Here is a 139,312-nt window from a genome sequence, read left to right on the forward strand (position 1 = left end):
CGTCTTAGTATTTAAATTTTTTATTCTCCCCCAATTTCCCTTTTTGCCCTGGGCCGTTTTCCAATTCGGGGTTAAATGGACCTAATTGATATCATAGCAATATTAGTATTATTCTTCATGTGATTTCAATATGTAGCCCTCGATTATGCTTAGACTACTTTTGGTTCGAGAGCTTCGAGGAAAGGCAAGGCAAAAGAGTGACTTGTTGGTGTTGCGGTTAGGCGGTCAAGTAGGTTATGGTTTACCTGCTAGTGAGACTATGCATAGCGCATCACATATTTAGAATATTTTCGGAGACCTCGCTACGAACCTTGTATTGGTCATTGGATATTGCCTTAGGTTGGGCCCTATTGTGTGTTGGTACTAGCCACCCCGTTATGTGTATTTATTGCTTTATTTTGATGATCTGATGCTACGGGTAGCGGTAGATATCTGAATCTGTGTTACTGTCATGATTGAGATATGATTGGTATACCGTGTTGGTATTTGTATTATGACTCATTGTTGACGTACCCGTTGCTGGGACTAGTGATATCGATAGTTTGTTGGCATACCATTGTTGGTATTGTGATATGATACATTATTGACGTACCCCTCGTGGTACTTGTGATAATTGAATTGGTTGTTGATACCTAATGTACACATTGCACGCATTCTCACACATTTATCATGCATGGCCAATACCCGGTGGTGATCAGGTATCATTGATTGGGTAAACTAATATTGATAAACTTCTTACTTGAGTGATTGAAAAAGGCCGATGTCCAAAGATCCATTCCGAAATCGTTGATTGTATGAAATTGATGTTTGATAAATCCTTTTACTTGAGTGATTGTGAGAAGGTCGATGTCCGAGGTTCAATTCTGAAATCATTGATATGTGCGCACCAGCATACGTTCCCTCGATTACGATGCATGGCCGATAGCCGTAGCTATCCGATATCACGATCGAGCGACTGCTTACTTGAGTGATTGTGAGAGGCCAACGACCGATGATCTATGTCGCATCGTTATTGCATGGCGATTCTCGATATTATCCGGAATAGTTTTTAGTGCATCGATTCTCGCGGTCCCCGGCGGCGCTTATGGAGACCCTCTGCGAGCAACCAGCTGCGGTCCCCGTACGTCTGCTGGGCAAAGATCCGGGATAGGTGGCACTTAAACTTCGCGAGTCACGCTGGGTTTTGCTACCGAGACGTCGATATTTCCGTCCGGAGTACATGTGTACACCTCATTCGCATGACACGACATTGTATTTACACCTCATTCGCATGACACGACATTGTATTCATACATCTTGCATCGCATTGCATTGATACATCTTGCATCGCATTGCATTATGTCTTGTTGAGATGAGGTGTTTATTTGTGATGATTGGATTCGGATTGACTTATTCAAACTTGGCACATTGGGATGAGATGCTTTACGTAGGCGATGATGAACACTTGTTTGTGATCTTATTATCTTATACTTGTTGGATTCCTTGCTATCTCCGATTTTTACGAATTGTGTTGTCTATGCTTGGTCGATGATGCTACCGCACTATTGTTTGTCTTGACTGTGATTGCTTGCGAGTCGAATCTACCTCTCCGACTCGTGGTCGATCGACTTTAGCTTCCACTTGAGTTTCCCAGGGTGAGCATGGCGTCCGCTGACCTCGAAGACTCTTCTATTAATTATGTCTTCCTTTCATCCAGAAACATGATTGAGACTATTTATGTACTATTATTCAGACCATAGTATTCAAATTAGATGCTCTTGTATGACTAGACCAGATGCTGGGTTGGATTTCATCTACTTCCGCACTTGTTAGCATTATATCATATTGTGAGACTTACGTTATATTACTTTCTTCCGCTATCTTATATTATCGGGAATGTTGACCATAAGGGTTCGCCTACCGAGGTGGGAAGGTAGGTGACCGCATGACCCAGACTAAAATGGGTCGTGACACATCCTTATACCACCTAAATGAGATAAGGGTTTTGCATCTTAAATTCTGAAGCATAGTCCTAATGGTTTCATTATTATTCGACCATCTTCCTGAAAAATGCTCTATAATAGTAATAACCAATGAATAAACAACATTTAGAACTATAACTGATCCTTGAGTTCCTGGATCTCCTTGCTCCCTTTTTACAGCATTTAATCCTTATCCTAATTTGCAGGTATCTTTGCAAGATGATAATTCTTTAGATGCTTTGATACACTTAATATTATTTCCTTCATCATATTATTAATTATATTATTAATGGTAGTTAGGGAAAGAGAATTTGTAGGGACAAAAAAAGGAAAAAATTTAACCTGTATGAAGTGGTTACCATATTTATACTAAATTGACCATATCTAAATATTTATGTATATTATTTATGTCAATTATACTTAATTTTATTTCCTTTGTCCTATTATTAATTCTATTATTAATGATAGGTAGGAAAGGAGATTTTGTAGGGACAAATAAAGGAAAAAATATAACCTGTATAAATTGGTTACCATATCTATACTAAATTGATCATATCTAAAAATTTATGTATATTATTTATGTCACTTATACTTAGTACTAGTTTTAGTGTATGTGCGTTGCACGTGTCGATAAATTAAAATTCTTTTAAAAATACAAAATTATGTAAAATAGTAATGGATGTCAAAATATATTCAAACTCGTCTAATAATATATAATATCGAGCTATTCAAATACATCATTTTATTAATTGTGATTAATGAACTATTATCGCCATTCAAGAAATCTAACTTTTATCTATATTTGATTTAGTCACTCTTCTCTCAACCGATAATATGTTCTTTTTTTCTTTCAAAAAACACAGATTCTCTTTAGTGTTTTTGGTTATTAAGTAATTACAACGAAATTTAAAATATTAGCGCTAATGATAGTAACATTTAAAAACAAATTTAAACAATGTAGATATTTTCAAAGAAAAAGGCATAAGATATGAGAATCTAAATAACTTCGAATATATAATAAGCTTATCAACGTGTAGAGGATTTCATCTATAATATGGTACACATTTCATGTAGCAATCAAATGTAATGACTGATCGATGCCTTCTATGCCCCAGTTAGTAGAAGCTCATACTAATAGTTCATACAATTTTTTGATTTCCCCTTGCTGAAAGTTTTCTAGTTATCCTACGTCCCTAAGTTGATACAAAAACAAAAACAATAGATAGTTGGAGAAAGTACGTTCCAATTTTGAACTACTTCTTTACCGCCGAAAGATAATTATTTGAATTGATAAAAAAAAAAATTAACCATCCATAACTACCTTTTTCATATTTACAATTCGTAGCTACATTAGGCATTTTTGTTGTATTTCAGTGTATTTGAATACACTATTCAGTTGTATTCAACCTTATGTGATGTCACATGTATTTGAATGTATTCGAGTTGCCGTGAAGTTGAATGTATTCACTGTATTTGAATGCATCTCATATGTATTTGACTCATAATGTGGTTGGCTGGGTTCGAAGCTGAGCGAGTAGGGGCAGAGCGCACACCCAATAACCACTCCAGCTACGGCCGCTTGATGTATTTTGGTATAGCTATGAATGATAATTTACAAAATCACTGTATCTACTAAATATAAATAAATTAAAAGATAATTATTATCAATAATTACCTCTTAAAGGTAGCTATGACAAGTAATAATTCCAAAGAAATATGGCTAACTTTTTAGTACATGCCAAGAAAGTAGTTATACCATGTAAAATTGTGTGATCTACAAGAATGACTATGGAGATGAGTAATCTTGGACTTTTGACACAAGTTTTGACTTTTGATCGGAGGTTTTCCCATAGAGTAAACGGGGGGTCAAAAATTCAAGACTACCAATCCTCTGGGCGGGTGTAATTTCAAGCAACACTAGCAGAAGCCCAAAGAGGCAGCCTGTAAGACATACTGTAGCCCAAGACAATGCAATAATGATCATAAGTAGAGGCCCAATATTATACTATTTACATTGACTGCCGTTAAAGTGACCCCATTATGTGAACAAAAAGGAGTGTACAAATGTAGCAGTTTCTGTTGAGATTATTGATTATTGTGATTAAGATAAAAGAAAATTGATGTGAACTCAGAACAAATTTCTCTAAGATTATGGAAGATAATAAACTCTTTTTTATTATAGAAGAGAAAATATTTCAACAACAATTATGTTGTAAGAAAGAGTTTTTTTTTTTTTTTAGGTTTTTCATCTGGCGTCCGGTATCCGTATTGAGACCTCGATTAATCTGAATTCGCGCGTCGCATAAGACCCATTTAAGGGGGAAGTGCTCTCTAACAAGATTTTTTTCATATTCAGGGCTCGAACTCGAGACCTCTGGGTAAGGGTGGAGGGATCTTACCCCACCAGAACCCTTGTTATTTATGTAGATTTCTTTAAGAAGACAAATTTTACTTTTTGTTTTGTTGCGTACCGCATTTGGTAAGCTCCCTCAAAAGATCGAAAAATGTTTTTGTAATAAAATAAATCGCGAAATCAAAAACTGAATCATCATAATTCAATAAAATCTAGTAGATGATAAAAAAAATAGGCATATAATTAATTGCTTAGTTCACAAAGCTTCTTATATATACGACCTTGAAGTTACAAGGCCTGTCACATATGAGTTCTCTCCTTCGGTACATCAAACTTCCTCTCACTCTCTTTCGTCGGTAAGTACATCTGTTATAGTACTATAATCATGCTATTTCAATAATATTTTTGAATTTATAGTTTTGAGCATGAAATTTTTACTAATATTTTGATCCGTGGTTGATTTACCTAGAGGCCAGAGAAATCTTTTCACCCTACCGTTTGAATTATGTAAGGATAATTAATTATATATGTTTTGAACAAGGCTCAATTGATCCTAATATATAAACCTTTACTTTACGATGATTTATTATTTTTCCAATAAGCTCTCTAGCTTTGTCATGTTCTTCTATTAGATGTCAAATGAGAATCCCAACATCAGTCTAATCAGCGGCACATCCAAAAATTGAAGTGCCTAAGGAGAACTGAACCATCGTTGGGCCGGAGTCTCACTGCCTCCATTTTTCCATGGAACCAATAGATCCTTTATTTCTAGGTTCCCAACTAAAAATTTATTATGTTATTAATGGATTCTCAATATAAATATAGGATTTTAGTAACATCTATTGGGTTTCCGGAACCCAATCCCAACACCCTAGATCCACCTATGATTCTAAAAAAAAAACAAAAAAAAAAAACAAACAAACAAACAGTTTGACAAAGAATTTTTCAATTACAAAATGAGTTTCAATATTATATGCACACTTGTTGGGGTTGCAATGCACGATCCGAATTTAGTCGGACTTAATGAGTTATCAAACACCGGGTGGGAAATCAAAAAAAGAAAAGAGCGCACTTGATTTACCATACTCAAAAAGTCACGAGATGTTAATATCTTCCTTCGAAAAATATTAAGTACAGTATATTCTTTAGTTTATTTATTCTCTCAAAATATAATCTAGATACACAACTCATCCCACAATTGTTTCATAAATATTCACACTTAATTTTAATAACTAAACCAAAATCGAATATAAAATAGATAAATAAGTTTAAATTAATTAAAATTGGACGGGGAGGTTGCGTACGTGAAATAATTTATTTCTAATATTGAGTATACAATAAAAATAACTGCCCGACCAGTATTTTTATATTAATTTTATTACTTAATTATGATTAGAGTTAATAATACCCTTGGGCCTTCAATTATTAATAAAATTTAAATTTAATCCCGGTAAATTCTGACTAAAGCATATTCAACCTTCAATTAGTCGAATTGTGCACTTTTAATCCCTTTTCTCTGAGATGTGAATATAGATAAATTTATCGTAATTATTAATCGTTCTACACACTATTTAAGTTTCTATATGTTATGCTAAGTGTTGTCTTTTCTGCTTTGATTTTCCTTCTATCTTACTATTGTTATTGCTTATGTTTTCATATATGTTGTTATTACTGCTTATGTTTCCTTATCTGTTGTATTATGCTTTTCTTGAACCGTAGGTTTATTGGAAACAATCTCTCTACCTGAACAAGATAAGAATAAGGTACCGTATACACTACTCTCTCGAACCCCTTGTGAAAGTAAGCTGAGTATGTTGTTGCTATATGTTACGCTAAGTTTGTATTATCAATACATGTTTGACAATAATACAGTTCTTAAAATAAACCAAATATATTGTATGTCTTACATAAAAAGACTATAATACACTATTTAATTAATTAAAAGTTATATATACAAAACCAGAATTCACCAATAACCCAATGATCAAATTACTGTTGCCCCCTTGTGATAAATTAACACCATACATTATGTTATCACTTCAATTTAGCATCTAACAATGGAAAATTAACTCTTTCCATTGAATGCACTCATGTAAATTTTTCTTTACTAAGAAAAATGGCCATCTTTTACTTTTCGAAATTTAGTAATTTTATCCTTCATTACTTTTTTAGTTACTTTGCCATTAAAAATAGTCTCCTTATATCATTCTCTCTAATTGAGCTTCAACCTGTGCACACATAATTTTTTTAATCATAATAAAAAATTAAGAGATAAAATATGATAAAATACATAAGTCCACCAAACAGTATAGAACTAGGCTCTCGATCTGTTCCCTCAAGTAAAAGACAGAAAGTAAATAACACAAGATATTTACGTGGAAAACTCCTTACTCAAGGGATTATAAAACACGACCTACCCTAGTGGGATTTCCAATTTCGCTAAACTGAGCAACTTCAGATTACAATCTATTACAACCTAGGAATTAAACTCTTAATCCCCCCCCCCCACCAGACAATAACTCTATTGCAAGACCTTTACAATAACTCTATTATAAAGAACACACCTTGATTAATGCTAGCCAAGTGAATAAACTTGAAATGGCTGTAGATTTGTCCTACTATTACACTTCTTGAAAGCTGTGTAGGAATACAAGTAAAGAACAAAATGACAAAGACTCAACAAACCTAAGAACTTAAGAAATCTTCAGTGGTAGTGAACTGGTCCTTTTGTTTGTTGGAGCTTCGTTCTTGTGAGAACTTTGAGAACAACAACGGCTACTTCTTGTGAGAGAATAACTTTTACTAAATTTCAAAGTATTAGGGTTACCCTCGTAAAATGTTGTATATATATGAGAGAGCATGCGAGATGTGAGAGGGACATTTCATTGTTTGCTTAGTCTCCTACCAAAATACAGGCGTTGTCTTCTTTGCAGATCGCTAGTCGATAAGGTCAGCTTTTACGACTTTAGAGTTGGTCAGTAAGACGGCTAAGGGATTAGTTCCCCATCTGGTTCTTCATCTGGTCCCTACCTAGTTTCTCGACTTGGTTTGTGAGTCCTTCCTGCACCTGTGTGATATTGCTGTGAAGGACCAGACGAACCCGAGCGCTTTTGGTTTCTCGAAAGAGTATGTCAATTCAACAGTGCATGAGATATCATGGGGTTGACCAAGTTCATCAAGTGAACCTAAGCGCATCTGGTTCCTTGAGTGAGGCTTGTCAAATTATCATAGCACTAAATATCATAACTTATCAATTTCCCTTAAGAACCAGATCCTCACATGTTCCCCTCAAGGAGTAGACCCATCTTTAAGTATAACATACACTTCCCTCTATGATCATTTCTGGTTTCTCAATAAGGTTTGTCAAATCATCAAAATACGAAATAACATAGCTTATCAAAAATATAAATTTTGTTTTAGTGTTTCGAAGACATGAGGTTAATCCTTAGCAGTAAGAATAAATATAATATAGTTGATATGAATAAATTAAAAGTGCAACGAATAGTAATACTTCTCACCTTTGATGGTAAAACAACATCAATTTAGATTGTATTTTTTTCCGGAAAATAACACGCTATGTATATATTTGGAAAAAGTATGAATCCGAAATGACCCCTATTTCTAATATTATCGGAAATGATCCTTTTATACATTATTATACATTTTTATATAAGGTTGATACATTATCTACGATAAGAATATATTGTGGTATAATGATGTATATAGTGTGTATAAACACTGTTGCCAAAAAAAAAAAAAAAACATTGGCTATGTGGATGTAAATTAAAAATATGACTATGTGGATGTAATATTTTATGTTGGATTGCATATTATTAAATTATCCTTCTTTTTTGTTTGGGCAATTTGCACGATTCCCTTCGTTGGGGTGGTCTTTAATTTTTCTCTGTCAAGTTACCAATCTTTAATTTTTTTCCCTTCGCCTAAAATACCCTGAGGTTCTGGATTCAAACCCTAGCTTAATCATAAAAATAAAAATAAAATTCGCAAGGTAAGACTTTGCAAAAAGTCTATCTTATGCGGTAGATTTTGCCTTAAGGCTTAACTAAAAGTCTGTCGAATATGACAGACTTTGCCTTATAAGGCAGACTTTTTGCAAAACCTTGCCTTGCAATTTTTTTTTTTTGACTGAATGGGGATTCAAACTTAGAACCTCAGGATATTTTCGGCCACCTTTTTAAGCGAAGGCCAAAAATTAAAAACCAGCAATTTGAGGGCCAAATTTAAAGACCACCCCAAAAGAAGGACAATCCGCGCAAAAAAATGTTTTTTTTTTCAATCCTATGTCCGACATGACTTTTCTAGATTCGTGTCGTGTAGGGCCCACTCGAGGATAGCTTTGCAAGCATTTTTCCATAACTAGGACTCGAAACTTGGATAGTTCCTAGTGGTAGAGACCTTATTGTTATAGAATTTGTTTCCTCTTAGAATTTCATTATTCTTATAATTAAAACACTCAACACCCCTCCCCCACTCCACCCCCACGCCCCTGCTTCCTTCCCTACTCTGTTTTCATCATTATCTATCATCATCATACTTTATTTTTCATGTTTTATTATATCTAAACACACACACACACTGAACTCTGTGTGTATTGTGTAAATATATTCAACGCATAATTTGCCAAGAAGGAAGAAGAAGAAATAATTTAAATAAAGAAAGCAGATAAAGGACTTTGTCAGTCAAGATCAGATTAAACTCCACCGCCTTTAGGTACCCAAGAATTGATTTTTCTTATTTTTTTTTTCTATTTTTTTGAGTAAAAAACTGATTTGGGTCTTCATATTTCACTTTTTAATCATCTGGGTAAAGGCTAAATATCTTAAATAAATTGTAAACTTTGTGCTTTTTCCAATTGTTTCAAGCTGATCGCCCCTTCTTGAAATTGCATAAAATATGTATGTGTATACTCTTAAATCACTTAAAGAGTTTTTATGGGGTTCTTTTGGTTTTCATTCTTTATATTGCTATAAGCATGTATTAGCTGTTTGTTTTGCTAAGTGATCAAACATGTAACACTATGATAATTTTGAGGTTCTCCTTGTTACTGGTTAATTTATTGTGCAGAAACTATGTATGTATATATGCTTAAATCACTTGGAATTTTTCTGGGGTTCTTGTTTTTGGTTGAAACAATGCATTTGTTTGCTAATTATAGTGTTTTTATATTGCTATAAGCATATATTATCTGTTTGTTTTACTAAAAGATCAATATATAACACTATGATGACTTTTCTTTGGAGGTTCATAAGCATGTATTATACTGTTTGTTTTATTAAATGATCAATATATAGCACTATGATGACTTTGCTTTGTGCTTTTGTCAATTGCTTCAAGCTGATCGCTTCATCTGAATTGCAGAAAATATGTATGTACTGTATATATGCTTAAATCACTTGGAGTTTTTGTGGGGTTCTTTTGTTTTTCAGTTAAAACAATGCATTTGTTTGCTAATTTTAGTGTTTTTATATTGCTATAACCATGAATTATACTGTTTGTTTTACTAAATGATCAATATATACCACTATGATGACTTTGCTTTGGAGGTTCATAAACATGTATTATCTGTTTGTTTTTACTAAATGATCAAACATAGAACACTATGATGAAACTTTGCTTTGGAGGTTTTCCTTGTTACTGGTTAATTGACTGGATCCATTTCGCTTGTTTGATCGAGAACTTATAGCCTGTTTGTCCAAGCTTCTCCAAGGCCCAACGTTTTTTTTTTTTTTTTTAGTGCTTTGTTTTTAAAGTTGAGGTGTTTGGCCAATCTTTTAGGAGAAGCAAAAGTGCTTTTGAGTAGAAGCATAAGCTAAAAAAAGTACTTTTAAAAAAAGTAGCTTCTTCACAAAAGTACTTTTTTGAAAAGTATTCTTGAGAAAATACACTTAGAAACACTTTTTAAAAGCTTGGCCAAACACTAATTGCTGCTCAAAAGTGCTTTTCAACCTAATTAGCCAAACACAAATAACTTCTCACTGAAAGTGCTAAAATAAGTATATTTTAGAAGCTTGGCTAGACGGGCTATTAATCTTATTGATGTTTGGTGTATTTGAGATTGATAATGGGTTGTTAAGAGATAAGTGCTTCTAATATTGACAGGACTGCATATAGAACTGGCTTGGTGTTGTTTAATGGGTAACCGGGGGCAGAAAAGAACTGAAGCTGCCGATGAACTGCCTGCGGATAAACGAGCCTGTAGCAGCTCAACTGAATTCAGGCCGAGCACTTCCAACTCGGTAGTTCATACTACAATGAGTTCAATACAAGAAAGCCACCACGATGCTGATGTCGACACGTCTTCATCATCAACGTCAGGGTCGAGTGAAGGTGAAAAGGACTCCGCTTACGGCTCTTGTGAGTCTGATAATAGTTATAGAGACTATTACAGGAGGCAATCGCTGGGAAATCAAGGCAAATTCAAAGGAGTTTTGTCAAGTTTGAGCAAGGAATCGGACGAATCAATACTGTTGATTGCTCTTACGGAGCTATGTGAATTGTTATCCTTTTCTCCTGATAGTTCGATGTCAAACTCAATGGCGGATTCGTACTCTCCCATTCTTGTAAGATTGGCTAGACATGAGAGCAATCCTGATATAATGCTATTTGCTATCAGGGCGATGACTTATTTATGTGAAGTTCATCCTCGTTCTTCGGCCTACCTTGTCAATCATGACGCAGTTCCTGCCCTTTGTCAAAGACTAATGGCAATTGAGTACTTGGATGTGGCTGAACAGGTATCCTGAAATTGTTTTATCAATAATTCATCCTTTTTGTGCTAAATTAGAGAGTGCTCCCTCTGTCTCAAATTATTTGTCGTGATTTCTAAAAATAGATGTCTCAAATTATTTGTCATTTTAGAAGTTCAAGACAAAATTAATTATTTTTCCCCATTTACTCTTGGTAGTAATTGTTCTTGAAGACTACAAATACCTCAATTATGGGGTGATGTCACATAAATAGAGTAAATATTCAATTAAGAGAGACTATATCTTAAGACATAAATACGGATAAAATAGTCAAAAGACCCCTCCTAATTAATGTTTTCTTAAGGCCATCTCAAAAAAAACCATCTCAAAAAATTTAATGTTTCTTAAGGGGTGTGTAAAAGTGAAACACGGCAAATAATTTGAGATGGAGGGAGTAGAAAGCTTTTTAGGTGGATTCCTGTGATTGATTTTTTTTTTTTTTTTAACTCTTGTGATTAATGTTTTTGCCTCTTCAACTCAGTGTTTGCAAGCACTAGAGAAAATCTCGCGTGAGCAACCAATTGTTTGTTTGCAAGCTGGGGCTATCATGGCCGTTTTAAGTTATATTGATTTCTTTTCGACAAGTGTGCAGGTAAAGCAATAACTATTAATAATCTGCTTTCGATAAACCGATGAAATTGAAGGTTGGAAAGTTGATCTTCTTCTCTTTGTTTCTTTTTTATCTGTCGCAGAGGAAGGCGCTCTCAACTGTCCTAAATATTTGTAAAAAGCTTCCGTCTGGATGTCCTTCACCTTTAATGGAGGCGGTTCCGGTTTTGTGCAATCTTCTTGTATATGAGGATAGACAGGTATAATTTGTCGAAAGTTAGTGATGTATTGATTCCTCTTAATTACTAAGTGTTCCAATTTCATAACATTGAAAATGGTTTCTTCATCTTTCAGCTTGTTGAGAGTGTGGCCACTTGCTTGATTAAAATAGTCGAGCGGGTATGCCACTCTTCTGATATGCTGGATCAACTTTGTAGACACGGGCTGGTTCAGCGAGCCACACATCTCATAGAGTTGAATGGTCGAACAACAGTTAGCCAATCAGTTTATGTTGTAAGCTCTTGAAGTCTGTTATATGAATATCCCTTGTCTACATTCTTCTTTGTCTTGGTTTATAAGTAATTTTTTATTTTATTTTTTCATGTTAGGGTTTTATTGGATTACTTGTCAAACTGGCTGCTGGATCTATTGTGGCTGTCAGGGCTCTCTTTGAACTTAACATCAGCCACATATTAAAGGACATTTTATCCACTTATGACTTCTCACACGGGGTGCCTTCTACTCTGATGGTTGACGGGCATTATAATCAGGTGCTTAGCTTTAAAAAATTTCCTTATTCTTTTAATTCTTGATTGTAATGTCACTTTAGATGAAATTCTAATTTCACAGCTATATATGAAAAGGGAATTGTGGCATAGAATTGATCCCCCGAAAGGGAATTGTGATGTTACTTTAGATAAAATGGTGCTGAACTTTGTTTGTAAATTAAGTCATTTCCTTTAGTTTAGCTCTGTTTAATTTATTCCATTTATTTTTTCTGTTATGGGGTTGCAACGATTCCATCTATTGGAAAAAATGCCTTCAATTACATATGCATTTGAAGCCTTTCTTGTTTTGTCTTTTTTCTTCAGGTAGACGAAGTTCTCAAGTTGTTAAATGAACTTCTTCCCCCCATATCCAGAGAGCAGAATATCCAACTAGCTGCAGACAAAGAACACTTCTTCAATAATCACCCTGTTCTTCTGCATAAATTTGGCTTTGATTTATTACCTGTGCTAATCCAGGTGGTTATTCTTATTTGTGATGTCAAAATTAGCTTGCTCTAGTTTCTATTATTCTTGCTTCCCCTGAATTTTTTTTAATTAATCATCAAACAGGTGGTCAATTCTGGTGTAAATTTATATGCTTGTTATGGCTGTCTATCTGTCATCAATAAGTTAGTTTATTTTAGCAAATCCGACATGCTTGGATTTCTTCAAAATACCAACATTTCAAGGTGAGATGCTTTCGTTTACTCCATGTTTTAAGCAAAAGCTTAATATCTTCTTTCTGTTAATCTAAACTGACTTCTCTGTTTCTTACAGCTTCTTAGCAGGAGTTTTTACTCGCAAAGATCCTCATGTTCTGATACTAGCCCTTCAGATTGTTGATAAGCTTCTAGAGAAGCTGCCTCATGTTTTCTTGAACTCATTTGTTAAGGAAGGTGTTCTATTTGCTGTCAATGCACTTCTTTCCCCGGAAAAATGTTTGCAGTCTCTGTTTTCAGTTTCATCAGATGAAACCTGCCAAGGATCAGTACCGCGTGCTGCAGTAAGATGTCTTTGTTTTGCTTCTGATGCTGTTCAGTCCCCAACAGGACCGGAAGCAAGGACTTGCAAGATAGAGAAAGAGACTGTTCAAAGTCTTGCTAGACATATCAGAACCAGTTACTTTGCAACAGACTCAACAAACCCCAACTTTGGAATAACCGATGTCCTTCAGAAGCTGAAGACTCTTTCTTCTACGTTAACTGACCTGGTTCACAGATTTAGTAGCTGCATGGCTCCTCTTCAAGAGAAAGAAGACTTTTACCCTGTATTGCATCAAATTGTGTCAGAGTTAAGTGGAAATCATCCCATTTCCACGTTCGAGTTCATTGAGAGTGGAGTTGTAAAGTCTCTAGTGAATTACCTCTCCAATGGCCAATACTTGGGACAAAAAAAGGTCGATGGTAATGGTTCAGTAAATCAGCTGTATATTGTAGAAAAGAGATTTGAGCTGTTTGGTAGATTACTTTTGTATAACTTCGACCCGCCTCTGGAGGACTCCACTTTTCTAGCTTTGATAAGGAGATTGCATAGTGCACTTTGCTCTGCCGAAAACTTCCCTGTTATCTTGAGTCATGCATCTAAGCTACGAAACTCATATGCCACTATCCCATATGGGCGTTGTACTTCATATCCTTGTCTGAAGGTCCAGTTTGTGAAGGGAGAAGGGGAGTTGTCACTTGGTGATTATACAGAGAGTGTTGTGAATGTAGATCCTTTTTTGCCTTTGGAAACAATTGAGGGATACTTGTGGCCAAAAGTGAGTAGAAAGAAAAGTGAAAAGTTGAAAGAAGAGTCACCATCTCATGCATCACAAGATGTAAGCACGTCTCAAGGTAAAAATCCAGGACCCATGGAATCGGACACAACTTCCACCAATGCCCATGAAACACAGGTTTGTTTTATCAAAATTTGATTTGTACAAGTTGGTTCTCAATCTGTTATGTTTAAACCTTCTATTTAATGGCAATGAGCTTCCTCATTCAAAGCTCATATGGTTCTCTCTCAGGAGGTGAAGAATAACTTACAATTATCTGTTGAAGTGGAAACTGTGGATGTAGAACAAACAAAAAGTGATTCAATGGATATTTCAGATGTTAATGCAGTAAGACGTTTCCTTCGTCCCAACATTTTTAAAAAGTTATTTCTTATGGATTTTTGAGTATGTCCATGATTCTTGCTTTGCAACGGCTGACATTGTTATATCGTTTCCTATATTATGCTTTGAATAGCCACATAATCTTATTGACTATGCCCTAATGTTATGTTTGCGCTGTTGCCTTGTAGGAGTCTTTGGAGAAAGGAAGACTAAATTCGTCCGAAGATGATAGTGGCACAAGTTTAGAGTGTACTGGATGTTGTGATGATGAAGATGTTGCACCTAAATTGATATTCTACCTGGAGGGACAGCAGTTGAACCACAAGTTGTCCCTATATCAAACTGTACTTCAGCAGCAGATTGAAGCAGAGAATGACATCATTACTAATTCTAACATGTGGAGTCAAGTACACAGGGTGACCTACAGAAGAATTGTGAGACATAAACCAGGGTGTCCCAAGAGTTGCAAACATGCTGTGCATTCTACTCCATCTGAGAAACCTACAACATGGTGGCAGCATACCCCATCTTTCTCTAGCATGTTTGGTTCTGAAATGGTTGATCTTGAGAAACCAAGTCCAACTTATGACATCTTATTTCTTCTTCGAAGTTTGGAAGGCTTGAACAGGTTCAGTTTTCATCTTGGGTCTCGTACAAAAATATATGCTTTTGCAGAAGGAAAGACCGTCGATTTTGGTGATATAAAGGTCAACACACATTCGGATCTCCCTCAGAATGAATTTGCCAACACTAAATTAACAGAGAAACTAGAACTGCAAATGAGGAATCCTTTTTCTGTTTCCGTAGGTGGCATGCCATCTTGGTGTGGACAGTTGGTTAATTCATGCTCCTTTTTGTTTAGTTTCGAAGCAAGATGCAAGTATTTCCGCGTTGCAGCATTTGGTCGACCGCCAATTCAGCCTGAATCACCGTCTCATAATACGACAGCTGGCATGAGTGGTCGCCGGAAAAAAATCCTAGTTCATCGAAGTAGAATTTTGGATTCTGCAAGGCAGATGATGGACCTCCATGCGGATCAGAAGGCTGTTATTGAGGTGGAATATAGTGATGAGGTCGGTACTGGTCTTGGTCCGACATTGGAATTTTTTACCTTGGTGAGTCATGAGTTCCAGAAGATTGGGCTAGGGATGTGGAGAGGTGATCGCATGGCTAATGGAAGCGTGAGTGTAGAGGACGAATCTGGAATTATTTTCTCTTCTCTTGGTCTGTTCCCTCGCCCATGGTCACCTTCATCCCATTCATTAAGTGGCCTAGAGTTCTCTGAAGTGCTGAAAAAGTTTGTGCTTCTGGGTCAGATAGTTGCGAAGGCTCTCCAAGATGGCAGGGTTCTGGATCTTCGGTTATCCAAAGCATTTTACAAGCTTGTTCTTGGGAAGGTATGCTCCATGTTTTAGTAGGCATCCTTGTTAGTAGGGGTGTCAAAAGGGTCGGTTGGGCTTGCTTTGGGTGGGTAAAGTTACTAGGCCTGAAATGGGTTGAGCCAAAATGGGCTAAAAAGCGGGTCCTAACCCAACCCACCGAATTCTTACTAAGTTTTAATTTCTTTGTTAGGTCATTTATAAATTTCTTAGTGATCAAATAAAACTACTTTTTTAATTTATTATTGCTATATATGAGGTCTGGCTAAAACTTATTAACAACAACAAAAACCCAGTGAAATCCCACAACGTGAGGTACGGGGGGAGGGTAGAGTGTACGGTCTGGCTAAAACTTATTATCAACGAAAAAGCAAGAGAACACATTTAACTTACGAAAGCAGAAAAAATAAGAGACCGTTGTTTTCTCAATCTTAGAATGGTTCCTTATTTTCAAGTTTCGCTCAACTCCTTTGAGCTGTGTCAAAACAACCCGATGCAGAGCGATGCCTCCAGTCAGTTCACCCAGCCCAAACTAAACTGATTAGTTGAGCTGAGTTAACACGGACTGTACGAATTCTCTAGGTAGAACAGCTGACAGTTCTTCCCCGCTGATGTACTATATGCTTGGATGAGTATTTCAACAGGGAATAACTTGCAAAAATTGATTGTAGCCATTTAAACCATGTTGATTGCATCAAAGAGTGGATCAAGCTCGAGAACACTTGCCCTGTGTGCAAGAGGAGAGTGTGGGCTATGCTACCTTGAGAATTCATGCATTCCATGTTCACTTGGCTTCAAATAATTTAGTTTGGGCTGGGTGAACAGACTGGTGGCATCGTTCTGCATCTGGTTGTTTTGACACAGCTCAAGAGAGTTGAGCAAAACTTGAAAATAAGGAACCGTTCTAAGATTGAGAAAAACAATGGTCTTTTATTTTTTCTGCTTTCGTAAGTTTGATGTTTTCTTGCTTTTTCACTGATAACAAGTTTTAGCCGAACCTCGAAGTTAAACATAACTTAGAGATCATGTTGCATGTTTTGAGTGGCTGATGTCCGACAGATTTGGTTATTATGGATATGCTCTGCAGATTTTGGATACTCTTTCCTGGTGGATCTTCATTTGGATATAATTACGGATCTATATTGTCCAGTTTCTAGGTTATGTACACTGGATTGTTTGCCCAGCATATTAATATTGATATGCATAGATTTGTATGTACTAACTACATAATATATAGGTCCAAATTTGAACGGGTTGGGGGGGGTCATGTTTTCATGGGCTAATTTTGGCACGCCTACTTGTAAGTTCTAGTTCTTGAGTTTTCCTTATGTTCTCTTCTTTTTGTAGGAACTCACTGTGTATGACATCCAGTCATTTGACCCTGAACTTGGTGGGGCCCTCCTAGAATTTCAGGCTCTTGTTGAAAGAAAAAGACATCTGGAATCACTTCGTGAGGGAAAATCATCGTTAGACCTTGAACTTGATTTCCGGAATACGAAAATTAGTGATCTTTGTCTTGACTATACTCTTCCTGGCTATCCAGATTATGTCCTTAATTCTGCATCTCATGCAAAAACGGTTAGCATTCTACAAGTTGATGCCTGATATTTTGTGAGATGCTAACAGGCTAAACATTGAAGTTGATGACTTTTTTCTAGGTTGACTTGTCCAACTTAGAGGAATATGTTTTACTCATTGTGGATGCTACTTTAAATTCTGGAATTTCAAGGCAAATTGAAGCATTCAAGTCGGGCTTTGATCAGGTCCGTCTCCATCAAACTACCTTTTAGTATAAACTATTGAAGTTATAGTTCATGATAAACTTCTCTTTCTGTCTGATTGACTTTCTATTCAAATGACAATTTCGGGCATGGAACTAAATTATTCCCTGGAAGTAGTAACTACAGAAATTTTTAAGAAAGTTAATGTAGGTTTTCATCATGTTTTAAGATTTGCTGGTTTTTTGAGATATTTTCATCCGGTACATGAACTCTAACAAGTAACAACCCAGTTAAATTCTTGGAAGTTTTATGCATTTTCATCACCAGAAACTATCCAGTAAAGTATGTTTCTTAAAGAATATGTAACTTCATCTGTATTTGAAATACTATGCCACTGTTATTTCTTCTTATAAAAATGGCAGCATTTTGGAGCTACTTCATCAAGTTAAGTTATCAGTTATTCCACCTATCTCATATTGCTATAACATTTTATTGGTATTCTAAAAGCAGTTTGCAGGTTACTCCTTTTTCCTTTGTCATCTTAAATGTTGTTGGTTCCTCAGGTTTTCCCCATCAGACATCTTCAGGTTTTCACTGAAGATGAATTAGAGCGACTATTGTGCGGAGAGTGTGGATTTTGGAATGTAAGTTTTGTTATCTGAGAAGCTGATGGATATAACTAAGATCCATCTCCTCCTTTTTTTTTTTTTTGAAAAAGACCGATTATCATTATTTTGGGCAGGCCAATGAGCTTCTGGATCACATCAAGTTTGACCATGGGTACACTGCCAACAGTCCTCCAGTTATAAATGTTCGTACATCCCTATCTTCTTATAGCCCATTTGGTTAAGCCTTTCAAATTGCTTATTTGTAGAAGTGCTTTACGAAAAAAATACTTTTGAAAAGCAGCAGTTTGTGTTTGACTAATCAATTTGGAAAGTACTTTTGCCGATATCATAGCAGTAATTTGTGCTTGGCAAAAGTTTCAAAAAAATGCTTTTGGGAAAAGCTACTTTTTTTAGCTTATGGGAAACTACTCCTGCTACTACTCAAAAGCACTTATTTTTTCCCTAAAAGCTTGATCAAACACCTCAACTTTTAAAATAAGCACTTTTGGCTTCCCAAAAAGCTTGGCTGAACAGACTATTAGATTTGATTGTTTAATGGAACCAATTGCTACTAATGACAATTAACTTCCTGCAAATTTGTAGTTACTCGAAATTATGCGGGAGTTTGACAGCAAGCAACAGAGAGCGTTTCTGCAGTTTGTAACTGGTGCACCTAGCCTACCTCCTGGGGGTCTGGCATCTCTTAGCCCGAAGTTAACAATTGTTCGGAAGGTACTTACAGTAGATTGCCTGAGTGCATAATAAGCCAAACAATGTCCGTATTAATTATGGGATAATTACATTTTTGGATCGCTCTAAAACACAATAGCCGGTAAATGTATATGTTTTGTATATTAAGTATATACATGTAATATACATAATCAGTGTATAGGTTTTGTATATTTTGGCTAGCGTCCGTAATTAATTTTGGATGACGGGACAAAAATGAAAAAACCCAATTATTATGTTACATCCTGCTCTAATTCGAGCTCTTTTGGTTTGTCGCAGACTTGCAGTGGTTGGGTTGATGCTGACTTGCCTAGTGTGATGACATGTGCCAATTATCTCAAGCTACCACCTTACTCTTCAAAAGTCAACTCCTTTCGCTTTCACTCCCTTGTGTGAAGTCTCTTTTCTTTATTATTTGACAAAAGAAATAACATTTCTTTGCCGTTAAATTTTGCAGGATAAAATGAAGGAAAAGTTGCTATATGCCATAACGGAAGGACAAGGCTCATTCCATCTTTCATAAGGTTCCCAGGGTTGGTCAATCAGGTACATAGCTTGTGAATAATATAGTTCAGAGTAGGTGGTGGTGATGTACATTCCTGACTTAGAAGATCGTGGCAGCGGGTGGTTTGTGGAATTGAAGGCGAGCGGATGATTACTGCTGCTGCACTGACTAAACTTGGTGGTTGTGTAAACATCAATGGTTTAGTAGTATAATAATATAATAATTAGATAGTCCAGTTCTTAAAGGTGAAATGTATAGTGAAAAGTTCTTTTGGGGTTCTAAAGCTTGGTTTAGTTAGTTTTTGGTACATATAAACTATGTACAGAAACAGTTGCAGACATATAATATATTTAAGGTCAGCTTGATGGAAAGATGAAAGTGAAATAAGGTTAATTTACTTGTTATGTTTGGTCGTCTTTTGTTTCGTTTCGCGTCTCTTCTTGAGCTTATAAATTCCTAAACTCAAAATTGGTTGGGAATGCCCATTTGAGCTTTGCTGAGGTGGGTGTTTTTGCTGATCTTGACGTTACAAATTGTCAGCTTCTGGCTTTCCATATGGAGTCTGGTACTTTCCTTGTTTGCTTTGTCCTTTTGTGGCCGGTCTTTTTTCCCTTTTTGGATCGAAAGATCTAGGTATTCAAGAGGAAGGTTATCACATAAAAAACTACATAAGTGATTTAAGTGATGCCCCCTTCCTTTGGAAAGAGTTAAAGACTTCTTCCTTTGCAATGGATTTGTGGATCATACCTGAAATTGCAAGATAGTTGTTGCAATTGGTTGGACTACAAGAAAATGAACTTTGGTCTAAGGCCAAATCTAGAATCATTAAATGTTTTCCTTAACACTCGTTTATGAATAAAACTGTTGCTTTTTTCCAGGTCTTATAGTTGCAGTCTACTGTTGAGATGCAAGGTCCTTATTCTCTCAAAAGTGTTCTTCTACTTCTCCACTAGCCTTGAAACGGAACCAATAACACGTTTGATTTTAAGGAAGCAAATCACAAAAAATAAAGTATTTAATTATTACTTATCTCTTACTTTTTTTGTCACACTTTTTTTTTTCCGGTATGTTCCAAAATGACTTAGAGCCCGTTTGGATTGGGCTTTTTAAAAAGTTGTTTGCGAACATAAAATATGTGAAAAAAAAATAAGTTGGGGTAGTCTTATTTTTTTTGGCTTATAAATGATAAACTTTAAATGGGTCATTTTTTTGAGCTTATTTTCTGACTTTAAGTAGCCTAAAACACTGTTTAAAAGCCAACTTATAAGTCAACTTATAAGCCAATCCAAACGGGCTCTTACATATTTTCTTCGAAACTGTTTGTTCTTCCTATTCCCATTTTATCTACATAACTTGTTGGGACACTCATCACTCATTTAAAATGAAAAAACATATAGAGTTTCATCAAAGAATACTTTTGATACTTTGCATATATTTTGATTTATATGTCAAAAGCTTTTAATCTTTTAAACTTACTCATTCAAATATCTTCACATAAAATAGAATGAAGGTCGTGTACTTTATATCACATCTCTACTCAATCCTTTGGAAGTGTAATTTATTAGCTCTCAAAATGTGTAAAACAGGAAAGAGGCATTAAAATCTAATATCTTCACATAAAATAGAATGAAGGTCGTGTACTTTATATCACATCTCTACTCAATCCTTTGGAAGTGTAATTTATTAGCTCTCAAAATGTGTAAAACAGGAAAGAGGCATTAAAATCTAATTTCACTGTAATTTCATTTTAGAAGAATGTGCAATGTTCTTTCTTTTATCATGTCAAACACACCCTCATTTGCTCAATAATCCGAAAAGTGTGGCATACTCCAACTTGATAGCACCATCCATCCACACTCCCAAAAGTACAAAAAAGGAAGAGAAAATATCCCCTTTTTCTAGTTTTTTTTTCCTTTTTAAAAAGAGGACAATACAAGGGTGACCAAATAAATGTTTACAGAACAAGAGAAGGGAATATCCCTTACGTACTTCATGTCTTCTCCACCCAAAAACCCCAAAAAATAACAATATCTTCCATCACCTTAGCACCATTCCCTATTTTAACTATTTCAGTACTTAAAATATATCAGCTATATATAATCAATTAATCGAACAAGTTCTGATGTCAAACACACTCTCAATTAGTCCATTTCGATAATCGGAAATATGTCTCAATCTAGATATACTCCAAGTATATAGCACCTTCCATCCACACTCCAGGGGTGGGCATGCTACGGTATTTGAAATTTCGGTATGGTAATTTCAGTTTCTAAAAATACTATACCATTACATATCAAATTAATTTGGTATGGTTCGATATTTTAAAGTTCGGTTTCGATAGTTTACGGTAGGGTAAATTGGTACCATAGTTTGTCCAACTTCAACTTACATATATTCATATCATGGAGAATTATGATTTCCGCTACTTAAGAAACGTCTCAATTATCATGTACTAAACACCTTACACGTGTAAAAATATTCAAAAGAAAAACAAGAATCCCTTCATAAATCAATTACATAAAAAAGACATTTAAAACAACATGCAGTAGTCAAAGTTTCAACTTTTAAACAATTAGTTTTCTAATAATACTAGTTTATATATTGTTAGTATTATAATACTAAGATATATGAATTATACATGTAACTATATACTTCAGTATTTTCTTTATGAATATCGAATACCGTACCGAATACCTAACTTTTTAAAAATGCATATCAAACAACATAATACCGAAATCTTTTTAAATAATCGGTATCAATACCATGTCCGCCCCTACCCAAAAGTACAAAAAAAGAAAGAGAAAATATCACCTTCTTCTAAAAATTCTACAAAAAATATATATATATATATATATATATATATATATCAAGAAAAAAAGGAAAAGTACAAGAACCACTCAATAAATATTTGCCAAACAAGGGGAAGCTGGGAGTATCCATTGAAGTGGTTCATTCCTTCTCCACCCAAAAATCCCCCACAACTTAAAACTAACAATATCTCATTCTACACTACCTTTCAACGGCACTAGTAACAAGGCTGATATAGGCAAGCAAGCAAACCATAAAAGAGACTTGATCTAAACATGTCTCGTGGGTTATATGTAATGTGACTGTGAGGATTTATAGTGAAATTGCCTAGTTTTACCTTGTATGCAACCTATTACAATCCTTCTCTTTTATCCTTAATTTGAGATCGACACTGTGAACAAACTCACACCGATAAATTGAAAAATAGAGATGAGTTCAAATAAAATAACATGATTAGAGGGCATTCATACAACTGGCGCCAATTTTTTAAAAAAATACTAACGTATAGCTATATATCACATCATTATTCAATCCTATACATAGAAGCTTATTTTGCTATTATTATTTTCAAGCGGTGTAGAACCTACTTTTAAAAAACGAACCGCAAAAGTGTGGCTGCCTCATGTTCTATCACAACCACACTCTCATTTAGTCGATCTTAATTGTCCAGAAATGTCATAATCTAGAGATGCTCCAAGAGTCCAAGTTGAAAGTGAAAAATATCTTCTTTTATACTTTTTAAATTTTATAAAAATTTCTATAAAACAGAAATCAAGAAAAGAAGGAAAAGTGCAAGAGCCACCCAATAAAATGATTGCCAAAGAAGAGGAAGAGAATATCCCATACGTAGTTCATCCCTTCTCCACCCAAAAAAACCTTTTAACACCCCAAAAATAACACTATCTCATTCTCCACCACCTTATCACCATAGCCCAAATTTGAAACATTTCTTCTCCAAATGTACCAGAGTTATTCATGACAACTTTACTACCCCCCACCCCTACTCCACCCTCCCACTCCACTTCACCATTTCCCTTCTCCCAAAATCTCCTTTTCAACCCCTTCTCCTCTTCCACCATCACATGTAAAGCCACTAATAACTCATTTCAACCACAACCCACTTCAAATTCTTCCTTAATAAACTCAAAGAACACATTTTTAGCCTCACCTGACAATACCCTTTTAACCCTTTTGCAACAAAGAAAAACTGATGAAGCTTGGTTGTATTACACCAAGAATCTTGAAAATCAAGAACTACCTAACCCCACTTGCCTTAGCCGTTTAGTTTCACAATTATCTTACCAAAATTCAACAGTTGGACTGCGCCGTGCTCAGTCTATTATACAGCGACTCCGCCATGAAAAGCAGCTCCACCGCCTCGATGCTAACTCCCTTGGCCTTCTTGCTAGTGCTGCAGCTAAAGGTAAGAATGTTTTTTAACTCTCGGTTTCAATTTGTTTGTCTGGTGACTTGACACGTAGTTTAAGAAAGTAAAGAAAGATTTTTGAATCTTAAAGTCTTAAATTAAAGATATATTGAATGTACTAAAATGCCCTTTAATCTTGTGGTTATGCAAAGTTAGAATTAAAAAGTTATCAAATAAGAAAAGAGGCATTTAAATAGATTAAAAAGGAAAGTAAGACAAATAAATTGAAATTGAGGGAGTAGTATACTCTGCTTTGGGTCCTTGTGATATACTATTCAACATATTTAACCTTTAATGAATTGAAATGTGTGTTTTTGGTTCCTTTATGTTGGAACTATGTTATCATTGAACTATTTTTAGAACTATATTACTGTCAAATATAGAGTAACAATACAAATTTAATATAACACACGGGTAATTAATGGTGGAACAATTGACAATCATGGCAAATTAGAATATTCACAAGCAAAAGAATCAAACGTGCACGTTTCAATTAATTGAAGGTCAAATGTACTTAGTCATATATCATAAGGACTAGAATCAGTATATATTGATAAAGGGACCAAAAGTTCTATCAACCCTTTTGATTTTGGTGCTTGTAATATTTGACTAAACGCATTTAACTTTCACTTAACTTAAATGTGTGTTTTTGGTCCCTTTATTTAAGAAACATGTGATTTTTTTAATATTACTCGAACCATATTACTCTCAAATATGGTGTAACATTACAAATTTAACATAATACTTTGACAATTGAATGGTTTAACACTTAATAATTCATTAAAATTTTGAAGATTTGCAGTCAAAGGGATCAAAACTGCACATATTACTTTATTGAAGGTTAAATGTGCTTACCTAGAAATCACAAGGACCAAAATCAGAATTTGTCATTATTTGAGGACTAAAAGTGCTTATTTATTTATTTATTTATTTATTTATTTTATCTTAGTTTTTAATCTTTTTTTACTTCTTTATTGTTTTAGGTGGGCATGTTCTCTATGCATCTTCTATTATTAAGTCCATGTTGAAATCTGGCTATCTTCCTCATGTTAAAGCTTGGAGCTCTGTTATTAGCCGTCTTGCTTCATCCGGTGATGATGGTCCAATGGAGGCTTTGAGTCTTTTTAGTGCTGTTACTAAAAGGGTTCGTAGGTTTTCTGATCTTGATTTGGTCAAACATTCGCGGCCGGATACTGCCGCTTATAATGCTGTATTGAATGCTTGTGCTAATATTGGTGATAAAAATAGGTTCTTGGAGTTGTTTGATGAAATGAGTGAGTTTGATTGTGAGCCAGATGTTCTGACTTATAATGTTATGATTAAGCTCTGTGCAAGAGGTGATAGGAAGGATTTGCTTGTTTTTGTATTGGAAAGGATACTTGAAAAAGGAATTCCATTGTGTATGTCTACATTTCAGTCTCTTGTTGCTGCTTATGTTGGTTTTGGTGATTTGGTAACTGCTGAAAAAGTGGTTCAAGCAATGAGGGAAGGAAGGAAGGATCTTTGCAAGATTCTAAGAGAGGCGAATGTTGAAGAATTGTGTTTGAATGATAGTGATGTGTTTGAAAAGTTGCTTCCGAATTCAGTTAATTTTAGAGATAATGAGCCACCGGAGTTATCTAGAGTGTTTGAACCGAATTCTAGGATGTATACGACTTTAATGAAAGGTTATATGAATGCAGGCCGTGTTACGGATATGGTGAGAATGTTAGAGGCAATGAGACATTTAGCGGATAGTGAGAGCCACCCAGACCATGTCACTTACACGACGGTTATTTCAGCGTTTGTGAAGCAAGGTTTAATGGATAGGGCACGAGAGGTGTTGGCCGAGATGGTCAGGATTGGTGTGCCTGCTAATAGAGTTACGTATAATGTTTTAATCAAAGGGTATTGCCAGCAGCTGCATATTGACAGGGCGGAAGAGCTGATTAAGGAGATGATTGATACTGGAATAGAGCCCGATGTGGTTTCGTATAACACGATTATTGACGGGTGTATATTGGTAGATGACAGTGCAGGAGCTCTTTCTTACTTCAATGAGATGCGAGCGAGAGGTATTGCTCCGACCAAAGTAAGTTACACTACTTTGATGAAAGCTTTTGCCTCATCTGGTCAGGCTAAGCTAGCTAACAAGGTGTTTGACGAGATGCTTAAAGACCCTCGAGTGAAGGTTGATTTGGTCGCTTGGAACATGTTGGTAGATACATACTCTAAGCTAGGAAAGGTTGAGGAAGCAAAGAGTGTGATAGAGAGGATGAAAGAAAACGGATTTTACCCGAATGTGGCTACTTATGGCAGTCTTGCAAATGCAATTGCTTTGGCTAGGAAGCCGGGAGAAGCGCTTTTGCTATGGAATGAGATAAAACAGAGGTGCGGGATGGGAACCGGAACGGGAGATGAGTCTATTCCTTCTTCGGTGGTCCCACCATTGGAACCGGATGAAGGACTGTTGGATACTTTGGCAGATATATGTGTCCGGGCAGCTTTCTTCAGGAAAGCTTTGGAGATTGTTGCTTGTATGGAGCAACATGGGATACCACCAAATAAGACCAAGTTTACTAGGATCTACGTCGAGATGCATTCGAGGATGTTTACCAGCAAGCATGCATCACAAGCTAGACAGGACAGGAGAAAGGAGCGGAAACGAGCAGCTGAGGCATTCAAGTTCTGGTTGGGATTGCCCAACTCCTATTATGGAAGTGAGTGGCGCCTTGATTCAGTAATTGAAGATGACTACAGAACTGAGTAACTGAAGATGAAATGGATCAGGTTATAAAACATAGATATTATACTTGAATATAGATTTGAAAGTTCATGTTACCTTCTCAAAAAAAAAAAATTTAGATTTGAAAGTTCGTTATGTTATATACATTTGAATAATCCGATATAGCTTTCTACTCGATTCTAGTATAGTTGGACGGCAGGGCTTTAATGTAATGAAGCCCTGATTTAACCATACTGTGTATTCCATCTATGATTAACAGCAATTATACTTTTATGTGCTACTAAACTTCATGAGGTGTATACAATTACAAGAGTTCAAGTTACAGTACCTATTAATGTTCAGCACTTCCATTTCAAACTTGCATGATATGATTCATGTTTAACTTAGCATCATATGATTCTTGTTCTAGCTTCTGGCGCAAGTAGAAACTCACGTCAATAAGAGGCTAGATTTCCTTTTGGTTATTCGATTTCAAGCTCTTTCGTTGAAGAACGGTTAAAGAACCACCCTGGTGTTCTTTCCATCTTATTCATGCATATCTAGGAGTTGACAAAATCTTCGTCAATTTTGTTTGCTAAACTCATGCTGAAATATAAAGAACTGGAACTGTAACATAGAAATGATGTCAACATAGATTGATATCAAATCCACCTGCTACTATATCTGTGTTAATATCTTCAGAATCACCTATCACATAGTTAGAACTATTTACACGAAAAGAACATATTAATACATTAAGAAGCCGAAATGGCAAGACTCTCTTTCCACAAAATAGTGTGTAATCACACACAAGTTCTGGAAAACAAACAAAATCATACATGATTTAATTGTGGCCTGGTGTTAGTGCTATTCGACTATCCTCTATTCGACTATCCTCTTGACCTTGATGTTTGTGAATAAGATGATGACAGCACCTGCATGAAGATGATTCAAGATGTCACTTGAAGAGTATTTTTGCACGATGGTGGGAACCCAAAATTTGATACAAATAGTTATAATTTATAAAGAGCAAATTGTGCTTTGGCACCTAGTTAATAGGTGCAGTTTTCTTACATTTTAAACTGTGTCCATGATGACTTTAAAATAACATGCAAAATGACACCTCCTAACTTGTTATTTTTTTCAATGGAAAAATCGTGTACTATCTTGTACGTGAGTCGTTTATCATTTGTAGATCATTTACATCAATTGACTGAAATGAAGCCTGACCTCTATCGTGCATACAAATTTAAGTCCTCTCCCTATAGTGAAAAAGCCTAATTGACTTTTTATTTTAACAGTTTTTAAGATAAATTTTCTTTCTTATAATTTCGTATATAAAACCAAATAAAATAGCTATGCTTATTATTATAACAAAACAAAGTCAAACTGGCTCTTTAGCAACCTCCAGTGAACTAATATATGGTCCTTATTTCATTTTATACAAAATAAATAAGTATTGCTATGACAATTTTTTGATAAGCAGTTTTGCTATGACAATTTTCAAAAGAAAGCACAACAAACATTAATACATATTTAGAGGACTTAAATTTATAAGCGTATTAGAGGTAAGATAGATTTTGGATAGAGAAAATTGTTTTATTCCTTTCAAATATGATTTATAAATCAGAAACTCATCATGCCCGAGTCATATAATCTTTTCCAATAAAAATTATACTACCTTTAATAGGATATTCCACTTGCAAACGTAATTTTAAAGTTAAATTATTATGTGCACATTTCAGAAAAGTATCAGCCCTATGAACTAGGTTCTCAATGCACAGTTTGGTTATCTGGTAAAATATAAAGCATCAGAATACCTGATATGTCTTGGGACCCTTCTTTAGTAAATAACCAACACTATTAAGATTATCCACGAATGTGTCAATATCTGGAACCCTTAACCCAATCCGATCTGCCAGACTATATATTTCCTGAAAAATAAATACTCTTATCAGGTTTTTTCCCATTCTTGGCTTTGTATTTTTGCCATAAAATATACAATGACGAGAAAGATAGCTTACAGAAATTGAAAAACAATCCTTTTGCTGCAATTCTGACTGATTATGCAAGGCACTCAAAAACCGCTTTGCTTCTTTCTGCTGACTCATTCCCCCACTCCGTCCAAAATCCACAAATCCATGCTCATCAACGTACTTATCATATAATGATTCTTTCATTATTTCCACAACATCCTGAAAATTGAGAATACATGATTTGAGCACATCCCAATACAGCAATTCGATGATCAAGATTATAGTAAGTCTCGAATGATTTTGGGAGAATGAAAAGCGTTTTTCTTGAGCCGAGGGTCTATCAGAAACAGCCTCGCTACCCCACAAAGGTGGGGTAAGGTCTGCGTACACCCCACCCTCCCTAGACCCCACTTGTGGGAACACACTGGGTATGTTGTTGTTGAATGTAAATAGCAAAAGACTGTCTACAAACCGTATTAGAAATAAGCAACTACAGAGACAATCAATTTACCAGAGCATCTTGCTCAGTTATCTCTTCTCTTAGATCCACTCTAGCTCGAGCTTCTGCCAACCTTACCAAGCTCTCTAATTGCCTTGCTGTTATCGGTGTACCATCACCGGACGTATTATGATCCCTCAACTTCAAGTAAAATTTCTGCAAGATTTCTGCCGCTGGTTTTGTCATCCTTGCACCAAATGACAAGAAGATAAATAAACATTTGGAAGCAGTAGCTAAAACTTTTAAACATTAAGAAAGCACATTTAACAACCTGGGAGATATATAAGTTCTTGCATAAGCAATGTATTTGCGCAGAAGAGGGCCAGGCAATGGAACAAAACCACTGTCTTTCTTAGGGTCAAGTCTCAGCCTTGCAATTAAAGAACCCTGCTTTGTATTCATGTCAATTTCTCTAACATCCAGCGAGGCTGCAAAGAAAAATTAAGAGCAATTTGTATAAAAATATTTCCTGCTGAGATAGTGGTTAGTAAAGGGCAAACCTGTACATAACCGTTTCGCGACTGGTGGCTGCTCTACACTTTTTGCATGAAGCTGACAAGGAAAAGCTTTAATCACGCAAGTTTTTTTTTTTAATAATATGAAATCAGGCAATCTTTTACATGAATAAATTATAAATGATAACCACATAACTGCATCAACTGATAAATTTCAATCAAGTTGTATTGCATGTCAACATGCATGAAAGGAAAAGGACCTTTTAGAAAATGATCCTAAAAGCAGCAGGTCAAGTGACAGGATCGTTTTTCGTGGTCAATGATCACCTAAAATCTTCTCCTTCTGTTTTTCCGATGACCACCTAATCTATATAAATATATAATTGCAGGACAAAGGCCCGGTGATGTGGCGCCCTCTAAGGCCTTAAATCCTATTTATCTTTTTTGTTGTTTTTTTTAGCCTTTTTCCTAAATTTTTACCGTGCTACTACTTAATACGCAAAAGGCTGAAAAGTCACAACTAATCAAACCTAACCATCGTCCCTCTTAAAAAAACAGTCGTTCTTTAATCCCTCACTTGGAAGAACCAAAAACCTCATTCACTTGTCCCCGGTTTAACTTCAGAAGTTTGGTCATTAAGCAACAAATTTCTGTTGCCTTATATTTAAAGGTTTCAGAGTATATATCTTTTTGGTTGAAGGCCGCTATGAATTTGTTAATTTTGTTCGTTGCACTTGGTTGAATATGGCAAATCTATATAAATATATAATTGCAGGATAAATGTCCGGTGACGTGGTTTGTTAATTTTGTTCGTTGCACTTGGTTGAACATGGCAAATGTATGTCAGGGTTTGGTTCTTGCGTTGTCGTCCTAATGCTTTTGGTCTGTGAAGACATATTGGGATTATAAAGATTTACCTAATAGTAGCAGGGAGGTTAAAATTGCTCATGTCAGGAAGGGACTGACAGTTAAATGGATCTTAGCTTTGTTATGGAAACAGCCCTGGGACTGTAAGTATGGGTTTGGAACCAACCAACAACAGATTGCTTGCCGACAAAAACCATTTTGTCTCGAACTTTTCATGGCAAAATATTAGAACGAAATGGGTCTTGTGACGAAATAAGAGTCTGAGAATGTCGTTAAGAGCATGAAAGGCTTGTGACGATTGTTCTTCTTCAAAACAATAACTTCCTTTTTTAAATATAGGGAAAAAGGACTATGGTTAGAAGTTGTTAGCCATTGCAGGGGCCTGTGCCCAACTACTGGTCGGATGGTTGTCTTTTTGCATTGTAAATATTACTTTGGTAAATAAAATTCTTTATTTTTCAAAACAAGGGGACTTTAAAAGTTGAATTCTCAAAATAAAAAAAAATAAAAACAATAAAGAAAGAAAGAAAATTGATTTAGTCCAAGAGCATTTGTGAATACATCTCCAAATATTATGGTTCTTTTCTCCCTTCCCTGTTTAATAAAGTCTTTACACATTTTAAATCTTCTTTACACATTTTAAATCAAGTTTGAACATCAAAATTTAGTTAGTTCTGATATCTTATAACTTGGTGCTTCTGTTGTCGTGCATATGATATTTACTGATTTGCTTTCTTCTCCATAAAGGGGCTCTATGTGAAGTTTTTGTAGCCTAGACGTTTTCTACTTTTTTTATGTTTTGTATACATTTTGCTCGATGTCAACTTGTGATTTGAAAATATTGATAGTTAGTTAACTGTATTAGTTGGCTTCTTGGATGCAGAAGAAACTACAAATTGAAGTAATCTAAAGTAATATGTACTGATTGGCAGAGTTTTGAGGCAAGTCGTGACGGCATAAAAACATGTTGATATCCAAACTGTGAGTTCTCATGGAATTTTGATTTGGCCATAAAAAATAAAAAAAAAAAAAAAAAAAAAAAAAAACTACTTTTTGTTCTTTCTCTTTCATTTATTTCATTCCTTCATTATGTTAAAAGCCAACCAAATTTCTGTATTAACTAACTGTTAAAGTTGCCCGTTCGCTTTCTCTGAGCAAGCCTAAATAGCAACAGTTTCGCCAAATATATTGTAACTTATTTTACCGCATTTAAAATCTATAATTTGTCAAATAACCGTTGAATATAGAAGATAAAAGGGTTATGACTATAATGCTTAATTGAGGGGATGCATGTTTTTTCTTATAGCTATATAGGGAAGCCAAGAAAGTCTTACCCCTGTGGCTGTGATTCAGAGCATTAGATGAAGCATTTAGAAAAATGGAAAGGGAGGTAATTTGCTGTTAGAAGAAAAGGGAGACAGAATCAAAGAATGAATAGACTGATATATAGTGATAAGAGAATTTTCTAATGCTATAATTGTTGTTCCTTCTCCACTCAGAAGAGAATCTCAAGATTGTAGGCTAATTTTTTGTGAGCTTTTGTTTTAGTTCAGCTTATGTGTTTGCGAAGTGATATTTTCAAGTTCAAATTGTAAGAAACATTTTTTTTGTTTTTTTGTTTATGGATTGTGTAAAAGAAAGGTCTGATTTTTTACTTTCTTTCTATTTTTCCACAATTCTGTGTGTGAAAGTACTTGCTTGAAATAATATTTTACTGCCAAGGTCTATCATTTTGTTATTTTTTATAATATTCAAATATTGGAAAAGGATCTTTTATAAGTTTGATGAAATCGGTCATTCATGACCGCGCGCGGGCAAATTTCCTAGTCTTACCATAAAGCAAGGATAGCATCAACGAGCTATCTCCATTGAATCAAACATACCAAGCCCCTCCTATTCTTTAGCTTGCTTACCCTCAATTGAACTATTAACATGCTAAATAGCTCATATGGAACTCCACTGTTGTTATCTCAGTGATTCCAGAAAGAATTTGAACTAGTTAGACTACACATATTAACACCCCACCTCGTTGCCCTTGATGACTAACAAAATGGAGAGTGCTCCTCTCCCTCTTAATCTCAGGATCACTTTTAACGAGTGAATCTCAAATATTAATAGGTCGTATGTATTCAAAATTCCACTATCAAGTTTAAGATAAAGCAAAGATAATTTTTCATGACATCAGAAGCCCCAACCCATAATGCAGTATGAGTGAATTTAGATAGTGTTCCATGTTGGTCAAGCAGAAAAAGTAAAAGAAATTGATCAGCAGTCTCTGATGGTGTCAAAAAAGAATTATTTACTGCAACTGCAACAAGAATCGTCTCCATATAGGAAACAAGGACTCGAGGAGTGATGTTGACAGTTGGATATTTCTTACTAAGTGTATCTTTCCAATTTGAACGAACTTTTGCAGAAAGGAGTGAGGACACTTACTGACATAATGTGCTCAGAGAGTCGCTTGTCCAGCACTTCATCAGGTTTATCAAGTAATATGAAAACCAAATCAAATCGTGAAAGCAAAGCACCACTCATCTTCAAGTTCTCGTTCACAGTTTTTGCACGGCTGCAAGAAATATTTTCACACATTACCAACACAAATTAATAGCTTTTAATAGACCAATATGATAATGCAAGTATTCCCATGATCTAAGTTTACATAATTATATGAGATCGATTCTTCTCCTTTCTTCTTTCTCCTCTTTTTCGTATCTTTCTTCTTTCTTCTCTTTCTTCTGTGTGTTACAATTCTAAATTTCTAACCACCAGTCCATCCCACAGCTCTTTGTTTCCCTTTATTTTCTTCTTCTACTCTCTTAGTCACCTAACGCCCACCTCAAGTTCTATACTATCAGTCTAGTTCAACTTATCCTCAATAATTGCTCTCCCACCTAGTTGAATCTTCCCAACCTTCTTTCTTCTCTTCTTTTCCTTATTCCCCCTCCTATTACCATGCCATCTGGCAGCCACCTTCCCCATTTTCTCCCCCTTTTCTCCTTGCCTAGATTCCATTCTTCTTCATTACCCCATATTTTTTCTCTTCATCTCCCCCATCCATTCCATAAGCCTAGTCTTGCTCATGCTCAATTCTATTGTTTTGTTTTCTATTCTCAGTTGTCGTACATCAAGCTGCCAATCATGCCACTACTCTCTTTTGGTTTGTGTTCTATCTCCCATGGTGTGCATCAAGCTATCAATTATGTCACTTCAGTTTTATGCCTTTGTATTCTTTTCTCCGGTATTGTACATTAAACTGCTATCTACACCCTTACCGATAAGCACATCTTGATCACAGGGGACTTGAAAAGGAAATAGATATAACAGGTTGAACAGGCCAAAAATAAGAGTTAAACTAGTAATTAACCAAATATGGAAAATTGTAAAGAGCTTGGTGCACACTTCAGCCCAATAATGACTTTGCAATCTAAAGACAACAGTTGTTGAGTGCACATAGCAGGGGAAACTTTTTTGAAGTTGCGTTACAGGAAACTAATCACTGGCTCTAGAAAAGATATGGAGATCAAAGTCCCCTAAAACATAGCTTGTTTTATTGGGTGCTAGACTCGGATATATTTGCAGAAAAGAGTAGATGCTTTGTTTAGTGAGAAAGTGGAGGACCATAGTTATCTGTTTTTTTTTTTTTTTGAGTAAAAGGTAACTTTGTATTCAAACAAAAAACTCATCATATGGTGATGAGGTATAATCTTACATCCCTTGGTAGGCTGAAACTACCCTGAAACAACAACAAAAAAAACTACAGCTTACAGATGTCCTATAAAATCAACTAAAGATTCTACTTCCCCCACCATATCCTGTTTACACCAAAAATAAAGTAAACTAAGGCACTTCATCTTGATCTTTTGAGTGCTGCTACCATTATCATGAAAACATCTTGCATTCCTTTCTTTCCATAGGGTCCACCAGATGCATGCTGGTATATTCTCCCACCAGTTCTCCTTAGATCTTCTTTTTCCAATTCCTTTCCAGCTGTTCAAAAGTTCAAAAGTGGTCTTTGGCATGACCCAACTCACTCCAAGTAAACATAAGAACATGCTTTTACAGAATGTAGGAACAGGTGACCATTGATCTCTGATCTCTGTTTCTTGTCCACACATAAAACACCTTGAGCAAATCTGAGTACCTCTTCTCTGTAACACTTCATGAGTTAGGCATGCTCTTCTGATCACCAACCATGTACAACAGGCAACCTTATGAGGAACTTTGACCTTCCAGATTAGTTCCCAAGGCCAGTCTACTAGCATTAACTGATTGCTATTCATGTTCCAATAACAAGATTTTACTGTGAAATCTCCCTTGTTATGCAGCTCCCAGACCGGTCTATCAGGGCCAATTGAGGTGCCCTGGAAGGTACCTAAAATCTGGAGCAAGTTTATTTTATTTCCCAATCATTCAAGGCTCTTCTAAAATCAAGTTCCACCCTTGATTGCTCCACAATTGAAAGACAGTGGCATTTTTCTGAAGGCTCATGATGTATAAGTCTGGGAACATCTCTTTTAGACTAGGTTTTAGTCCATTCCTCACTTTTATGTGCATTTTACTATTTTGGGCCACAACCTTCTAATTGTCTTCCATACACTACACCCAAAGGTTCCATCAACTTCTAAAGTGGTCCACTGATTTAGAAGACCATATTTCTGTGCAATGAATCTTTTCCAGAGGGCCCTATCTTCAAAGCAGAATCTCCATAGCCACTTAAGTAGTAGACAGTTATTCTGTATACTTAAGTTCTTTATCCCCAAACCTCCTTGAGTTTTACTAAGAGTCACATCATCCCAATTCACCAGATTATGACCTTTCTTTTCTTTGTTACCATGCCAGAGGAAATTTCTTCTCATTGGTTAAACTTCTTTTCAATGCTTTTGGGACTGGGAATTATCATGTAAGAAGGAAGACCATCCATCACAGATTTTATCAGTGTCACTCTGCCCCCAAAGATAGATACTGGCTCTTCCATCTAGCCAGCTTCCTTTCACATTTTTCCAGCACCTCACACCAAATTTCCAATTCTTTGTTTTTAGCACCCAAGGGCAAGGTATTTTGTGGGCAGAGATCCCACTTGGCAGCCTAAGTTCTTCTCCTGCAGGTTCCCAACTTGATTCACTGGAAAAAGATGGCTTTTGTGCCAGTTTAGAAATACCTTCAAAAATGGTAAGAATAACCCTCAGATTGACTTGTAATACAGCTTCACAAAAGACCAGAGCATCATCTGCATACAGCAGATGAGTTACTGGCATGACCCTATTTGTTAGAGCCCTGAAACCCTTCATCCAACCATTTCTTAGCTTTCTTGACATTGATTGAGCCCCTCCATGGCCAAAATGAAGAGGAAGGGGAGAGAGGATCTCCCTGTCTCAGTCCTCTTTGAGAATTAAAAAAAATCCTTCAGTATTTCCATTGATGATAAGTGAAAATTTAACATTGGATATGCAGAATTTAATCCAATTCAACCACTTGTTGCCAAATCCCATATCCTTGAGAATCTTCAAGAGATATCTCCAGTTTACATGGTCATAAGCCTTCTATATCCAGTTTACATAGAATTCCTAGAGTATTCTGCCTCACCCTAGAGTCCATCAGCTCATTTGCTAGCAAAGCTAAAATTTGTCTTCCTTTCAAGAAAGCCATTTGGTGGACATCCACCAATTTATCCATCACTGTTTTCAGCCTCTCTTTATTTGCACACCCCTCCAATCAGACTTATAGGTCTAAAATCTTTTAGTTCCTCTGCTCCATGCTTCTTGGGGATAAGAGCTATGAATGTAGCATTAAGGGATTTCTCAAAAAACTCATTCTGATGGAAGTTTTGGATAGTCAACATCAGTTCATATTTTATTGTTGCCCAGCATGCTTTGAAGAAAGTCATAGTGAAACCATCAGGCCCAGGTGCTTTGTCACCATCACAGTGGTCTACAATTTGCTTCTGCTTCTGTAAATGGCCTTTGGAGCCAATTTTCTCTTCAGTTGAAATCTTTGGGCAGTCTACAAGTTCAAAAGATGACCAGTTTCTGAATAAAGTTTCTTGTAGAACTCTATCATTTCCATTTTGATTTCTGCTGGTTCTGTTATTTCCTCCCCCCTTACCACCAATACAACAACAACAACAACAACAACAACCCGTTTAGTTTCCGAAAGACCCTCGGCTCAAGAAAAGCTAAAAGCATAAACAAGTCTAATGCTAAGAAATTCAAAGCGACATGTAAAAGCAATAATATAAAATAAAATAATGCAATCGGCACCTACAGGGTAATGAAAGCACGAAATAGTAGATAATAGCATAAATTGGAGCATAAGAAATTATATTGCGATACTATCTACTAGCCTTCTACCCTAATTGGGTCCTCCAAACCCTCCTATCTAAGGTCGTATCCCTGGTAGTACCTTGGTCAGTCGTGTCTAATTACCTCCCCCAATACTTCTTCGGCCTACCCCTACCTCGTCCGAAACCATCCACTGGCCAACCTCTCCCCTCCGCACCGGGGCATCTCTCTCTTCACATGCCCAAACCATCTCAATCTCGCTTCTCGCAACTCTCCTTCCACCGAGGCCACCCCCACCTTATCCCGAATATCCTCATTCCTAATCCTCTGCCGCTCCCGGCGTGGCCACACATCCATCTCAACATTCTCATCTCGGCTACTTTCATCTTTGAACGTGAGAGATCTTAACTGGCCGACTCCGCCCCATACAACATAGCTTCTGCCTTAACCACCGCTTTCCCCCTTAAGTTTTATGGGCACCTTCTTGTCACATAGCACTCCTATCCATTTCATCCAAGGACGTGTGACATCCTAATCTCCCCCGCACGCTTGCACAATGTACCCAAGGTACTTAAAACTATTTTTCTTCTGGACGACTCGGGGTACCAAGCCTCACTTCCACGCCATCCATTACACATTCTTGGTCCTACTCGCCTTAAACCCTTTTCTCCAAAGATGTCTCCAATCCTCCATGCGTTAACTCCGCTACGAGTCTCGTCAATCAAGACTATATCGTCCGCGAAAAGCATACACCATGGCACCTCACCTTGAATTTGCCGTGTCAATCCATCCATCACTAAGGCAAAGGCAACAGAAACTCGCCGATCCTTGACGCAACCCCATCACAACCGGAAAGGGTCCGAGTCTCCTCCTACCGTCTCTTCATCTTTCCTCCCATACATGTCCTCGATCACCCTAACGTACGCTTCGAGCCTCCAAGCATTTCCAATCTCTCTCTGGAACTTTATCATAAAGCCTTTTCTAGGTCGATGAATACCATGCGTAAGTCTCTCTTCCTCTCCCTATTCCACCAATCTTCTCACAAGACTTGGCTTCGTAGGAGCGTCCCCAAGATAAATCCGAACCGGTTCTCTCGAAATAGACACACCTCTCCTCACCCTCATCTCCACCACCCTTTTCCCATAGTTCTTAGTATGGCTTAGCAACTGATACCTCTATAGTTGTTACAACTCGATATCTCCCTAGGATCATTTCACTCGCCCTCCATTCTTCGGCATCAATGCAAAGATGACATTAAACAACCTAGTCGCCCACTCCAAACCTCGCCGCCCCGCGCGCTCTTCCAAAATTCCTCAGGATCCCGTCCGGTCCGATCGCTCTTCCCCGCGCATCCTACGTCTCCCGCAATACCCAAAATTACGCCGCCTTCCCCGTATGTTCTAAATCTCCCAACACAACGTCGTCCCCTTCTTCATTCAAGAGTATTGTAGAAGCATTCTCCGTCTAACGAGAGTCTCCTCTACAATACTTTGCTACGCTCGTCCCCGATGCACTTTGCTTGATCCACATCACGTGCTTTTCTCTCCCTCGTGAAAGATACACGCGTAAAAGCCGCCGCTTTTGCCGTCGAAACCGCCAACTTCGCCTCCTTCCTCGCCATCTTATAAAGCTCCGTGTTTGTCCACTTCTCCACCTCATCCTCGCTTTCTATCAACTTCGCATACGCCACCTTCTTTGCTTCCACTTTCCTCGAACTTCTCCATTCCACCACCAAATCTTTATGCCGGCCACGTCTACCTGTCGAGACCCCCAACACTTCTCTTCGACCCTAATGCAACTAGCCGTCTTATCCCACATAATCGGTCGCATCCCCACTACTATCCCAGGCCCCCATATCCTTCAATTTCTCTCCCATCTCCAGTGCACTAGTCATGGTCAAACTACCCCATCTGATCCTAGGTCGGTCATCCACGACCCTCTTCTTCCTCGTCCTCTTGATCCCTAAATCCATCACCAAGCTTATAAGATATCGCTCGAATGACCATAATCTTTGGGTACGTACCTTTATCATCCTTCCGAAGGAGTAAAAAGTCTATCCGAGTTTTGCCACCGAACTACGGAAGGTTACCAAGTGTTCCTCCTTCTTTGGGAAATTCGAATGGCTATCACCAACCCAAAGGCTCTTGCAAAATCCAAAAGCGAGACTCCTCCTCCATTTCTCGTCCCCGAAGCCAAAGCCTCCACGCACATCATCATAACCTTCCGAAATAGGCCCGACGTGTCCATTGAAATCACCTCCCACGAATAGCTTCTCGCAGAGCGGTATGCCTCCCACTAACTCGTCCAAATCCTCCCAAAACGCCTCTTCTCCTCCTCGACGCATACGCACTAATAATGTTCAAAGTGAATCCTTCAACGACCACCTTAATCGACATCATCCTATCGGTGTCTCTCCTAACCTCTACCACCGATCCCTTAATTCGCTATCCACTAAAATGCCCACCCCATTTCTATACTTCGACCTACTGAGAACCACGCTTATACCCGTCTACCTCCTTAGCTTTAGTACCTACCCATTTGGTCTCTTGGATACAAGCTATATTAATCCTCCTCTTCTTAAGAATCTTAACTAGCTCTATGGACTTCCCCGTTAACGTCCCAATATTCCAAGAACCTACTCTCAACCTAGACGCTCCTTCAACCCACTTACCCCTCCTAACCCTCGCCCCCGTCCCCAAACGAGAACATGACCCTAGTCTACCATCACTAAGCCAAGCCACAAGTAAGAGTATTAACTAATAAATTCAAAAGTCTAAAGTTAGCAAAATTTTACTACAAATGTGTGGACAAATAATGGATATAGCAACCGGAGGTACCAACTCCAGTTGAACTAAACCTGGTCGCCGCCGGAAAATACTGTTCACGTCGGAGTTACTGTTCACTGTTGAAATTCTGTTCCCAAATACCTGAAACAGAAGAAGAGAAGAGGGGGGGAAAGAGAAGAGGAAAAAAAGGAGATGGAAAAGAGAAAGGAAAAAAAGAAAACAGTAGGGAAAAAGAGGGGGCTGCCGGAAAATTCTCCGGCGATGGCGCGACTGCGTTCTTACAGCGCCAACAGCAGCTAGGGAAAAAAAGGAGAGAAAAGGGGAAAAAAAGGAGAAGAGAAGAAGAATAGGAGATGAAGAAAAGGGGAGGAGAAAAAGTAAATCTGGCCGGAAAAGTGACCGGCGTTACCTGATCGCCGGAGTTACCTGGTCGACGGAAGCGGGCTGGTCGCCGGACGTGGTGGCAGGTGGGGTGGGGGGGGGAGAGGAGATGTTACCGTTGAGGGTAGAGGAGAGAGAAGAGAGAGTATGTTTATGCAAAATTGAAATCCCCCTTACCACCAATCTGTCTATGTTATTATATCTCCTGTGAGCAGTTGCCATTCTCTGAAAAAAAAATTTGTATTGTTATCCCCCTGCTTTAGCCATTGTATTCTAGACTTCTGCCTCCAACTGCTTTAGCTAGATAACTTTGGAAATTCTTTTCTTAACATTTTTGGGATAAAATGGGTGATATCACTGTCTGTTAAGGAGCTCTCTAGCAGCTGAATGGGCTGCAAATGATAAAGAACTGAGGAAGATGTGGACAACAATTCCAGCACGTGTCTATGGAAAGAAAGGAACAAGATATGCAAATTGCTTTACATATGTTAAAAATGTAGTGTTTGTGTTTAGTAGCTCTCTAGTGTAAGCTTAGAAATGTATATAAGGAGGATAGCATGACTTGTATGTGGGGATACCCCCTCTTCTGTAATGTCCAGCATTGTCTAGTGCTTGGCTGCTTTGTCAATAACTCATTGCTTACATAACCAAAAAAGTGATATAAAGGCATTAATTATCGTTCAACTAATCATCCATAACATTCGAATAATTAACATGCAAGTTTTTCACAATACTTGTAGTGGCCACCAACAGGGTTTGCTGCTGCTAAAACAGTTGTTCGCGCTGACAAACTTGCAAGAAGTCCTGCCTTTGCAACAGAGACGCACTGTTGTTCCATAGCCTCCAATAGGGCCTAAAGTCATGACAAAATAATTATGTCCTGAACCTATGTGTGAAGTACCAGTTGACAGTAATAGTTCAATTAACTAAAAAGACCTGACGTTCGGCAGACATTTTGTCAAACTCATCAATGCAACATAATCCACGATCTGCAAGAACCATAGCACCTAACCATGCCAAAAAGCAACAAATACAGTATAATTAAGCATCTTTGAACTCAGATGATTACTATAAGCAATGACTAAAGGTGCAATATCTCTTCCATCATAAGGCAAAAAATCAGTGTGCTCTTCAAAGAATCTTACACAAGTGCTAACTGTCAAAACACATTAATGGAAGTAAACATTATAGGGATATTTGCTTAGTGGTCCTTAACTATACAGTAATACATATCATTAATTTCTAAAAAGCATAGCTAGACAAATTTACAGGTACTTCCTGATTTTTCCTCTATCTGGAAGGTGAGAAAGGACACCATCAACTATACAAACTACGAACCAGTACAATAGCACCCGTTTGATTACACGGAACTACAATAAGTTCAAGTTCTGTTTACTAGACACACCCTCCCGCTGTAAATAATAAATAAATAAGAATTTTCATAAAACTGTGATACACCAAATGTTCATTTTAATTTAGTTTCTCTATGTGTTCTCTTTAAAACGACATTACTTTAAATATAACCTTCTACAAAAAGATACAATTGATTGGTGAGATTTCCCAATTGTAGTATTCTCGTACTAAAAGAAAAAGAGACCATTTACCTGCTTCAAACGCATAGTCACCGGTCAAAGGATCCTTGACAACAGCAACAGTAAGGCCAGCATTGGTTGTTGCATTACCACAAATATATATGCCACGAGGAGAAATGGAAGCTGCCGCTTGAAGTAGCTGACTTTTACCCAATCCCGGATCACCTAATAACGTAGAAACCCGCTCTAATCAAGTTAGCTTGTACAGGACATGTTCACATAAACGGATAAACCTGACTTCTGAATAGATATTTTAGCCTGACAAAAATGCTAATTTATAGACTAACCCGCTTTTCCGAGTTAATTACCAGTAGAACCAAAAGAAGGCAAGACAGTTAGTCACATACCGACAATTATTACGTGGATATCTCCTCTCACAGGAACCTTATTCTGATCCATGGAATGCTTCCGCACACCACCAAATAAAGCTAATGTAATTCCCGCTACACAAAAGAAAGGAACAAGAAAAAGAGGAAAAAGGATCAAGCTATCTATATACCCGTCGCATGACCACTTCAAACAGTTCATGGAAACAAAAGAAATCCCACCAAGCACAATGTAAGTAAAACAAAGGAAGAAATGTGATAGTGTTTCATTGTATGTGCCCAGTGATTATGTATACCTTTAACAAGCTCGTGACCATAGATCGAGGGGCAAATAGATTGAAGTATTTGTCGGTAGACATCAGAACCGTGCTCTTCAGAAAACTTAATGATAAACTCCAAATCCTTTGGAGAGAATGAGTATAAATCAAATAGCTCTGTAGCTCTAGCATTAGAGTTATCTTGTGAACCCTCAGATGTTGACTGAGACTTCGAGTTTGTAATAGAAACTACTTCTAGATATAAATAGTAAAGTCCTTGATTCTTGCCTTTTGACTTTCCTGCATTTACCAAGGTTCACAAACAGTTAACATCTGACATATAGAACTAAAACTGAAGTACATAGCAGCAAATCAATAGCATAATTTTTGACCCAGTCATCAACAGCATCTGCAACATTGTTCAACGTCACTGGCCCATAATTTTCCCCAGTGCAGCAGAAAGATTGGTATAATGATTTTCTCTCTCCCAGATATCAGTTCAAGCAAAGGCAAAATAGTTGTGATTTCTGACTCAAAGTAGGGTCTAACATAACTAATTCAAATATCAATTTATTACAAGGCACTTTATCAATATATCATTTTGAATGAACGAAAGTTCCATTTTGTTATGGAGAACCATAAGTTACTTGATCTAATTAATATGCATTTTGAATGGACAAGTATTTTATGACATTAAACTTTCTTTTCCTAAATAATAGCTCATTTCACAAGAAGGATATCTGGAGACTTTGTATGGTCACTGGATCAACATTTGTTTTAAAGGTTTAGATGTCATCCATCCCAGACTTGGAGCAAACACAGACAAGAAGCATTCATACTTAATGCATTATTACAAATTTTAGAGAAGCATTGTCATTTGTTGCCAACCACTCTGTGCAGAAAGCAGTGGTACTTAATAACATATATCCAAAATAAAAGATAAGAACATATAAGAAGGTACTGCCTTTAGACTTAACTCAAGACTGTCCAAATTTCTAAAAGAGATTCAAAGCAATAGCAAGAACAAGATTCACAAGTGTTGATGATATTACTAGTTTACATCAACTTTAAGGGCTATAATAGAATATGACGCTTATTTCATATCAGTCAGGAGCATGAGTTTAAAGCACACTTCATCAACTTTCTCCTAAATTTCTCCTTTATATACCTAATTCAAGCAGGGAATGTTACAGCCCAGTAAAAGAAGGCTATCGTTGATATTCACATATATAATCTAACTTAATGGAGAAAATCAGACGTATCACACTTTTTGCTGCGCTAAAATAGAAACAAACTTACATTTAAGGCTCTTAAACGAAGTCTGCTTTCATTTCTCAAGAGCTAGATTATGGATGCACTCACTTCTAAATATATATATGCACACACAGACGACATATACAAGTAAGTGTGTGCCATACCTACTCCCTCAGTAAAGAAGAAGACATCTACAATTTTCTATTTCGATTTTTCTAAGGACATGCAAATTGATTTGTCCCCGATATCTCTTAGGGCATGCTTCCTCATTCTTCTGTGCCAAGAATGATCCAATTGAATCTTCTGAAGCTTATATGTAAAATCTCAAGGGCTCAGAAGAGGCTCATTTATGCTAATCAAATTAGTACTCGTGCGGGAAGAAGGAAGTAGTGGCTTCTACTCCCATACGAGCGCACATTAATCTAATTGAAATCCGGAAATAAGGAGGAAGGACTTCAATATATATATATATATATATATATATATATATATATATATATATATATATATATATATATATATATATATATATATGTATCCTCATCTTTCCCAAGAGATGGGATGGAAGGAAAACTTTTAGGTGGATCGAAAAAATTTGCTTGTTAGGTGAAGCAATCTACACTCATAAGTGTGAAACTTTTGTTTGGGGAAAACATTCAGATTTTTCTTCGAAAGGGGAAAAAGGCTCACAAGAAGCAGGATAAGTATATTAATTTGTTTTATAGGTGGAGGAAAGACATTCATTCTATCCAAACACATCTATATCGCGTCCTCTATGAAATCATTTACCTCCTCCAATATCCATGTAATTGTTAATCACCCTAATAATACCAGTGACAGTCACAATATCTCCAGGGATGCATGCATCTACAAGATCTTCAGTTAGTTCACATTCAACAGTTCGAGGTACCCGCCCTTCTTCATGATGTTCAGATTTCAGCAACTCCTGAATTCTAGGAGAACATAGATAATTTATTAGGTAAGAAATGAACCATAAAACAGAGAGGTGAGAACAAGAATGATATGGAGTAGAGAAATAGAAACTAAACATTCGGTTATATTTTCAACTCAAATAGTATGATCTATAAAAATGTTGAAGTACAGACATCAAAAGACAGCAAAGAAGAGGAATTTACCTTATTTTCTGAAAGTCTATAATTCGAGCTGTAGACCTTATGGGATTAAAAGTCCTGCATTTGCAACCATGCAATTCACATACTGGTGGAGGTGAAAATTTTCCATCTGGGAAGTCACGAGTAATACTGGTTCCGCACTTAGTACAGGCAAAACTCATTTGCATTACCAGAGGCTTAACTGTGCTGACTTTTACCACTGTACCACGTACAGAGACAAGCCTATCTATCATGTGAAAATATCATATTAAGAATCTAAGCAGCATTAAACTAATTGATCGATAAAGAGTAAATGTAAAGTTGAACATCATTTTTACCAATGTAAGCAGCTTTTAGGTTCTTCAATGCAATCATTGATTGAGGATAGTTGTGGAGACGGATATTTATCTTCAAAAAATCATCAAAACTCTCATCCCCCAATTTCATAAAGAAAACCTGCTAGCATCAGGAACAAAATCATATAATTAAGATAAAACAATATAAATATCTGGAAAAAATTGAATTTCATAAATATAAATGTACTACCTTGTGTAATGCAGCACTCATACACAATAGAGCATCTTTAGATTTACTCTCCAAAATTGCATAAAACTCTTGGAGCTCACAAATTTTCCGGAATTGCTGAAAGTCCAGTGGCAATATGAACGTGCCATCAACTTCCTTCACCTAGACTTAATAATTTAGTGTCATACTTCAACCTTTAGCTTTATTCTAATAATCATAATTATTCAATATTACAATAATATAAGCAAATCAGCCATTTCCTTTACTACCAGTACTGTACTATGCCATCTCTGACAGATATATACTCCAGTGGATAAAGTTTTTCCTTCAAATACTTCAAACAGAAAACATCAAACAGTGTAAGCAAAACCTCCATGAAAAGAAATAATACATTAGATGTGGACCAAACTTTCTGAAATAGCAAAAGAATCCAGGCGATGACAAACTTTTTGGACTTTAAAAGTATGTGGTATCATCCTCATTCACCTACATTGGCGGATATAATCTTTGACCTAATTTCAATGTAATTACGGAGTCACCAAATCCAATAGCTTTTAAGAAACCAATAATGCCTTATATACTCCTTATTAATCAATTTGTTTGAACCAATTTGAGTAGTCCTTTTGGCGTTTAAGAAAACAGAGATCAAGACTTTTGAAACTTGTGGTTCAAAATAAGCCACTTTTTAATTTGTGTGGCTTTAAATCATTCATAAAGTGAATTTATTTCCAAATTAGGAAAGAGGTCATTCATTTTGGCACGGACTAAAAAGGAAATAGGTTCAAACAAATTGAAACAGAGGGAGTATGTATTAAGAAATCAACTAAATATCTATAAATACTTGATTGTGAACCCAGTTATTATTATAATTTCCTTTTTAACTTGAGATCATTGTTCACACAAAACCATAAACTTCAAACCGTGGATCCGTCTCTCTTCACCTAGACTTAATACTTCAATATCAGTCTTTGACCTTCATTTTCAGTTACTACTAGATATGTTTATCCAGCTATCAAAAATAGCTTAGAAGAAGAAATAATAAATGAAAAAACATTAAATCTACAATTTTCCTTTTACTACAAGTATCAATTTCACCATACAAAAATATCAAATGCAGTAACAGTTTAGCAGAGCCAAAATAAGCAAATACTCGCAGTATGATGTATTAAAGTCAACCTCAACTGATTGATTTTCCGAGCTCAGCTGTTCCAAATAAAACATCAATTTGTACTACACTACAATTTTATTTCAAACTAAAAATATTTGAAATTTTGAACAAAATTGTTCGACTCTCCAAATTCATTATAGAGCATCATCCAGAGCTAACCTAATTTGTAGAGTCAAAAACTCGTAACTGTTTGAAATAAAACTACAATTTGTACAACACATTACAATTTCTAAGTATTTGAAAGGAACAAAAATTGTTCGATTCTCCAATGTCATTGTAGAGTGCTTTTGATAGAGATAACCTGAGAAACGAAATATTGACCGGAAGGAGAAGAGAAGAAGCGAACAAGTTCAGAAGAGAGACGAAATTGGGGATCACCAACATGGAAATCGATACCAGGGTAATATATAGACAATGTTTTAGCGAGACATATAGGGTTTGCTAATCGCTGTTGAATCTTCCCATTGTTCATCACCATTTCTCCACTCATGGCAATGGCGATTGTGAGAGGGGGAAAAAAAAAGTGAACGGCTGTTTTGGCGGGAGAAGAACAATGGGTAGAGTAAGGGCTCGTTTGGTTACAAAGTATTAGGAGTCCGCAACTTAAATGATCTCAAAAGTGAAATTTTGATCCAAAATAACTCATAAAAAAAAAAAAGTTACAAAAGTACCTTTTGCGCACAAAATTAGTGCGCAATAGGAGTTAACTGTGACGGCCACCGTTACACTTTATATGATTTTAAAGTTTTGAAATTCACGTTTTTTCCATACGTTGACCAAAGATTAGTTATGTTTCAAAAATTCGGAATATCAATTATATAGAACTTGATTCTTTTTTTTTACGAACAATAATGTAGGCTCAATACATCAAGTATACCTAAACGTTTGGATCATCATTTTTGGGGTTGTAAAGTGCCCCGAAGTAAGTTTTGTTTGGAAACTTGTTATCGTTAGATTTAAGTGTTTTATTTTATAAGGTTTCGATTTAAGCGTTTTATTATTTAGTCAAGACATTACTTTATTTCGAATATGTCGAGATTTTTTTCATAATTAAATTAGGACGTTGCACGAGTTATTAATAAACGATAATAAAGAGTAAAATAACTAATTATCATTAAAAAAATAATACCAAAAAATAGATAATATTAACATCAGATAATGTATTAATTAACATAAAATACACATAAGATAATGTACTAATTAACATAAAATGCACATAAGATAATGTACTAATTAATGCATTTTATGAGGGTCGACTTATTTGGGAGTCCAACAACTCTTTCTTTGACTACACTTTCAAACATAAATTCACTACCTATTAAGCAATTTTGGCTCAAAAATTGCAAAAGTTTTAAGGCGTGTTCCCAAGCGTCCATTACGTATATAGATTAACAAGCTAAAAAATGTTACACTTCAAACTCCAAGCCAGTTTCAATTAAGGCTGATGTGAAATTAATACATAAAAATCATATTTGTTCATTTTAGTTTATGTGACATTGATAATACAATAATAGTCAAAAGTATAACCAACACCATATCAAGTTAAAGTGTGAATGATTTAATGAATTTAACAATTTAAAAAGTTATAAAAAAGTAAAATAATGTCGAGTATTTTAAAACGGTACAAAGTAAAACAAAAATGTCACATAACTAATTAGAATGTATAGAATATAACCGATTTGATATATAATATATTAACAAACTGCGTGTATTAATTCGACTACATGAAGGTCGGTAAGAGAAATGTAAAACGAATTAATTGTATATGTTGAAAAATACTTACTACTTATGTATTTCAATTTATATGAACATATTATTATTTGAGAAATTTATGATACGTTTTTCTTCTATTTTTATTAAAATATTTAAATTATAAATTATCATGACTTATAATACTTTTATATAATTTTTAAATATATAAATTTTATTTTTATAAATTAAAAAATTTATGTCAAAATTATAATATTTAACTCTCGTATGATAAAACGACGCCGTTGACACATTTCAAATTCCAAAACGGCACATATGTTTTTGCGCCTCTCTTTATTCATTTCGACGATAAAAGGAAAAAAAATTCAAAGCTTTTTGCATGTTCGATACAGAACGACGCCGTAATGACACGTGTCATTTCAAATATTTTTCAACTCGATACATGTAGTCCTTTATACATTCACGTGTTTTGCAAAAAAAAAAAAAAAAATCTGGAAATGTTGAATAAACGACTCATCAATGAAATACAAACACAACATTTTCACCTTCATATTTTTCTGGAAGTCTCTCTCTTTATTCATTTCTCTACATCTCAACAAAGAGAAATCAATATTGTAAGGTAAATACTACTATTATTCTATCTCTCTGCATGTGTTTAATTTCAATTGAAATAGCTCTGATTCATCTGCTTACAACATATTTTTCATATTTTTTTTTTTGATGTATGTATGTGATTATGTGTAAAATTATGTGTTTTGTAAAATATGAAAATCCGATCATATTGACTTGAAATCTGGAGTTGTTTAATGTTGAGGCGATAAACGAAACAAATGTTGTTAGTATTGATCAATCAGGAAATCAAAATGAAACCCTAATTAATTGAAGTTATTAGGGTTTAGTTGTTGAATCTGTTATTGATGTGGTTAGGGTTTTTGGAGAAGATAATGAGGTTAGTGAGGGTTTAACAGTGCAATTAGAAGGGTTAGATTTGCAATTAGAGAAATGTTCAGATTTATATATCTGCATGTGTTCAATTTGAATTGAAATAGCTCTGATTTATCTGCTTACAGCATTTTCTTTTTTCATTTTTATTAAAAAAAAAAAAAAAAAAAAAAATCTGATGTATGTATGTATATGTATAATTATGTGTTCTGTATAGGTTAAGATTTCTTCGTGTCAGTAAAATCAGATCATATTGACTTAAAATCAGGAGTTGTTAATGATGTTGAGGCGATAAACGAAGCAAATGTTGTTCAATAATACCAGTTTAAAAAAAAAAATTAAAAAAAAAATGAAGCAAATGTTGTTAGTATTGGTCAATTAGGAAATGAAACCCTAATGGAGAACCAAAGTGATCAGGGTTTTAATAGGGTTAGGGTTTTGGAGAAGGTGATGAGGTTAGTGAGGGTTTAACAGCGCAATTAGAAGGTTTAGATGTGCAATTAGAGAAATATTCAGAGGTAAATACTACTTGTCTATCTATCTGCATGTGATCAATTTTAATTTGAATAGCTCTGATTCATCTGCTTACAGCATTTTAAAAAAAAATTATTTTCAGAGGTAAATACTAGTATTTTCTATCTGTATGTGTTCAATTTGAATTGAAATAGCTCTGATTTATGTTGTTGCAGCGTTTTGCTTTTTCTTTTTTAATTTTTTTTTCTTCTGATGTATGTATAATTATGTGTTCTGTATTGGTTAGGGTTTCTTCATGTCGATAAAATCCGATCATATTGACCTAAAATCCAGAAACGAAGCAAATGTTGTTAGTACTGGTCAATTAGGAAATGAAACCCTAATGGAGAATCGAAGTGATCAGGGTTTTGATGGGGTTAGGGTTTTTGGGGGTTAGTGAGGGTTTAAGAGTGCAATTAGAGAAATGTTCAGATATAAATACTATTGTTGGATTTCAGAGAAATGTTCAGATATAAATACTATTGTTGGACTTCACTTTGTTGTTGTTGTTGTATGTATGTGTCTGTATAATTAATTATGTGTTTTGTATTGGTTAGGGTTTCTTCATGTTGGCAAAATCCAATCATAGTGACTTAAAACCCGGAGTTGTTAATGTTGAGGTGAGAGACAAGGCAAATGTTGTTAGTGTTGGTCAATCAGGAAATGAAAATGAGACCCTAATGGAAAATCGAAATAAGCAGGGTTTAGTTGGTGAATCTGTCGTTGATGGGGTCAGGGTTTCTGGAGAAGATAATGAGGTTAGTGAGGGTTTAAGAGCGCAAATGGAAGGTTTAGATGAGGAAATTGATTTGGATTCACGGGATCTCGAAGATGGACTGGGGTTTAAAGGATATGGTGGGCTTGACGGTGAACTCGTGGTTGATCTTAGGGGATACAATGGGAAAAATGTATCTGTTCTTGATGGTGTAACAGTCAACAATGATTTCAATGTGGTGGATGTCAGCAATGAAGAACGGATGATAGAAGTTGAGTTGAAAAATGCAGATGGTACAGGTGATTGGAATGATGCTGCCTTTCCAGAAAGACGAGGGGTTAAGCACAGAATGGAAGAGGAAGGTAAATTTTACGTGTCCGATTTAGTATGGGGTAAGGTGAGGAGTCATCCTTGGTGGCCTGGGCAGATATTTGAGCCATCTGCTGCATCAAACAGAGCGATGAAGTACTTTAAAAAGGACAGCTATTTGATAGCTTATTTTGGTGACCAGACATTTGCATGGAACGAAGCATCTAGTATTAAGCCATTTAGGATGTACTTCTCTCAAATGGAGAAACAGAGCAATTCAGAACGCTTTTGTCAGGCCGTGGATTGTGCTCTAGATGAGGTCTCTAGACGGGTTGAGTTTGGGCTGGCCTGCCCATGTTTGCTGGAGGAGACCCGAGCAAAAATGAAATCTCAGATTGTTATGGATGTTGGTATCCAGGAAGAATCAAGCATGGGAGTTGGAGGTGATAACTTTTCAGATGAATCCTCGTTTAACCCTACCAAACTTGTTAGAACTCTGAAGTCAGTAGCTGCAGCCCCACATTCTCAGATTGACAGATTGTCACTTGTGTTGGCAAAAGCTCAATTGGTAGCCTATAATCGCTGGAAGGGTTATTATCAGCTCCCAGTAATAGAAGAATTTAGCGATTTGTCGGAGAATGATAATGATGTTGAACCACTGCTTGGGAAGAAAGATTCTAGTGATGTGACTTTAGAGGAAAATTCTAATGTCCAAGGTACTTCCTCAACAAAGCATCCTCGACGCTTAGGTGTTGATGAACACCCTAGTAAAAAAGAAAAATCAATGTCCATTTTGATGTATGGGAGCAGTACAAGCGTACCGAATGGTCAGAAGAAATCTATCGGGAGAGCTGAGCAGAAGAGGAATTCTGTGTCTTCAGAGAAGAGACATTTAGAATTTGATTCTATGCCTGGTGATTCAAAGTCAAAAAGAAGGAAAAAGGTGTGGTCACCAAGCAGTGGTAACAAGATGTCTTTACCATCTCATAAAGCTGCAAACCGAAGTCTCAAGTCCATTAACAGAACCAGAAGAACTATTGAGCATAGTGAAAAGTCGAGAAATGTTGGATTTGGTGATTTAGTACTTGGTCTCGTCGCGAGACCTGAAGGGGAACAGTTGATTCCAAAAGAGTTCCCTTCTCCTACAGAAATGCTCTCAATGCTCTATTCGGCTGCCAGGGATCCCATGAATGGGTATAGTATTTTGATGTCACTAGCTGGTTTGTTCTGTGATTATAGGAAATTAGCTTGCTCAGAAACTATTGAGTCAGGAGACCACACAAAGACGACAGAAGAGCATATAGGAAAAAATTCATCCAACTCGGTGTCTGCTGAAACTTTGTCACTAGAAGGTATTGAGGACTCGTATTGGACTGATAGGATTATCCAATGCAACCCCGAAGATCAGGTGTTATTTGAACCGGAGATCCAAATTCAAGAGGATTTTCCTAATGGTACGTGGGAGAATTCTCCTGCACTGAGTCCAAGCTTGGACAATAAACAAGAACTAGGCGGCTTGGTTGAGAATTCAGAAAGAGAAAATCTATTTGGTCTTGTGAATGGAAATTCTGAATACTCTCCAACTGCGCTGATTCTAAACTTTTCAGATTTAGATTCAGTTCCTCCAATAGCAGATCTAAACATAATATTTAGTCAGTATGGTCCGCTATTTGAATCTGAGACTGAACTTATTCACAAGAGCAAACGAGCAAAACTTGTTTTCAAGAGGCGCGATGATGCTGAAACTGCTTTTAGCAAGTCAGGGAAATTTAGTATTTTTGGTCCATCACTCATCAGTTACCGCCTAGAATATTCGCCATCACCACGCAAAGCATCTAGTACCCCAAAACGTAAAAGGAAGTATGCAGCATCTATCAGAGTGAATGGAGTTTAAAACTGAAGTAAGATGAATTCCTCATTAGGTCTTTCGCTGGATTTTCCCAGTACGGATTTAATAGTGAACTTTTGGGTGCTATGTTAATATGAAAATTTATTGCATATAGTTGAAATTAGCTGCGGACTGTTTTGTCCAGTTAGAACGTTTTAGATAGTAGAAAAGTATTCTGGGAATATTTGATTTATTTGTGGTTGACTACGAATTTTGTATCTATGTATTCCTTTGCCCAGAAATATAATATATGTTGGCAGCTAGTCATCTTACATTATACTTGATGAATTGGTGTTTAAAGTTTGAATTTCTTTGTATTTATGAATGTTGATGCACTCGATGATTATGCTGATATTGATTGCTTTCACTGTATCGATTGCTCAAGTAACCGGCAAGCATAAGGAGAAACCATGTTTGGCCTTAAGAATGTAAGAAGATGCTATTGAAGTTGTAAATGATTGACCTCGGTTAGCTGTTACTTATGTCTGTAGTAATTAGCAAAAGGGTGTCAAATGTAAATACTGTCATTGCTGCTGAAAATTGCAGGTAATTGACGGAGACTTGTTCCAAGTAGAGTGCATTTCAGGGTAATACTGATTCTTTGTGTCTGGCCAAGTATCTGAACCCTAGTTTGATGTTTTTCCTTTGGTTCATTCTGGTCTAGTACTATTATGTAGATTTTAGTTCGACTAGGTTTTTATTATCATAAATAAATACGGATATGGTATCCAGGGGCGGAGCTAGCATAGAGATTACAAGTTCGGCTTAACTCAGTAATATTAGAATCTTGTATTTGTCTTAAGACATCCATTGGATCGGCTTAACTCAGTAATATTAGAATCTTGTATTTGTCTTAAGACATTCATTGGATCTGTACATATTAATTTAGAACACAATAACTTGAAAAGTATTAAAATTCCAAACCCATAAACTTCAAATTCTAACGCCGTCTCTAATCGTATTGTCCCACCGCTAACTTTTTGGATACTTGTTGAGAGAGAACTCATCAAACTCATTCTTGAGGATCATAATAAATATGTTAATTAATCAGTCTTTAGTGTCGATGCTTTTTTAGTAAAACACTGGCCAAACTCTAATTTATTCCCTACCCCAAGAACTTTGAAAGATTAAGGACCCGTTTGGCCATAAGAATTATTCACTTTTTTTCGAAATTTTTTTTCACTTTTTTTAAAAATTAGTGTTTGGCCATGAAAATTCCAAATACAACTTGAAACAACAAGAAAAACTTGAAGTTGTATTTGGAATTTGAAAAACAAGAAAAACTTGTTTTTCAAGTTTTTCACTTTTTTCACAACCAAAACAAATACATTTCAACACAAAAATACTATGTCCGAAAACTATGGCCAAACACAACTCCAATTTCAAAATTTCAAAAAAAGTGAAAAAGTTTTTGATTTTTATGGCCAAACGCCTACTTAAATGGCCTACCTGAATGAATGCGTAAAGAAATAAAATTTTAGGAGAAAGAAAAACATTAATTTTCATGCTAAACTGTATAGACTACCTAACATATCAGATTTAACTGTTAATTAAGGTATTGTTCGCTTTTGCCGGATCCTCCGTGTTATATTTGGTTACACATTATAATGATTTTTGGATTAAGTTGTTAAAGATTGAGTTAATTACTTGTGTTTCAAGTGATTTTTTTTTTTCACTAACAAATTTTTAACTTCTTTTTTTAAAGTGAAATGTATATTCAAATACAAACTTTCAACTTCAACTTCATGTATTATCTTTTTTCAAACATCACTACTCAATTCAAGTATAAAAGCCTCCCGAAATATCTTGCTTTATCATATTTGAATCAGAGGCATACATTGTTTGCTATGGTTCAGTCGAGGTCAACATTTTCCATACAAACTATATATTTTTCTATGCAAAAATTACTAAAATTTCAATAGTTCCTAAGGTAATATTTTTAAAGATCGAATTCATTAAGTTTGAATTCTAAATTTATTTCCGAATTTTGAAAAAAATGACTTTACATGGAATGTTACTGACTTCTTAAAATTTATTGGCTTTAAACATAATGTGCCTCCCTTTCTGTCCATTTTCAGACGCATGAGAGATCGAGGGTTGATGCTTTTCCTGCAGGCAAAACATATGAAAATAGTTGCGTACTATTTCCTGTTAGGTTGAAATATTATCTTTTGTAAATATTTCAAAAAAAGAAAAAAAGTGTTGAAACTCTTCTTTAAAGGAAAAATATTGTCCCTCAAGATCAAATTGACTCCAATTCTACTCAAATCAATTTAATATCACTGGCTTCATTCAATCTTTAATATATGAAATTGAGTTTGAATCAACGTTTGTATCTTTGAACCTTAATATCACCTTTTGTTGTTGAAATCCTTAATTAATGGCTTTTTCTAGGATACCAATTGGAGGAAATGAATAGGGAGAAGCTGACTTTTTCAGTTTAAAGAGCTCACATACTTCTCACGAGCAAATTTTTTCAAAATAACAACCGTCATGCGATAATAAATATAACAGAGAAATATATTGTTGAAAACAAATTTCATTATATCAGTATAAACGAATCAGTCAGATTCTTCAAAAGAAGAGTGACAACAAATTTAGTTTTCAAATAAGTTAGAATCTTAGTGAAAGTTCTTCCTTTTTTTTTAGCTATTTCAAATAAGCTACTACTTTGTTATAAGGCCAAGTACTTCCCTCTATCTTCCAGGAAAAGAGTAGAAGAAGAGGACCGAAAGAGAAGGCCTTTGACTTATCTGCTTCCGTCTCTTCTCATAAATATAGAATTTTATTTAGGGGTGTTCATGGTTTGGTTTGGGTCGATTATTAATTAAAACCATAACCAAACCAATTTAGTTAGTTTTTAAATGTCCAAAATCATAAACAAATCAAATAAAATAATAACCACCGGTTTGGTTATTGTCAGTTTGATTCAATTTTTCGATTTATGACTAGCAGCCATGAGACTTATCAGTAAAATATTAAAAAGTTAAAAAAGACATGTCTTTTTTTTTTTCGTTCAAACGATAACTTTTATTTATAGTTTAAGGTGGAACATACATCATAAAAACGTTTTCACTATTAGTGATAGTGTAGTACTCAAGTTATCCAAAGTTGCTAAACTATTATATATATAGCTAAACTTAAAAACTAACTTAGTAGTGAAATACGCACCATTTTTGTCATCTTAATACACATAAAATAAAAATAAAAAACGAATTTTCATTAAAAAAAAATGAGTTTTAAAACCCGTCTTTTTTTTAATTTGAAATAAAATAGAGCATAGGAGCTTTTAGTTGTTGTTACAAACATACATATTAATTAAACATAAAAATGTCTTAAAAAATCTTGATTTTCATGATTTCATTTTCTTAGCCTAAAATGAAAATGAAAATATATGAAATAAAAAAACTTTGTGTAATGATCCCAAACTTTGGGGCGATCTTGCATTTTTGCCCTCAATTCTCCCATTTTATTAAAAAAAAACTTTGTGTAATGATCCCAAACTTCGATGTTTTTCTATCATTATCCCCAAGGCTAGGGTCTCAATTTTTTTTTAAAATAGGAGTTGTTTTTTAAAAAAATGAGCTTTTTTTTTTAAGGATTACCCACGGAAGAATTATTAGGGCATTACCTTTTATTTTTCAAATAAAATCCGAAAAAATGTTTTTCTTGCCAAAATGTGAAAAAAAATGAATTTTTATAAAATTTTGAAAAAATTAATTATTTTCTTAACATGTGCCCGTTTTTTAAAACTAAGTATCTTTTATTTTCAAATTTTTAGGAACCTCCAAATCTACAACCTCTATCCTTTTCATTATGAAAAATATTAGAAGTTTAGGGCTCAATTAAACATAAAGACAAGAAAAAATGAAAGGTATAAATTCGAAAAAAAAAAAAGAAACAACCTAAAATCAAATGGGTGACAAAGAAAGGCTAAAAATTTAAGTTAAAGACATTAGACTCTAAAATCAAATGGGTGACAAAGAAAGATTAGACTCTAACGTGAGCACATTAGTAGGTTTACACTTAACACTTAAAAGAGTTAAAATACTTAAAGACGTGGGCTTGGACATATTCTTAAAAACATGGATCTTAAATAATCATGTGAAATAAGTAGACCAAAAATCAAATTAATGATTAAAATATATAAAATATTTATAATTATTTATGAAAAGCTAATATTATACATATAAATAATTATAAAATTTATGTATATAATTTATCGGTTTGGTTCGGTTATTTATGCGGTTATTTTTTAATAGAACCATAACCAAACCAAATATTATCGGTTTTTAAAATTTAAAATCAAATCAAACCAAACCAAACCAAATGTCGGTTTTTTTATTCGGTTTGGTTAAATTTTCTGTTTGGTTTTGATTTTAGCCAAAACTGTGAACAACCCTAATTTTATTAACATCCGTCAGTTTAAACAACTCACATATTTTGTCCGAATCTTACAAATTTTAAAATAAAGTGAAATACATATCTTGTGCTTCTAGAATCATATTTTCTGAAGATATTAGAGGAAAATAATACATGACCTATGACATTGAGTAATGTTCAACTAATATCTACTGCTAGCCACGACTTTTCCATACTAAAAGTCCTAGAGTCTTGGGAATGCCAATCTTGATTCTTCAGTCAAATTTGATATATTTGATAAAGAGATGAGTCGGTTCATAAAAAGAAATTTCAAACATTTTTACAGTTTATACAACAGACTTCCATGTAAATAAATATAGCCTAAAATATTCTACATTATTATATAAATATTTTTATGCGCTTAGAAAAAAATTGATTTACTATGTTATACATATCCCTTCAGAGTGGAGCCATATTACGAAGTCAGTAGAATTCAGTAGTTTTCACTTTTCAGCCAAACTATGGAGTTGTAGTAAGAAATTGACTTAATATTCATGGCGAAGTCAGAATTTGAAATTTATGTATTCACGATCTTAGTCCTTTTAAGTTATTAGGTTTTAAACAAATAATTTGTACATATTGAATGAATTTCTTAAGACAAAATACAAATTTAGACCAAAATGTATGGGGTTTAGATGAACTGAACCCATAAGCTTTATAATATCATCGCCCCTGCTAATATGTGTAAATAAGTACTTAACCTGAACCCTGTCTATGAGTATAGTAATCCTTTGAATCTTTCCTAATCCGCTTTCTTTTTTTCTTATGCGGGTTCAACTGGAATTGTAAGAAGTCAAGTAAATTGCCTTTCTCCCCACCCCATATGCCTCCTCTGCTTATGCCACTGGTGATGAACTCACTATGGCTATTCAACGTCAAACTCGAGTTTTCTTACTACATAGGCGGCTAAACGAAGCCCCGCCTTTTTTTTGTCAAAACTCAACCCCTTATTAGTAGCCGAAATAAAGACTAGCATGAGATCAAAGTCACTTGCCGTCCGTTCGCTTTCTGTTCAACAAAGGCCATCGATATTCCCTTAGTTCTCAAGTTTTGCATTTTGTGAGCCCTTCGATTGTATCCCATAAGAAAATCTCTCTAATAAACATCTTGTCGATGATTCTATTTTCACATATTATTTAGAATCTTCCTGCTGGGAGTAGAATTCAAGCTTGTAAAAAAAGGGGTCCAGAAAAGTGTGGAGTTATTAAAGTCTCTCGACGGCAGGAATGGGAGATTACCGGTAAGCCAGATGCTTCGCGAACCATATTCAACTTTAAGGCATTTTGTTTCACTTTAATCACCCTCGTGAAGAGGCGCACTCCGATACCATTGATGTCCAATAGCTTTTACTCTCAACCATTGCCGAGAAGAGAAAATGCTCAAGGTTCTATATATTCTTTCTTTATTCAATTCATTCCTATCCTTTTAGTTTTCAGTCCCAGGGTTCCTTTCCTCTCCAAGCCAATCGATCGTCTTCTTAGTTAACTGCAGAACCCGTAAATGAAAAAATCGATGATTCGAAACCATAATTTAAAATTCTGAATCCGTTTTTGTAACCTCTTTTTCATGTTACCCATCCTTGATTAGTGTACTATTTGACTTATTAAAAAAATTATGATTATGTAAATATTATTTATACTCGATATATATAATATAAACTCATTTGAAAAATAAAACACCCATTTCTCTTATTACCAATGATGCGCCAAATTTGGTCAATAGATCTAGCATACCAATTGTTGAAAAAAAATAAAAATATCTAGCATACCAATTATTGAAAATTTAGCACAGCCACCAAGTGTCAGAAAAGGCAACGATTCTATATTGTACTAGACGGCTTATGCCCGTGCTGCGCACGGGCCCAACACTTTAAATTATAGTGCATTTATGTGTATGTAACTGTCTTTAAATAGTGATTATATATATATATAGAGAGAGAGAGAGAGAGTGTATATGTTATGTTTAAAACATGATTAATATAACATTGTAGTTTGTCCTCCGTATCTAAAATTTTATTATATTAATGTTTGCTACGAATACAAATCAGCAAATTTATTGATATTTTTTAAAAGAAAAGACTTGTTGTAGAAATTAATTTTCTATTTAAACGAAGAAATATTATTTTTTAATTGTTGGTAAATATTCTCGTTTAGCTCATTTTACTTGTCATGTTGTCTTTTGCATTAAATTCTATCTTATTTTAAAATATAAATATTTTAAGTATATTTAGTGAACATAATAACTTGATTTTGTCAATATGGGATACTATGTTCAAAACACGATTAATATAACATTGTAGTTTGTATTTTTAAAACTTTATTATATTAGTGTTTGCTACGAATACGCATGGTGTTTAATATGGGGCCCATATTTTTTAACATTGTTTGTTTTTTAAATATGGATTCACTTTTTTCAATATTGCTTGATTTTGTTAATATGTTCACTTTTTTTTTCCCGTGAGTTTGGATGTGTGGGTCCCACTTTTTTTTAATATTTGGATGGTGTTTAATATGGGGACCATATTTTTTTTTAATATTAGTTGTTGTTTAATATATATAGGGCTCACAATTTTTTTTAATGAGCCTGTTTAATATGGGCCACCTTTTTTTTTTTTTTATATATATACTATGTTCAAAACACGATTGATATAACATTGTAATTTGTACTCCGTATCTAAAAATTTATTATATTAGTGTTTGTTAAAAATACAAAGTTTGCACTTTTTTTTTGACATTGTTTATTTTTTTAATATGGGATTCATTTTTTTTTTCTATATTGCTTGATTTTATCAATATGGGATACTATGTTCAAAACACGATTAATATAACATTGTAGTTTGTGCTCTGTATTTAAAACTTTATTATATTAGTGTTTTCTACGGATACGCACGGTATTTAATATGGGGCCCATAATTTTTTTTTTTTTTAACATTGTTTGTTTTTTTAATATGGGATTAACTTTTTTTTTTTTAATATTACTTGATTTTGTTAATATGGGGTTCACTTTTTTTTTTTCCCGAGTTTGGATGTGGTACCTTTTTTTTTAATACTTGGATATATGTTTAATATGGGGCCCACATTTTTTTTAATATTAGTTGTTGTTTAATATATATGGGGCCCACAATTTTTTTTTACAATTTTTTTTTATGGGCCTGTTTAATATGGGGCCCATTTTTTTTTTTTTTTATATGTACTATGTTCAAAACACGATTGATATAACATTGTAATTTGTGTTCCGTATTTAAAACTTTATTATATTAGTGTTTGCTACGAATACGCATGGTGTTTACTATGGGACCCACTTTTTTTTTTAACATTGTTTGTTTTTTAAATATGGGATTCACTTTTTTTTTTTTTATAATACTGGTTGGTATTTAATAGGGGGCTCATAATTTTTTTAAATATTAGTTGTTGTTTAATATATATGGGATCCACAATTTTTTTTTTTGTGCCTGTTTAATATAGGGCTCAAAAGATTTTTTTTTTTTTAATGGGGCCCATCAACGGACGACGAAGAGGGACGACCAAACTCCCTCTTCTAAGTAGTAGAAATTTCACTTTTGTTTTCCTCATTTATGTGATATTTTGTACATTGTGATTACGTAATGAGGAAAAAAACAAAGCGATTTGGTAGGATAAGCACATGGTACACCATTCATTTTTTGTTCACTGTTTCGAGGATAATTGCACTTTTGGCCCCTCAATTATCTATTGATAAAAAATATGATCCTTGTAATATTTGGTCAAGTATGACCTTTAATTAATAGGTATATTTATGATCCCTCTGTGTTGGAAATATATCAATTTAGACTGTTTTAGTACTATATTATTCTAAAATATGGAGTGATAGTTATATTTTGTACCACATTCGAGTTTTAGGAAAATAGTTGGACTAATTTTATAAACTGTTATTGATATTTGACCCGTTCTATTTCTAAATATTCTATTCATCACTCTGTTATTTGGATAATATTCTAAAAAATATTCTGAGTTGCTTATATCTAGAATGCATTCTAAATATTTTGTTCAATTAGTACTTAATAATTCATTAAATTTTTGAAGATTCATAGATAGAGAGATTAAAAGTGCACGTATAAGTAATTGAAGATAAATATGCTTAACAAAAAAATCACAAGAACTAAAATCAAAATTTGCCAATTCTGAGGGTCTAAGAGTGCTATTTCCCTTCCCTAATGTTTGCCATAAAATTAGTCTCATTCATTTCGTGTCATCTAACTGTCACATATATCAATACAATTTTCCTTTTAACTATAAATTTCACCATCAACTATTTCCTCATACACTTGGAACAAATAATTTTTTCTCAACAATGGCTTCTTCATCTAGAGAGCTTCATTTTCTATTGATACCTTTAATGTCTCAAAGCCATATTATACCATTAACAGACTTTGCAAAATTACTAGCCCTTCATGGAGTCAATGTCTCCATTATCACAACACCTCTCAATGCCCAAAAATACAAATCTATAATCACTCATGCTAGAAAAACCAATTTAAAAATCCAACTAATTCCTCTTCATTTCCCAAGCCAAGAAGTTGGATTGCCTCAAGGATGTGAAAACTTGGACACACTTAGTTCACCTGAGTTGTTTAAAGATTTCTTTTTGGCTAGTGGGATGATGCAAGAACCACTAGAGAAATTGATTCAAGATTTGGAACCAAAGCCAAGTTGTATCATTTCCACTAGTCCTCTCACTTGGACTCAACAAGTTGCCAATAAGTTCAAGATTCCAAGGTATGTTTTTGATACAATTTCATGTTTCACCCTCTATTGTTCTCACATACTAAACCAGACAAAAATACAAGAGACCCTTGTGTTGGATTCTGATTCATTCTTGGTCCCTAATGTACCACACAAGATTGAGTTCACAAAAGCTCAATTGCCTTTTGATTCAAGAAAGCAATCTTCTCAAGATATGGAGAGTATTTTGGACCAAATTAAAAAGTCCCAATATTTGGCAAGAGGTACTTTGATCAATACTTTTGAGGAGTTGGAGCCTTGGTATGTTGATGCATACAAGAAAGTTGTGAACAAAGTTTTTTGTATTGGTCCAGTATCATTGTGTAACAAAGAAATGGATGAAATGGTTGATAGAGGAAACAAGGCATCAATTGATGAGCATTGTGATTATTTGAATTGGCTTGATTCTATAAAGCCAAAATCAGTCATTTATGCTTGTTTTGGTAGCCTTTGTCACATTTCATATTTGCAAATGAAGGAAATTGGTTTAGGCTTGGAGTCATCAAACGTGCCTTTCATTTGGATAATCAGAGGACTAAATTTTACACCACAAGTCGAAAAATGGCTAAGGGATGAAAATTTCGAAGAGAGGGTTAAAGGAAGAGGGATTATTATTCGAGGATGGGCCCCACAAGTTATGATATTATCTCATCCATCCATCGGAGGGTTCCTGACGCACTGTGGATGGAATTCGACTTTAGAAGGAATTTCCTGTGGCGTACCAATGATTACTTTTCCTATGTTTGCCGAGCAATTTTACAATGAGAAATTCATCGTAAATGTTCTCAAGGTTGGGGTTCGAGTTGGGGTTGAAGTAAGTATTAACTCTTGGAATGAAGAGAAGAATGGAGTGTTAGTTAACATGGATCAAGTCAAAAAAGCAATAGATCAACTAATGGATAAAGGATTAGAGGGTGAAGAAAGAAGAAAAACAGCAAATGAGCTAGCACACATGTCAAAGAAGGCAATACAAGAAGAGGGTTCTTCATATTTGAATATCAAATTATTGATTGAAGATGTGATGCAAGTACTCAAGAATAAAGTGTAAGGAAGCCAATAATGTGACTAGGACCATGTAAAGTTTGAGGGTAAAACCCAAAGACCTGAGAAATTATTACATCCTAAAGCAGTTAAGACTCAAAGCAAAAAATCAACTGAATATTTCTACTACAAATTTGGGTAGTTCTCTCTTTCAGAAAATTTCTTCTCCAGCTTCTTCTTTTTCATCTTCCTCGTGTATCTTCTTTGTCAAATGCATTCCTTCCAAAATTATTCTATTTACATTTGCCAAAAAAAAAAAAAAAATCCAATTAAAACACGTTAGCACTAATTACAATCTTGGAGCTCTAACAATAAACTAAGTTGGCGTTTAGCCATGAAAACCAAATATATATTTTTCACTTTATTTGGAATTTTGAAGTTGGAGTTTTATTTGGTTATAGTTTTTGCAAAGATTAATATTTGATTGTTTAAATGTATTGAAAGTGAAAAACGTGAAAATAAGGTTTTAGATGTTTTTTAAATTCCAAATACAACTACAATTGTATTTGGAATTTCATGGCCAAATGCTGATTTCCAACTAAAATGAAATAATTTTTCGGAAAAAAAATAAAAAATTCTCATGGCCAAACGGGTCCTAAAAATGACTAGTACTCAACAAGCACAAGGGTCATCACTCATGAGGCAAGAGAAATAAATAGATTCTAATATCGACGAATAGAAAGAAAATAAACACTGGCCATTTGGTTTGTAGGATAAAATTTTAACCTTGTACAAGATTCAATATTTCTTATAAAAATTTCTTGTAACTGAGCTTATATTGAAAACCAAGAGCTATATTATTAACATTCGTATAACTAACACGAAATTTATGTATTATATTATATAAAATAAAATATGGACAAATATTTAATTCTCACTGGATAATCACATCCATGAGTTATTTTCACCAAGAGAAAGTGTCCTACATTTCCACCACCAGTCAAAGTCCTAAAAAGAAAATGGGTAAGTAGTTTAAAGAGTAGACTTGTACTTACAAAGAATTGATTCAAAAGTGAAAATATAACTATCTTCATTGGTGCGTATCTCTGAAGCCCTGATTTTCCCTTCGCTTCAACTTTCTTATAAGCACCTCATCATCGTATGTGTCAGACTCAAATTCAACCACAATAACTTACAAAAGATAAAAATGAAAATAAAACCTAACTCTTTAAACAATGCGAAATACGGCAACACAATGCGAATAAACTTCAAAAGAACTCCACAAAAATATATATACAATGAACCTATAAGAGAAAAAGAAAGAACTTATTTGAAGATGGTGTATGAGAAACTCCTTGAGAAAATAGTAGGGAAAATACCTTTTGTTCTTTCTTTATTCTTCTTTTATAGCTCTCTAGGACTCTAACATTTTCTTCAATGTATCTTGTGCGTTTTCAATTAATAGAGTCTGTCCCACTTTACCTTCTAACATTTAAGGGTTGGAAACGATACCCCCCTCTAAATATTGAATGGGAACGATATCCCCTTATGCAATATTTTTTGGTAAACATTTCCTTTTTTTGAATAAAGATATTTTTCCTTTTTCTTTCTAGAATTAAAACATGAAAACATATAACTCTTATTATTGTCACATTCATCTATTCCGTTGAAAATAATGTACTTCTTTTAGGATATAACAACTACTTAGAATAATCTGTTAATAAATTTCAAGCTATGTGACATTCGTTTTACCTGCATGCGTATTAAAGTTTTGAGTTTTAATTGCACATCAACGGTCTACCTAATTTCTCCCTCTAACATTACCGTTGGGTAATCTATGAATTTTCTCATTAACCTCTTCCATTGTTCTATTGAACACCAAAAAAAAAATATATATATCAAGGCACAAAAGAACTTTTCGGGTTCTTTTCTTGATTAGCTTAAGCTTGTGTATTCCTCCTTTTTGAGGAGTTTAAGCTGAGAATCAATTTTACTTTACTCCCTTAATATTTATATGTTGGAAAAACAGCACCTCCTCCGCATGTTGAATGAGAATGGTAACCCCCTTATATAATATTTGTCAGTGAGACTTTTCATTTATTGAATAAAGATATTTTTTCTAGAAATATACAAAAAATATATAACTCCTATTTATTAGACTTAAGCCGCCCATACATTTGCATAAACATAAGCACTCAAATAAGATGCCGATTGATTTCTTGTAACCAAGCACTTCGTCCATAACCTTCAAAGAATTTCTTATATAAATATAATTAGAATTTTTTTCATGTAAGATAAAAATCAGATTGATTTTTTAGGAAAAAAAAATTGCTTGGCTTATCTAAGCGATCTTCAAAATAAAAAGATATGCTTAATAATCGGTTTATGTGGAAATTGTTGTTAAACATATTTTAGCGGATGGATTATTATTATACAAAATAGTCATAGATGACCCAAAGGTAATTAGAGGGTGAAGTTAGGTAGATTGTTGATGTACAATTAAAACCCAAAAGTTTAATGCGCATGCAGGTAAAACGAATGCCACATAGCTTGAAATTTATTAACAGATTATTCCATGTAGCTGTCATATCCTAAAAGAAGTGCATTATTTTCAACAGAATAAGTGAATGAGACAATAATAAGAATTACTTATATTTTAAGTCTAGAATGAAAAAGGAAAGTGTCTTTGCTCAAAAAAAGATTTTTTTTACCGAAAAATATTGCATAAGGGGATTATCATTCCCATTCAATATTTGAAGGGAATATCGTTTCCCAACCCTTAAATGTTAGGGGGATAAAGTGAGATTGACTCTAAATAATAAAATCAATCAACGTGCATATGAAGTCGAGAAATAAAAGATATGGCATGAATAGATTCCGGTAATTAATTAACCAAGCTAAATTTGTTAACTCTAGCTCATTAGATTTGTTCTATAATTTCTGTTAACCATATCATTACACAGATATAACATACGATATGACATACTAAACAGATTTTTTCTTAATATACAAGCATTTTTTCCTCAATATATATATCTCATTTACCCGTTATAACTTTGCTATTTTTGGACGTTATGTTATCAAATAAGAGATATTAGCGTAAGTCCGTTTTTGATTCCTAACCATTTTTCATTTTATGCTTTGCTATTCTTAAACCTTTTCTTTTAAAAAATAATAGTATATAAATTAAAAATGTGACTTAGGAATACAACAAAAACAACAACACACCCAGTGAAATCTCATAATGTGGGGTCTGGGGAGGGTAAAGTGTACGTAGACCTTACCCTATCTCGAAAGATAGAGAGGCTTAGTAGCGGAGCCACATGCATCCAAGGAGTGTCAACCGACACCCCTTGGTCGAAAAATTACACTGTGTAAATACATAATAAGAACTCTTTTATGTATATATACTATGTGTTAAACCGTCTTAATTTCATCGTATATTTACTTTTTTATATTTTGACACCCTTGATAAAATCCTAAGTTCCACCATGCGCAGAGTGAAATCTGATCCTAAAAGCCCGCGACCGGAGTAGGTCAAGCTTTCCGAAAGACTACCAAGAGAAAACATGACGAGAAAAGTGAAAAAATGAAAAGGTCAGATAAGTACAAACAGTTCAAAGCAATATAAAAATGAAACTAACGAAAGCGAAAAAATGTGACTTAGGAATAAGGGTTAACATATATATGTACATTTATGACACATAAAATTATACATATAGAGAAATCATGATACTTTCTATCGGTTGACCTTTTATGTATCTAAGTTTTTTAATTGATCTAACTAGTTGGTCCTAAAGAGACAATCTAAAGGTAATTGTCAAAGCTTTGACACAAACTTATCCAGATAACACAATTATATATATATAAAAATAATATTATGGTAAAAAAATCACAATTCGAGTCATAGTGTACAAGTTTGAATCGAGATAGTCTCGCAGTAATTATCGTCAAAGTGAAATTAGTAGCCTCAAAAAATAAGACACTTATTACAATATGATAAAGTACAAACAATATAATTTTTTTTTAGACTGAAAAGTGTGTCGGCCCAAATTATTAATTTGAATAAGATATTTTTTTAATCAGATCGTATAGTACTCCCTCCGTCTCATTTTATAGGATGCAATTGACTTGGCTCAGAGTTTAATAAAGAAATGAAGACTTTTAAAATTTGTGATCTAAAATAAGCCTTAAATATTTATATGACTATAAATCATCTCATAAAATTAAATTATTTTCAAATATAGAAAAGTGAACTTTTTTTAGATTGGTTAAAAAGAAAAGAGTGTCATGTCAAATGGGTAGGAGGGAGGACTTTGTACACCTGTCCTTGGACACATGGCCAACTCAACATTTCAAAATTAACATTTATTTTAGGGCCAAACGGCTATCAAAATATTTAATTTCATTTTCATATCTCCCATTCTTTGAAAAACCGCCTCTTCATCAGTTCAAAAAAAATAAAAAGAAATCCCCCTTTTCCTTTATAGCGCTCCCATTTTATCATCTTTCTCAGTACACCCCTTTATCTTTCAAGAACCATTCAATTTTCAAATCAAATTAAGATACTAATCATTCTTAGCTTAGATTTTACACTTTTGGGTTCACTAAATGTTGATGGAAGATAGTGAAAAAATGGATCTTGAAGTAAATGAACTTAGTCTTATTGATTTTTCATCAGAAAATGATAATCTTATTGGAAATTCATCTTCTCCACTTCCTTCTTGGGGTCTTGAAGAATACCCTTCTTCAGGTTCTTGTTTTTTCCATTTCTTTTATTATGGATAATTGTTTAATTTTTGTTGTTGGTTTTGTCTATACCTAATTTTTTTAGTTTCTAGTTTCTGATTCTTTATTTAGTCTTGAAACTGTTGAATAAAAGAAAAGATTGTTCTTTTGACAAGATCTGGGAAAAATGGATTTTTTTTACACCCTTTTGGCTTGAATGAGTGCATGTGATAATTCAGTTCTTGATTTATCCAAACTGTATTTTACTTTCTGATTATTTATTTAGTCTTTAAACTGTTGAACCAAAGATTAGTTTTTTTTTTTTTTCTATTAGAAGATCTGGAAAAAGTTTGAGTTTTCTTCTCACCCTTTTTGCTGTTCAAAGTGATTTGATTTGAAAGAATGTGTGCAATTTTTGGAGTTTCAAGGTTGCTCTATCTCACTCTAAAGAAATTGAAGGAATAAATCATCTGATTGAAAAGTGATATACATTTTAAGTAGGTTGAGGCTGATATACATAATTCCTTAAACTTCTAAGTCCGTGGCGGGGACAGAGGAGTACTTAAGAGAGATTTACACATGCTTTTCTGAAATTTTCAAAGTAGTGTTGAGGGGAAAGAGGTAATCTAGTCCAAAGTGATTGATGGCTCACGAATTAAAGAGCTATCTTTATTGTATTTGGTATGTTACTGAATTATAAACACTTAATTTGGAACTGAACCTGACCAGATCATTTAACTTGTAAATGAAAAGGATGCTGACCTTTTGTGAAACAGCAAGTGGAGATTCCCCTGTAGAGACCTGGATGAGGGGACACCCTTATATCCGATACTTAGGACGGGAATATCCTGACCCTGCTATAATTATGCCCGTGCGATGTTACTTCGTTCAAATCTATTTGGATCTTTTGTTAGTACGTGGAATTCTGTAACTGAAAGAACTTAAATAATAGTTAGCGTTATTGCTTCCTGATGGAGATGTAGAGTGGCTAAACTTTCTCGTCTATAAAGCCTCAAAGAGTCGATCATTTTCAGTCTCCTCGTTGGGTTTTATGACAATTTATTAGAGCTAGAAGCACTTTTTTCTTGCTTATGCTGCTGCATTCCATTTCTCTTTTCATCCGAGTTCAGAGAGTTTTGTGTGTATTAGTTTTGTTTTTGCGCTGTTTAGTAAATCAGACTGAGGCTAGAATCTTGGGTTGTTTCAGGCGCTACTAATAGTCAAGAAGAAATGGACATGGCTCGTAAAGGTAACAATGACGAGCAGTTCCCTCAGCTGCATGAGTCAAAGGAACCTGAAAAGGCCGGAAGAAAAGGAAAGGTCAATTTACGCAAAAGTTTAGCTTGGGATAGTGCTTTCTTTACAGATGCAGGTAGCTTTGTGCTATAGTCCCTATTAAGGGGTATGTATTTATCTAATCCTCTATTGCAAAGTCAAACTTACAAACAACATATTTATAGGTGTGCTTGATGCCGAGGAGTTGTCCAGCATGATTAAGGGAGGTGACAAACCATCTTTACCTATGATTGAGGAGGATGTGCAACAATCTTTTGATTCGATCTCCACGTTGGAAAGTGAGGATTTGGCACTAGAACATATTGAAGCTGAGTTATTTGGAGATATAAGAGCCTCAATCCAGAAGGTGACCATTCCAAGTAGTGGGGATGCATCTGAAAAGAGAGATAATGGAGCTATTTCTTGTAAGTTAATTGGATACCAGTTGTTTTAAATCGGTCATTATACATATTGCATGAAGGAAAAAGTACCTTAGTGTGATATTTCTCTTCATTTTTGTGAGTCTCTTGGTACCATCATGCTCTCTCTCTCTCTCTCTCTCTCTCTCTCTCCCCCCTTTCCCCGTCTTTTCAGTGCCAACCATGAAATTGTGCATCTATACAACTTCCTTCAATATTTTTTAATAGCATAACTTCAGTAAGAAATTCACCTTTGCCATATTACCAGCATGCATCTTTGCAGTCTGAACATAGTCTTTTGATTCAGACAAAGCAATATGTGCTATTAGCTATAACTATTTGTGGAAGAAGTCTTTGTATGTGGGCAGGATGTTTAAGGTTAATGGGACAAATAAGTACTTTGTTTGCAGGGCCATAGAGGCAACAAGGATTTACTGAGATGGGGTGTAGGTTTAGAAAGAGAGTTTAGGCTTAGCTTCTTAGAAGGAGATCAATAGGCCATGCAGGAAGTTGGAGTGTAAACGTAGCAGGAAGTTGGAGTGTAAACTTATCTAATACGTAAAAGATTTCAACTATAAACTTGTTCATTCTCACGGGGCCGTAATATTTTTTGTCAATTGTGTGATTTGTTTCAAATTGTGTCTGGAGGTTGAGAAAAGGAAGTACATGAGCTTGTAGGATGTTTAGTCATGCAACCCAGAGGATACCATAGAAATAGTTAAGAATGTCTTCAGTGTTAGTTTCCCATCTTAACGTCGTCTTTTTTGTTAGTTTTAAATTTTTTCCCTTTTTTTTTCCTCACTGGGACTGGAGGGTGCATGCGTATTTGGGTGGGGGGAGTGGGAGAGGGTTTACTTCCTACAGGGTCAAATTTCTTTTGAGGTATCATCATAAATATATGCATATTTCTCGCAAGTTATTCCAGTCTAATGTTAACCTTTTTTACAGCTGCAAAGAAGGTGGACCTTGCTTCAAAAGATAGGGTAAGTTTAATTTTACATCTGAAATTTTAGTCACTTCTCTATAGTTCTCAACAAATATTGTCTATATTCTCAAATGTCAGATGAAGCCAAAACTTGCTCCAAAAAGAATCATTGGAGCACAAGCTGGGATACCGAAAAGTCAGCCAAAGCAAATTACAGGAACACAAAGATTGGGTAAAGGGTTGAACCAGGATAAGGCACAAGTCACACAGGCATGTAATTTGTCTTTGAAGTTTCACTTCTTTTACCTATATGCTCTCTGCTATTCCCCATATTTTCATTTCTATAGCCAGTTAAAAGAAATACCTTATATTTAAAGAAAAAGTCACACTCTTCTTTAAATTTGCCTTTTTTGAGTCTGCTAGTTGTAGGCTTTTAAAGAGTTGGTCAAAAAGGTTGAGTAGATGTTCTTTCCCTCATTTGTTTGAGTAGATGGTCAAAAAGTGTACTTTTGATATTTTACTGACATTGTTTTATGTTGTTTAATGAAGTCAATCAGTAGAACTACAAGTGGAGCATCATTAAAGCCTCCAAAAATTAGCACAAAGTTGCAACCTGTTTCTGCATCCAAAAGGGCTTCTTTGGACATCACACGAGTCAAAACAGATAATGACAGCACGAAAACTAGTTCAGGTAAGTGGTAAAAGAAGTGTTAAATTTAGATTATTTTCTTGAGTAAAGGGTGAGTAAAAGCTGTCTCCACTCCATAAAAAGTAGCTAGGCTGTTTATCCTTTGTACTTGTGGCTTGTAACAATTTCTTAAGGAACCGTTTTGAGAATTAGTTTCTTTTTTTTTCCGGAATAATTTTTCATTTTATTTTAAAATCAGTGTTTGGTTATAAAATTTCCAAATCCAACTCGGAATTGGATTCCAAATTTGGAAAAGTGCTCCAAACCTGATATCCAACTCCATCTTCACAAAATCCAAGTAAAGTGCTCTCTTCTCTTCGTTGCAAAAAGTATAATCAAACATAACTCCATCTTCAACTCCAACTTCATAAATTCCAAATAATGGAAAAATATCTGGAATCTATGGCCAAAGGCCTACTTAAACATCTTTCCTGACCTTGATAATGGGGATTTGCAGCTTCTGTTAGAGGGGCTCAGACACAAAAAGCATCCGCCTCAAATAAAGCAAGTAGGATTTTGCCCAAACCTACAATGTCAATGAAGCCATCTTCAGTGGGATCTTCACCTGCAATGAAAATACATCCAGCAAGATCTTCAAGTGATAGTTCTGGAAGTACTTCCTCTGACAAGACGGCTAAATCTTTGATTCCTGCAGCGAGGAGAAAGGTTGTTAATAGCAAACCTATTGCTCAACAAAAGGTTGATAATAGCAAACCTATTGCTCAACCTTCTGCAAGTGCAAAACTCAAAACCCCTTCAAAAGTTGCTTTGAAGAGTAAACTACCATCTGGGAATTCTGCTGTCTCAGCTTATCTGATGTCTTCTAAGATCAACTCGAGCATATCACCTGCTAGTTCTGTCAGTGACTGGTCTTCAATATCATCATCGTCTTCTGCCACGATCAACCAAAGGTCAAGCAAGTTAAGGACTAGCTTTGACACCAGCTCCTGCAGATCATTTGATAGTGACACCTCAACTTTGGATCTGAAGAATCATTTAAGTGATCAGACCTCAGATAAGCCCGAGATTAGGGGAACAATACCTAGAGAAAGTTTAAAGCAAGCAGGCACAGTTTCTCGTCCAGCCTCCATGATGAAACCATCAGGTCTGCGGATGCCATCCCCGAAGATGGGTTACTTTGACGGGGTCAGTTTAGTCTTCTATTTATATGAATCTATTTTCATGTCATTTTTAATTAGAAATAATTTACGTGATGGCAGCATCTAGTATAATGATGATAAGATCATTATCAAGTGGAAAGAAAATAGGTGTATTTGAGTCTTGATTCTCTTAATGATTACCAAGTGGAGAACTTTATGCATGTTAACGTCACGGAATTATCTTACATTAGTTGTAATATTTTTTGGAATTCCTTAACCGGTGTAACTTCCAAATTATTTAAGTTAAAATTGATTGTCATGCAGGTAAAGGCAGTCCGCACTCCTAACGGTACTCATTCCAGCTCGTCTACCGCACTGCCCAAGACTGAAGCTACCATCTGTAGCCCAAAAGGAAACTCAAACAGCAAAGCTAAGAGTGTAAAAGTTCCACTTAGGGCAACTAGAAAACCTGAAACTCTGAAGCACGTCTCTCCTGTATCTTCTTCAGACAAGTCAAATATTTCAGATAATCATTCTGGTGCTTCACTGCCCAAAACTGAAGCTACTGTCTGTAGCCCAAAAGGGAACTCAAACTCAAAAGCTAAGAGTACAAGAGTTCCTCTTAGGGCAAATAGAAAGCCTGAAACTCTGAAACACCTCTCTCCTGTATCTTCTTCGGACAAGTCAAATGTTTTGGATAGTCACGCTGGTGCTCCGAGTGATATTACTCTTATTTCTGAGTTATCTCTTGAAGTTCATCATGAAACAAGTGGAGCAAATACTTCAAAAAATATGGATGTTCTGGCTGAAGAACCTGATCCATTTGAACACATTCAAAGTGCTGGTTTGGTTGCTTCTAAGAGTGAAAACCAAGGCATAGCAAGTACTTTGAACAGCGAGGAAGTTGTAGCTGAAGGACCTGATACAGTTGAACATGTTACATATGATGGTTTGGTTGCAATTAAGAGTGAAAACAAAGTCATTGTGAACAATGATATACATGAGATTAAGAGTGAAAACCAAATAATAGCAAACACTCTGAACAATGAGGAGGTTGTGGCGGAAGGACCTGACACAGTTGATCATGTAGCAGCTGATGGTTTGGTTGCAAATAAGAGTGAAAACGAAGTCATTGCGAACGATGATACAGTTCTAATTAAGAGTGAAAGCCAAAGCATAGCAAGTGCTTTGAACAATAAGGAAGATGTGGCTGAAGGACCTGATGCGGTTGAACACGTTTCAAGTGATGGTTTGGTTGCAATAAAGAGTGAAAACCAAGTCATTATGAACAATGATCCAGATGTGATTAAGAGTGAAAACCAAAGAATAGAGGAAGTTATGGCTGATGAACCCGACGCAATTGAACACGTTGCAGGTAATAGTTCGGTTGCAATTAAGAGTGAAAACCAAGTCATCGTGAACAATGATACAAATGTGATTGAGAGTGAAAACCAAAGAATAGAGGAAGTTGTGGCCGATGAACCTGGTGTAGTTGAACACATTGCAGGTGATGGTTTGGTTGCAATTAAGAGTGAAAACCAAGTTGTTGTAAACGATGATACAAATGTGATCAAGAGTGCCAACCAAAGAATTGAGGAAGTTGTGGCCGATGAATCTGACTCAGTTGAACACGTGGTTGCTGGTTTGGCTGCAATTAAGGGTGAAAAACAAGGTGTTATGGAGAATGAAATGAACTCGGATACTATTGGGAATATTGTCATTAAGGCTATTGAGGTTACTATTAGTGAACACATTAGACAGTGTCAAACAGAGGATGGAGATGGAGTAGGCATTCAGGGCAATGTTAATTATAATTTGGACGTGCCTAGCCAGATGAATGAGATGAACCTGGAGGATAATGTAAATGGTGACTTTAAAAATACCAAGATTGATCATGTTGAGAGAGAATATGACTCAACTTCCATGGGTGCTGAAACAATGCCACAGTGCCAAACAGGGAATGAAGGTAGAGTAGATGTCAAGGACGATTTGGATACTCTCGAAGAAACAAATGCAGAGAAAACTGTGTGTGCAAATCAAGCGGACCAACTAAACAGTCAAGTAGAAGAAGTCAGCACAACCCCATTTTGCAACAAGGTTGAATCTCTTATGAATAGATTGGCCTATTTGTCGCTAAATACCCCTGAGATAGCAGTTAGAAGGATGCCCTTTGCTGTCAAGAATTCTTCCGATGATTGTCTTGATTTTTGTGAAGGAGCCCAGGTAGTTGGGAAGACTGGTTTGGATTTGCCTTCTTTGGATATTGATCATAAAGAAAACAACAATTTATGAGGACGGCCAAGCAATGCTTCATTGCAAGGTAAAATATGTGTTTCTTTCCTGATATTACAACTAATTGTCTTAGAAGTGCATCTTTATCAAGAAAGGATCTTTTTCTTTCTCCAAAATGTAGTCCCAACTTTATTAATGAAAACCTGAATCTTTAACCTATCCTGCTTCTTATAGTGATGTATGGATGTGCTAATCGAGCGTAAACTTTGATATTCAGAGATGGTTAGACTTCAAGAACAAGGCTAGTTTCAGCAGGTGGCAAAGGCATCACGATTGTATAGCACTTCACAAAGGCTTATGTGATGCTTGATTCTTTCGCGTTGAGCTAAGATCAAGGTTTTCGACAACATATATGTCTGTCCAAGTACCGATTTATTACATGAATGTAAAACCTTGAAGTCTTTCTATGTAAGATTCACAGTTAACAACCCCATTACATCAGCTTTAAAAGAAGCTTTATTTTTTTGAAGTTTTTTCATTATCCATTTCAAAAAGAGATAACCTGGCATTTTCTTATTTTTAATAAAATTTATATCAGTAAACTCATCTTTTGCTACTACTCTCATTAGAGATGTCTGCATATGCAATGTTTTTCTTGAAAGCGTTACATATATAGCTGATTATCATGTTGCATGCAAAAGGGGAAAGAAAGAACCTGTAGCTAAAAGAAACGGCTGTAGGGGGAAAGAAAGTCATTAATTGCTTAAATTATTAGCTAGATATTGAGTTATCTTGACAGTAAAAGGTTAAAAGTAAAGAAAATGGATACTTCAAGAATGCCGTGGAGTCCAAAAGTTTACCACACCCCTTTTGCAAACAAGCACATGAATGCTGGACATTTTGCTTATAAAGTTTTCTCAACTAACAATAATTAGATGATATGGATTTTCGTTTTTACTTCGACTCTAGCTAATTGCTTGATTTGTTACAAATATCGAATACAACAACATATCTAGTGTAACCCGCTAGTGGGGTCTGAAAAGGGTAGAGTGTACGCAACCTTTATCCCTATGATAGGTAGAGAAATTGTTTCCAATAGACCTTTGGCTTAAAAAAAAGCTAATCAAAGCAGACTGGAAAAGTTACAAATATCGGATGCGGACAATTATTTAAAACAATTAAACAGCGTATGTTAAAGTAGCGTTATGGAGCAATAAGATTTTAAGAGATCAATATCAGATTTCAAGAGTAATATACCATGCTTGATTACCAAAGGTGATTAAATCTCTAAAAGTATGGTACGACAAAAGCTATTTTTGCAAAATATAATCTTCCATGAAAAGTCATTCTCTAATGTTTGAATATTTTCTGTAAAAAGGAAAAAGAACACTTTCAATTTACTAATATAATTATAATTATTTTTCTCCAAAAAGTATTTCCCACCAACTAACTGAAGACACAAAAACAGTCGTAAAATAATTTCAAAGAACATTCTTCGGAATAATATTACATATTTTTCCATGAACAATAGCTTCTGAGATACCAAACACAAAAAGGGAAAAAGAAAGGAGAAGCATCCAGACGAATTTAACCAAGCTGACTTGATGATCAGAGTGCATAAGGAAAAACACACATAATGAACTAGAGACCATATTTTTGTTGTAGGAGGATGACATTAAGGTAACATTCGAATTCAACAATAATGAACCAAAATTCCAGTACAGTGTCTAGTTTAATAGTAGTTGACAAAATAATAACTCAAATACAGCTAAACGTCCATTGCACGCTCGAGAGTGTTTTGGCCCAAAAAAAAAAAAAAAAGCAAATTAAGATCTTGGCTTCTCTTTCTTCTCCTTGAATAGAGCTAGAAGAGAGACACCAGAAACCTTCACCACCTTGAACCTAACACCGGGAATATCTCCCACAGCATGACCCTTACGACCAAATCCAGCAATCAACACTTCATCCTGCAAGTTCAAGAATTCGAAGTAAGTACATTTTAAGGGATAACTACATTTCTGGACCTCTCTAAAAAATAATAGCCGGCAAATGTATGCATATTGAGTACAAATATACATCATAGTCGGTGTATATGTTTTGTACATTTTGGCTAGCGCCCGTAATTAATTTTGGCCGACGAGCCAGAAATGAAAAACTCATACTTGAAAGCAATGGAAGGACTCACATTTTCTTCGATGTAGTTCAAGCAACCATCGTTAGGGACAAAAGCAGCAATCTTTTTCCCGTTTTTGATGAGTTGAACCCTAGCACATTTACGAATAGCAGAATTTGGCTGTTTAGCCTCAATACCTCTGCAAATGCATATCAGCAACTTGAGAGGTTAGATATACAATTCAAATGTTTGAAGATAACATAAGCAGAAAAATTAAGAGTAAAGATGAACCTTACATCTTCTCAAGCACAATTCCTTTTGCATGGGATGAACCAGCAAATGGCTTCTTCCATTCGTTACCAAGATGTGACTTCTTGTAGGACTTGTCAGCCCACCTTTGTCTTCTGCGGTGGGACTTCAGCTTGCGTCCAGCTCCCATTCCACGTGTCTTCCTGTAATTTTACCCATGTCAGAGTGTTATTTAGTAGAAAATGCTTTCCACTTAGGATGTTACTCAACATTTGGATGACAACTCTTATGAAACTATATCAGAATTGAAGAAGTTCATAGGCAATTATCTTCTTCTCATACCCCAAGTCATGAGAGTAGCTTAGAATTCAATCCCCTTAACTCGAGAAGCATATCAAATCTCCATCAGTTAACTCAATACCAATATATTCCTAATTTTTCCCTCAAGAACTTATGGACTATTAATGTTGTCATGTCATTCCTTTGCATAAAGATGCTTTAAAAAACAATAGAGAAAATTAATGGAAGTCTGTCGATATAATCTACCACGAGCTCATGCACAGATCCATGTGCATAAATCTATTTCTTATTGTTGTGGACAGACTACCTTGTGCACACCTCAACTATACCACCACCGGGTATCCGCCCCCAACCACTAAGATCCCATCATACATAAGCTTTCCATGTCCCAATCAATTAACAAGACCTCAATCCCAGATTAGTTGGAGTCGGCTATACAAATTCATTCTATCCATTTCCCTCTATTTCACGTCCATTTCTTTCCAGCCATTACAAATTGCCACTATCCACTTATAGCTATCATATAATCTCAGTTTCCTAAACATTAAGCAACTTGATAGGCATTTACCTCATTTTATGCATAAAAAAGTATATAATCCACATCAAAATGACTCCTTTAAGATAATTAACTATCAAAAAAATCCATTTTTCACACAAATGACGTTACAGCCCCACACACACCCCCCCAAACAGCTGATTACAAATTGCCCATCCACTTATAGCCAAATAACCAAAAAAAAAAAAAAAATATAATCAGCTGATTACAAACAATTATCAGAACTAGGAATTTGGTTTAAAAAGAACTGAATTTAACTACAACCCCCACCCCAACATATTTTACCTCATTTTATGCACAAAACAGTATATAACCCACATCGAAAATCTCTCCTTCCATACAATTAACCCATCAAGAAGATTCATTTTTCTAACAGACAACATTAGACCCACAAACCCAAATGACTTTTTTGCTTATAGAGTTAACTACTACATGACAAACAATTATCTGGTTTTAAAAAATAAGAACTGAATTTTAAATGATTCACTAGAGAAATAAAGTATAAGTAGTACTAAATATAAAGATTAGTTGATACCCCATGATTGCTGAGTGAAGAGGACTCCGGTTACAGAGGTTGAAGTAAAGGAGTCAGCCGCCTAATTAAAACCCTAGCCTAAAAACAGCTTTTTTGTTAAGGCTGTGGAAACTATTTATATATACTTGTATAAAATGTGGGCTACATTTGGGCTTGGTAAAATTCTTTGGATCCATATATTTAAGCCCAAAGAGGAGTTGGCTGTCATTTGCACTTTTGTAGTTTTTGGTGTTGGTCTTTGCCACTCATAACAAACGACCTTTTTTTGCGAGGGATGAGTTTATATAGTACTACATGAGTTATGCCCGCATATTGAAGAAAGTTATGTCCTGCTAGACTTAAGTTCAATTTTAAAGGTCAAAAGTTAAAGACCAGCCCATTTGAAGGGAAAACTGTGCAATTTCTTCATTTTTTTTGCGCGGATTGCCCTTCTTTTGGGGTGGTCTTTAATTTTGCCATATTTGTGGTCTTTAAATTATGCCCTCATATCTTGGTCTTTAATTTTTGCCATTTGCATTGCAACTACGAGCGTTCACGCGAAAATCATGAGGTTACGAGTTCGAACCCCCGCTCAAGCATAAATTTTTTAAAAAAAATTGCAAGGCAAGTTTTGGGTCGCGTGTATGTCGGATCCGGCATATTCTTGTTAAGATTACCAAATTTATGCGACCCGCATATCATGCCTTGTGGGCGATTGGCATTAGTATCTTGGTCCGCATAACTTTGGTAATTCATTAACAAGTTTATGTCGCGGGGGCATACTTAATAAATTTTTATGCGGACCGGATAAACTTGTGAAAGAATTACCAAAGTTATGCCGCATCCGCATAAACTTGTGAAGGCCGCCAAAGTTATATATGCGGGGTCCGCATAAGTTTGGTAATTCCTTAACAAGTTTACTTGGAAATTAAGCCATACTTTTAATGCAAACTTTTATAACTTTTATGGCATAAACTTGAATCGGCATAACTTTAAGGCATAATTCTTTCACAGATAACTTTGGTAATTCTTTCACAAGTAGTATCATATAGCGAAATTTAAACTCTGCCTTGCGATTTTTTTAAAAATTTTTGACTGTGTGGGGTTCGAACCTAGAACCCATGGAGTTTAGCCGAAGGACAAAATTTAAAGATTTTAAATATGAGGGGCAAAATTTAAAGACCACCCCAAAAGAAGGGCAATTCGAATTTCTTTAGTGAAACTATGGGGACTAAATTTCACAAATAGCCACTTTCCAACCCCTCTAAGCGAAAATAGTCATTGCCATGAAATTTCAATTTTCAATGATAAAATTTTAAGATATTATCATGAAGTTTCACCTTTTAAATTTGAAACTTCATTGTTGTCAGTCGTGACAAGTTTTTAAAGACTGGAATCAGGATTACGGCCAGAAAGTAGCTAGTACAACGCTATTTTTACCACTATATATGCATGCTTATCCAATGAACGGATTATCAACCTTTAGGTTTGAAATAATTTCTTTCTTTTTTTCAAATTTTTATTTTATTAAAATAAATAAGACTGCGTTATCTTTTAGAAATCAGTCTTACTTTTCTTTTATTTTATGAGATCCTTGTAGTTTTTTTTTTTTCAGTATCCTTGCAATTCGTTCACTATCTATACTATTGGTTTATGTTAAAAAATTTCTTACTTAACAAGGGTTTGAACAATAATTAACATCTATTAACCATGAGCTGCAACATGGTATAGTAATTTTACTTTTAGCTATCATTCATAGGTTTCACATAGCCCTTGTTTAATCAAATTGAGTTGATATTGGTAAAATACCAAAGTTTGTAATGGGGTGGTACCTACTCTAGTATTAATCAGAAATCTTGGTTCGAGCTTTGTGAATAGAATCGTCTTTTGTAGGCAACAATTCTCCTTGTGAATAGAATTGTATTATAAGGCACAATTTCCCCGCAAAATAGCCATAGTAGCTTCTCCTCTGATCTAGTTGTGTATTGGCTAGACATTAGCATTTATAACTTATGCTATTATTTTAAAATAGAGATACATAAAACTCCCGAAATTTGTCTGGATTTTTCCATTACGACATTCAACTTTGCAGGAGTCCTATCACCCTGTATAGTTCATTCCATGCATGCATTGTGGAATTCATTCACATAGCCGTCTTTAGCATGAAAAGTTGAACAAGAAAGCAAGTTCTACCATTAATCATCAGTCTTGGCCTCATTACACTTTCAGAATATCGGAAAATACCAACTGCCATACAAACTGAAAATTTTGAAGGGATTGAAGTTCTTACTATTCCTAAACAATGCCATATCGGCAGGTGAGAACCTACAAGGTTCATCAATTTCCAAAACAGCTATACAAAAATCCGCGAAAACGATTAATTCCATGAGGGCATCAGCTCAGCGGGAGTCCTGAGAAGGAAAATTAGTAGATTCATTAACAAACGCTGAAAAATGTTTACATGATCAAATTACTGGAGAAATGGAACAACCTGCACGATGGCGCATTATTTACTTCTGGCCCTTTCTCAATAAAAACCCGATTTTCTTTAACATGTTGTTATTCTTCTTCTTTGGCGAGTCATCATCCAAGTCGTCCACCAACAGTGGAGAACCAAGCTTGCCACCAATAGTATGGTAGTCTAAAGAACCTGTTCTTTCAACATATTTCCCGTTATTATGTCCAGTTGAAAGTATAGATGCAGCTGCTTCAGCAGCTTTCCTCCATTGATCACATTGCACTTTTAACCTCCTTAGCTCGGTTTCCATTTCCGAGTTTGCAGCCTGTGCTGCATCCAACTCTTCAGTGACACGTGTTACCTTTCTGCTGCATTTATCTGCTTCATCGGCCAAATCTCCCAGCTTTATTAAGGCCTCTCTTTCAGCAGTTTTTGCTTCTTCTAATAAAACAAGTGCCTCGTCACTAATTTTGGTACTCTCTGATTCCTTATTTCCGATTTCCGACTTCAACTGCTCGTTCTCCTCTATAAGACTCTGCAATTCTGTTTCTTTGTCTAATAGATTTGCTCTCAAATCTCCCAAAATTGACTCTGATTTCTTCAGTTCAGCAGCTAACTCAAACTCTCTATCAGCTGACTGCATTTTCTCATGCAGACTCAATTTTTCTTTCAACTCTTCCACTTCCGATTTTACTTCATTTACTTTTACCTCCCATGCAGCCTCCTTCTGAGTTGATTCGGATTTTGTGCGTTCCACCAGCTCATAAGCACTTCTCATCTGCAAGGTGCTCTGGATGTATTCTTCCTGATACTTTCTCTCGGATTCCTCCAAAGCAGCTCTTAGTTGACTCACCTCAACTTGGATATTACTCAGCTCAATTTTTAGTTTATCAGCTTCTATGTTAACGTTGTTTCCTTCTACTGGACCAGACTGGAGTTTGCTGACAAGTTCATCCAATGAAGCTACTCGATTCTTCGATTTTTCCAACTCCAAAGACAAGGTCCTGCAAGTAGAGGTGGCAGCATTAGCCCATGAAAATATGACCCGTCCAAGTTTGGGTTGGTCATTGACCCTCCCGTTTATTAACTCAGCCCATCAAAAAGTTGGGTTGTTATGTAGCCCAAATTTACTTACCCCAGAGAAATCTTGTTAAATATTTTGAAAGTCTCTCTCTCTCTCTCTCTCTCTCTCTCTCTCTCTCTATATATATATATATATATATATATATATATATAATAACTAAAACAAAGTTTTATTTTGTACTAAAAAATAAAAATAAAAGAACAATCAGAGTAATTAAAACTTAGTAAGAATTGGGTGGGTTGGGCTATGACCCGCTTTTTAGACCATTTTAGCACAACTCATTTCAGCCCAAAGAACTTTTGGGCAGGTCAAGAATCCATCCATTTGTCACCCCTACCTGCAAGCTTCCATTGCTTTCAGACCTTCAGAACGTAGAGTATCCTCGGTCATCTTAGCCACTTCCAGCTGCGTCTGACCTTTGCTCACTTCTTCAAGCGAACACGCCTCAGATTCCTTGCTATCGTTAAGTTGGTTTCTCAGTTTCTCAACCAATGCAAGGGTCTCAGTAAGTTCAATCCTTAAGCTTTGTATCTCACCATAAGCTGACTCAGCGTGATGGGCTTGAGCGGCTTCAGAATCAGCTGCTTGGTCCAGCTGAATTTTAAGTTGCTGAATTTCATTCATGGCAGAGGCCAAAGCAGAAGAGTCCAACTCATGCTGCTTTTGGATAGCTGCAAGCTCGGATTCCCATGCTCGGTCTCGGTCCTGTGAGATTTTTCGCAACTCCAGCAGTCGAGTTTCCTCTGAATCTGATAGCTCGAGGAGCTGCTTCTTCGAGTCCTCAAGCTTTTCTGACATGTCAGTGAGCTGTTTTTTAGCTTCATCAGCTTCCTGTTGAGCCCTTTTCTTCAATGATTCGGAAGAACTGAGCTGGTCTTTCGCCTTCTTTAGCTCATCTTGCAGTTGAGCAAGCTGCGTTTCTAAGTCAGATGCTTTGCCGGGACGCTTCTTCTGGGTTGTCAAATAGGAGCAATGAGCAACAGAATAATAATATGTATCCTTAAGTAGGAAAAGAACGAATAACTAGATCCACTCAAGCTTGGACAAATGGGAAGAAATCGCCTAGTGTTTTGTCTTTGCTGGAATTTGAACCTGAGACCGTATGGTTCACAACCACTTCATTGACCACTAGGCCACACCCTTGGGTGCGCAAAGGGTTATGCACTTGCTGAGACAAGATAACTACCTCAATCACTTTTAGCGGATTTAATATGCTAAACCACGAATGGAAACAATAACGACTAGTTTGTTAAGTATGAAATGAAGAGCAAGGATCAAAAGCTTAATGGAGGACATATTTTACCTAGTCCTAGTCCTAGTTGACATACCTATTGGTACACCTTCAAATAAAAGCTTTTTTCTTTTTCTTTCTGAGTAATAATATAGACATTGTGATGGAAAAGAAACAATTTCATTTGTACCAATTAGTCATAATGCATAACTCAAGTACCTCTATCATTGGACTCCGTGGTGACCGGCGACCAACAACTTTTGGACTCCTATCTTTAGGTGTCCTGTTTGCTGGATTTGGAGATGAAACAGAATCAGCATCTGACCCTGGAGTCTTGAGCTTTCGAGCTGTCTTTAGTGTAGCATTAGATGTCCTTTGAGGCACCTCCACAGAAACAGTCCTTCAACATGGAACAAGATAGTCAAACATATAGTGAAGACAATAACCTAGTTCTCATAAAAACATGGACTATTACAGGCTGACAGATAAGTACCAAAGTTTTTTTAAGGAATAGTTACATTTTTGGACTGCTCAAAAGAATAACAGCAAACAACTGTATATGTTTTGTATATATTAAGTATAAAAATACATATAATATACACATTTCACAAAATATACATAATCAGTGTATGAATTTTGTATATTTTGGCTAGCGCCCGTAATTAATTTTGGACGACGGGCCAAAATGAAAAATCCCAAGTTTTTTTAATAATGCATGTCAGTTTTCTTGTTCTTCATACACCGAATGTTTTGGCGAAAACTTTATCACTGGCTTCTTTTAGAACACATCAGCGTCTTACAGATGTTCCAATTGTGGTACCAAATATGTTACAAAAGTTTAACTATGACATTTCTTAAGATGATCATCCATCGTAATGCTTTAAGTTCCTTCTTGCAGAGCCACATCACAATAATTTTTTTCCCGAAACAGAAAAAGTGGATCTGTCAATCTTCAACCTCGATAGCATGTGAATTTCACGGTACACTGGTACAGTACAGTTAAGAGCATTTCAAGAGTAATTTCTTCAATAAGTTAACACTATTAACTCTTGCTTAAAGGACCACTGCGTTCTAGACAAACAACTTCCTCTGACTTAGTAGTCAAGTACTAGGAACGAATGCACTAAAAACTAGAAGACGATAATATAATCTGGAAGCCTATAGTTGCTATATTATTTAGTTGAAACACTCTTGAAAACCAATGTTTTGGTCTCATGAAGAGGGGAAAATAAGATTTTCTTTAAAAATGCAAGGCGTTTGACTTATTTGCGAAAGATCAACGGATGCAATATAGGTCATGAAAAACCTGAGGGAATTAGAGATAAAAATACCTTCCTTTTGGTGTCTGCATAATAATTTCCTCTAAGCAGTAAATGTAGAAATGAGCTTTGTGCAAAAGACCACCTGACCCACAACACATGAAATAGTTCAGAGGATTCCCTGGCTGAGAAAGAAACTCTAATGTATATATACATATGCAAAAGACAAATAAAGGTCCATGAAGAATCTATAAACTTTAAACAAACATTCAAGTTGGAAATCAACTGAACAAACAGCACTTTCCCTTCAAAGAAACTCCAGATAAACTAAAACCACCTCCACTCCACCAACCAAACCTACAATGGAAAAAGAAGAAACCACAAAAAGGAAAGGGGAAAAAAAAGAGAGAGAGAGAACAGAAAAAAGAAAAAGAAAAGTTGCAAACAAATATAATTACTTAAGCCACATACAGTATTTACTTTTTCCTTTTTCTTTATCTTTACTCCTGTTCGTTCACTGTATGGAAATAACATATTTGGGACAAGAAAATGACATATGAAATCATATTGCAACAAATAGCATAAAAGTGGACATAAAACATGGAAATCACCAAATGACTTTTTTGAGACATAATAAGATGAAATGATTCCTAAACTTAGGAATCTTTCTTATTTTATGTTACTTCAAAACACATCTGAACCAACAGATTGCCAAAATGTAGAAAAAAGATTGAAATAAACCCAAAAACAGAACTAAGGAAAAAATAATGGAAAAATATATCTTTTTTTAACTAAACAACATTTGTGTAAGGATAAGCTGAAAAGACAATTCGAATCCATGAAGATATTGCAAAGAGACAACAGATACAACAGCAAAATAGGACCATCTAACCCAAAGTCCAAAGTAAGAAAATTATGTTTCCAAGAAAAAGAAAGTTAGTTGGGCATTGGGTACTTAATCAAATTTTTCATAAACTAATCTTCAACTTTGGTGATATTTTTCTCTTACTTCAATTTTTGGGTAAAGTTATACAGATCTAAAGAAACTAAAAACACTTCATTTATAGCCCAAAAACCAAAAGAAGAACAAGAAATCACTTTGAAGCCAAAAACACATCCCACACTGTAAAACCAAACCAATATTTACTCAAAGACTGAAACTTTATAAATAATAAAACCAACCCACATGAAAAATCAATGCTCTAAGCAAATACAGCTACATTAAACCCATGAAAACATGAAAAAGATTCAAACTTTAACAAAAAGAACAACAGTAACTAATCTCTGACAGTACTTGTTCAGATAATAAATGAACAATCTTGCATTACCATAAATATAAACTCAAGTTTTCTTCTAACACTCATCCCCCATTGTAAAACCAAACCAATATTTTCTCAAAGACATAAACTTTATCAAAAATAAAACAAACCCCACATGAGAAAAACAGTGCTTTAAGCAAATGCAGCAACACTAACCCCATGAAAACATGAAAAACAATTCAAACCATAAAGAAAGAACATCTGACAGTAACTCTACAGATAAATGAACAGTCTTTTATATAAATTACCAGAAAGATCTCAGCCTAGTGAAACCAAAAACATGTCATTACTATATATATATTTTTGAAAAAATAAATAGAAAAACTCACTGAAGCTCCAAGAAAAGAAGTAGCCTTGAAATAGGAAAAAAGAAAGTGAGGTGAAGAGCTCAAGATTTTGCTTACAATAAGCCCTGAGGAGAGTAGTAGTTTCAACTGAGCTGTATGCAGTTTCCCAAGAAACACACACACACACACACACACACACACACACACAGAGTTCTCTTTTTCTTTTTTCTTCTTTTACTTTCTGTAGTTATGTTTTGGGAGAAAATGGTAAATTTACTGCCTTTAAATAGGTACAATTATTGTTATTTATATTTGCAAAGTTAAGTGATCCCCTTTCACTTTTATATGTCCACAATGAATTTTGCACACCTTAAAAAAAAAAAAAATTAAGTGCAAAATTTATCATAATATCCATATTAATTGATGCATATTTTTAATAGATTTAAAACTTGATATGCTAAAAGTGACAAGTAATGTCTTTCGAGCTTGCCTCTCCCCACCTTAGACAGAAAGTGTAGGGGTAAATACATCACTCTCCCTCCCCACATGTGCGCATTTCACCCCAAATGTTGTTCTTGACAAGTAAAAAGGGAAAATCTATTTTTAGAATATTGGATAAATAAAAGTGAACGAAAGGAGTAATATTTTTAGTTTGGGTCAAATATTTATTGAATTTTATCTGTTAGATTTAATAAAAATTATAAGAAAAGATAATTAACAAGCACATTTAAAGCTATAATTTTTTTTTGTTATTTTATTTATTTCTAAAGTTCGGTGCAGCATTTTGAGGCGTAATTTTCGCCTTTTTTTTATTGTCTAGTGTAATTTTTTTATGTTGTATATTTTAGTATTCGATGAGACTTTCTTAGTATTTATGGTTGAATTTTATTTTTTTCTACCATGTTCGTCAAATATAACAACCAAAAATTGTTAAATATTTAAGAGAGATTAAAAATATTAATTTTTAACAACTTAAAAGATTAAAATAGATCACATACTTAAAGAATACTCTCATCGTCTCAATTTAAGTGTGTTAGTTTAACTAGCACGAAATTTAAGAAATAAACGAAATTTTATATTTTGTAATCTTAAATTAAAAATACAGTATAATTTTTTAAATCTTGAGATATTTTAGAATTGAAAAACTTACTAAATATAAAAAAGCAACCTGAAAAAGAAAAAAGAAAACACTTAAATTGAGATGAAGGGAGTACTATTTTGAACCTAAAGAATTATTTTTGCCTTTTTTCCTCAGTCTTCCTTCACTTGCTCTATACTTTTGTTTTTGTTTCACTGTAGAAACCAAAAAAGGAAATAGAAACAAAGTGCTGGATTTGGAGAAATTTATTTAATGCCCACGCTCGAGATACACGCGCTTGGTCACGCTCTACTTGTGGGTCCCTAAGGAACAGGGTTAGTTAATGAGTCCGCTCCTCTCTGAAATTTTCAATGTCTTTTACCTAAAACCAAACAGTCCTTTTTACATTTTTGACAGTAACTCTACTTTCAAAAAATTTAACTTGTTCTTGTACTTTGTAGGTCAAGGAAAATTATTTTTGGTCCATCTAAAATTCACAGTGAGAAGTGTTTATGTATACTTGCACAATCATAGTAGTGGAAGTGTAGCTGATTCAACACAATCTCTTTTTTTTAATTTTTTGGCGGAATACATAGTTAGTTTCTTATCAATTATCAATAAATTTTATTTAGACATTAGAATTATTCAATTGATCATGTAATATATGACAATATACATTCAAGCACATATTAAATTGACTATTTTCTAGCATAACACTACCAAATCAATTACTACTATTTGAGAAAAGAAAGAAATGTAAACCTAATCAAATTATATATGTACTTTCTTCAAAAATTTGTATGCATCATCTATGAATTTAGCCATTTTCAAGGACCATAGAAAAAAAGTTCTTATAATGAAAAGTTCTTAAAGATCTAGTTGTGATATACCAAGATATCTTAATGAATAATTAAAGGACTTAAAAACAAGTTATTTTGAACAAGAAATAGATTCTTAGAATTGTCAAAATAAAAATAACAAATCAAACTAAAAAGTAAATACAAAAATTGGATTACTATAAAGGCAAAAACATAGATTATGAATCAAGAGTGCAAAAGATTAATATCGTAAAATTTCATTTCCTTTCTTCTCATTCCCAACCTTTACTTCTTGTGGTTCCATGTAATTGCTCGTATTTTTTTTTTAATTTTATTCATTTAGCATAACCGTATTATTATTCTAATTTTTGAAATTATATCTCTTAATATTAGAAAGAATGGGTCATTAACAAACTTGGTATATAATGAGTGACGTTATTAAAGTAGAATTTCATTGTGAATGTGGTTATAGTCTTATATTTTCCTTTCTAGGAATATTTACTTATGTTACGTTGGAACTTACTTATGTAATGTTGAAATTTGATATAAGAGTATTATGTTAAAAAAAAATTCTTTTGGATTTTGAATTTAGTTTGTATTTTCGACTTCAATTTATTTACTTTAGTACTATTGACTTGTTATTTCACATTGCTTGTTGTTAATTTTTCACTTACAATTGATAGAATTTTTGTTAAACATTTGAATAATGTTGTGGCATTATATTTATAAATATTCTTTTTTTTTTCAAACATCCAGTCCCATGATGTTCTCACAAAAAAAGTATGCTTTTAAGTTTTATAATCAATTAAAATAAAAATATTAATTATATATCAACTATTTTTTACAATATTAGTACAAATATATGATTATTAATTAACATATTTTCAAGAAAGAATGTGTTATTAAATAGCTAATTCAATATCAATTATAAAGGCACATATTTTTAAATATTAATTTTAAATATTAATTTTAAATTTTAAATTACACTTGTGCAACCAAACAAAGACGCTTGTAATCACACTGTAATTACATTATGACAAACAAACAAGTCGTTATAATTACAATACTATGTAATCACTAGGGTGTGTAACTACTAGGGTAATAATTACACCAATTCCAATTACTAGGTGACTTTCCAAACAGACCCTTAATAAAAAATATTGAGTTTGAATCTTGAGAATATAATTGTTTTTAGTAAGAGATGCTTTATTGCCGAAAATAAAACTTTTTTTATTTCTTATGCAAATTCAAATTAGTCCGTGAATTTATCACAGATCAATTTGTATGTTGAGGTAGAAGAGCTTTAACATTCTACTATGTGTTACAAAAAAGATTAAGTAATCGTGAATTTATCACCGCTCAATCTTAAGAACAGGATCGCCTTTAAATTACACCATTTTGGATTTATTTAGATTAACTAGATTTAACTTCGAATTAGGTAAGTTATATAAGGAAATTAGTGCCAATTATTTTGGTGAGGAAAATTAGGTGTCTAAAGAACTAGAATATGACCGTATATAATATTTCCATTTTTATTTCATTATAAAGATTGAGGAAACAAGAAATACAATCTATATATCTTTTATTTCTTTGCAATATTTTTCTTGACTTATATACTTACATTTCATTTAATAGATAGAAGAGGGGCTTTCGAATGATAAAATTAGATGATACACTGTAATCCTTTAAGTATATCCGTTTTAAAAGTGAGCATTTTTAATTTTTGTTAATTAGTCGATAAAGTTTGATTGTTAAATTCTAACGAGTTTTTTTATCAAGGAAGATTTCATTTTCGGAGTTCAAACATGAGGACTTTGGACAACTTGGCACCGAAACTAAGATAGAATGACCAATTAATTTTCTCTTAAATCAAATGTGACAACCTGGATATCTAAAAGCAGAGGCGAAGTCAGAATTTGAAAATAATGAATTTGAGATTTCTATACTTTTAAGTTATTGAGTTATAAATTAATCACTTATACATATTCAATAGATTTTAAAGACAAATACTAAGTTTGGATTAAAATTACTAGATTCGACTCTAATTCCGCCCCAATCCAAAAGTCCAACTATGGCAAATTAACAAACCAAATTAGGATAAAAATAATGGTCAAAAACAGTATTAAAATGAAACATTTGCATGTGTCAACGAAAATCAGTGTTTGTAAAAGTGTCTTATCAACTCCACAAGTTGCTAACTAAATTATGAGGGACATTTTGCATTCATGAGGACAAAAGATAAGTAAGGGAAAAAGAATCTACAAAGAAACTTTGGCTTTGCATTACCGATCAATACTTAAATATATACATAATTCTCACACTTGGGACATATTTGATCTCCATGAAAACCAGGTAGTACTTCCAATCGACCATGAAAATAACTTCTCTTGATCGCTTCTTCTTGTTTCTTCAATTGAGAGCCAAAGAGGTGGTGCATCTCTCGAACAAAGGACGTTATGAATTTTCTTGAAGTATTTGATTATCAAGAAGTTTCCGGCTGCATTTTGAGTTTAACCTGGGGATCGAAGAATGTCTCTTGATCCATTCGGCTTTGAGAGAGACATATTTGATATTTTGATCTCTTTGTGAACATCCCACGAGTTTATAGGATTTTCGAGATTCTTGATTGGTGTTTTTCAATCATTTGGTATAAATATATTTGATCTATCAACCTGAATAAAGAGTGGGTAATACTCAAATTATTAGTAATGTAATTGTTACTAATTTCATAAAGCTAAAAATTACCTCGTTCTTGTGGACTTCCAACTTATTTGATGAATACATATACAAAATATTTGAATATTACGGTGGTGTAATGATTTTAACGTTTCAAAATGGTCGAAATCTAAAAAAGAGGTTTAAATTGTGGAGAATTAATTTCCTAAACCTGTTTACGGAAATATTTACCTTTAACTTCACAATATAATGTGCAACTTTTGAATTTGTTTGCCTAAAAAATTTAATACTTATATACACTAACAACACCAGTTATTAGGGAAAATATCATTTTGACCTACCGCCAATTCAGTGAAAGATTAACTAGTAGTTCTGTAGTTGTACAATCATACTACAATAATTGAAAACTTATAAAAATACATAGTTATGACTAATTAAGTATCTCTTTGTTTTTTACTTTTAAGGTTCCATCCTAATGATGGAGGAGTAAGGCATGACTCCAACCTGTATATTTACCCAAAATCATAATTACACGGAAAAGGACATAAACCTTAGCCTCCAGCACATTGTGAAACTTGGTTTTAACCAACTTTAGATACATATGGATGCAGAAATATCTAGCCTGCACAATGCTGTAAACGTTATTTAGGGAGTTTTGAAGCATCACCAGAAGATGCAATGTACATATTTGTAATGAGTACCCAAAAGTACTTATCTAGTTGCATTAATAACATAATTTGTTTTCTTATGTCTGAATATGAAGTTTGGGATTCCATCTGCTTCCAACTTCAACGAGGCTCTAACTTTAGAAGGAAGAGAAATAGCCTCTCTGAAGATGGATAATCTTTTATATTTGCAAGGATATCAGCAATGTTGTTACCATCCCGAAGGGTATGACAAAAGTTGAATGTTCCATAAGGTACGCGTTGATGAGAAATCGATTATGAGGTACGTTAGGCAATGTATTTCAAGAAATAAGCAAGAAGGTAGTTCTTCATTAACAATTGTTCCTTCTATGCACATCCAATTCAAGGCAACCTTCGATATTAAATAAAAGTAGGGGCGAATCTATGTATAAAAAATAAGTCACGTGAATTCATGGTCATCCGATTAAACTTGATATATTATGTATATAGTCCTTAAATTATATCTAATATTAATCGAAGAACTAGCGTACGTGTGTAAACTAATCGAGTCAGTCCCAGGTTAAGTGTTGGGTTTAATCATGGGTTGTCGATTGAAACCTACTAAATGCGCACTTTTTTGCATCTTTTTTTTTTTTTAAAAATAATAATTTTAAGATCTTAATTTCGTAGCTTATCATTTGAATCCTATATTCGCCTTAAAAAAATCAAATATTTTCAAATATGAGCTCTTTTTAAGGCCCTACAAGTAAGTTTGCAATTTTATATACAGCGCGACTCAAATATTGAGATGAAAGTATGAGACTAATAAGTGTGAGTTCGATCCTAACCCAGGCCCCCTTCCCCATAAATAAAGACAAAAAAGATTGGAAGTATGCCATGAAACGTGAATCTCCAATGTCTTAATTATTTGTTTTGGTATAATTATTAAGTTAAGAGTTAAATTTTGTGGAATTTAAGCGTAGAATTCAGAAGAAGTGTAGAATAAAATTATTATATCGAGTAAAATAGATCACAATTTAGTATCAATAGAAGTCATTAATTAATCTGCATCTAGGTTTGTTGGTAACTAGTCGTTATTAGAAAGAAGGCAAAGAATAAACAAATGGACTACGATATTTAAATCTTGAAAAACTAACTGACAATGAAGCATAACTTAAGAAGATATACATTAGGCACATGCATGTATATTATAATATGAAGTAGTTCACAACTACTCAGTAGTCAGTATACCTTAAAAGGGTCTACGATTTCATAAATAAAGAAGGCACATCTTCACCAACCTACATTGATTAAGATAATACAATTTCCAGGTTAGATTAGGCAGTTTACAGATAGTGAATTGTCTGTTAAGACTTAAAAGGGCCCCTTTAATTTAGTTTCTCTTTGTTCTTAAAGTTTGCGAAAACTGAGCCCTTTTAGTCTCCGTTAAACATTTAATAAGCCCTGGGTGTTAGATTTAGGCAGAACAGTTAAAAAAAATAAAAATGAACTTACATTTGATGTGCAGTATTTACATTTTTTAAAACAAAATTGATCATTTGTAGAGTGTGGTGGAACCACTGCTCTTTTTTTTTTTTTTTTTTTTGAAGTACCTTAGCAGTGGTCCAACCATAATGACAGGACTCTCTGGTTGTTTTTTAATATGGAAATCCATTTGATATGGCCAAATGACATAAACCAAAATGACGGGATCCCTTTGCAATAGTTCGTAAGTTGGATGACCACTTTGAGAAATTCGAAAGTTTTAGTCTATAACGTAGCATGCCACATTATCTTTCAGACATAGGAGAGTCGAATTTCCAGCAAAAATGACCTTTTCGGGAAGGTTGGGTTAAGTATGATGATTTTCTGGTTACAAGAAATTCAAAAGTGATTTTGTTGTGTTATTTTTGTATAACTGGTATGACCGTTTAATAAGTTTTAACTTCTACATTTGAAGGCTATTAACAAGATTTTGAGGCAATCGGCCCTTAATCAGGGGCGGATCTACGTGAGTGGCATCCGAACACCCTCGGCAAAAAATTAAAGTATATTTATAGGGTAGATTTTTTGTGTTTATGTACATATATTAACTTTTGAATACCCTAAACAAATTCAAAAGATTAGCTCAAATAGTTGGGGCGTTAAAATTGTCTCAATGTCATTCCATTCGATCTCCCATGAACACCAGTCATAGATGCTGGACAATTACTTCTTGGTGTTGCTAATAAGATTACTTAACAAAAGTTTCAGTTGGTTTTTAAATAATCAAAGCAACCAAGTCAATCAAAATAAATTCGATCATGCAACAAAAAGTTCAACTGAATAAAGCAAATAGAACTATTGTTATCCCTTTCTATCTCAGGCACATTATGATGGTGAATTTGGAAAAAAATACGTAGTAAATAACCAAACTGAAAACATACAATACAATAACTCCTCATGATCTGAGCAACGACATGGCGGCGAGTGAAATAACATTATCATAATGATGGTATAACCTAAGTTGGGGGCATATACTACTTCGTGATAATCCAGGATAAAAATATTCAATATTTCCATCATTAAGGTTGTAAGCTCCTTTATCTTTTCCACCTTCCAAATTTTGGTTTTGCTTAGTCCAATCATCAATAAATATATGTGATTAGGCCTGACTCCGGTAAAATTAATAGAGCTAATACAACTTGCTCCATTAATGCCCAACAAAAAATGTTGAATTTCCCAAAGTGTTAATCTTTTTCAATTTACCTTTAATTGCATCCAGTTCACATACTTCAAAGCTGAAAGTGTCAACAGCCAGCATAGCACTTGGACCTTCTTTCTTTGCCCGCCTACTAGCAATTCGGGTAACAAGTAAGAGTACAGTGTCTACCTCAACTAGGTAGTGCTGTTTTGTATACTTATATTCTTCAAACAACTCGTTATTACCGTCAAGATAAACCATGCGCGCAGAAGCGGATCTAGGATTTAAATTCTTGGAGTTTTACCTTTTAAATTTTTTAACATTGAACCATTATATTTCTAAAGTTATGGGTTCATATCTACTATTTATTGTAAATTTAGTAAATTTTTACATATAAATTTATACACCGCATCGAAAATTTGGGGTTCAATTGAACCCCAAATTATAATGCTCCATCCGCCTCTGCATGCACGACTTTACGGTTGGTTCAGGCGTATTAGGCCCGGGAACATCAAGAATACAGACTTCACCGGGCCAAGTAACAAAAAAAAAAAAATTGGCCCTTATAGTAAATCATATTGGAGACTCCCCCCAATCTATCAACAACGTCAAATTTTTTTCAATTGAGATCTCCAGGTCGCCAAAAAGCCAAATGATTAACATTTGTATTATATGAAATCACCAGAACATAATCTGATGTAAGAGAAGGATTGGCAGACAAGACAGCTTTTGCTGATGTTGTGATAGCCTTCATATAGTTTGACTATACCAGGTTGTAAATCCCATAAGGCTTTTTGGGAAGGAAGTTGAATTTGGTTACGGGAGAAAGGATGCAACAAGTTTAACTCTCCGTCTCCGTCACATGCCATGGTGACAAGCCATGTCTCAGATGGGAAACACGCTCGCCCTCTAGCCTCCGGGAGGTACAATATCCGCGATACTTTACCCTTGGAAAGAGAGTAAAATTCTCGATAATCATCATCTTTATCCGCCAGCATTAGCAAATGAAGTTGGGGAGAGAGGACGTCGAGATTATCCTTAGGGGAAGCAGTTTGCCAAGAGGTACAAACGACACTTAAAGCAATGAAATCCTCTATTAGTTTAACACGCTTTGCAATCAGAACAAGAAGGTCGTGAGGCAGTCCTGCCCAGTCCGCCATAGCTTAGAAAGAAGAGCATGCAAGGGTTTTAGGGCAAACAGGAGTATTGTAAGGCTTACAAAGAAAAAGAAAAAAAAAAAAAAAAAAAAAACAATTCGAGGGAATTTATAACAACAAACCAGGACATGAGTACATTCCTATATTGACAAGGATTTGGAATACCTGCTGTTGAGTTCCGTTTATCAACTTATTCTTATGTTGCGGTGAACAAAATTTAATACTACGTTACAATCTATGGAAAGTGACACTTTTGCTAGCAATGCTTGTATTTTTTTATGTTTCGTTTTTGTCTAGCTAGTTTCCAAAATATAAGACCTTGTTACTGTTGTAAATATTTAAATGTGGATGTCCATAACTTCGAGGTGTTACTCCGGCATTATGTGTAGTAATATCACAACCTTTACTACTCTCTCATTGATCTCCCACAACCCCACAATCTCCCCCGCCTTCTCGAGGGTAAATGTCATGTTTATTACACCTTTTTATGTTACTCAATTTGGCCCTATAAATAGAGGCATGGAGAATGAAATTGTACACACTCGAACACACGTGGATGAATAAGAAAGTTCTCGTCTCTTATCTCACTATTTCTATTGTTTTCATCCTTTAATATTGTTACTATTGTAGCTTAATTTTACAACAGTTACCTTATAATGTCCCAATTTATGGCACCCTTTCCTTTTTTGTTTGTCTCAAAAAGAATGTCAACTTTCTATAATTATAAACAACTTAATTTTAAAATTCTCCTTAATGAAATGGTTTATAGCCCCACAAATGTCTAAGATTTGTTTTAGACCACAAATTACAAAATATTCCTTTCTTTCTTAAACATTGTGCCAAGTCAGACGATGTCATAAATTGAGACGGAAGGAGTAACTCTTTTAATAAATAAGTGAAGTATTTGATATTCAATAATTGAAAATGGAAATCCCCATATTAGATAGGGTGTAAATAGAAAAAAATTGTATGGATTAGCCATTTTTGCGGACCATTTTTCGCAAAATAGTCAATGGTTGAAAATTTATTGGGGACAATAGCCAATTTTGATGTGGAAACACCAGGACAGTATCATGAATTTCGAATTTAAACAAGTGAAAAATCCAGAAAACTATCATGAATTTCGAGTTTAAAAAAGTGAAACTCCATCAGGATGTCCTGAATTTCGTCCACAATATTGTGAAAATGTTTCACTTTTTAAGTTAGAAATCTATGATATAGTGATAGTGTTGTGTCATGGACTCCAAAAATTAATTATTTTTCAATATATTTTTAATCATTAACTCTTTTTTAAGGAAAAAATTAGGTGACTTAGCAAACTAAGCCCCTCTAATTATCTGAAATAGTAATAGTTTATAAATTACAATACATAGGGAGAGTTTGGGTTTCATAGCAGATACACCCAATTCCTCTAAATTGAACTGGTCCCAGTAAACACGACGGTGAAGGTGGATGAGGAAGAGTAGTACAAAGAAAAGAGTGGTGTATCTAGAATGTTTCTGCTTTGTATCTAGGGTCCAAATCTTTTTTCTTTTCTTTTTTTTAATCTAGAATGTTTGTGATGTGTATCTAGGATCCACATCTGAATTTCTAGTGGTGGTCGGGGTGATTTATGGTAATGATATAAGTGTATTTCATAAATTACAAGTGTGATGACATACAAGTGCGTGTTGTATGTAGGGGTGTTCATGGTTCGGTTTGAGTCGGTTATCTCTAAAAGATGATCAAATTAACTTAGTTGGTTTTTCAAGTGTTAGAATCAAATCAATTAAGTCGGTTTTTCATTGCTTGGGTTTTTGTGGGTTTTTTCGATTTTTATTTAAATATATGGCAATATACGTCCAAGCACATATTAAATTGATTATTTTCGCACAACACTACCAAATCAATTACTACTATTTGAGAAGAGAAAGAAATATAAAACTAATCAAGTTATATATGTACTTTCTCCAAAAATTTGTATGCATCACCTAAGAATTTATCCATTTTCAAAGAACATAAAAAAAAAAGTTCTTACAATGAATTTGTTTTTGTGCAATAAATTAAAGTTCTAGTTGTGATTTTATCTTGATGAATAATTAAAGGACTCAAAAACAAGTTATTTTGAACAAGAAATAGATTCTTAGAATTATCAAAATAAAAATAACAAATCAAACTAAAAAGTAACTACAAAAATTGGATTACTATAAAGGCAAAAACATAGATTATGAATCAAGAGTGCAAAAGTTTAATATTGTAAAATTTCATGTGTGTGTGTGTGTGTGTATCTATAATATTTAGATAGATATTTATTTGTCGGTTTGGTTCGGTTATTTTGGTTATTTTTTGCTTAAAATCAAAATCAAAATCAAATCAAATTTTATAGGTTTATAAAATGAAAAACCAAAATCAAATCAAACCAACAAGTTTTTTTCTTTGGTTTGATTCGATTTTCGGTTTGATTTGATTTTTCGGTTATTTGTGAACACCCCTAGAACTTGTATGTATGTAAAGGGCATGTTTTCATGTAAGTTGTATGTGTGGGGGCTGATGACTCTAAAGTGTATTGAAGTGTATGTAAGTTAATCTTATATCCGTGCGACTTTAGTTAGGCAAAGATATTGTATGCACGCAGATACACTTATAATGCACGATATGCGCGCGGATACAAAGTATTTGGCCTGTGCTCGAAGACAGAGTATTCCGCTACATTTTGAAACTAATATCTCGCTATGTTTCGTAATTACTCAAAATGTCGCTATTTTTCATAGTTATGGACGCACCCGTCGTTATATATGAATTTTTTTTTCATTTTTTAATTACAAGTTATATTTTACCGTGTAAATCATAATTTTCTGGATGTCATTGAATTGCATGTAAGGACGAAGAAATTGCATGACTTTCCCTTCAGATGGGTTGGTCTTTAATTTTTGCCCTTTAGCGATCGAAGTTATGCCTAATGGACATAAGTTCTTTAAGGCTACGAGACATACTTTTGTGAGATATTATGATATGAAAATATAAACTTATGCCCAGTGAAAAAGTTGTTTGGTATGAGGTGTAAAAATTAAAGACCATCACAAAATAAGGACATAAGTGCCAATGACCCAAAAGAAACCAATTTTTTGCACGGATTTCCTTCAAACGCACTAGTCTTTAACTTTTGTCCCTCATATCTGCGGTCCTTAATTTTTCTTCTACTGCTAATTTAATGAAGATATCCAGATATATTTCACTCGGCATAAGCTTTGTAACATTTTTATCTTTGAAAATTAAACTTTTGCCTCGCTCGGCTAAGTTCGGTAGGAATTAAGTTATGCAGCATAAGTCGTGTAGTATTTTTCAGATTATGATGAGTGCCGAAAATTTTGTCTTTCCAACATAACTTGTGTGGATATGATGATACATATGTCCAAGCTAAACACTAGCTATGTCGAGCGAAGCCTAAATTTATGTATTTTTTTCAGATTATGTTGAATGTTGAAAGTTTTACCTTGTTCGGCATAATTTGTGGGATGTTATGATACATATGTCGAAGTTAAACACTAATTATGCCAGCCAAAATGTAGTTTATGCCGCGCTAAAAGTGCTGAAGGGAAAAAATTAAAGACCACAATTGAAGGGACCAAAAATTAAAGAACACTCGAAATAGGACCATTTGTGCGAAGAACCACATCTGGGATGGTGTTTTGGTTTAAAGGCTCGATAAGCCCATTTGAACTCATAAAGAGCCCATAAAGTGGTACAGTATATCCTGTTCCTGGTAAACAATTGGGGGCCGGGGCGCCCCGGGGGGGGGGGGGGGGGGGGGGGGGGTGGGGAGGAATATCCATGGACTTTAATGTTTACACTACATTATACTCCATTTCATAATGATTAAGTAATAAATTGAAATGAAAATTCATATAAATTAATCATGAATTAAGTGGTAGGAAGTTTAAGCAAACACCAATATCATACATTTAACTCGTTTGTTATCAATATTGGGTGCGGATAATTATTTTTAAAAGTGTTTTAAATTTGATCAAAGAAACGTTATATTTGCAATTTGCATGTACTTGTTCTTTTTGCTATCCATAGACAGGGGCTTGCACTTATCATCATATTGTACTAAAAGTGGGAAGACACTAAGATGTAAAGTTAAATTACCAAAATGTCCATAAACAGTTAAACGACATTTTTATCCCTCATCTAAGCACTGCTCCTATACTACTTTTATACCAAATAGTAAATTTACCTACCAATAGATGATAAATAAATCAATTAAATTGCAAGTTCCATGTATCTGCCATAACACTTATTGTAGTATATTATAAAAAAACTTTAATTAGCAATTAAACAACCTCTTCGTTTGTAGTTTTTTTTTTTGTTTTTTTTGAAATGGACTTGCTGATCAATTAAATGTATAACACCTCTTCGTTTCTGGAATTTAAGGACTTGCGACTTGCATTGATCTATTAAATGTATAATAATCCAATTAATAAATCAAACGGAAAAATCCAAAGGCGCCCAGCAAATCAGTACAAATAAAAGATGTAAACATAGATTTAAATTTAATTCAAATAAAGAAAAACTGACACCCCTTTACGTTGAAATGTAACGCCTATTAAATTATAATTATTCACTCTTTCACTCTTCTCCTATATATACAGTTATTTGAAGTTTTTAGTTTGCCATGTAACTTATCATGAATCAATCGAAGATTAAGAGTCACGTCTGTTAAGCTTCTAAATTAAAGGCAAAAAGAGCAAACAAATCTTCTATGTTCTTATGTATAATATTTGTCCATAAATTCGAAAAAGCTGATAAAGACTCTCTACCCCACTGTATATATTTACCAAAAAATATTAACACCGTCAATTTACCTAAAAATCCAAGACATAATACGTTATTTTCTCCTTCATCGCAACAAAGCCAACCTTTTACAAATATCTCTTTGCAAATCCAGCTCTCCACTTAGTGCTAAAATATGATATTGCTGTAAAATTCTTTTTTTTTCATTTGTTTTTTCTTCTTTTAATCAGCTAACTTTTTTACTTGGAATCTGTGATATGTGATATAGACTTTGTCCGTCAAATATATGTGTTTGATATGTAACATTTTTTTTTTTCCAAAATGTTTTCTTTTTTGTTTCATCATGTTGAATTGTGAAAATTAATAACTAATTGATGATTGTTAATCATGTTTTAGCCATTTTGGAGTATAAAGATTTTGAGGTAGCGATAGAAGATTTAATGTTTCAGTATATGCTATCTATTTATCTTCTAATTATTTGTGTCCTGTCGATGAATTTTGGTTTATTCTCTTTCTTTATCCTTTTTTGATTTGTTCATTTTTAACTGACAAGTTATGAAATTTGCATAGTGGTTCTTAGATAAGCATAACTTACTTTTTAAGTGCTTTAGAATTGTTGATCAGAAGAGCAATGAGATTGAAGAGCTCAATTTCCAATAGTGGTGAAGTAACCTACTGTAGTTGTCAGATCACTAGTAAATTTTGGGTGAGATTTCTGGACTGGTTAAAATGTTAAAGGGCTGCAAAGCCAGGGGAGGAAGAGTGCAACTGGAGTATTCAACAAACTAGAGGCAGAGGAGCTAAAGGAATGATTCTGAAGGCAGATTTAGCTGCTGTAATTGATACTTTGTGGATTAAAAGGAACTCAAGGGTGTTCCAAAACAAGGCTCAGCATGGACGAACTACTACATAGCGTAAAAACTAGTTTATTTTTGCGAGTCCGGGATAACAATAGGTTGTTTGAGTTTATTTGTAAGTTGTAGTTCGATGGTGTTTGGAGTCTGTCTTTGGTCATTGTGTTGCACTGGGACTGTAGGATCTGAACTGAGGAGAGGCTAGCCTGGTTAGGCTGCTCCTGGTTTTGTAACGTTGGTCTGGTAATTAATAAAATATCTTTTAATTGCCAAAATAATAATAATATTGTAATTATGTTATTTTAATCCTCTAATCTTTGTGTTGGGAGTCACCAAAACCTATGAGCTTTTGCTCCTAATTTGACATATATTGGACAATGATTATGCACTGTCTCAACTTAACATACTCATAACTCATAAGTTGTCTTCAAACTGAAAATTATTACTTATCAAAAATTCGAAAACGTTGAACGTGAAAAAGAGCCTGAAAATTATTACTTATCAAAAATTCAAAAAATTTGAACGTAAAAAAGAGCATCCAGAACTACACTAACTAGAGATAAGTTCAGAACAGTTGCAAAGAAACGTATCTAATATAATGTATGGTTAAGTTGACATTTGATTATCAGATACTGTATCAATAGATCTAAACCTATGAGTTTTATTTAACAAACATGATCTTGCTTCACATGTTTGTGGTGTTATGAATAAGGGTATCCTCTTTGAAAAGTTTGTTGTCAATACTTATTGAAGTATCATTTTGTTCAATTGAATTGTGAATTTTTTCACAACTTATAAATAGCAAATTTTTTAGAAAGCAATGTTACTTTTATCATTCTTGCAAATAATAAACCTAGGACACACGTGCAACGCACGTGCACAAAAACTAGTTTTTCTTTAAAGTTCCTACAATATTAGTTTGATTCTTTTTTATAACGATTGGTTTCGGAGAAATGAATGCTCCTTTTCAATTTTTTTCTTAAATTGTCTTTTTTCCCCTTAAATCAGACACATGTAGTATATGTGTTGACATCTTATTGGTTCATTTAACACGTCATAGCAAGTGGATCAGAAGTCATTCGTAAAATCAGTTGGACTTGAGTGTGCACGAGGCACATTTGTATTCACATAAAGTGTCCAACTCGTCACAAGATCAATCTAGATGTCTAACCGTGTCACGCCCTGAACCTGGGCCTGGATGTAACACGGCAGCCGGTGCCTGACTACATGTGACCGAGCGAACCAACTAACTGGCTGAATCAACATGTGATAACAAAACATACTAAATGCGGAAATAAAACTAACACATGCTGACATACTAAAAGTCTGACTGTGTAAATCACTGAATGCGAAAATACTGAGCAAAGTCTGAACATAACAAAGTTGTCAATCATGGCTAACATAAAAAACATGAGACTCTGACTGATTACTACTCTAGTTTATGAATCCTCTGAAGAGTACTGAAAATACTGATTGTTTACCAGGACAAGGCCCCGGTATACCTGTCTGTCTAAAATACTGAAAACATGATTGTAATAAGGATAATGCCCCGAAAGAACTGGGGCTCACCGAGCAGCTGATACGAGAAACCTAGCGAGCCTATCCGTCATCCTGTAAATCAATACTTGTATCATGAAATGCAGACCCCGGGCAAAAGGGACGTCAGTACATTTGAATTGTACTGGTATGTAAAACAACTGAATGAAAGAACTGTAAGTGGGGTGCTCGGGAAAGGGCAACCCAAATCAATAAACATGTATATATAATCTGAAACTGATAATTGAACTAAACAAAAGAAGTAAAGTAAATGGGTACTCCCTGTTCTGAATATGAATCACCTGTTTTACTTGATTTATAATCTATGGCCTTGGCCAAGAATAAGTGCTCAAATATGTAGCCTAAGGCCCAAGTAAGTGCATCCAGCTATGGCCTTAGCCAAGTATAAGTGCACAAGTATGTGGCCTCAGCCAAGTATGTGCATCAGTCGGTGGCCTCAGCCAAGTATACGTATACATAAGACTGTGCCCTCGAGCAAAGATACAGGTGTTCAACATTCATCAACTTATATTAAGGAACTGAAAATCATACTGTAATGCATAACACTGGAATACTGAACATTTCTATGCTGAGACATGTATTCAAGAACTGGTTATGGAGTTTAAAGCATTAATTGTTTATAAGCATATTGAGTTTTCATGACTGAGACTCATGGGATAGCAAACACGAGTCTATATTGATTACGTACTGAGTTCACAATATTCAGAATGATAATCATGAACAACTACGAAACTTTTTTCTCAAAGGATAGAAGTTCTGAACTTTTCATGAATTAAGGCATAATCTCTATTTCTGATGCAACTCGTAATAATCATGAAGAACGAGGCGTGGGGAAGATCAATAACATTCTCACACGTAGATAGTTAGCCTTACATACCTGTAATCGCTCCAATCTAACAAACTAAACTACTTCTCTGACTTAGAACACCAAAACTCTAGCTTTGAATCACTAGGATTTACCTTGGAAATCCTATGTTTTGGTTGAAGAATCATGTTACTAATCATGAATTAATGTTAGAATTACTTAGGAATTGTTAGAGCGATCTTACCTTGGCGTCGGAGGATGAGGAGAGGAGAGAAACGGCTGTTTAGGGCTTTAGAACGAAGTTGGAACGTCAAAAATGGCATAAAATCATTTAAAGGTCGCTTTTATAGGCTAGGGCGAAGTACCCCTTGGCTCGCTGAGCGAGCTCCCCCCTCGCTCTGGGCCTCGCCTCGCCTCGCGAGCTCCAGGGCCAGCTTAAACTTGTCTTTGGCCCTCGCTCAGCGAGCTCCGAGCTCGTTTTGGTGCCTGCCGTGCGCGCTTCGATAAAATGGGCATAACTTTTTGTACAGAGCTCTGTTTGTGCTCCACAATATATCGTTGGAAAGGATTTCAAAGGGCTACAACTTTCATGTTTTAAGTTTTCTCAAATACCTAACAGATTTTCACGAAATTAGGATAGAAAACAGACCTTCCATAAACTTAGTCGATTCTATCGAATGTTATGCACCTCACTATCCGTCTTGATTCCAAAACAACTATTTCCACCCAAACTCATCCCGTTGGGACTTCATATGGCCAAAATGCCACGCTAACACTCATTTAACACATTCATACCTAATTTGGATATATGGAATGTTACAAGTTGATCATTGATACCTCACCAACTTTGAATTTTTAACATGAAAAAGGAGGAAATAGAAAGAATAAAGTGGGCATTAATATGTCCTTTAATTAAAACCTCCAATAGAGATAATTTAAACATGGAGGAGCTTTCGGGTAAAATTCACATATAGCCATCTTCTAGTCCCTATGATCGGAAAATAGCCAATTTTTGGTTAGGTGGAACTCTATTACATTATCCTGGAGTTGTACTTGTGGAATTTGAAACTTCATGATAGTGATTATTTTACAATGACAGAACACAAAAAGTGATCAGTGAGTGCTATTTCTACCGCCTACGGATCTTTCACCTTTAAGGACATATTTTGTTGTTTATCTATCGTAAAAGATCGCGCACTATTGTATCAAATTAATTGGATCATGACAACTAATTGAAAACATAACGACTTAGATATTCGATTTTTTTCCCTTACTTTGATTAGATAATTTGGGGGTAATCTTTATATTTGATTTTATTTTATTTGATACAATGGAAAAGATTTAATTAATTTTTTTTTATAGATGTATCCAAATGACAGATATCAGAATAAAATCTAACTCATTAGAATCCCAAAGTTACGGATTAGAATCTGTGGTTATTAACGAGGGCCGGCCCCATAAATTTCCTTTTGTAGACCATGTTAGGCTATCTGAATGGTTACGTACAATCATCATAATTGAAGATAAAAAAAGGAATCTTAGCAAGGTAAAAATCATTTCTAATCTTTACTTTACACCTCATTAGTTTTGAATCTCCATAGTATAAAAGCACTACAGTAAAAAATATCACAGTGAATATATTTCTTGATTTTGATCATTAATATGGAGATTTCCTTAGCCCTTTTGAAATAAACTATACATTAAGCATCATCCTAATACCAAAAAAGAGACTAAAAAATGTCTGAAAAATGTCTCTTAATGACATCTCTAGCAATTCTTGCTTGTCATCCAAGTTCTACAATTAGATGCTTCAAGCCAAATCCAAGTTCAACTAATTCTCCAAAAAGAGAAAAAAATCCTTCAAATCCACTTGAAAACAAAGGGATTTCAAAATCAAGAAAGAGGTTAAATTTCAAATCTTGTTCCAACATTTGTGACTCTCCAAGATTGAATGTGCACAAACCGCTTAAGCTCTTAGACGAGATTGTTGAAGGGAATCCTTCAAAAACCATAGTGGAAGCGATTTTTCGCTCGGGATGGAAGCATGGAGTTGGATACAAAATTGAAAAAATCTTGAAAGTGAATCATAGCGAAAAGATTAGTGAAAATTTTGAAGAATGCAAGAAGATGGTGACGAATTCAAGATCCACGAGAAGTTCAAGTAAAAGACAAGTAGAGAGAGTTTTCTACTATGGTGCAACGGTTACTTGTTCGTTAGGCCTTGACAAGTCTCCAAGAATTTGTAGCACGAAAACATGTGGTGCGTGCAAAATCATAGGCCAATATTATGGAATTCATGAGAAAACTAATTGGTTTGAATCATTTTCTACTAGTAGTTGGAGTGCACATAGAAAAGTTGTTAAGCAATTTGGAGATGGAGTTTCAAAGAAGGCTATTATAGTTTCAAGGGTGATTGGAAAATTGAGAGGAGAAAACAATGGAGAGGTTATTATTTTGAATCCAAGGGCTATATTGCCTTGCTTTGTTATCATATATAGCTTTTCTTAATATATATAAAGACCAAAAGTATGACACATGACTTGTAACCTATGTTGCAGAGACTTTTTAAAAATGTTGATTGGTGTGTGTTGGATTCTCCAAAAATAGTGCATTTTTTTAATGATCCAACACGAATACGGAGAATTCAAACGACATAAGTTTCAACCGTTTTCTTCATTTTAGAATTGTTCTTTTCTTTCCATACATTCTATGACTGTGCAATTCAGTGTGTGAATGTTCAATTCTAATTAGAGTCGATGTGTAACTCGTAACTTACACGCAACGACAGATTCAGAATTTTAAGTTAATGAGTTCAACTTTTGTTACCTTTAAGCTTTTTGTTTAGAGTTGATCGATTTATGAGTGATCATTTGTTCTATTTTGAAACTGTGAAAATTGTTACCTGTACACTTTTTGTTCAGTAGGGACCATTTAAAATGTATTTAGAGATCAGATAAGTGAGCATTTTAGAATTTACGTAATTGTAAACCTTATTTCGCACTTACTACTTCCATTAGGAAACTTACCTAGTTGGCCGCTCCGTCAAAAATATTTAGTCTTTAGTCAAAATATTATGCATATGAAGAAATTGCACGACTTGTCCTTAAAATGCGCTGGCCTATAATTTTTACCCTTTAGCAATTGAAAAGTTCTTTTAAGGGCAAAATTCATACTGGGCATAACTTGTGAATATTATGATGCAAAAATATAAATTAATGCCCAATGAAAAAATTAATTATTATGAAGGACAATAACTAAAGACCAGCACAAAATAAGGTCATAAGTGTCAATGAACCATATCATATGTAGGCTATCTTTTTAAGAATGCGGCTATTTCTAAACATTCTAAATATAACCAAAAATTTGTAAATCAATGTTCAGGTACTTCATTTTTTTGCGCGGAGTGCCCTTCGGACTTTGTATCTGTTAAATGAACCAAAAAAAAAATTTTAAAAAATTTAAAAAAAAAATTCGCGGCAAGTTTAATTTCGCGCTATCTTGGGACCAGACTTTGAGTCTTTAACTCTAAACTCCAAAAGTTAGCTCATGAAACAAGGGTTATCCTTATCTATGATCATAGAAAAATTATAATTTGTGACACACGACTTAGAAGAGTTCAAACATGAGCATGATTTAGTCATCATCAGTGAGCCACAAAACTATGATCATAGAAAAATTATAATTTGTGACACACGACTTAGAAGAGTTCAAACATGAGCATGATTTAGTCATCATCAGTGAGCCACAAAACAGGCCAACAGAAGTCCATCTTTCCGTATTATTCGAGGATATGAAAGAACTTTATGTTGTCTGGTTGATGGATTCCACAGAATGCAATTACATTATAATTCCCACTATTAGCCACAGGAAGTTAATGCAAATCGATAGGTCTTTCAATCATCAAATATACTACCGACTTCCCACACTTATCAAACATCACCGAACTTCAACGCTTATCCCATGGGAGTGTACATAAGAACTCTGTGCCTCTGTGGCGACGGCCAAAGTGAACCTTTCAAACATAGAATTACACAAACCTTTCTGAGAAAGAGAGAGACTTAAAAATCTTCATACCAATTCATAATGTTTCTTTCATCTAAGCACATATATGAATTTTTCTTCAGGCAGGAAAGTGAAACTCTGCTCACATACCCTTCTAAGCATGTGAAAGTCTCTGGTCTTTCAGATTTTCAACTTCAATTATTTATACCAACTATGTATGAATAGTTGAATACAAAGCCAAATGCAAGAAGAGAAGCTTTCTTCAAGAAACTCTGGGTCCTTTCTTTTAACAGTAAAATCAATATGATAAATATCTCTTTCTGAATAAAAGTTAACTGTGCAACTCTAAATGACACAAGGAATATCAAAATTTTGCAAAAGAAATTCTGTTGCAGCAACAGATATGCTCCTTGAGTACACAACAACAACATACCCAGTGAAATCCCACAATGTGGAGTCCTTGAACAGTATGTCAAAAAAAAATATAGAACTGTTGCATCGATTTTTATCACTGAGGGGAAAAGTACCTAACAGAGATGCTTTCAATTCCAACACCGTACTCAAATTTCAAAAACTAAGTACCCCCTTAAATGCCGCCTTTATTCTCCCACTGTAAGCCCAACGTAGTCTTTCTTTTGATCAGCCTCGGCTAAAAGAATGAAACCCAGGCCACGTGATCTTCCAAGCAATAATACAGCTATTGGAGTCATTCTTCATCTGTAAGATACTGCAAGAGCCAAGAAGGATGTTTAATCATAACTAGAGCTTGTGGCAACATTTTTAGACGTGAATAGAGCCACTCACCTCAAGAAATGCCAAGAAGTTTCTTATATGATAAATATCCATTTTAACTATATCATGTAATCATGTTTCTTGACATTAGTTTGTCTCCAAGCAATGTAACTTTCCAGCAGTCCACTTGTAGCATAAATACAGAAAGCTTTTTTGGTACAACTGCAATTCAGATAAGCAATAAGATGAGAACAAGACAGTGAAAAAGACAAGTATTAACAAGAACTTCTGCATTCTTGCCCCATCCCCTTTTCCTAAATCGAAAAGAGAAAGAGAAGCTATGTTGCTCGGACTCTTCAAAAATGTCACCGAGTGCGTATAGGATCATCCAAAAGTAGTGCATTTTGGAGGATCCGACATGACAGACAGCATTTTTAGAGAGTCCGAGCAACATAGAAGAAAAGTAGTTTTTTCTTAGCTTGGTTCAAGATTTTCACATAAGAGGTCGAAGTTAGCTGCTGGATTATGATTCAAGCGTTATATTCCAATATAGCCTACTAAGAAAATGCTCATTCATTAAAAACAGTAACTGACGGATTAAAGGTTACTGCTCCATATCAATGTATAGTAGACACTCTTGAGGATGGATGCAGCCGAGTTTTGGAACTATAGACTTAGCAAGCCTCTGAAATGTCTATAACATACTAAGAACCAGCTTATCTATACAATATTTTGCAGAATATAAACCAAAGTACAAAACAAGGTGTATCAAGTAAAAGTTCCAGGTTGCAATGACAGCATGGGTGACAACTCACAAGTCACAGCTTAATGAAAAGAGAAAGAACTAAGAAAGTTGAAATAAGCAAGCTGATTTCTGAAAATCAGAATGCCTTTTTGAGCAAGAGACAAATAGCAGATGCAGCACTGCTGGTTATCGAGTGCATTGATTACTACTGTAAAAAGAAATTACAAGGAATTATGTTCAAATTAGATTTGGAAAAGGCTTATGATCATGTCAGCTGGCATTGTTTGCTGAAGTTGCTGGAAAAGATGAACTTTGGAGACTGGTGGATTCAATGGATAAAATTTTGTGTTTCCACTAATAAGTTTTCTGTTCTTATTAATGGTAGTCCAGTAGGTTATTTTAGCTCCCAAAGAGGCCTGAGGCAAGGGGACCCTCTTTCTCCTATCTGTTTCTTTTAGTTATGGAGGCGCTAAGTCAGATGATTAATACTACTGTGAGGAGTGGATGGATGGAAGGCTTTAAACTGGAGGGTCGCTCCGGAAATTGTATAGAAGTTTCTCATAGTCTTTATGCTGATGATACACTGTTGATGTGTGGGGCTGAAATAGAACAAGAGCTACACTCGAGGGTGGTGGTGGTGGTGTTGGCATTTGAAGCTGTTACTGGATTGAAAATCAACCTGACGAAGAGCTCAATGTTTTCTTTGAATGTTGAAACTGATGTAAATGTGCTGGCAGGCTAATATCATGGGCTGCAAAGTTGAAAAGTTTCCTACCAGTTACTTGGGATTACCTTTAGGTGCAAAATTCAAAGACGAATCCGTATGGAATGGAGTGATAGAGAAGTGTGAAAAGAAGTTGGTTCTTTGGAAGCAACAATACTTATCTTTTGGGGGCAGATTGACATTGGTAAATAGTGTCCTCGATGGCATCCCAACATATCTAATGTCTCTGATTCCTATTCCAGCCAGTCTTGAGAAAAAAGTGGATAAAATCAGAAGGCAACGCAGAAAGGAGGAAATTTCATTTAGTAAAGTGGAGCATCGTGACAAAACATAAAAAGGAAAGGGGTCTGGGAATTAGAAATCTCAGAGCTCAAAATCAAAGCTTGTTATGTAAATGGCTATGGAGGTTAAATGATGGGATAAAAGTTCATGGAAAGAAGTGGTAGAGGTGATTTATGGAAAAGAGGGTTTTTGGGCACCTAAAGCAGTAAAGACTCCATATGGAGTTGCTGTTTGGAGACAGATTTCCACTCTATGGGGGAATTCAACAAGTACGTTGTTTTAAGGATCAGGAATGGAAAAAAGATTAGCCTTTGGGAAGATAATTGGGATAGTTGTGGTTTGCTGAAAAATCAATTTCCCAATTTGTACAGATTGGCATATAATCCAGAAGTCCTCTTAGCAGATATATTTACTAATTCAGGATGGAACTTATCTCTTTGACAGAGAAATGCAAGAAGTTGATTTATTTATTCAGAAGATGCAATCAGTTGTGTTAGTCCCAAATAGAGAAGATAGCCAAATCTGGGAAGCGAGTAAAAAGGGTTCTTTTACTGTCAGATCTTTCTATAAAATTCTAAATTCCTCTCAGCCAGTGCACAGACAAAATTGGCCTTGGAGGATGATCTGGAAGACCACAGTCCCAACAAAAGTTGCCTTCTTTGGTTGGCTTGTGTCTCATGAAGCATGTCTAACACTAGAAAATCTGAAGAGAAGGGGTTGGAAAATGAGCAGCAGATGCTACTTGTGTGGAAAAGCTAGCAAATCGGTGAATCATATTTTTGTGCATTGTGAATTTACCCAGCAGGTGTGGTCCATGTTCATTGCTAACTTTGGCATTCATTGGACAAGTCCAATGACATTCAGAGGTGTGTTACAGTGTTGGGAAGCTGCATGTCCAGATGCATCCCTAAAGAAGATATGGAGCGCCATTCCTCTTAGCATAGCTTGGACTATATGGATAGAAAGGAATAAGAGGTGCTTCAACGGCAAAAAGCAGCAGTTGCAGCCTGTGAAATATAGTTGTATGCACAACGTGTACTATTGGAAAGATGGAAATGTTGTGATGAATTTAGATGACATGCTAGACTACTTAGGTTTCTAATGTAATCTAGCCTGCATTTTCTTTGTACTTTCGCAGTATCATCTTGATACTGCTTTTGAATAAAACTTTACCTTATCAAACAAAAAAAAAAAAAAAATTGAAATAAGGATAAGGTTGGAGAGAGTATTTACCAAATGAGCCTACACTGAGGTATAGTTCCCAGAAGGAGAGTCGGAAAGGATCATTATTCCCCAAAGATTTCTTTTAGAACAATAGCAAAACGGCTAAGGTGCCAATTTCCTTTGGATTCAAAGTTGAAATATGATCTTTTAAAGCTAAGAAATTGGATGGCATGAGTAGAAATGAAAACTAACAAAAATTGAAAATAATGCCTCACTTAGTGGTAAAATTCATTGGTCATCAAGGAGAGTGGCACCAGCAAAAATCACTCAACCAAGAAAGCAAAAGGAAATAAAAATAAAAAAAAAATTAAAAAAAAATAAAAAAAGAGAGAAGCAAGCAAGCATCATAATCTGTTCTATTTCTGGCATCAGGGCTAGTGAAAGTAGATTGCAATGGACATATATTTGCTACTTATAGGCTCCTATAGCTATCAATGAAACTCTAAGTTGAACAGGACAAACCTTGGAATTTGTTGTCTTCTGTGATTATTCTAAATGTTTCTACGGTCTCACGAATCATGATACCACGTACACCAATTAAGCCTGCTATTTTGCACTGAACAACTGCAACAAATAAATGCCACAATGTTTCAGAAACAAAGATGTTATATTATCTGTGAGCATGGGCCACTGTGCAAGAGATAAACACTGTGAAAATTTTCTCTGTCAAAGTTCAATTCTTCAGGCTTTAGATATCGATAACTGCTTCTCGCAATTTAGCTCATCACAAAGAATGCTTAGGTCCTTGTAAAACATTAATGACAGGACAGAATCAGCGAGTAATAATATAGCCTTTCCTTGTAATAGTTTTGAAGGGTCTACCTAAAAGAGTTAAAAAGGAGATGCGTTTTATACTTAACCTAGAATTAGTGCACCATGTAAGTCTGCATTAAGGAGACATTGTGATAACTGATTTTTCCTGCAAGGCCAATACTGCAGGTGAGAGAGACATACAAATTGTTTAGTTGGATCACCAGAGAAAAAGCTTCTTTTTTAAAAAATTGAACCATAAAAAAATAAAAATAAAAGCGAGGAAACAAAAAGCCAACCCAATATTTTTCAGGAGTTTTGTTACGTAGTCTTTCCACTTATCGTGCATTGGCTTGAAGATGTTATAGCTGCAGAAAAATCCACATAAGAGAGTCACGTACACACATTACATTAAAAAGGAAAAAAGAACAGAAAAGAGGGGGGGTTGAGGGAGGAACACCTAACCTATAAAAGAACAAAGCTTAGCAGGGAACTTAACTAGTCAAAATAAGAACAACATGCATATAAAAAGTTGTAAGAATATAATATCCATGAGGTATCATCAACTGTAAGTATCTAGGAATATTTGGCTCTATGTGACCCCACAGTACGCAAGGCCCACAAAAGTACAATCTTTCACTGCTGAACAAGGTGAAGCGTCTAAAAAGTAGCTCTGTCCCTAGAAACCTAGATGAAAAATATAGCTAAAAGTCAAATAAGTAGACAGCTGAATTTAAATCTTACCTTATCAAAAAAAAAAGTAGACAGCTGAATTTGTTCACTTAGCAATTGAATTTTATGCAGAAGAACCACATGGTGTAAGATATCCATTTTGGGATTTGACATTCTAGATAAGCAATATGTATTGTAATCAACATAAGGGAGAAGTAATAGCAGCCTATTCATCTTTTGTCCTCAGCAGATCAAATGATATGGAGGCCATGAGATTTTTTTTTAGCTCATTACACAATATGTAATATTGCTACTCGTAAATACTCACAGCACCTTCTGGTTGTGGGTCATTCAATAAAATACCTTTAACGCTAAATAAAAGAATAATTACCACAGCCGATAGAAGAGACAGATATCACATGCCACATGAGATTCAGTGTAGCCATTAATCTCTTAATCAAGACCATCACATGAAAAGGTAATCTTACCGAGAATAATTCACACCAGTTTTTTTAGACGAAAAATAAATTGTGTAAATTATTCTCTGTAAGATGACCTTTTCATGTGATCGCTCTTGTTAAGAGAAACAAAAAAATCTTTAAATATATATATATTTTTTTTAATAACAAAAGTTCACCATATTAAAATAAATAAATAATCACACCACAATTAAATCTGCAAACCACCATGAGACTTCAAAGTTCAAAGTTCAACTTCCAAAATAGTCAGACTCATCTAGTCAAACAGAAGAAAAAATGAACCGCAGTACACTGTAGTAAGTTCGAAAACTACATATAATTCCTCACTAAGAAGGGCAGAAAGTTTTAAAAAGGCAAGCTAAAACTCTTTTACTCAAAAAAGTAGACGCAACTCACTTATGGAATTCTTGAGGCAAATCCAATGATCCCAACTTCTTATGTTGCTTTATGGACATATGTCTCTTAGATCTCTTTGACTGTCTCTCCATAGCCCGAATACGAGCTCCAGTAGCAATGCTGCTTTTTTGTACAACATTATCAAGAAGAATCCAGTTATCAACTTTCACATTTTTTGACCCCTGCATATATTTCTGGGCTGAATCACCATGTTGGAGAAGATCATGCAAAATATCGTTAACAGTCGTGTCTTTACCAGGAATCTGCAACAAAGGGGATGAGTAATAGAGAAGCTATTAATTAATAGAGCACATTCTTGAAGCATTATTTTGTTCACGTGTATTCTTACCTCAGTATTAATTTTCAGGAGATTCTCGTCTACTGAATGGGAGAGCTTGAGGTATGCTGGATTATTCAATTCAACATCTATGTAGCAGGATGAAATTTAGCATCCTAGATTAGTCTCATGTTTAGATAAGAATGCAAGAGAAGCATATAGAAGAAAGGTTGTACCTTGAGCAGATGTATGGCCAGAAAAAGATAAATAGCCTACAAATAAACCAGAAAAATGTTTGAATGAAGATAAATCAAAAGAGAGAATCACAAGAATGAAATCAAGACAGAACCACATTAAAATGTTTAACTCACGTTCCTGGAAAATGGCAACTGTGTTACACAGTTTTTGGATGCCAAAAGTTAACTACAGATATGAAAGAGAATAAAAAGAAGGAAAACCAAAGGGTTTGGCACTGAACTGAACTTAGGATTTTGAAACCTTCTAGACAGACTACAGATTCACTCTAGACTCCATCGCACCTGATCCCATTGAGGATCATCTCATTGAGGATCTGGTGCAGAGAGAAAGAGAGCAATGGCATTGGCATTCGATGAGTTTGGTACGCCATTCTTAATTATCAAGGAACAAGAACCGAAAGCTAGATTAAGAGGCCTTGATGCACAAAAAGCCATCATTTTCGCTGGAAAAGACATAGCTCACCTTCTCCCACTTCTCTTGGTCCTAAGGGCATGGGCAAGACGCTTCAGAATCAGAAATGATTGCAAAACCATCTTGGAGCAGATGAATGTTGACAGTCAGATTGCAAAATTGATGGTGCAGTTGTCACAAAGTCAACATTATGAAATGGTGATGGAACTACTGGAGTAGCTTTCATGGGCTCATGGCTAGGGCACTTCTAGAACAAGCAGAGAAGTTGTTGGAACGTGGTATACACCCTATTCGAATGACACAAGGATATGAAATGGCTCAAGGATAGCAGTTAGGCATTTGGGCCATATCGAACAGAAGTTTGAATTTGATGTGAATGAGTTTGAGCATTGATTCAAACCTGCATGACTAGTTGACTACTTAGTCATCTAAGATTGCAAACAGATGCAACCGTAGCATGGCTGAGATTGCTGGCAAAGCAGTTATAGCTGTTGCAGATTTAGAGAGGACGGACGTTAATTTGGACTTAATCAAAGTTGAGGAAAAAGTTGGTGGGAGGATAGACAGCTAATTTATGGAATTGTAGTTGACAAAGATATGACTAATCTTCAGATGCAAAAGCAAAATGAGGATGCCGTTTTGACTTGTCCTGTTGAACCTCCAAAAACCAAAGATAAAGCATAAGGTTGACATTGATACCGTGGAAAATTTTCAAACTTTACGCCAACATGAGCAGCAGTACTTTGATGACATGGTTCAGAAAGGCAAGGAGGTTGGTGCCACTTTAGGTATTTGCCAGTGGGATTTTGATGACAAAGCAAGCTACTTACTAATGCATAGAAATTTCCTGCTGTTAGATGGGTAGGTGGTGTGGAGTTGGAGCCAATGTTGCTCGGACTCTTTAGAAATGTCGATGAGAGTGTGTCGGATGCTCCAGAAGTAGTGCAATTTTGAATAATCCGACATGGGTGCGGCAACATTTTTGGAGAGTCCGAGCAACATAGGTTGGAGCTGATAGCAATTGCTACGGGTGGGCGAATTGTGCAGAGGTTTCAAGAGTTGACCATTAAAAGCTTGTCAGGACAGAAAGACATATATTACACATTGTGCAAATTCAAGGCTGTGACAATATTTATCCGTGGTGGCAACAAGATGATGACAATGGAGACAAAACATAGTATCCATGATGCTTTGTGTGTGGCTAGAAATCTTATTCGCAACAATTCTATTGTATATAGTGGTGGTTCAGCAGTGATCTTCTACTCAATTGCTGTGGAAGCAACAGTTGATAAAGACCCAGGAGTTGAGCAGTATACTATCAGGGCATTTGCAGATGCTTTGGTTTTATCCCAATGGCACTTGCTGAGAATAGTGGTCTCAAACCCATTGAAATTCTATATGCTGTTATATCTCAGCATATTAAGGAAAACAATTCTTGTTGTGGAATAGAATGCAATGATCTTGGCACAAATAACACGAGCGAACAAAATGTCTTTAACACACTGATTGGGGAGCAATAGAAGAGTTTTCTTGCAGCTCAGGTTTTAAGATTAATCTAAAGATTGAGGATGTCATTAGTCCATATGGTTATTGATGTTAAGTATGCAATTGCAAAGTTTTGCTTTTCCTAAGAGAAGGTAAATATACTACCTTTGGCAATGCCACTCCACGCAGTTTTGGTTTCTATATCTGAAATTTGGTCAGAACTTTGGTGGTTTACCAATTGGTGTGATTTTTGGATTTAACATATTGGTTTGGTTGATCATCGGTGCCTTGACACAATTTGCTCTATCAAAAGCTTATTTTCTATCTCGGAGGGACTTTACCCCTTTAAAAGAATCCAACAAAACAAATTCCCTCATTTTGTTTTTCTGCCATAGAAAAACACAAACTAACACAATATCTTCTGCACACAAAAATATGTTTTCTTCTCCACGTATGATTTTCTGGCAGTTACACAGTGAATCATAATGCAATTGCAACTACTTTCTTTTGAAACACCAGTTCCAATTACATTTAGAATTTAAAGACGCAGCTCCAATCAATGAGAAAGAACTAAACATAGGTAATTGCAAGTCTGTTTCTTTCTTTTTTAAAATAGGACATCAAGGTCAACATCAGCAAGCTGTTCTGGTGTTGGATTTCACTACTGAAGACAACTAATGTAGGCTCTGAGGAAAATCTGGAAGCACACTAGGTTGAGTTTGAATAAGTTGAAGTGAATGACTGACACTAAGATTAGGAAGTGATACACTGACGAACGGTAGCAATACAGTGAGCAGATGAAGAGGATTTTAATCAAACACAAATGCAATTTTCTAAACTGTTGCAACCAAAATCGGTTCCTGAAAACCCTCACTACTTTTCCTCTTTCTTTTCCTTCCCTCACTTTATCCATCTATATAAATATGAGAATATCATTTTCTTTAGTAATTAAAGTTCATCCTATAAAATCAAACACACCAAATAGTAAGAGATAATACTAGCATTAACTGAGAAGAAAGATCAAAACCAGTTTTAGCTAATCTCGGATAAATACGCATCAATCACTGCTAACGTTAAACCTAGAGCATAGTAAGTTCAAGGTGAACCCAAACAAATTAGTTGCTCACATTAAAACTGAAATTTTTTTTAACAACCAACACAAAAGTGAACATAATTCCACCTAATCCGCAGAGCATAGTAAGTTCAAAGTCGGGGTAAAGATTATTTGCACTAAGTTCATGCCCAGGCATAAAACATAATTATGAAGAATCCTACTACTGATATACTCCCTCTGTCCCAATTTATGCGGCAACTTTTCGTTTCCCCATATACAAACTACATGAACTTTGACCAACATTTTATGACGTATTTTTTCACTAAATTGGTATGAGAAAAGTTAAAATTGCAGTACTTTTCACCTAGTTTTCAAATACATAAAATTTTAATTTTAAAATATTAAGCTAATCTAATCTAATTCAGCTTCAAAGTTTAGTCAAATTGACTCTCGAGAAGCGAAAAGTGACACATAAATCGGGACAGAGGGAGTACATAGAACGAGTATAGAGGATTCATGTAGCTAACCGCAACGAATTTGAAATTGATGCATAGTTGATTGATAAATAAGGTTGACCAGTTTAGGAGTCAAACAGCTATTTCTTTGACTGCAATTAATATTTTTTTATGTAGTTTTCAAATATGTAAATTTTATTCTAAAATACTCGAAGAATCTATATGTTTAAAATTAAGTCAAACAAAAAGTTATTTGACTCCAAATTGGTCAACCTTCAGACAAATTGGAACAGAGGAAAAGGTAAAAATATGAACCTTTTTTGGATGACGTGGCAGTAGAAGTTGCAATTGATTTGAGAGGTGAAGGTGAAGAATTGATAGTCTGAGGAGTAAGTTTAACGTTGTTTTGAACAGGTGTTTTTGTTGTTGTAGTAACAGTGAATTTCTTGTTTTTGTGTTGTTGTTGATGAACTTCAGCTTTTGCTTGAGCAAATCTTCGTTCTAATGCTTCCATTGTTCGTTTCTTTTGTTGTTCAGCCATTGTTACGGTTGCCATTGTTGTGCCCCAAAAACTGCTCGAGCTTTATATTTGGTTATAATAATGGTAACAACTGAAAATCAAGTAAATTATGGTGTTAGTTGATACGAGAATGTTTGGGTTTGGGTTGATTATACTATAAATGGGGCCAAGGTATAAGCCCAATAATTCTTGTACAATTTGCACGTTTGTACCTATTTTGTGCTGGCCTTTAATTTTCGTCCCTCGTAATAAAACACCTTTTGCATCATAATATTTTATAAGTAATGCTCTGTATGACTTTTTCATTTGAACTTATGATTCGCTAGGCATGAGTTTGATTATTAAAGACAAAGTTAAATACTGCCAGCAACTTTCACTTGTTAGGAGAGGGGCTGAAAAGAGCTCTTTGTATAGGCTGGGTTTTCGGAAACGCACAATTTCTTCAGTTGAATTTTACCAAATATATTTAAGTTATAATCAAATATTTTCAAAGTACTTTAACTTGTAACCAATTTTTAACTTGGCGCTAATTTTCCGCTTTTTCGTCTTCTTGCAATGTGTTCGTTCAAAGATCCCTATAGTGCAAGTAGGGGTGGGCGTTCGGTATTCGATTCGGTATTTTTAAAGTTCGGATCCGATAATTCGGTCATTGGTAATTAAAAGTAGATACCAAATACCAAACTTTCAAACTTCGATTCGGTTATTCGGTAATCGCTAAATCAAACTTTGATTCGGTACGGTATTCGGTAATACCCTATTAAAGTCGAAATCCACAGTAATACCCCTAACAGTGGATGCAAAAATGCACTTCATTGTACCTAGCTAAATGCAAAAATGCTTTCAAGCACCAGACTTATGCAAGGACTGATCGAACCGAATGACTAATATATATAAACATTAAAAGATTACCTAAATGAGTAAAGATTTACAAGAGCAATGGAGGAATATAGTACTTTGAAATTGTAAAAGTGAGAATTGGAGGGACAACTGACAAGAGCTTTTGTATCTGTGGTAGGTCGATTAGGGATTTTAATTTTTAGGTTATTAGGTGTGAAGTGAGTTTAGGTCGATCAGGGATTTTTTTAGGTGTGATTCGTGTGAAGTGAACTGATGGGTAGGCCTATTGGCTATTGGGCTGGACTAGTAATTATGTAATTTAATACAATGGGCTTATATTGGTATTTATTTAGGAAAATTTCTTTGAATAACTACTTCTAAACTTTATTTATTAATAATAATTTTATTTTATTTATTTTTTTAGTAATTTTAAATTAATTTCAAAATTACCGGTTATAGAATCGATCTACAAGCGTCTACGTATTTCCTACTAAACTTTCTGTATGTTCCCAATAACTAACTCCCATTATCTTTTCAAATTAATTTCTCTCCCATCTTCAATATTGTCAACCGTATTATACGGCCATTATCTATCATCATTATTAGCACGATTCTATCTTCCTTAATCGTTACCCACACGGTGTAGGTAACGAATAAAGGAGGACAACGAGTAAAATAAGAAGAACATGGATGTCTTGATCAACGGGAAAGTTTACAAATTCGAAAACCGGTTGGGTAAGGGAATTGGGGTTGAGGGAGCCAATTCGGATGACAAAGTCCCATTAAACTAGATGGATTGCTCAAGTGCTCCATGTCAATTTTTGCTTTAAAAGCCCAACTTGTTGCAATCTACGGAAGACACTAAAAGAGTCGAAGCTCGAGTTGGCACATGTAGGATAGAGAAAATTAAGGGCATGATAAAGGAGAATTGTTCTCAAAGATGTTAATTTTTCTTCTTCTTGGATTTTGGTGAATACGTAGTTAGGTGTGGAAGTTGTAGAAACACCATTGATGAGAGTTGTGGAGCTTCACGCCCACCAAGTGTTTGATAAAATGTTTCAGTATATTTCAGTGTATTATTTCACTATATTTCACTGTATTTATCATTTTTTTTTTATTTTTTTTTGTGTAGAACCTATTTTTGCTCCACTTTATTTTCACGATTTTTGTATTTCACTGTATCTCAATGTAATTCTGCATTTTGTATTTCTAATTTATGAAATAGTTTCTAATATATTTCGTTGTATTTCAATGTATTTCTAATTTAAAACGATTTACGATATATTTCATTGTATTCCATTGTACATACACATACTACAATTTTATATTTCTTAAACAATAAACCATATTTCATTGTATTTCGGTGTATATTTTTTTACGTATTTGGAAGTATTTCTAAAAGTTTGGAATGGAGTAATTTGGAGAGAGAAACGTGGGTTGTTATGGAACCGACGAGTTATGCGTCATACATGGTTGATTTAATTTGACTTACCATTTAAATGAAAGAAGAGAATCTGTTCCATAAATACGTACCATTTTTACTGCGCATTTTGTATTTAGGATATTTCAAAAAAATGTGAACTCTCCCAGTTTTGTATTTTCGCAGTATTATCATATTTCAAAACGCGAAATACAACTAAATACAACAAAAACTAGCTACGATTTGTAAATATAGAAAAGTAGCTATAAATTGTTAGAAGCTATTAAAAGGTAGCTGTTTTTGTAAGTTGCCCATTTATTTAGGTATTCGGAATTTTCTGAAATACCGAACAGTATATTTATAAATACCGAAATCTAAGTACCGAATTTTTTACTTTTATTCCCCAAAAATCGAAATATCGAAGACTGAAATACCGAAAGTGTAAGAGTATTCCAGTTCACCTGGAATAATTTGTCGAATTGAAGAGTGGTTATATAACATTGGAATATATTGAAAATACACATTTCGTTTTTCATTAAACGATAAATAATATGGGTGCCTTAAACAAAAAATAGTAGTGAAAGAAATTAGTTAAGTCATTGATGAAAAAACACCGCCATTTGTCAATTCTTTACAAAACAACACAACAAAATCTTACATTAAATCGATTTTGTCAAAGAAAATTGTCGGTAAAAAAACGATCTTGTGAAAATCGATTCAACATTAAAACCTAGTGGACTAATTAACAACTACCGTGTCGACCGCGTTGTAATCTATGGCAGCCCTAACGAGTCTGCGGCGCTTCATTGTCACCGAACGCATTCAAAATCGACCTTTTGCCATCCGTATTCCCATAGTAATGCCCCGTATCTATTACGTAGTGTTTTGCGTCAATTTCGGATGGAATGCCTCGTCGAGTACAAAAAGTATTCGGCAAATGCGGCAACATACACACACGATCACGAAAAAAATAAAAAAATAAAAATGATTATTGGATTGAGAATTTAAAAAAAAAAAAAATGGAACTACGATGTTGAAAGACATACATCTTGCCCAGTCTTGTTGTGGCACATCGTTCACATACATGACTTGAAAGTCATCACCAAGTTGTTTGCCTGTGTATGATGGGTGGTTAATCCAATCGATGCCTTTTTTTTTCCTCATAAAAAATCCGGATAAATGTAGATGATGTGGCAATAGGGTAGCTATCTTGTGTATTTCTCTTCTAACAATGTAAAGATCATGACCGGAAGCTCGTGTGAGTTGTGATGTCTGTGACGCCTTTGCCGTAAAAGAAAATTACATCACTGTTAACAAAGTTGGTAAATTAAATTTCATACGGACCTTGAGAGGATAGAAATACGAGGAACATACGGGGAGATATGCAGATTTAATGAATTTTTTTTTTTTTTTTAAAGTAGGAATACACAGCCGATGAATGGCACTATAATCAAGATCCGTGATTTTCCTCTTTGATGTTGACGGGGATGAGAACACAATCAATCAGTATGCCATGGCACATTAGCCGGATCCTACATCCCGTTAATGTACTCATATTTCGTTCTCCGAACCGGCAACACTACTTGTCCCTCCCGGATTAGCATATGCACGATGAATTTCATCAATTTTGGAGAAGAACATACGATCCAACTGTGAATTTGAATACGCATTCCCTTTTCGTACTTGCCTTTCTTCAAAGTAGTAAAAGATAACATCAATATGCTGTAAAAAAAATGAAATTAGTCTAATGGATCTTTGTAAAAAAAATGAAATAAGCTTCGAAAAAAATATGCGATCAAGATACGAGGAAATATAGAGAAATATACGGAAGAATATCGAGAAATATAGAAATATAGAGAAATATAGAGAGATATGGTAAAAAGGAAATGGGAAATATAACCCTCATCATTCCAAGACGGCCATTCATCGATAAAAGATAGAACCGCTTGTCATCGACATGTAACACACCAAAATCAAGCCAAACTTGATGTCATCGGATCCAAAGCTTGCTTATTCTTTTGTAACGGCTTTCCTTACCCTTTCTAAATAACAACAATCGGTTATTTTCATTTTGAACGATTTACTTTGATGAAAGAATGAATATATAAATTAAAAAGGTTAATATGTTCAAACATACTTTTTATCATGCCTTTGAAGTAGATCTGTTCAAGCCAATTAGGTATTGTTGAATAAGCGAAGTATTTCGCGGCCATTAATTGGATCTTCAACAAATGGATGCTTCTTTTCAAATATGGAAGGTGTGGGGTTTGAATAGAAGCTTACGCGAGAGTAATTGGTCATGTAAGGTGGTCAAGTATTTACTAGGTTTGACTATCCTAGTTGGAATAACATACGGTTGAGCAATTACAACTTCCGCATTAATCAATCGGCTCTTGTATTCCTTTATCGACGGACATTACTTTGGCATAACAAATCCTTTGTGACCGTTTGATGAAACACGGATAATCTGACGAACCTATTTGGCTTGGTAACATTTCGTCGTGGATCAACCATTGTGACTTAGTAATGTTCTCATCGAACTGTATGGAGTCTCTAAAATTGAATGATCGGTGATGTCCCCAGGTTGTATTCCCGCACCAACCTCGTACACGAATTTCTAGAGGCAACTCAATGAGCATCTTTGCGACCATTCCCTAAAAAAAAAAAAAAATTAATAAATGTTAAGTATAAAGATATCTTGAAAAGATCTATAAGATTGAATGTAAAATTTACCTCTTTGAGTTGAAAGTTCCTTCGTTCGGTCCGATTAATCTCTTCAAATGAAGCTTTACGTGTATCTCGCTCTTAAATTTTCGGCGGTCACTACAATTTCCGGGAACTTCCTCATATAACTTTGGTCCAACACCTTTTGAATAAGAAAAAATCAAAATGTAAAACATAATCATAACATAAATATATAAGGTTTGAGAAATACTAAATACACAAGAATAGCGTCGAGATTAGATTGATTACGTGAGGGGTGGAAATACATAAATACAAAAAAAAAAAAAAAAAAAAAAATCGTAAAATAGACAATTGTATCGAGAAATACAAACGTAACGCCATAAAAAATACGAAAGTTTGTAAAATAGAAAATACCGAGGAAAACATAACTTCAAAATTTAAGACCGGAACATGGCAACCATATACTTTTTTTTTTTGCATACAATGCACAACAACATAAATTTAAAGATGGATTTCACGTCACAAACTCATTTTACCTTAATTGACTCATCATCATGTTTGGGAGGGGATGTTTGAATGGTAGAATCATGACGTAAGTTTTCTTGAGCGTTAACTGTATCCCAAAGATCGTTTGATGCTCCGGGCGCCTCACTATCGGCGACCTTCACATAAAAAAAATGAATTAATATAAATTGTATTTCGCAATAAGAGTCTAAAGCTATTAGTTCAATTGCTATTTCACACATTTACCTTGTCCGCAGAATTGTTCACCTTGATTGCTTCAAATAGCTTCTTGAAGTTGTCATCCATGAAAGTTCGGAGCTTTGACAACTCACTTGTGAACTCACCAATGACCTAATATTTAAACAAAAATAGTATTTCAATTTGTTTAGAAACAGTAAAGTAAATACACCAAATTTTTTTTCGTTTCGTTACTAAAATCACTTAACTGATTCCTTGAAAACTTGAAAATCGTTCCTTAGCAATTGTATTTCCTCTTTCATGGATATAGTAGGGACATCACGTAGGACTGTGGTGTTTTGGGGTCTATTCATTTGTTCATTCAACTTTGGTGAAGCAGACTTCTGTAAAATAGGCTTTTGAGCAACCTTTTGATCCTTGTGACTCTTCTTCACAGTTGTCTGTGGTTCGGTGTGGATTTGTTGTTTCTTAGATGTGGAAGCTGTTGTAGGAAGTTGTCTGCGTCTCTTTGAAGGTGGAGAATCTGTCTGATTCGTCCGTTGTTGTTGTTTGCCCTTAGAAAGTGGGGGGAGTAAATACCGAAATCATCAAAGTCATCCGGTGGCATATCTCGTGACTTGGGTACCTTCATTGGCATCAACTAAGACATTTTTGTCTCTTATCGCGACAGAACAACAACATCGGGCAATTGGAGGCTCTCAACTCACTGCTAGTGGGGATTGTATTTGCAAATGTACATTCTCAAGAAGAAAGAAATAAAATGTTATGACGTAGTTGAAACGGTGGGTGAAATATAGTGAAATATAATGAAATTTAAAAAGTATGGTGAAAATGCAAAAAGGAAAATACAGAAAAATATAGGGAAATACAAAGAATCGGAAAAAAAAACGAAAACAGCAATAATATGACGAGAAGTGGAGTACAAACTAAAATCGGTGAAGGCATAATTGCAAAATAAAAAGCTATGAAAAAACTTAAAAATAAGTTAGAGTGTCGAATATTACCGACTGTTTGCCGTCTCTAAAAATGCCTTCCATCAAAATATTATATTTTGGCTGACTGTCGATGGACCTCCAATTCAACATTCTTGGAATGGAATTTCCGGATTTAATAGCGAGATACGATGGAACTCTTGAACAACACTCATAAAGCCAAACTTGCATAGCCAGTGGCATCCCATGGATCCTATAATACTGTGTTGTGGCGAATACTTCTTCTTGATGCTTCTAATCAACTCGTTAAAAGCTTCTTTGCCCCATGGATAATCTACATACCTTCCATCCTCAACCACTTCAAATGAACCCTTGGTATACTCGTTTTCTTAGGCTCCCCGCAAAAGATGTATGTATTTATAAAAAATAAAATTGCAAACTTAACGGCGTCCTCATCATTATCTCCCAACACTTATTCTTAAAGCAATCAATGAACTCCAATCTTTTTACTTTACTCTAGTTCCACCAAAATATGCATCCATAATCCTATTCGATTCTTCCTCATCGTATGTAAATTCACCTTCATCGGCTACACAATTTAGCCCGCTCATAAGGCAAATTCTCTCATGGTAAATCTCAATACGGTACCATTTATATCAATTGTAAAACAATCGAAGTGCTCTCCTTGAGCTCTCTTACCATGAAGCACCTAAAAATACGTGCTTGAACCTCCAAGTCTTTGCATTCCGAGGAATTTTCCAAATATTGTCTTGGAAAAGATCTCTAATCGTGGAACAGATTAGCTTACTCTTGATATCTTTGAACACCTCGATATTAGTGTACCGCGCATCGATGGAGCCCCTTCAGGATGACTCCTAACATAGAATTTAGTTTCCTAAAATAAAAATGCAACACTAAGTTAAGGCTGAAACAATTGTATAATACATACACACACAAGAAATGTACTGAATTGCATATCCAAGAAAAATATACACACAAAAAAAAAAAAAAATTGCATAACACAACTAACACAGCTTTTAAAATCAATAAGTACATAATAGTAAACATATGTACTTGTGAAAAAACATAGAAATATAATGAAATACAGTTAACCACGAAAAACAACTTCCATTTTATTATGTTGTATACGATATAAACTACGGTTGATGCACATATAGATTTTATTATATATACGAAATACCTTTAATTGCATATCCAATTATGTCGAAATATACGAAATATAGTGAAATACAAAACAACAAAACGAAAAATTTCATCAATACTGTTCATCCTCTTCCGGATCTACATCTTTAACAACATTTTTACCCTTAACGTACGAAGAAGGCTTGGTTACTTTTCTCTTATTTTGTTGAGCAACTTTAGAACCTTTTGTTACTGTTACATCATCTTTTTGCTTGCTCTGTTTTGGAACTTCAGTTGGAGGAAGTTGACGCATCCTTGATGGGTCATGAATCTTCTTGCTTCTTCTATCAGCAGCAATTTTAGATTCTCCTGCAATTGGAAGTTGTTGTTGTGAAAATCCCAAAGAGAAACTAGGACCATCATAAGCATGAGGACTACCTCGAGTATTCCTACTTGGAGTATCTCTTTCCGCCATTAAAATGGAGAATTAGATCTTGTTTTAAATAGTCTAACAATGGGTGAAACGAGAAAAAAAGGAATGAAAAAGAAACAAAGAAAACGATGAAATATAAGAATAAATATAGAGAAATACAACAAATAAAGTAAAAAAATTCTAATAAATTATCAAAATTAGTTACCTACACCGTGTGGGTAACGATTAAGAAGATGGAATCGTGATAATAATGATGATAGATAATGGGCGTATAATACGGTTGAAGATATTGAAGATGGAGAGAAATTAATTTGAAAAGAGAGAGATTGGGAGTTATTGGGGAACATGGACCGTAAGTTTAGGGAAATACGAAATGCTTGTAGAGCGATTTACAATATATGGTAATTTTGAAATTAATTTAAGCTATTAAAAATAAATAAAATAAAAGATAGCTATTATTAATAAATAAGTCTTAGAGGTAGTTATGTGCAGTAAATTTTCCTTAATACAATGGGATTGCATTGGTAATTTGGTATTTATTTCGGTACCGAACAGTATATTTATAAATACCGAAACTTATATACCGAATTTTTTACTTTTATTCCCCAAACACCGAAATATCAAAATAGCCGGTTCGGTTCGTTAATTCGGTTTTCGGTGTTTTATACCCAGCCCTAAGTACAAGACCATCCACAATCATTTTTATTAAGAGTGTCAAATAGACGGGTTGAACTGAATTTAGACGGATTAAAATGAGTTGAGTTAATAAATTTGCAAGTGACCCCTCGAAGAGTTGTTTGGGGTGAAATGGATTGGGCTAAAATGACTAAAAAAGGGTCATAATCTAATGGGCAATTCGCAGAATTGCCCTTCGTTTGGGGTGGTCTTTAAATTTTACCCCTCATATTTGAAATCTTTAAATTTTGCCCTTCGCATAAACCCATAGGTTCCAGGTTCGAACCCACGCGCAGTCAAAATTTTAAAAAAAATTCGCAAGACAAGTTTAAATTTCGCTATGCCGGACCCGACATACTTTTGTTAAGGAATTACCAAAGTTATCTTGGACCGGCATCTTTTATGCCTTATGGGCGAGACTTGGCATAAGTATGCGGGTCGTATAACTTTGATAATTCATTCAAAAGTTTATCTTGGATCCGTATAAGTTTGCCCATTAAAAGTATGCCCCCCACCGGCATAACTTTGTGAAGGAATTACAAATTATGCGGACCGGCATACTTATGCCTTATGGGCGGACTTGGCATAAGTATGCGGGTCCGTAACTTTGATAATTCCTTCACAAAGTTATGCGGGTCCGACATAAAAGTTTGCCCGATTAAAAGTATACCCCCGCATAACTTTGTGAAGGAATTATCAAAGTTATGCGGACCGAAGCATACTTATGCCAAGTACGCCCATAAGGCATGAGTATCTTGCCGGGTCCCACATAAAATGTGTAATTCCTTAACAAGTGTATGTTGTTGGCGGCATAGCGAAATTTAAACCGCCTTTAATTTTTTTTAAAAATTTCGGCTAACGTGGGTTCGAACACCGGGACCTATGGGTGTTAGCCGAAGGGCAAAATTTAAACATTTCAAATATGAGGGCAAATTTAAAGACCACCCCAAAGAAGGGCACTCGCGCAAAAAAATGTAATCTAATCCATCGAATTCTTACTAAGTTTTAATTTCTTTGTCTATTCTTATAATTTTATAGTACCTAATAAAATTATTATTTCTCTTTATTACCCCTATATATAACATATAAAATAAAGAAACTGACTTCTTGAAAAAAAATTACAATATTTCTCATAGGTCAATTTAAACTACATGTCAACCATAGGATGAAAAGCATTGGGCTGAAGTGAGCTGAGCTAATAAACGGGTGGATCATAATCAGCCCAAACTTAAATGCATAGGATGAATTACATTTTCATTGGCTAATTTCGGCACCTCTAATTTTTTACAAATTGTAGATACATGTAGATTAATAAAAATCAACGAAAGGGTAAAAAAAAAAAACAATTGTGAAATTGCTGTGGGGGCTAAGGAGTTTTGTGGACGGAGAAAAGGATTGTTAGAAGAGTTTCTACTTTGCTTCATTGATAAATGAAAAATTGGTAACATGAAAGATTGGATTCCAATGTATTCCTAAACGACAGAGGCTGATCCAAGATTTAAATTTTATGGGTTCAATCTTAAGACTATTAGCATTGAACCTATTATATTTGACAGCTATGAGTTCATAATTACAATTTATTACAATTTTAGTAATTTTTTTACACATAAATTTATGTTCTGCGTAGAAAATTTGGGGTTCAATTTGAACCTCTACCTAGCACTCTAGATACGCCTCTAACCGGTAACAATGTAATTACTCCAAAAAATAAGATTTTTATAGAGTTAATGCAAGCGGAGTAGTGATACCAAATTTCAACGGGCATGGCAACTTCAGATTTGATCGAAACTTTCTAACCTTCTTTAAACTAGAACAAGAAGGTTATATAAGTTTGGCTAGTCTAACACTAGTATGACCTTCGTACTTGTTCCAATATATTTATTATGTTGGACTTAGGAGAGACATGATAATTTTGATGTAATTTCACGTAACAAAAGAAGTAGCGCGGCAAGAATATAATGAAATACGATTAAGCATCGTAACCTTATGAAATCTTTGTCATTTTACATTGATCGGAAACAAATTGTACTATATTATTAGATTTTGACCATCACACGTCCACTTGTTGTGGCTCACAAGTTCAAACTCTGTACAAAAACCTAAATTTAAGAAAAAAAAGAATAACAATCAAAAACTTATTGCTCATCGAGTTCATCCTGTGTGCCACTAAAACTTACAGTATTACTATCAATTATTCTCATTTCTCAAATGGTAAATTAGTTACTAGTAGTAGCATTTTAATTAAATGTAATTCTTGAATTATGAATAAGAAGTACTTGAAAGTAGGAGTGTCCATGGTACGGTTCGGGCAGTTATTTTAGAAAATTTATACTGTACCAATTTTTCGGTTATTTTATTTTGTAGAACCAAAATTGGACTTTTTGAAACCGTCCCATAATGTCGGTTTTTTTTCGATATCAGTGCGGTTCGGTTAATTTTCGATTTTTTCTTTTTAAAGAACATCATATTATAGTCAGTAGTAAAAGTTAAAGACACATCTGACAAAAACTCCTTAGATATTTTTACTGATTAAAAGGTTATGAATCAAGAAAACATGAAAGACCAAATTGATCTCACTATTTTACGGCAGTGTAAAATAATGTTAAGCAAAAATTAAAAAAAATATTTTAGATCGCACGAGGGGAAAAAATCAATCAAGATGAGACTCAAGAACTGAGACTACTAAGATTAAGTATCCAATAAGAGAATTTAAAATCATACGATAAGAAAAATATCTAATAGTACTTTGTAACTTTCATAGCTTACTCGTTACTGTTTGAGATGTTAAAACTAATTTAATTTCAATAGGAGTAATATTGCCGGCTTGTAGTCATTTTCATCATCCCAAACCCAAAACGAAAATTTTACTATATTTAAAGTTAATATATAAAATATATTTTACACATATAAACTTATTCGGTTCGGTATTTTTTCAATTTATTTTTATAAAATTAAAAACCTGCCTAATTAGTTGGTGCTGTTATAAATTCGTATAAAAACAGTCGATTTTATTAAAAACACCTAAAAATCAATTTAGTATAATACGCTTCGATTTTCGATTTTTTGAAAATCATTGACACCCCTACTTGAAAGGATGATGTTGTTTTGCAACTCCATTTCTTTTTTCCTGAAAAACAAATACGAGTGCTAGTAAAGATTATTGAGCTTGTGGGAAAAGAAACAGATAAGACATGTACAATAAACAGATCCAAGTCATTTTACGATTTCAAGAACAAAAAATATCACTTTTTTACACCGACAAAAACCTGCAAAGCTGGAAGCTTAACCCCCAGTCAAAAAACGGTTCAAGAAAGCGTGAGCATCTTTTGCAGATTTTCTTTACCCTCTCCAAGTTAAATAGTCGTCCCTAAAACATTGATATTTTTCGCTTTCCAAGAGTCAAACATTTTAACTTTAACTATATATTAGAATATAGAATTTTTAAGTTTTTCGGAATAGAATTTACATATTTGGAAGCTACATAAAAAGTACTATAAGTTACCATAATTAATAATTTAAGATATTTAAAATACATATGAAAAAATTACAATCAAACAACAACTCATTTGACTCTCGAAAAGCGAAAAGTATCAATTTTTTTGGTACGGATAAACTATTAAAAACTAACTAATTCGACTAATTTAAATGGGCATAGGATTAAACTTCACTTTCTTATAAAAGAAAAGTTATTTTTAAAATTTGAATCAGAGACTTCTAATTAAAAGTTGATATAAATACATCTCGCAATATTTGATTCATATCTTTTTATCATTGTTAGTCATGGTAGCCAATCTTGTCAGATAATTTTATGTTGGTACTAGCTTAGGGTAAAAATTCACCTGCATTATTAATACTATTAGTTACATGAAAACACGAAATATAAAAATATTTATATTTTAATTGAAGAAGTATAATTTGTATCGAAATCTTTGTCGAATAATTAATATGACTTAGTGGCATGTTAAATATGTATTATTGATACTAGTTATGTGAGGCCCATGCTAAGCTCGGGCCCAAACTCAAGATATAAAAGTAAATATTTTAATTAAAGAAATATAATTTGTGTTAGTACAATTGTACAACAATAACAACAACCATATACCCATTGTAGTCCCACAAGTGGGTAATTACGTTAGTAATAATTAAATTTCATATAAGTATATTTTCAATATATGAAAGCAAAATTTGCATTGCACTCCTTTAATATTTTAACTTTCATTTTGATGAAATTATTTACTTCAAATCAAATGTGGAGCCAGAATTTGACATTTATAAGTTATGTATCCTAATTTTCTGAAGTTGTTTAGTTTTAATCTATACATAGTTAATGAACTTTTAAGACAAATACATAATTTAACTTGTGCAGCGGATGGAGAGCTCTCCTCACTTAATTAAGGATTAGGGCTTCAAACATGGATATGGAAAAAATCTTTGGAGGGAGCGCTTCCCCTGAATAGGCGCGATACAGTGCAAATTATTTGGATTAATTGGGCTCAAATGCGGATATCGAGCACCAAACAGAAAACCAAAGAACATGAAAAATGAGGTAGGAGGTTCGATAGCTTTTCAAAAGTAGACCTTAAAAACAAAAAACAAAAAAATTGACTTAAATAAATAAGATTAGGACCTAAAAGTAATTAATTAAAAAGTTTTAAAAAAAATTAGAAATTTTTGTGAGGACTACAAAAGTCCTTAAGTTTGCTCTTATATATAGTAGTAATGTCTTCATAGCTATCAAAGTTTCATAGCTACCTAATTAGATAATTTTTAAACAAAAGTTTATTAATGAAGGAGAAAGTTTGGTAGGAGAATTAGTAAATCCCGAAGAGACACAAGTGACTTGGCATTTTGTAAAGTAATACGAGTTAAATTATGTAAATTAATTACAATTCAATGATTCAGTTGGTTGAGCATGAGATTTCCATAATGAAAGTCGAAATCCCTTGTCTACGACAACAGGGGATTTGCCTTCTGGGCCGAGCTCGTCGCACGGGACTTACCTAGTGTGGGTTATCTCTCCTATGTGGTTTTTGGTCTATTAATAGGGGGAGAGTTTATCCCGTGCGCACCCAAAGGGTAGCGGGTTCCCTTATCATAAAAAAAAAAAAAGAGTTTTCTTTTATGAATTTGTGAGTATATAATCTCTTTATTTATAAAAATGGATTTTTTTGTAATTATTGAGTTTTAATTCTACTCATGATAATTCATGTTGCAAGAGTTTATGCTAGTTAAATTTGGTAATTTAAGCTTAGTTTTAGACAAAATTAAGAAAAAAAAACTAAATTCATAAAATGAACCTCAAGAATCAATTTAGTCTTCATATATAGTTTATGCTTAAAGATATTAATTCTTAGTTAAATTGCAATTTTAGTACTGTTTGTATAAGTATTACGTATCTAAATTTAAATGTTAAAATATTAAGTTGATCTAATTCTATTTAGCTTCAAAGTTAGTCAAATGGATATTTGGAAAATAAAAAGCGTCATATAAATTGAAACGGAGAGAGAAGAGAGAGAGAGCGAGTAATTAGTAAGATCTAATAAATGTTCTAGTTGAAAACGAAAATATGGCTCCAAAGTTGTGTAAATTTTACCTATATATATTATGACAAATAATGTAAAGAGTAATCTAATATTTTTTTGGGTCCATATTATATGGTGTTTTAGCTTGAACAAACCCCTTAAAAATTCACTTACTCCTAAAAAGAAAGAGTGTTTTCACTAAATTACGCTTAATTAATACCTATTTAATATGAGTTATTGGTTATGTCAAAATTCACTTACCCAAATAAGAATACTTTTATAAAAAATATAATATCTTCTTGATTATATAAATAATTATCTTTTTCAGACTAAATAAAAAAGTTAAAAATATCATATAATATAAATGGAAAACAATAAAAGACAATAAAAAATTCATAAAAAAATACCGACAATATTACGTAAAAGATCATAAGTGCAAATGCCAATAGGCAATAGCCACGGCCACGTGTAAAACAACAGGATGAAAAATTACATTGTAATGCCACTGTGAGGACAGACAAATTTTTGTCATCCTCACTTATATATAATAGTAAAATTAATAAATATGCGGAAAAGGGTCAGGTATAACCCTGTACTATTAGAAATGTTTTGAATATACCCTCGTTATACTTTCGTCCAAATAGACCTGTTTCATTATATTTTCAGTCTAAATATATCCCTTCTCTGATACTTTGGCATTGATTTACCCTTATTTTTAATGGAATGACACGTATTAGCTCAAAAATAAAAAGACTCGTCCAATTTTTTACTCACTACCCGACCTTAATTTAAACTATTTCTAATAATATAGGGTATATGACATAAATTTGTGTATAAACTTTTAGCATTAAATGACAGTTGATCGATAAACATTTCCACCTTATTAAATCGATCAATTATACTTCCTCCGTTTCATAATAAGTGGTGTTTTTATCTTTTCATTTTGTTTCAAACTAAGTGGTGTTTCACAAAACCTAGAAGACATTAATTATTTTCTTCCAGTTTTACCCTTAATTAAACAGTTGGAGTTTTATATAACCAAGAAGCCATCAAAGATCTACTTTTTTTTCAAAACATTTGATTAAGAGTAAGTTAATAAAATACTTTTTGCTTTTTAGGAGTGAGCGGTTTTCTTAAGGAATTTTTTTTTAAGGGGTGTGTACAAATTAAAAATACCATTTATTATGACATGAAGGGACCAGTGAATTTATATGATTCGACGTAAATTCGAAAGTACTACTCTAGCACAGCGTGGCCATTTTAGTAATATGGCATCAATCTCAATGCAACTATGTCCTTTCCTTAAAATATAGGGACTACTAAAGCATAGGAAAAAAATGGAGGCCCAAGGCCGCAAAGCTCGAAAACACCATGAAAAGTTTAGAAATCTGGTATTTGGGCTGGACCACTCTAATCCAAAGCGAATATGTGTCCATTAATTATTTTCCACGGAAGAGGTCAACTGCATCAGCTTTTTCATTTTTTCAAAATATTTAAAAACTCAAGGTTCTGATTGTTTTATATATATATATATATATAATATAATCAAATTCGAAAAAATTGGAAAATCACAACTTTCGGTTTATGTGTATGTTGTGCTGGCGTGTACCATCATGACTATATTTTTATTTATTACGGATTGTTTGGTTCAACGTAATTTAAAATTTTTAATGGACTGGAATGGCTAACGCAATAGGTTAGATGCAACGGGCTCTCTGCTCCTAGTTACTAAGAAGAGCTATTATGAACCTCTCGCCTATTGAAGTTCCGTTTAGAAACCTCGTCCAAAAACTTGTATAGAGAAGGATTTCGATAGGCTCGGGAATATATAATATAATTGATCACTTCTCTCATGCGGACTCTTATTCGATATCAACCGCTCAGCTTCTTTGTTTAATGAAGGCACATTCCCCTGAGTGAGAGCATTCATTTGTCTTACTCTGACACCTTTAAGTAAGGTAAATTTTGCTATTTTTTTGGATGATAAGAAAAAGTTGACAGATAAGTTATCCTTACTGGCACTCTAGAGAACCACACATGAGATTCTCACTGCATACGACTCAACAACAATATCTTCAGTGTAGTCCCACAGGTGAGATCTATCGGGGGGGGGGGGGAATAAGATGTACTCAGACCTTATTCCTACTTTTGTGGGGTAGGAGACTGTTTCCGATAGACCCTCAACTCAAAGGAAGCAATCCTTTCAAGTTAACCGAGTGAAGTAACATCAAATGACTCCTCATTCAAAATTATCAATTTAAAAAAATTATTGACAACTTAAATAATTGATTGCCCTTTCTTTGTTCTTTCCCAAGTGAAGTGACTCAAAGCCACGCTTCGAACCGCACTCGTGCCTCTTCCACATCAAATTAACCGCCCCTTACATAGTTCTATCAATCACGTATGTAGGTAGCACCCTTCATTCTTGTTAGTCTATCATAAAAAAAAATGATTTGTACCGGCTGTACCAGGCACACTGCATTTTTTCTTACCTAGATTTTCGCCAATGCTTGATATTATCCACCAAAAAAGATGTCAAAAATAAGTGAATTTATGTCACCCAATTTCTGGGCGGGGACTAATTTATGTCATTTTACAAAAAAGTATGGTTAACTTAAATTCCCCCCCAATTTTCAAGCATAAAGAGATTCCTCTCTCTATCCTTTTATTTGTTTTCTTTCTTGTTTCACTCTTTAATTTCTCACTGCAATAGTCAAAGAGGTAGGGTTCAATTTTATGTCACCTAACAAGAAGAAGAATAAAGTGGGTTGATAACCATGAGATTTCAGGTTAAAATCTCAGCAGAGACCAAAAACACTAGGTAATTTCTTGGTGGACGTAGTTGCTGTTATATACTTTTGTCAAGGGCGAAAGGCGTATCCGGAAATTAGTTGAGGTGTGCCAGCTTGCCCAGACACCACGGTTATAGAAAATATAGATACTCCTAGGTAGTTTCCACGAAGACTAGGAATAGTGAAAGAGCTAAAGGTCTTTACTCTTTATTTAACCACCACAACCACCAAATTATCTGAGCTATCAATATACATATAATGTAACTCTAACCTAACTTATTCAAGTTTTAGCTTTATAAATTTTTATGTAGTAGTAGTAAATTTGACATTCCTAAGATGGTTTTACGTGTTAATGGTGTTCATTTTGCTACAGCAAAGTAAGATCATGTTTAAACTACAAAAATGAGAACAATAAGGTTGGTCAATGCTATTTTAGGTTCAAGTCACTGTCAAGTAAAAAACAAAAGGAAATAAATGCAATGAAGTGGACACTAAAATTGCTGGAAATTTCTAAGAAGTTGAACCCAATTGAACAATGATACTGCCTGAGAGCTTCATTAGAAGTTGGACCCATTCACAAAATGTTGCAGAGACAATAACCATAAGACAACAAATTTCAACTAGTAAAAGTATAATGACAAAGGCAATTAATAAGAAAAACACATATTTTGCCTCCTTAACTTTCTGCTAAATCTTACTGTTCAAAATAAAAAAAAAAAACTTTCTGCTAAATCTTCTTACACACCTAACCTTTGCGAGCTTCTCCTTATCTCTAATCTTGTTTCAAGTGAAGTAGTATTAAGATCCCTCCTCCTCAACTACATACACCACTTCTGATAATCTTTATTACTGTACTCTTTAATAAGGCACCAATTTTGTTGAGTTTTCTCCTTTTTCACACACCCCTCATTCAGGCATTCTTCTCTGTTTCACTCTTTAATTTGTCACTGCAATATTGAGAAAGGTAGGGTACAATTTTATGACTTGAAATCGGAAGATGATAAGAACTTTCCCATCAACACTAGGAATAGTCAAAAAGCAAAAAGAGTCTTACTCTTTATTATTTGAGCTATCAATTACTCTAACTCTAACCTAAAGTTTTAACTTTATAGATTTTTGTGTACTAGTAGTAAATTTGACAGTACTCCTAAGATGGTTTTACGTATTAATTGTGTTTTATGTATTTGCATTTGAAATTACAATTACGTAGGTTAATTCATACATTTGCATTTGAATTTGGCAAATCGATTTATAGATAAGGATGAAGAAGACTGGATGCTACATCAGAGTTCCATCATTGTAGCAGTGAAAACAACCCTAATAGACTCAAACCAGAAGGCTCTTAAATATATGAGTTTTAAGTCTATCAAATATATTGTTTTACTAGCTAGTCCAACATTGTCTAGTTTTCAATATTACTCCCTCTGCCTCAATTTATGTGGCGCCATTTGACTAGGAACGATTTAATTCTTAATGTACATTTTAATATTCGGATGTGTATTCAAATTCATACGTCTTAATATTAATAAATACATATAAGGCATTCAGCTATTTAAAGGAGAAAATGATCAAAACGACCCTTAATGTATTAAGGTTATTTTGGGAGGTTTGGGCGTTAAAAATTTGAGACTTCACAATAAAAGTTTATTGTGCAAGTGGCTTTGGCGTTTCAATTCAGAAGAAGAACCCTTCGGGACTTTGTTATTTGCTCTAAATATGTTTTTTCTTTAACGTGGACCACTAACATCCCTTCTCCACCTCTCGGCTTTGGGGTCTGGAAACATATTAGAGCTTTATGGGATATGCTGGGGGATCACTCTTCATTCAGGGTGGGTAATGGATGGAAAATTAGTTTTTGGCATGATGCGTGGCTTGTTCATTCTCCTCTGAAGGATTTGTTCCCTTTTCTTTTTAGACTAGCTTCTAGCCCTCTCTTGTCCATAGCAGATGCATGGCAGAACCAAGGGTGGTTCATCCCCTTCAGAAGGAACTTTAATGACCGGGAAGTTGAAGAATTCTCATTGCTTTTGGAGCTACTCAACACTTCTCCTCCTCTAGGCTCAAATTCAGACTCTCTTTCTGGAATTCCAACTCTAAAGGTCTCTTCTCGGTTAGAAGTTGCTATCGCACTCTTATCGGTACATCTTCACAATCCCTTTGGCCTTGGAAGACTATTTGGAAAAGTAAGGGCCTCACAAAGTCAAATGTTTTGCTTGGTTGGTAGCACATGGAAAATGCCTTACTCTTGACAACTTGCAAAAGAAAGGCAAAATACTTTGTAATTGTTGCTCTCTATGCGGAAGGGATTGGGAAGATGCGAGCCACTTATTTTTCGCATTACGGCTTCACTAGTCGATTTGGCATTTTATTATGTGTCATGTTGTTATCAAATGGTGCATGCCTAGGAGCGCGGTTGATTTTCTACTCTCATGGCACAAATGTAGGATTTGCATAAAGCGTCGGTAACATCCGGAAGTCCGTCCACAATCATTAGTTTGGTGGGTCGTATCGAAAGAGAGAAATGCTAGAGTTTTTGATAACAAAAAGGACAATGTAGTTAATCTAAATCACAAATGTATATTTTTGCTTAATTTTTGGTGCAACATAACCTCAGCAAATGTTTTAGAGCCGGAGGTGTTGGTCGTAGTTTCTTAGTTCTTTACACTCACTGTAAAGTTTTTCTTTTAGATGTACTTCTATCCAGCTTTTTCTTAAAGTTGGCCCCCTCTTTACTTTAATAAAATTCTTTCAGTTACCTGTCAAGAAAAAAAAAATGTATTAAGGTTATTTTATTTTGGTCCTCCATATATTTTCCTTGATAAATATAGTCTTTGATATATGTCAAATGGTGATACCTTTGGTCCAAAGTCCTAAATTCAACAAAATTTTCAAATGGAGTTATAAGTTTAACATTTTTGTCGAGAAAACAATCAAATTGGTGTTAGTCCTTAATTTTATTCTTCTACCTTTGTGTGTTCCCTTCCCTCTTTGGTGCACTGATTGAAAGCCCAAAAAATATATGTTTAACTCAAATCTCACAAGTGATTTACAATCATAGACACCGAAAGAAGGTTTTCGAGGTAATTTGGTGGAGTACCTACCAATAGATATCTTGAGGTCAGTCTTTTGTTCTTTCTTTCTGCTTTTTGTGTTATCTTCTAAATTGTTACAAAATTTTTGTTTACTTTTTCTTCAATTTCCGGGTACAATTTTATGTCATGAAATAGGAAGATGATAAGTAGTTTCCCATAAACACTAGGAACAGTGAAAAAGGTAAAGTCTTTACTATTTGTTAAGCACCACAACAACCAAATTATGTGAGCTATCAATAAAATGTAACTCTAGCCTAACTTGTCCAAGTTTTAACTTATTAGATTTTTAATGTAGTAGTAGCTGTAGATATTTTGTCACAACAAAGTAAGACGTTAGCGTGTTAAGTAGGAAAATAAGAACTGTGAGGTCGGTCCATGTCATTTCAGGTTCAACTCACTGTCAAGGGAAACAAACAGAAGGAAACAAAAGAAAAAAGTGGACAATTAAAATTGCTGCTTGGAAACGTCATAAGAAGTTCGATCCATTCACAATAATGCATGTTGCAGAGACTGTGTGGAAAAATGTATATAACTACAAATATGTAATGCTTATCACAAGAGTTCATACCAGACACTGACTTAATATGTGAAAACAACTTGGATATTTATAACAATGATTAAATTAGAGTATTGACAAGCTTAATGACAAGTCTAACAACTTTAAACAAAATGACAGATTTCTCAAAAATGTATCAATGCCTAAAATATAGTACTGTAGTAGTACTTAGATATTGTATTTATAGAGCTCTCTATTTACAAGCTAGGGCCAACATATGCTAAAATATTTATGTAACATGTATTAAGTACCATTTAACCTCCAGATGTTATTCATTCTCTTAACTACAACTACTTTCTAAATTGTTGTGATTTAGACAAAAGTTGTATCTCAGTCTTAAATCCAATATTTTAACTGCAATTAGAAGTATTATTAATTCCAATAGAGAATTTGTTTTGATTCCCTTTCCATTTGTTTTTCGTCGTCTTTTCCAACTTCTTACTTTTTGACCAAGTCAGGTCTACTCCCCTGTCTCACTCTTTAATTTCTCACAATAATGAAGAAGGTAGGGTTCACTTTTATGACAGATAGGAAGATGATTGGAAGTTTCTCCATAGACCAAATTACATGGCTGAGAATTATTTTGCCTGTTAAGCTTCAAATATTGCTCTTTATTAAGCAGCACAACAACTGTATTATATGAGTTTTCTCACCACTTATCCAAAGCTGAGAATTTCCTTTTAGGCTTTAGCAATATTCTTCAACAATGTCTCATGCTTCTTCTTCCAAAGTTTGCAAGTATGGCGTCTTTTTGAGTTTTAGAGGTGAAGATACACGTAGAACCTTTGTGAGTCATCTCTATAATGCTTTAAAACAGAGAGGAATCGACACTTTCAAAGAGGATGAGCGGTTGGAAACGGGAAAAACAATTTCTTGTTAACTTTTAAAATCCATAGAAGAGGCCAAATTCGCGGTCGTGATATTTTCAAAAAGCTATGCATCCTCAAGATGGTGCTTAAAGGAGCTTGCACGCATCATAAAGTGCAAAACTGAATTGGAGCAAATTGTGATTCCGGTCTTCTATGATGTGAGTCCATCAGATGTACGCCATCAAAAACCCCCTTTCGCTAAATCATTTTCCAAGCACGAGAAAAAGTACAAAGATGATATGGAGAAGGTTCAAAGATGGAGGGATGCATTTGCGGAGGCAGGGAAAATATTAGGGTATCATTTACAAAATTTCAAGTAAGCATTCTTTTTTTTTTCCGAGTTTCTCGTTATCAAGAGAAAAAACGAACCAAATTTTTAGCTACAACTCCACACATTTACTCCCTCTGTCTCAATTCATGTGATACACTTTCCTTTTTAGTTTGTCTCAAAAAGAATGATACATTTCTATATTTAGAAATAGTTTAACTTAAAGCTTCTCCTTTTTACCCTTAATGAAATGATTTACAGCCACACAAATATCTATGATTTGTTTTATACCATAAGTTTCAAAAGTCTTCCTTTCTTTCTTAAACTCCCTGTCTAGTCAAACTGTATCACATAAATTGAGACGGAGGGAGTCTAATCTAACTTTATTTTAAAAAGGGAAACAGAGACGTATATGGTAGTCAGTTTACTTATAATTGTAATTTACATTAATGGACAGACCTTGAGTATGTGCTTGTTTGATGATGTAATTAGATTTAAAAATGTAATTTTTTTTTTATAATTCATAATAGTTGATTTTAAAAAAAACTACCTTTGTGGCATTATTATTTGTTTGTTTTAGACATTAGTCTGTGACAACTCTTTCTTTTATTTTCTGTTTAATTTACTCTGATATTCTTTTCACATACAGTAGGGATGAGGCGTATTGCATTAAGAAGCTAGTTGATGACATATTTCCTAAGTCGCTTCAAGTTATTTCATCGTTTCCCTAAAGCTTAGAGGGTATGAAATCTCAGGTTGAGAAAGTAACCTCATTATTAGATATGGAATCAAATGATGTTCGCTCTATTGGGATTTGGGGTATGGGCGGCATAGGCAAGACAGAAATTGCTAGTGTCATATATCAAAGATACCATCATCGATTCGAAGCTGATTGTTTTCTTGAAGGTGTTGGAACATTGTATCAGAAAAATGGACTAACATGGCTAGCAGAAGTCGTCATTTGTAAGCTCTTGGGTGAAAAGTTGACTCTAACTAGTGAACACAAAGGGAAGATTATTCTAAAGAATATGCTTTGCTAGAAGAAAGTTTTGTTCATTCTCGATG

General features: G+C 34.5%; 11 protein-coding genes and 1 pseudogene across 13 annotated transcripts; 7 read left to right on the plus strand and 5 right to left on the minus strand.

The window, feature by feature from the left end:
- The first annotated feature begins 8,784 nt into the window (after positions 1-8,784).
- LOC132057245 (E3 ubiquitin-protein ligase UPL4) lies at positions 8,785-19,841 on the plus strand. Its single transcript, XM_059449751.1, has 18 exons — positions 8,785-9,045; positions 10,435-11,069; positions 11,563-11,673; positions 11,774-11,890; positions 11,985-12,143; positions 12,239-12,400; positions 12,722-12,874; positions 12,968-13,086; positions 13,175-14,291; positions 14,406-14,501; positions 14,684-15,892; positions 17,222-17,452; positions 17,533-17,637; positions 18,159-18,239; positions 18,338-18,406; positions 18,807-18,935; positions 19,212-19,295; positions 19,390-19,841. The coding sequence occupies exons 2-18, from the start codon at positions 10,467-10,469 to the stop codon at positions 19,453-19,455; spliced, it is 4,611 nt and encodes a 1,536-aa protein (XP_059305734.1). The 5' UTR covers positions 8,785-9,045; positions 10,435-10,466; the 3' UTR covers positions 19,456-19,841.
- A 3,197-nt stretch (positions 19,842-23,038) lies between these two features.
- Positions 23,039-26,479, plus strand: LOC132057246 (pentatricopeptide repeat-containing protein At3g09650, chloroplastic). The gene is made up of 2 exons (XM_059449752.1): positions 23,039-23,668; positions 24,655-26,479. Exons 1-2 carry the CDS (start codon positions 23,221-23,223, stop codon positions 26,418-26,420), a joined length of 2,214 nt encoding a protein of 737 aa, XP_059305735.1. The 5' UTR covers positions 23,039-23,220; the 3' UTR covers positions 26,421-26,479.
- A 499-nt stretch (positions 26,480-26,978) lies between these two features.
- LOC132057247 (probable DNA helicase MCM8) lies at positions 26,979-46,350 on the minus strand. The gene is made up of 17 exons (XM_059449753.1): positions 46,153-46,350; positions 44,705-44,845; positions 44,497-44,614; positions 44,183-44,405; positions 43,836-43,999; positions 41,832-42,092; positions 41,557-41,652; positions 41,222-41,374; positions 40,554-40,624; positions 40,352-40,470; positions 32,609-32,738; positions 29,351-29,402; positions 29,122-29,278; positions 28,863-29,037; positions 28,400-28,570; positions 28,196-28,309; positions 26,979-27,310 (listed from the first exon to the last, which is right to left on the minus strand). The coding sequence occupies exons 1-17, from the start codon at positions 46,339-46,341 to the stop codon at positions 27,266-27,268; spliced, it is 2,379 nt and encodes a 792-aa protein (XP_059305736.1). The 5' UTR covers positions 46,342-46,350; the 3' UTR covers positions 26,979-27,265.
- A 1,733-nt stretch (positions 46,351-48,083) lies between these two features.
- LOC132057248 (PWWP domain-containing protein 5-like) lies at positions 48,084-52,212 on the plus strand. The gene is made up of 2 exons (XM_059449754.1): positions 48,084-48,175; positions 49,574-52,212. The coding sequence occupies exon 2, from the start codon at positions 49,583-49,585 to the stop codon at positions 51,932-51,934; it is 2,352 nt and encodes a 783-aa protein (XP_059305737.1). The 5' UTR covers positions 48,084-48,175; positions 49,574-49,582; the 3' UTR covers positions 51,935-52,212.
- Positions 52,213-60,535: 8,323 nt separating this feature from the next.
- LOC132058515 (UDP-glycosyltransferase 73C3-like) lies at positions 60,536-62,318 on the plus strand. Its single transcript, XM_059450993.1, has one exon. The coding sequence runs from the start codon at positions 60,680-60,682 to the stop codon at positions 62,156-62,158; it is 1,479 nt and encodes a 492-aa protein (XP_059306976.1). The 5' UTR covers positions 60,536-60,679; the 3' UTR covers positions 62,159-62,318.
- Positions 62,319-66,513: 4,195 nt separating this feature from the next.
- LOC132057249 (uncharacterized) lies at positions 66,514-74,077 on the plus strand. The gene is made up of 9 exons (XM_059449756.1): positions 66,514-66,844; positions 68,027-68,191; positions 68,280-68,519; positions 69,462-69,496; positions 69,577-69,708; positions 69,988-70,129; positions 70,584-71,272; positions 71,551-73,546; positions 73,736-74,077. Exons 1-8 carry the CDS (start codon positions 66,703-66,705, stop codon positions 73,516-73,518), a joined length of 3,513 nt encoding a protein of 1,170 aa, XP_059305739.1. The 5' UTR covers positions 66,514-66,702; the 3' UTR covers positions 73,519-73,546; positions 73,736-74,077.
- A 1,056-nt stretch (positions 74,078-75,133) lies between these two features.
- LOC132057250 (small ribosomal subunit protein uS12) lies at positions 75,134-77,311 on the minus strand. The gene is made up of 4 exons (XM_059449757.1): positions 77,212-77,311; positions 75,868-76,023; positions 75,644-75,770; positions 75,134-75,425 (listed from the first exon to the last, which is right to left on the minus strand). The coding sequence occupies exons 1-4, from the start codon at positions 77,214-77,216 to the stop codon at positions 75,285-75,287; spliced, it is 429 nt and encodes a 142-aa protein (XP_059305740.1). The 5' UTR covers positions 77,217-77,311; the 3' UTR covers positions 75,134-75,284.
- A 2,049-nt stretch (positions 77,312-79,360) lies between these two features.
- LOC132057251 (interactor of constitutive active ROPs 2, chloroplastic-like) lies at positions 79,361-85,010 on the minus strand. 3 transcript variants are annotated; one of them, XM_059449760.1, is made up of 6 exons: positions 84,946-85,010; positions 83,295-83,367; positions 82,183-82,363; positions 81,070-81,683; positions 79,682-80,652; positions 79,361-79,601 (listed from the first exon to the last, which is right to left on the minus strand). In XM_059449760.1, exons 2-5 carry the CDS (start codon positions 83,312-83,314, stop codon positions 79,701-79,703), a joined length of 1,767 nt encoding a protein of 588 aa, XP_059305743.1. In that variant the 5' UTR covers positions 83,315-83,367; positions 84,946-85,010; the 3' UTR covers positions 79,361-79,601; positions 79,682-79,700. The 3 variants fall into 3 exon arrangements, with proteins under 3 accessions (XP_059305743.1, XP_059305742.1, XP_059305741.1); XM_059449759.1 differs by having other exon boundaries at positions 84,871-84,996; XM_059449758.1 differs by lacking the exon at positions 84,946-85,010 and having other exon boundaries at positions 83,295-83,657.
- Positions 85,011-93,377: 8,367 nt separating this feature from the next.
- Positions 93,378-93,869, minus strand: LOC132057988 (uncharacterized). The gene has a single exon (XM_059450562.1). The coding sequence runs from the start codon at positions 93,867-93,869 to the stop codon at positions 93,378-93,380; it is 492 nt and encodes a 163-aa protein (XP_059306545.1).
- Positions 93,870-103,592: 9,723 nt separating this feature from the next.
- LOC132057989 (uncharacterized) lies at positions 103,593-104,363 on the plus strand. Its single transcript, XM_059450563.1, has one exon. The coding sequence runs from the start codon at positions 103,593-103,595 to the stop codon at positions 104,361-104,363; it is 771 nt and encodes a 256-aa protein (XP_059306546.1).
- Positions 104,364-106,137: 1,774 nt separating this feature from the next.
- LOC132057252 (ribonuclease MRP protein subunit POP4) lies at positions 106,138-117,389 on the minus strand. The gene is made up of 10 exons (XM_059449761.1): positions 117,275-117,389; positions 116,117-116,373; positions 112,375-112,410; positions 112,211-112,287; positions 111,862-112,124; positions 110,614-110,682; positions 110,425-110,483; positions 110,027-110,128; positions 106,662-106,811; positions 106,138-106,584 (listed from the first exon to the last, which is right to left on the minus strand). Exons 2-9 carry the CDS (start codon positions 116,355-116,357, stop codon positions 106,714-106,716), a joined length of 945 nt encoding a protein of 314 aa, XP_059305744.1. The 5' UTR covers positions 116,358-116,373; positions 117,275-117,389; the 3' UTR covers positions 106,138-106,584; positions 106,662-106,713.
- Positions 112,733-114,401, plus strand: LOC132057253 (T-complex protein 1 subunit epsilon-like; annotated as a pseudogene).
- Positions 117,390-139,312: the final 21,923 nt, after the last annotated feature.

This window comes from Lycium ferocissimum, chromosome 5 (genome assembly GCF_029784015.1).
Source record: "Lycium ferocissimum isolate CSIRO_LF1 chromosome 5, AGI_CSIRO_Lferr_CH_V1, whole genome shotgun sequence".
NCBI classification, from domain to species: Eukaryota; Viridiplantae; Streptophyta; class Magnoliopsida; order Solanales; family Solanaceae; genus Lycium; species Lycium ferocissimum.

Excerpts from the sequence above, each read along its gene's own strand:
- LOC132057250 (XM_059449757.1), bottom strand. Across the intron at positions 75,771-75,867 it reads GGAATTGTGCTTGAGAAGAT|AGGTATTGAGGCTAAACAGC; the intron begins GTAAGGTTCATC and ends ATGCATTTGCAG. Across the intron at positions 75,426-75,643 it reads TGAACTACATCGAAGAAAAT|GATGAAGTGTTGATTGCTGG; the intron begins GTGAGTCCTTCC and ends TTGAACTTGCAG.
- LOC132057989 (XM_059450563.1), top strand. The coding sequence starts at position 103,593 with ATGTCTGAAAAATGTCTCTTAATGACATCTCTAGCAATTCTTGCTTGT.
- LOC132057249 (XM_059449756.1), top strand. The coding sequence starts at position 66,703 with ATGTTGATGGAAGATAGTGAAAAAATGGATCTTGAAGTAAATGAACTT. Across the intron at positions 69,497-69,576 it reads ACCTTGCTTCAAAAGATAGG|ATGAAGCCAAAACTTGCTCC; the intron begins GTAAGTTTAATT and ends CTCAAATGTCAG. Across the intron at positions 70,130-70,583 it reads CAGCACGAAAACTAGTTCAG|CTTCTGTTAGAGGGGCTCAG; the intron begins GTAAGTGGTAAA and ends GGGGATTTGCAG.
- LOC132057245 (XM_059449751.1), top strand. The coding sequence starts at position 10,467 with ATGGGTAACCGGGGGCAGAAAAGAACTGAAGCTGCCGATGAACTGCCT. Across the intron at positions 12,144-12,238 it reads TTAGCCAATCAGTTTATGTT|GGTTTTATTGGATTACTTGT; the intron begins GTAAGCTCTTGA and ends TTTTCATGTTAG. Across the intron at positions 17,453-17,532 it reads CTGCATCTCATGCAAAAACG|GTTGACTTGTCCAACTTAGA; the intron begins GTTAGCATTCTA and ends ACTTTTTTCTAG.
- LOC132057247 (XM_059449753.1), bottom strand. The coding sequence starts at position 46,341 with ATGAGTGGAGAAATGGTGATGAACAATGGGAAGATTCAACAGCGATTA. Across the intron at positions 29,279-29,350 it reads CGCGAAACGGTTATGTACAG|CCTCGCTGGATGTTAGAGAA; the intron begins GTTTGCCCTTTA and ends TTTTCTTTGCAG. Across the intron at positions 28,310-28,399 it reads AGGATTGTTTTTCAATTTCT|GAAATATATAGTCTGGCAGA; the intron begins GTAAGCTATCTT and ends TTTATTTTTCAG.
- LOC132057251 (XM_059449758.1), bottom strand. The coding sequence starts at position 83,383 with ATGTGTTGTGGGTCAGGTGGTCTTTTGCACAAAGCTCATTTCTACATT. Across the intron at positions 82,364-83,294 it reads ATGCAGACACCAAAAGGAAG|GACTGTTTCTGTGGAGGTGC; the intron begins GTATTTTTATCT and ends TCCATGTTGAAG. Across the intron at positions 80,653-81,069 it reads AAAGCAATGGAAGCTTGCAG|GACCTTGTCTTTGGAGTTGG; the intron begins GTAGGGGTGACA and ends CTCTACTTGCAG.
- LOC132057988 (XM_059450562.1), bottom strand. The coding sequence starts at position 93,869 with ATGGCGGACTGGGCAGGACTGCCTCACGACCTTCTTGTTCTGATTGCA.
- LOC132057252 (XM_059449761.1), bottom strand. The coding sequence starts at position 116,357 with ATGGCAACCGTAACAATGGCTGAACAACAAAAGAAACGAACAATGGAA. Across the intron at positions 110,484-110,613 it reads AAACTCCTGAAAAATATTGG|GAAAAATCAGTTATCACAAT; the intron begins GTTGGCTTTTTG and ends TTGGCCTTGCAG. Across the intron at positions 106,812-110,026 it reads AGAAGACAACAAATTCCAAG|TTGTACCAAAAAAGCTTTCT; the intron begins GTTTGTCCTGTT and ends TCTGAATTGCAG.
- LOC132057246 (XM_059449752.1), top strand. The coding sequence starts at position 23,221 with ATGACAACTTTACTACCCCCCACCCCTACTCCACCCTCCCACTCCACT. Across the intron at positions 23,669-24,654 it reads TGCTAGTGCTGCAGCTAAAG|GTGGGCATGTTCTCTATGCA; the intron begins GTAAGAATGTTT and ends TTATTGTTTTAG.
- LOC132058515 (XM_059450993.1), top strand. The coding sequence starts at position 60,680 with ATGGCTTCTTCATCTAGAGAGCTTCATTTTCTATTGATACCTTTAATG.
- LOC132057248 (XM_059449754.1), top strand. The coding sequence starts at position 49,583 with ATGTTGGCAAAATCCAATCATAGTGACTTAAAACCCGGAGTTGTTAAT.